The sequence below is a fragment of the Hippoglossus hippoglossus genome, chromosome 8, assembly GCF_009819705.1.
Source record: "Hippoglossus hippoglossus isolate fHipHip1 chromosome 8, fHipHip1.pri, whole genome shotgun sequence".
Lineage (NCBI taxonomy): Eukaryota > Metazoa > Chordata > Actinopteri > Pleuronectiformes > Pleuronectidae > Hippoglossus > Hippoglossus hippoglossus.
In genome coordinates this window covers 17602728-17731823 of record NC_047158.1, presented here as the reverse complement: position 1 = coordinate 17731823, position 129096 = coordinate 17602728, and the positions used below count along the sequence as shown (strand labels likewise).

The following is a 129096-nucleotide window of genomic DNA, read 5'->3' as shown; positions in this document are numbered from 1 at the left end:
TAACATCAGCAAACTTTCTAAACATTTTCAATCTCCACCTCAAAATCCAGTGTCTGGTAAAATATCGTTTGTAACAACAAACCTTCAATCAAGTTTTCTACATTTCTACTGTCACATAAACCCCATTTATTTGTATTCACATCACGTTATTATGAATCATTGTTACAGTTTGTCCGTCTTCACAAAATTCCATGACCTCTTTCACAGTCCTGCATGAAGTTAAAAGTACGTGACTCATCATTTTCCTCAGTTCTGGAAACCAGTCAAACCAGCCCTGCAGGTGAACTGGGACTGGGACTTAATTCATGCGCATTCATCCGGTTCAGTCGGTTCGCGGCAACTGCCGTCGACATCGAGGATTATGAGGATCTGCTTTTTGACAGGAAGCTCTCAGGAGCCCTGGAGCGCAGATCAAACCCCATGTGGGAATCTGTAACATCTGACACCAGCAGCCTCACCACCAGCAACGCTTTCATCTCCATTCTTAGCACCGGCTAACGTATGGACAGGCCTGCAGATGAAGAGCTCATCTTCATTATCTCTCTGCCTGTATCTGTGTCTTCTTTTCCAGCTCACAGATCTCTCCTCCTCCACCAGCCCCTACATTATATGAGCTTTCTCATCTAAATTCTGCTAAGTCTCCGTGAATGCGTGCACAATATGTGACCCCACCAGTGTTACAACATTTCCAGGGTTGGCACCATTCCCCCCCCCCCCCCCCCCCCCCCCGAGCTCTTGTATGCCAACATGTGTGCCTCTTGGCCTTTGTGGCGTCCTCGCAGGCATCTTTGAATAGATCTCGCTTCTGCTCCGACGTGCCAAAAGGAAAACTTACACTCGCTGCACAGAACTGCAATTCAGTCCGCTCGTGGTTAATTAATCACACATTAATCACAGCATCATCTCCGTTACAAAAATATCACAGATGTAAAAGCAGGGTTGTTAGAAATAGGCTGTTGGGGAATGATTAGACAGAGGTCAGATGAAAAGTATAACCTCAACCTGCAGGGATTATATATTCTTTTAGGGACCAAAGAGACAAAACCACAAAGTCATTAAATAGAGGACGAAAAACAGTGTGAGAAACGTGCAGGTCAGAGGAGAGTGTGTTCCCGTGGGTCCTTTTGAGCACCGCACACTTTGCCCTTGGATGGTGCTGCTCGTCGTCAGATCGTCACCGTTCTGACAGGGAGAAGATCGTGGATTTACTACCGTTCCCAAAAATTATGACCTGTGAGGTCATCTAACTTAACGGAGTCTTAGGATTCATCTTACAAGAATGCACGCACGCACACCCCAGCATGTAGTACAGTCACATGATCATGGTGGTGGCAGCAGTGTAGAGGGGTTCGTTATACGTGCATATGGTATAAGTGATAGATGAGACTTATGGGCCTAGTGCTCCGTCCGCTTTTCATTACTTCAAGTACGCCGTTCATGTCTCCGCCACGTAACCTGATCCACCCCCGTCTGTATCTGGAGCAGGACTCCTGCACTGCCATTGGCCGCTGCGCTAAAATTAGCATATTGACCCCTGTGAAATGCATTCTGGGAATATCCTGTCTTTGACTTGGCCTTATGCGGCCAGTGCTGCGGTCTTCAGATGCAGCAATGAGGTCATTATGTCGACCTCATCTTTCGTCTTCCTGCAGAGGAACCTTTGAGTTGTCGAGATGTTTCCAGTCACCATGTATTTATCTCAAATGTACTTTCACTTCTCATTATAATAATTACTTCATTATACATAATAATTTTGCACAGGAATCAAAGTGGTCAACCCTGTGACCCGATGGTGGTTTGGTTTTTCCTGAAGGAAGCCTCAGACGTGTCGGAGATCGTTAAGAATAAATTGAGACGTGCTTATCTTTTAATTCACGGTGCAAAAATATCAAACAGCCGTGTGTGTGTTTTTGCGTTCTCTCCTTTCTTGGTGATGGCCCATAAGGAGAGAGCCTCACTGTCTCACAGCCACTAGTTAACGTTATCTAAATGTTGCAGGAGACCAATCTGTCCAGATCTCATGTAAACGCCTCCTATTTGTGCACACATTGCTTGTGCGTTCGCTGGCGCTGACATCTTCTAATTTAATAATCTTTTATAGCAGGTGTCATGGGCTAAGTTTGTGAATATACTCTGTCCACTTGTTTCTCAGCTGCCTCCACATTTTTACATGAAAACCAACTGTCGTGAGGGGGTTGGTGCCAATCCCAGATGACGCTGGGCGAGAAGCAAGAAAAGACTGACAACCATTCAAACTCACATTTACACCTACAGGCAAAAGAAGTTGCTGAGTAACCTGCCCTGCATGTTTTGGACTCTGGGAAACCGGAGTACCTGGAGGAAACCTACGAGGAGGGCAGGCTGCCGGCTCTACACAGGAGGTCCCCTGCTCGGTCGAGTCCAGAGAGACGACAGCACAGACCACCGCACCACTGTGCCGCCCCAACGAATCTTAAATTTGCTTTATAATATGAATCAGTCTACACCATATGCAAATCATGACCTGAATTCAATGTCAAGCCTTAAAACTAAAATTAATTTGGTATCCACAGAGCTATTTATCAGGACGGTGGTATTTCACGAGCCATTTCTCATCCCGGTGCAGAGCTCATTAAAGAGTCGTGCTGCTGGGACATTGCATGTGAGTAATTGCAGTAGAAAACATCTCAGGTCGGAAACCCAGTGAATAAAGTCATGTTCAGACTTGAACTCTGAAGGATGTCGGAGCAGGTTCATGTTCCGGTCGGGTGAGGACGTAGGAGGAGATCACGTGTGTTTGTTTAGCGAACATATATTGTGTATGACACAGTTTTTCCAACTTGAGATATTTGTATATTTTCTAGTTCGGGTTTTCTTTAAATTTTGCATCTGTTGCGTGTTAGAAATGACTTCAACATGTCAGTGCCTGTCTGGAAGCAGCTTAATACATCAGTGTTACTACAGAGGAGTTTTACATGACTCTACGTTTCATGCTGCATTTGACACATGAGCTGTGCAGAGGAAATATTGAAGTAAAGACCAAGAGGTAGATGTCATTTTTGAAGTTGGCATCACTGACATACAGAACATACACACGCATGCAATATATCTTTTATTCTTGTCATTGTCAAGCAGCCACATGTCGGTGTGCTGCATAGAGGCCGCAGGCTAAACACAGCCCAGGCACACCTTTGTGTGAAAGAGAAATACTTCACTGTCCTTCATATGCTAAGTGAAGGGTAGGTTAAGTAAGTCGACCTGTTTCATGTCCTCCCTCTTTAATTGCTTAAGCTCTCGCAGATCCGGGAAATGAATTCATCAGAACGTTGTGCAACCTGGTCCCAGCAGCAGGAGGTTCACTGGGCACACATCCTCTCCTCCGTTAAACACTGACCGTTCCCAGACTGAACCACATCCCCCTCATTGTGCAATCAAGCATCAACAAATTATGTACAACTTTTGACCTCTGACCTGCTTTTCCATGGAGGGAGGCTCCAGTCAAGGTAACCCTATCCCTGCACAAACAGTCACCCAGCCTCGGTCCTGCTCCGCGTTAAGTCTGAGCCCTCTCCTCTCAGTGTGTCCCGGACAGCTGCGGCTCCTGTTTACTGCCTTTAACTCTTAGCGCCGCAGCATTCTTTACACACGGTCAATGTCAGCCACAGCGTCCCTCAATGGGGGAGAACCTTTTTTCCCCTTTGTCTTCAATGGAGCCACATACTGATATCTATTCTAAAGAGTCTATAAAAGCCTGGATCCTTCCCGTGGGACAATGTATTCACGGCCGTACTGGAAGCCCTTTTAAAATTCTGGATTTTAAGGGACACTGGAAAATATTACAGTGTTTACGAGTAGTCAGGGGGGGGGGCCTGGGTTCAAATGCTCTGCCAGTGTTTACGTGAACAATTATATTTCGCTTGGGACAAAAAAGCCATTTACACTTCCATCGGGAGAGCAGAGCTCATACACCCTCACCAGTCTGCACCTGTCACTGTGTAGGCCGTCCAAATAGTGATATATTCAAAACTATATATACTAGTTTTATTTGAGATCATCAAACAGAGTAAACACGATCATTTACTGCAGCTGTCTGATGCAACAACACCTCCTTATGACCACAGATGATTTGCATTCCCTTTGGATCGAGCTGCACTAATGTTGACCCTGACTTTTCAAACTTAAGAAAGCTCCTCTCGACCCATCGGAAGATATCATATTACTGTTTTCACTGTCATAAACAGCAAGAGAGTTCCCGGTTTGCATCTCGGTTCAGCTGAGATCCTTCTGTGTAGAGTTTGCATGATTGTCCCTTTTCTGCAGATTAGGGTTAATTGGAGTTTCTAAATTGGCCGTAGGTGTGAATGCTTGTCTGTATCTGTATGTTGGCCCTGCGATATACTGGTAACCCCGAAGCTGTACAGATAATGGATGTTGGAGGATTCGTTGTCCTCGATAGGGGAAACATGAACAGCAATAACAATCAAGAGCATCTTTATGAAACCTGATGTCTTCTTAAGTGCTGCTATGGCTGCCGGTAGCAGGCTTTTGCTGAAGCGGGTCCTGTTGCACATTATTGACCTGTACCTGTAGCCATTATGTTAAAGTGGCAGCTGAGTGGGTGAGTGATTGTGTGTTGTTGAGGTTGCAATCTGAGTATAATGGCCATAGAGTTGAGGTTAGATGAGGGACGACCTGTTATTTTGGCCGCAGTGTGGAGATGTCAAGTCCCCCTTGTGTTTATTTGACAGTACTGTCAGTACTGAAGAGCTGGTTTCTAATTCAGACATAAGTGGCTGCAAACTTTTTCCATCTATAATAAAGGAATCAATTAATAAACCCAAAACACTGACTGTCCGTGTGCTGCTGATATTATGAAGTAAATCATTGCAATTTTCAGGTAAAAATGCTTTGAATAGATAAAGAGTTTTAACTAAATTCAGATTGTGGACCATACTGAATTTTAAAAGATGGCATAATGTGAAAGCAAATACAGACACGTATTCATTCAGTCAGTGGTAATGAATATAGATGAATTCCTGTGGAAACTATGCGCTCATGACTGGGAGTGTCCAGCAACTTAAGGGTCCAGAGGCACACGAACCATGAGGGTCGTGACGTGTGGGGGGGGGGGGGGGGGGGGGCACAGATGTCAGTCAGGCTCATTTTCAACAGCAAATGGATCCATGGACTTTGGCCGACTTCTCTAATCTGGCTTTCTGTCTTTGCCTCTTTGTGAGGACTCACAGTGTTTGTGTATGAATTCACCTCCTGCTACTTGTGTGTGAGGATCCACTACGAGCATGAGGCTCAATAAAATTAGACTTTTACTGTTTTAGTTGTTTGTTGGATTAAATGGAGAGAAAAACAAATTATGGGAAGAATTTGCATTTCTTGGTTTGAAATGATTTAGGATGAATAAAGTTTGGTGTTGCTGTATCGATGATGACACTGTAACATACATATATGGTGTTGAAGGTTTCTAATGATCCTCTGTCTCAAAGCAACTCGTAGGACATGAGTGTCGTCTAAGTGACTTCACCAGAAGGACATGAGGCCTCTCTCCGCTGCATTCAAGGCCTCAGTCGAGCCTCAGCTATACTCCTCTGCAGACACGTACACAGACATGTACAGGCACAGCTGCAGCCACACAAGTGTAGTTGTTCTTATTATACTTCTTTCTAAGGAGGAGTGCATGTGCCGTAGCAACACATTGATGGATACACTGACGTCCGCACAGAATGTACAAAAGAAAATATATGGAGAAGATGCTGCGTTTTTCACATCACCACAGAGCAAAGAAACATACGTGATCATCTGGAACATGCAAGATCAACATTACATGATTTGATATCTGGATGGCGACACCCCTCACTGTAGAAATAATCATTCGTGTGATGATGTGTGATAATACATCTCGGATTCACACTCTGTGGTTTGGTGTGACTTTATGACAGGAATGTCCTCCACACTGGAGCATTGTGGGAGCAGACAGTGTAACTCTAGCAGACTGGAGGCTTGTGCAGACACCATGGACACATGGCTGCTTTTAATTTACCGCACTTGAGACCTTGAGCCACTTTCCATACATGTACAGTGATTAATGTCTATTATGACTACACACGTTTCCCAGAGTCTGGACAATTCACTACTCATTCATTCATTCACTCTCTACTTTTTTATATAATAATTCGATTTGTATCCATATTTGTAATATATTTTCCCCTTGCGCTGCTACTTTCATGTGCTGCTGTGTTGTGAATTCACATCCACTAAGTAGGATGAATACATTTTTATCCTATCTATTGTGTACATTGAAAATTAAATTACTGGTTTAATACTATGATATAATGTTGATTCCCAGTTCTGCAATGAGGGCTAAGAAGTTGATTTAGCAGCTGAGGCAATACAAACGTTTTCTACATCTACTTTTACTGTTGGTGCAGACGACCGTCTGCAAGAGACAGGAAAATGCCTGTGCTGGTTGAGCCCCATTTAATCTAATGGTGAGTTTCACAGCACAAACACAGCATCTGAGGGGATGAGTGCATCGTCTCCTCTTGTCCAGACTGTGGACAGTGAGTGAGGCACGAACAGCTGCTCAAAGAGACAGTGTTTTACAGAGAGACTTAAAACGAGGGGTCCCACCACAGTGATTCAGCAGCTGGTGAATCTGGGTCAGAGGGTGACAAAAGAAAACACAGGATCTGGAAAGCCCATCACTGGAGCAGGCATCATGGTGTCATCTCTTTCTCCTGAAAGACAGGATTACTCGCTCCTGATTTAGATTATAACTCCCTTCTTTACCTGCCCACTGCGCGTGCCGTAACTAGATATACTTGCTTTTATCTGGAGCTGTGGGGATCCAGGCAGTGGCCTCAGTGAGTAGACATGTTCAAATGTACCTGTTGACCCCCACAGGAATGCATGTGTCCAGGAAAGCAGGGTGGATTTTCTGAGAAGTGGCTGTGCAATATGGTGCAATATGGACGGTCTCCATTCCCCCCCCCCCCCGTGCCAAATTTCTGTTTAAATTCCTGCTAAGTGTCAAAACAAAGCTGTGAAACATGGATTATTCCAACAGATACATCTGACATGTGCTACACTGACCTTTTTAAGCAAAAGGATGGCGGCCTGCATTCATAGCGTGCTGTGCCCAGACGGGATGCTTCTCTTATTTTTAGAAGATGGAGTCAGCGAGCTACCTCCTACCTGCATCACGCAAGTCAGTTGAGTGGTGAGGAATGCATAGCTGGCTTTTTGGTCACATGATAAGCCTCTGTGACAGGTCGCTATTAAAATTGTCGTTCTTATGGCTTGGGTTTCAGGTCTGGCCTGGACGTACCCACCCAGACACTTAACTGAAGGTAAACACATGGATCACTCTGAGCACATATGAACCGATTGCCTGCTAGATCCTGTTGATAATTAGTTAGTGGTGTCGGTATCTATCTATCTATCTATCTATCTATCTATCTATCTATCTATCTATCTATCTATCTATCTATCTATCTATCTATCGTGACTTTTTCATTACCACCTTTATTAACCAATAATAACAATAACAAAATGTGTGTATTTTGTTAATTTGGGTCAGTTTTAATGTTTTATCATCGAGGGGAGTTTGAGTTCTGCCACTTTGGTGATATAACATCAGAATTTTCCCTCTCCTATCTTTGATTATTGACGTCTTTGGTGATGCTCCATATACCTGCATGTTTTCAGACTGATTTCTTGGTCATTTGACGGATCATTGCATGCACTCTAATGGGCAGGTAGGTAAGGGGGGAGGGGGGGGCAGCGTGAGACTATGAATAGCTGGAAGCGTGCGAGACCCCTCTCTGGCATGTGTCCAAGAGTGGGCCTAACAACGAGCCGCGACGAATAAACATTTTCCACACGCTGAGGTCCTGGTTTCTTCTGCCGAGGAAGTGGCTGTGGAGAGGAGCGGGTGGAGGTTGAAGGAGGGTCACCGTGGCTCAGGGACGCCCCTGCACCCCCACCACACCATATAAGACACTGTGAAACCCGAGAGCTGCTTTTAAAAGTCTCTTCCTCAAGCTGTGAACATTCAAATACTCTCACTTCAATTTGTGTAGACACGCGCTCTAAGCTGCTCCCCCCCACCCACCCCCGTTTAGAGACCAGTAGTGCAGGGAGGTGATGAATAATAATTCACAATGGCATTCAGAGCTGGGATCAACTCATAACACTGAGAAATTCCTCCATCATTTGCTGCTGGGAAAATGTACACAGTGTCGGACTATGACACAATAACAAAGAAACCGTTAACGTGCTGTAAAGCAGCTTGAATCAAAGCATTATCTTTTCAATAAATAAATTAGAATTTTACATTTTGAAACAAAGCAAGCTGCAGGGTTTTTTTGCATTTCTTCAGGGCACCAATGTTGCTTTAAAAGTGAAGATGGGTGAGTCACTGTGCTGTCTTAAACATTCAATCAATAATAAAGCTGAATATGCAGTTATGCATTAGAATGGATGCAAATTGCAGCGGGGGAGCCGAAAGGTCATATACCTCAAGGGGTTCGACTTGTGTTGAGAAACAAAAAACCAAAGGATGGCAGCTCTGCTATTTCCTCTGCTACATTGGCAGCATCTCAGTCCAAGTTGTCTTCCAACGGTTTTGTGAGTCGGTTAAAAGCAGCTCTGCCCATCTTAGACGTCTGTCTGGGGGACAGCTGGTGAGACAATCATAATGTTACAGCCCCACTGGCACCTACGCTCTGTCACACGATGATGAAAGATAGTGTTGCTCATTATAAAATGTTGAATTCATTAATTAAGTTCCTCTAACCGTATAGTCATCGGTAACAAGAACTTAGGAAGGTGTGTGTTGCAGCACGTGGTCATACCCTCAGTGTTGTAAATAGCCGCGTTTCTCGTAACCATGTGACTTTTTTGAGGCATCTGAAGGGAGAGGTGACATTTACACGCTTTGCCCCCTCGGCTGGTCATGACTGCACTGCCACAGGTAACCTCAGTGGGGGGGGGGGGTTTATTGCTGTATCTGGTCGTGATGCAAAGGGCAGGCATGAAGTGTCAAATGAGGAAGGTCAATGGGGAACACAAGAAGGGACATGGGCGAAAGGAGCACTTGAAGAAAAGGAAACTAGGAATCTCCAATATATTATGAAACTGAAAGTGTTTTGGAAATCAATATTACATTGTGCCATTAGATATGACGTTAGCAGACGAATCGAAAACACGTACAAGCATGAAAACATGTGCTGTCCCTTTTGGATGTTGTTTATTTATCTCTCTCGTCAATAGCATCAAAACAACTGGATTCACAGAAAACTGACTTTTGCAAAAGCCCAAAATAGGTTTTGGCTCAAAGCCTCCAACACACATTAATTTGAAACATAGTCTCCTCCCAGCAATTTGTTGCTCTGATATACTCATAGTTGTTTAGATGTTGATGTGGTACGATTTCTCAAGCAAGACGCAAGGAGAACAAATTTTGTCAACAGATTTTATGATCTAGGGGCGGGGGCAGTGTCAGTGGACAAGGGCCTGCACAGTGGGAGGAGCTGCACAAGGGCCACTCATTTCTAGGCTGTAGTCACTGGATATTAGGCCCCAAAATAGCCCCACAGAAGGTATATAGGGGTCCTGTCCAACTCGCCCGGTCAGACGACGGCCCTGCGCAGCAGCAAACACACTGTGCAAACAAACCATCTCAAAGTCAGATGGGAGAAATTCACAGCAGACGAGAAAAAGAGGACAACACGAGCTAAAAGAAAGGAACTGGGACACAGTGGAGAGAAGCAAAGGATTTGTTTAAATTATGCAAAGTGATTGACAGTCAGGGCTACTTCAATCTGGATAAATAAGGAGAGGACAAAAAGGACACACAGCAGAGGATACTGCTCTTTTATTGGATTGGTGCATTTCCCTTGGATTTCTCACTTCCCTCCTCCTGAACTGACAGCAGAGGAGGAGGCAGAGCCGCCACCGCCGCAGGGATGAAGTTCAACTACCACGTACCAGCGTCAACGTACACACGCACCTCACAGTACACACCAACCTACCACACGCCTACAAACTACACCCCATCACAATACACACCAACGCAATACAAATCCTCATACACATCCACGACAAAGTACACCCCAACGCAGTACAGCACAACACAGTACACTCCGTCATACCACACGTCCACATACAAAAGTGCACCAACATACATCCCTTCATATACCAAGGAGCCACGGTACCGCTCAACACGTCGCACGCAGGCACAGGAGCCTCCTGCGCCTGTCGCACCGGTCACACCTGCAAAGAGAACAGTGCACTTCCCCAATGACATCATCTTCCAGGATATTGTCAGACGGGGAGATCTGGAGCAAATCGGTCGGTTCATGAGGGCGAGGAAGGTTCGTGTGGATACAATCTTCCACTCAGGTCAGTTCAACTCCCACAGCTTCTACTTTACTGCAGCAATATTCCCTGGAGACATTCAAAACCCCCATAAACTAATCAGATGCAACATTAGAAAGAATGTCGTCATCATTTGCTGCTGCTGCAGAGGACTCATTTAGTTTTGTGTGCAGGTATGGCAGCGCTTCATGAAGCCGTGCTGACAGGAGACATGGAGGTGGTGAAGCTGCTGGTGAAATATGGCGCTGATGTTCATCAGAGGGACGAGGACGGATGGACGCCACTTCACATGGCGTGCAGCGACGGCTACCCAGAAATTGCTCGGTAATAATGTAACTTTTTTCACCCTTGAGTGACATGGACTAAGTTATTTCCTGTACATTCTTCATCTTCTCATTTCTGAAAAGCAAAATAAAGTTTGATTTTAACATAGTAAGGAACAATTTAGTTTGGGATTTGAAACCAAAATACTAATTGACCACAACAGCCTGACTAGAACCAACAATATCTGTAGTTTCTTAATAATAGTAGTTTGAATTTGAATATTGGCAGCATGTATTAAAAGTGGCTGAACATAATGAAAAAATATTTATGAAACAGTGACAATTGAACCTTCACAATACACAAAACATGGTTTTCAGCATAAAGCAAAACAGGGTAGAGAATTTTTAAAACCCAAATATCAGGATGTTTTGTTTTATTTATAGCCAGAGGAAGAAGTGATGGTCATAAACTGATCCACAATATTTAAAGCTGCTTTATAGCTACAAGTTATGACACTTGTCTTATTCTGAAGTCTCTGAGTTAAGACAGTGATAAAACACAGACACTGAAGAAGATCAGTTGAACAAATGATAAATAATCTCATGCTTACGTGTTTTAAGAGAATCCCTCAATCCTTCAACAATCCTGTACTTTGCTCTCCACAGTTACCTGCTGTCGATAGGAGCCAGCACAGAGGCAGAGAATGAAAACGGAGAGAAGCCCGCAGACCTCATCGACCCAGACTGCAAAGAACTGGCCCAACTGTTTGAGACTGGCTGTGTGTGACCGGCCCCCATATGGACCCAAGCGGGAACAGAGACGACAGAACGATGAGCTCAGGCCCACAGACGAAAACGCTCAGGCCACAATCACTGATCCTGTAAAGTGAGATGTTGGGTCTGTTTGTTGGCTTCAGGCGTGTAGGACACCTTACTTCGAGATTTTTTTTTATTATAGCCATGAGGCAATATTCAATTGAGCTGCCTTTCGGTTTCTGGTCATATTTAATTTAACTTTATTTTGTGAATTTGTGTATTTCTCATAGTGTCTGTGGTATGTCTGTATTCTTTACTCACATGTCATGTACCACAAGGTCAAGGATGTGTCACTGAAATGTCATCTTGACACGTGACGTATGATCCTCTCTGAAGAAAATTAGATTCGTTTCAATCCTTGTGTATTTTCCAGCACTGTATCTGTGTTAGTGTTTATCAGTTAGGTAGGTTGCACTGTGCAGCCTCCATGTTGATTTAAATCTGCAGCACTGAATTGAGGACGTTAGACGTTGGTGTCTTACACAAAGAGTGATGTATCCTCACTGCTGGGCAGAGAGAGGATCCACATTAATAGTTAATACTTCACAGATAGGTCAGGAATTGAAGAAAAAAAAAGATTATGCTGCACAAGCACTTCTTCTGCTGCAGTATTTCTTCCCTAATAAATTGCTGGTGTTTTTTCCGTAGTAGAAATGCAATTATCAGCAATGAAAGTCTTATAATTGTCTCTACAATAATTATTTTTGTACATTTTCATAAAATAAAGAAACCTTTTATAAACATATGACTGACTTGCAAGTGTGTCTGTTTAAGCGCCATCGCTCCAAACTGTAGCTTTTCCCTGATCCTCCTTTCTGATGTGTAATGCAATGCTACAGTGGAACAAAAATATTTTGGTCCCTCAGCTGTGGTCCGGTGTATTTGCAGCTGCTTTTTTTATTAGGGTTATACATGGAAACACAAATGTGACACATCTGACATGAAACATAATGCAACAATGGAAAAAAGCATTCTGTCGTTTAGGTTTTTCATTAAAATAGAAAGTAATAAAAGTAAATGAGAAAAGACAATGTACATGAACCACTAAACTGTAGGTGGGTGGACTTATAGTATTTCTTTTGAAAATGTTTGTCTCCTCCACACTTTTTTAATCGAGAAAACTGTATTGTATATTATTGTGGTAATTTGTCTACACATTTTTAAATCATATCATATCTTATTTTATTTTATCTAATAATATAATCTCTTGTATATTATATTACATTATATTACATTATATTATATTACATTATATTACATTATATTACATTACATTATATTATATTATATCAGTATAATCATGAGGGGTCTTTCACTTCCGTGTCCTCTCCCGGAAATGATTCGTTGGCATTGGCAACGTTTTAGCAGGTCTAACGGCGAACACAGTCTCTGAATAAAGAAAGCGAAAGGAGAGGTAATAAAAAGAGGTTGGTTGGATATTTTAACTCTATGTTCTCTATCGGGTGGATTTATTTGATCAGTACCGGGTTAAAATGTCCTCCTGGGGAATCTTTTTACACCGGCAACGCTGGTGGAAATATTAGCTGTTTTAAGCTAACGTTACGACAAGACAATGCAAATCACCAGCTAGCAGGCTAAAGTTAGCCCCCACACAACTATCGTGTCAGCAGATCCCCAGTTTGCTGTCGTCCCCCCCCCCCGGGGACGCAGCTGCAGGGAAACACAGACCTGACCGCCCCCCCCCACCCCCCCACCCCCCAACCCATCACACACGATGTTAGAGACCAGGTGCTGTGTTTCATTGTGAGAGCTGGAGCTGTAGTCAACAACACTGGGCTAAAGTGTGTAGCCTGTTCCCAACACTGCTGAAGCTACTTCAGTCCAAAAAAACGTAAACAACAACCCGGTTCGTCCATTTCCTGTGTGATCTCTGGCTGCTTCGATACAAGTGAACAGTAACAACGTTGAGTTCACTCCACGAGCTGTAACTGGGGTTGTTTTCACTTCTCACGATCCATCAGAGGATGTGGATGAGTAGGAAGCTAACACTGTAAACTCAGGGAGCTAACTAGCACTCATTTACTGCTGCTGCTACTAACTCAGCTCCATGTAGATGTAGATGTTAGGATGCAATGTTCAGATCCGATCATTGAGTATGAAAACCACAGTTTACAAGGAAAAACATCTGTGTTAAAGTTTAAGTAAAATTAAGTACAATAAAAAAAACTTCCACAGTAAATAATCTAGTATTAGTAAAGCATTAAACGTAAACACTCACATAACTCTGATAAGTAATAGTAACAAAGGAGTAATAATGAAGTAAGTTGTCATTATTGAGTAATTTGCCTATAATTAACTGGTTTACTTTTTATATAATCCTGATTTAGTAGAGCCAAAATGGATGCCTTCACATGTTTTGTTGGGTTGTTTGACAAAGAGTCCAAATATCCCAAAATATCAAGTTTACAGTGATGAAAAGTAGCTCGCTAGAGAGGCTGGAATCAGATAACTTCAGGGGTTTCATTATTTTTGGTTGAAAATGTTAATCATTGTTCAAAACAGTTGCTGATTGTATTTCTTTGGATCAGTTAATCAATCAATCAAGTAATCAAGTAGTCGTCTCTGTATCATTGTAATACATTTTAATTAGATTCTTACTATTGCATTTTAGCTATCTTATGTAGTTACTGTTGTCATTGTGGATTAACCAGCAGTTTATTGTCCTGGTTTGTAAACATAATGAGTTTTGTGCCTTCACAATTATCCAGAGCCATTAGTGACACCTTCATAAAGCTTGTTATTCAAACCTCAAAACTTTTACATTCTTTTTTTAATTTTCTAAATGAAAAGATGCAGATCTCCACATTTGGAGAAGCTTAAGTCACTTTACAATTAAAAGTTACCAGTTACCAGTAGTTTCAGCTCTCTTTTGTAATATTATTCCTCTAAAGTAACTTGTACCTAAAGCAAAGCAACGAGTATTCTCTCTAAAATGTTGCATGGAAAATATACTCAAGTGAATTGCATACATCACTACATTGTACTTAGATACAGTTTGTAAGTAAATGTACTTGGTTATATGACATTATTGTTAGAAACTGACTTCTTGGATCATGTGGGATGCTAAAGTTGTCTCTGTTGTTTTTGTTTTTTTTATAAGAATCCAGTTGAGGACTTCTAGACCTTTGTATCCTTCACATCCACTCACCATAGAGGAGCGAGGAGCGAGTACAGACTGCAAACAGAATGACCAGGTGGGTAAAAAAGTCTCTGCACTTCAGTGCTTATGCAAATGTTCAAATTGTTTAAACAATGGTCATTGTAGCTTTGTCAAATGTAATTATAGGCATGCACAGTGTTGGGCCTTTGAAATTTAGTTTGCAGTAAACAGTGATAAATTATATGAATTTCTGTTTGTGCTGCTAATGTTGCTGTTTTCATGTTTATCAAGCTCATCTGCTCCCAGGATGGTGAATAGTTACAAGCGGACTTCAAGCCCCCGATCGCCCACTAACACTGGGGAGCTCTTCACCCCTGCACACGAGGAAAATGTGCGCTTTATACATGATAGTAAGTTTACTCACGATTTATTGACGTGTTGAATTTTTCATTTAAAAAGAAAACATTTGTCTCGTTTAACCTCATCTCTTACAGCTTAAATCTAGAGACTTGTTTTTAAATATAATTGTTGATGCACTGAACCGAAGAGGCCACACTAAACAGTCGTACATTCTCTTGAGTTTGCATAAAGTGTTACTTACCAAAACACATTGATCTGTCCTTGAGGTCATGAGGTCTCCAATATTGCCAGACATTGCTGCACATCTTGACGTGAAACCATGTGGTGGCGATATCTTCTGGATAAAGAGTCACTATCTAGTCTCTGTGGAAGTTTAGAAACCTGTAAATCAGTGTAACAATGCAAAGCCATTGTGACGTATCACGTCACCTATGTGCATGCATGAGACAAACAAAATGGCCCTGCACATAGAAAACGCTCCATATGACTACTTGAGGTCAAAAGCTTCAAAGGGAACCTGTTAGGTGCTGAGAATGATACCTCGAAACTATATACTACAGTATCTGAATCAGACAACTGAGCTAAAGAATGGGCTTTCAAGTTGGCAAGTGTCAGGACTTTGTGTCAGATTCAGTGAAACTGGCTTAAACTACTCATCTCACATTCATTAAGTTGAGCTTGTTAGTTTCCTTCATCAAGTTGAATGTTGATTGACATTTCCTAAATGTAACAAAAGCATTGTTGTCTTTGCTCCTCTTCAGCTTGGCAGTGTGTGCTCAGAGACATCAGATCAACACAAAATAGTGAACGTAATGACCGTGGACCACAGGAGTATGTGGAGAAGAACCCAAATCCTAACCTACATTGTAAGTTTCAAGTTAAAGACTTAGTGAAGTAAATTGTGTTTTACTGACACACTGAAGGATGAAATAAATCAAGCACATCTCTTTACTGTCTCTCTCTTGCAGCTTTCACGCCGGTGGACCTGAGTGACCTCAAGAAACGCAACACACAGGACTCCAAGAAGTCCTAGTCTTTCTCACGATGGTCCAGTCGCTTTTTTTTCTCCACCCATTATCCTCGCGAACTTTTCCTCCATCAGCCCTCTGTCAGCCAGAAAGTCAGCCCTGTTGGCCAGTCTTAGCACAGAACGCCGAGCTTGTCTCTAAACTCTGGACCATAGCAACCTCTGTCTCTCTCTTTATCATCTCCAACTGACTAAGAAGAAAAGAACTGGGATTCCAGGGAGCACCAACTCTCCCCTCTCTTGGTTCATGTGTTTTTCAACTCACAAAATCTTCATGTGTACATTGTTTATGTGGATGGGACTGATGCAAACTTTCATCACAATTTGCTGACATCTGATGCTGAGGTACAAACTGTTGCCACTCTCCACAGGACAAAACAGACTGCAGTCTTAAACACAAACCCTGTTTTCTTTACTACTGCTACTTATATGACTTTGGAGGAAAATGCGAAAGGGCTGACGTCTTTTTTTAAAAGTTTGTTTTGGAAGATAGTTATTGTAGAAGTAATGAAATGGTCACATTGGATACACACTTCATGGGCAAGTTCTGGAAGCCAAATGCAATGTAGAAGGCCAACGTTTTAAGATGAATTTTCTTGCTCTCAAATGGACTTTACTAAGTAGAGACCTTCCCAAGTGTGCTGCCCTTGGTGACCCCCCCCCCCCCTCCCCCATACCCTAAACGAAACAAAATGTTGAATAAAAGTCTTTTACAATACTCCTGCTGGTATTGATCCTGCATAAATATTGTGAGTGAATTTCCCTATGGGTGAAGATGATGAATATTCATAAGTCATCATTGTTTTTATTTTATTTTTGTCCCAATTAATTGATTAATTATTTGGCGTGTCACTTATAAGAAGCTGAAGTTGACATGTACAAAATTACCTTTTTTTTGTCTGATCATAGATAATTAGTCTGTTGTCACAGAAAACGAAGATTATTCGTAAATAATCATATTCAAGCAGCTGGAAGCAGTAATAGAAATGACTCGTATGATCAATTGATTATCGTAATAGCTGCTGATCAATTATCTTGATTAATTGTCTCAGCTTGAATCTGTAAAGCAAAATTCCTTAAGGCACAAGAGTCACAGTTGATAAAGTGAGAGTGTGACATTATTATCCTCATCATCATTATTATTATGAGTAAAAAGTGAGAGAGTGACATTATTATCCTCATCATCATTATTATTATGAGTAAAAAGTGAGAGAGTGACATTATTATCATCATCATTATTATCATAATAATAATTATTATTATTATTATCACGAGTAAAAAGTGAGAATGTGACATTATTATCATCATCATTATTATTATTATAGTGAGTAACGGGGACAATAACACAGAACTGTTGTTGTTCTTTGATATGCGTCGTGACGCCACGTCTACGTCACGAGCCCGTACGTATAAATACAGGCGGACGCTGGGTCATTGTATTTTTCATCAGACAACGTGCAGCTGTGCAGGACAGAGAGCGAGGGACCAACACAGGGTGTATTTTTTTTAATTCCACTGTTTCCAGTTTAGCGTTACCGGTGTTAGCATAATGGCCGATAAGATGGATATGTCTCTAGACGACATTATCAAGCAGAACAGGCAGCAAAGAGGCGGAGGCCGCGGCGGCGGCGGAAGAGGCCGAGGCCGCGGAGGCTCCGGCGGCGGCCGAGGAGCAGGAGGCGCCGGACGCGTCGGAATGAGCAGCGGTGGCGGCGGAGGATTTGGAGGCCGAGGCGGTGGATCCGGCCCCACGAGGAACCGGCAGAACCTGAGCCGCGCTAGAGGCAGAGCAACGCCTTACAACAGGGTATGAGAAAGTTAAGAGGAGTGGGCGGAAAAAGGATAAAAAAAACCCGTCGGCTAACCTGAGAAAAGCCTGGGTCACATCCTTCTATTCTACGATAAGCTTGCCAGCTAACCCTCTAGCTAGTCAAGCTAATAGAGTGATTGCCGACCGCGGAGTTTAGCTCTCGGTTCGGCATTAATGGAAGTTGTATACATAGCTTATCCCGTCTCCCACCACCCATGTGTGTGTTGCATCTTTTTTTGCCACAAGAAGAGGCCTGGCTGGAGGAGGTGTTAGCCGGGTTGGCTAAGTTGGATCGCGAAGGCCTCGGCGGCGCCATTTTGAATCCAGCACCTTAATTTAAAGCTAGTCGTCCACGAGCAGGCAGAGCCCCTTCCACCCCCACTGGTCAGGTTGATGATGGTGAGAGGAATCCGCTCCATCGAGAAAATTCGCCCTCATGATTTTTATCACCACTTCTGGGAGCTGTAGTTTTTGTCCATGCCCCCCGGTGCAGACGGCCTTTTGTTCGGGAGTGGCCGGCGGGCTTCACACCGAGGCCCGTTTGGTGGCTTATCGACCAGGGTGGCTGTTATGGATGGATCGGTGGACATCATCATCCCCCCCCCCCCCCGATAGTGTCCATAAATGGCGAATCTTCACTCCCGTTAGTGTATCAGTGTCTAGACGAGTCCCAACAAAGCCCCAATCAAAATGGCGTGGTCTCAAAATGGACGCTTAGATAATCCACTCTCTCGTAGAGAGGGGATAGCCGGCCATTTTCTAGTTGTTTTCAAGATCACTCCCCATTTCCTTGTGGACATTTCCCCCCCCTGCTCCGTGAGAGCCATTTTCGTGGCCTGCTAAAGAACTCTTTGTGGCGAACCGGGAAACATGGTGCAACGCTGGAGGCCACGCTGCTTCAGATGGCGACCCCCTGTGTGCCCGAGGATCGTGTCTGGAGAGCCTTTGGTGGAGGCACACATGGCAAGAGTACTGTGGGCACTATTGGTACAAGCTGTTCAGGGGTTTCATGAAGAGCAGGGTGGGCGGGTTTGGGGTAATTCTGGTGTGTTTTGACTCAGTTGTCATTGATGTAAACATCTCAGCAGATGCTTTTTAAAACCACTTACAATATGTCTGTATGTAGAGGTGATTAGCAGCACACCCCCTTGCCTTACTGGCTCAGTTTGTCCTGTGCATGTCCCCATGTCTGTACTGATTCACTTGCTCGTAGTGATGGGGTGGGCAGGGGACTTTGGGGACCCTCTTGGGGGAGCCGAGCACCCTGGCCCTGTTGGAAGAGGAGGCCCTGCTTGCCCCAGCACCCAGCCGTGTGGAGTCTGTGATTGACAGAGGCAAGGGGGATCCTGAAGTCAGCAGGTGCGTTCTCTTTCATCTGTTGCAGCCAAAACAGCTTCCAGATAAGTGGCAGCACGACATGTTCGACAACGGCTTCAGCGGCTTCAATGGTGCTGCTGGAGGTGGCGGAGGAGGTGGCGTGGAAACTGGAGGGAAGCTCCTCGTCTCCAATCTCGACTTCGGGGTCTCAGATGCAGACATTCAGGTACACAAGTTCATCTTTTTCGATTTTGTTTTTAGAAGGAAGAGACAAATGTTTTTGTTTGTTGTTTATGCTAAAGTCTGTCTTTCCCTTTTCAGGAACTCTTTGCTGAATTTGGAACTCTGAAGAAGGCGGCGGTTCATTATGACCGATCAGGGAGAAGTCTGGGAACTGCAGATGTCCACTTTGAAAGGAGAGCGGACGCACTCAAGGCCATGAAGCAGTACAATGGCATCCCACTCGATGGTATGCGTCAAACTCAAATTGAATGAAACTGCTGTAAATTTGTTAAACATCATTGTTGTTTTTTTGATGGCTGGTTTAAGTTGCATTTGTTTTCCTGACTGACTGTGCACTGCTGTCCTGCTCAGATTGTAAATGTATTGCACCGTTGTCCTTTCAGGGCGGCCCATGAACATCCAACTCGTCACATCACAGATCGACACACAGAGAAGACCTGTACAGGGGTGAGTGCATTATTATAATTATTAGATATTTGACTGGAAATTATTGTGAGGGCTGCATGTTGATTGCCATTCTTGTCAGTCTGAACAGAGGTGGCGGCGGAGGCATGAACAGAAATCGAGGGGGCAGCTTCGGCGGCATGCAGAGAGGTCGAGGAGGCCGTGGTGCAGGCGGTCCCAGAGGACGGGGTCGAGGAGGACGTGGTGGAAACACTAAGCAGCCGATGTCAGCAGAGGAACTCGACGCCCAATTAGACGCCTACAATGCCAGGGTAGGTTCAGTTTTCAATGCCTTACCTGTCCCCACTTGACTAATCCTGCGCTGGCATTTGTCTAATTCCCATCTTGTTTTGTTTTGCAGATGGACACGACATAAAATGAAGTCTCCCCCGTTTCCCTTCCTGTCTGCACAGAAGGGTCCTTGTCAGAAATGTGCAGAATATTTTACACTTGTCTTCTGGTGTGATTGAAATTGTTGTTGCAACTCCTTTTAAATGGTCCGAAGTGTTTTTTACCAGTTTTTTTTTCTCTTCATGAACATGGTTTTTGGTTGTAGGTTAATGTGAATTGGGATTCCCAGTTCTTTCCTCTTCTCTGTAGTTACTGAGACTTGTAATAAAACCTGCAGTGCTTATTGACCAAATGCTGTTTCTGTTTTTATGTCAATGGGTCTGTCACCTAAGAAAATCAACTTATTTACTTACATGACTGGATAACTTTGGCTATGGTTATTTTTTTTCTTTTTCTACGTACTGTCTCTTATACTTCTTGGAACCGTGAGCCAGCACGCTCGTATCACATGTGTAGGCATTGGCATAAAGTAAATCACAATAGTAAAAAGAGGCATGTAATTAACTTCTGGTTAAGAAGTTATATATGGAATTAACAATTTAATTGTGTTGCACTTTTACAAACCATCAAATGCTTTAGCCAATAAGTCATATGGTCCAAATCAGTTAGTTTAGGGTATTTGACAACTTTTGGTTTGTCCAGCTTTAATAAAACTACCAAATATGGAGCCAAAAATCAGAATATCCCACTGCAACTTGAACTGTGTCTCATGCCTAATGCTTTGATGCACCACAACGCCTCTAGGGGTCGTCCTGCACTACAGGGGCCTTTTCATAGTCTGGTAACGACCATATATGGTCTGTAGTAAAGTCAGATGGCGGTTTGTGTGGAGAACAAACCTCTGTACCTGCCTGCCACGCCCATAACATGAGTCCAGTCCTGCACCCTGACTTGTGATAAGCTGCTCTGCTTCATATTTCACGACTCTTGTCAGTGGAGGAGCTCAAACTGAGTGGGAGCTGAACAAAGTTAAAACTGTGTGGCTCCTCTGGAAGCAGCTTTTTGTTGGTATGTTGGTGTCAGAGCTGATCTACATGTCCACGCGTGTCACAGGCGCATTCTCCCGGAAATGTGCTCACAGAAGCTAAGGTTTCAATTGTGAGCAGAGTCAGTTTCCGGTGAGGATTTCAACATTAAGACGAGTTCACAAAGTAAAACAGAACTGAACCAACTGACTTATCAGCCAGTCGAGCCCTGTGACTTAAATTATTTTTAATTCAGGAAAAATAATGTAACATTGTACAGGTTCTCCATGCAACATATAAAGGTAGTTAGATATAAGCGGTAAATAGATTTAAAGGATAGAAGAATATAAATACTCAGATCAGTGTTAGACATTATTTTAAAACAAGATGATTATTGACAGGCTGACATGTAATCAATATTTGAATCTGACTTTTGAGGCAGACCTTTTCATTGGATGATCCGTAATAATTATAATAATTTTATATTGCACTTTTTAATACACAGTTACAATATGTGTTACAATTTAAAAATGAATATTGAAGGAAACAAAACCATTAATTGATGGAATAATTAGATAAGTGTCCTACTGAGAGGCAATAGATTAAAAGTATAAAGTAACATTAAAATGGAAATATTTGAAAGAAAAAGAAAGACAGTGGTATTTGTACACTACATAAACTGCAGTGAACTTCAATATCAAGTAATAAAAACGTTGACATATCTTGAATAAGTTGTGGAGGGCGGTGGAAACAGTACTCATATATTCTATTCATTCATTCATTTTTATGTATTTCGAACATGTAAATAAAAGTGAAAACAAAATAAAAAGTATGATTTACCGACAGTGATGAGTGGAAAAAAATCAAACGCTTAATGATTTAATCTATATATTAAAAAAGGAGTGAGAAGAAGTACAAACTTATTTAATCTCTCATTTCTCCATAAGATATTAATGAATAATAATCTTATACTTCCAGCTTCATATATATACATATATACAAACTCATACACCTATTTACTCAAAATCAAATATAAAAGAGAGGAAGATAAGATAAGAGAGAGACGAAGGAGCAATTCATATTAAGTGACCAAATAAAGAAACATTGTCAAATCCTGTCTTCACCTTGTGAACATCATCATTCTGTACTGTGTTATAAACCGGGTTGTGTTTTGACATTGTTTTGACTCCACATTGAAGTCAAAATAGCGATAGAAATACTCTGACATAAATAGAAGCCATGGATTCAAAATATTTACTGAATAAAAAATGTAAACATCAGGACGTTTGAGAGGAGCCAGGTAGAAATCCGCTTTTATGTTGAAGGCGGTGGACCGGATGTGGTGCTGAGTTCGCGGCAGATGTCTCAGATTTTCCTGCTCGGCTTCATTTCCTCCCGCCACCGTCAGCAGGAGAGTCTCATCCCAGCTCAAGTACAACGGTAAGTTAACCAAACACGTTAAGTTACTAATCTTAACCAGCTAACTGACCCACCCTGAGCTGCTATGTCAAAGTTAGCTCGCTTTTGTTTTTACAACTTGTGGGCAAACTCCCAGCCATGACTTTAGGAACCGTCTGTCCAGTTCATCAAAGAGCATCTTCTCTGCACTTTGTGGCTGTTTTTTTTTTTTTACATTTGATCACCTTTTTGTTATTGTTTTATGATCTCAAACTACTTGGATGTTTTTTTTATGTCGAGTCATTTTTAAAGTTGTGCCGCGGCTTTGAGAAGTGAAGGAGCAATCATTAGTTGTTCATTTCCGGGTGTCGAGCCTGATCCGGAGTGACATGGTAGCCCGTTAGGTAACCATCATGTCTGCCGCTGCTTCCACTCGTTTAAATTAACACAAACAATGAGTCAATGCACTGACTTTGAAATCCAAAGTGGAACCATAGTGGAGCTTGAGTCACTTTTAACTGTGGGTGAGCGACTCGACTGTCATGTGGTGCAAGAGGAACACTTCCTGCCACTTCCTGGATCACATCTCTCCTTCATTTGAATTGGCACTGATGCCTCTCACTTAAAAACAAAAACCTGCCTCCATTTTCATAGTCGAGTGCACATGGATCATATCTCCTGAGATCACAAGTGAGTCCCTTCAGCCGTGTGCTTGGCTCAATGGCTGCAAGGCACCAAACCGTGACTCCCTTTTTTTTTTCTCTGTCCTGTGTGACCAATAAAGTGGCCTGAAGGAATCTGACTCTTCCTTTTCTGTATCTCAACCTGAGGTCGCAGCCCTGCAGCCGGGGGACCGGATGTCTCACTTTGCACTTAAAAGTTTCTGTGGTTTGGTTTTAAAGGGATAGTTCACCAAAAAAATTAAAATTCACTCACCGTCTACTCACCACTATCTTGATGGAGGTGATGGGTGAAGTGATTTGAGTCCACAAAACACTTTTAGAGTTTCAGTGGTAAACAGCGCCGCAGGCAGATCCAATACAATTTATGTAACTGGTAACCACTTCTTCAAATGTAAAAGAACAAAGGGAAAAACACATATCATGCCTCCATACTGCTCCTGTGGTGTCATCCAAGTGTCCGGAAGCCCCGACTTTCAAATTCGACTTGAAATGCCGTAATTTCCACCATGTTTTTAGCCTGAATGTCCTCTGATGTCCTCTGATGTCTTCTTCTGGAGCTGCGTTCGCACGTGGATCACAGAGAACATTTCGGCAAAAAAAAAAAGTGGCGGAAATGATGTTTCGATGACTTGGAGTCGCTTGAACGACACCACAGGAACAGTATGAAGGCATTTTACTTTTTTCCCCCTGTTTTTTCTTTTATGTTTGAAGAAGTGGTCACCAGTTACTTAAACTGTATTGGATTTGGCTGCAACGCTGTTTACCTCTGAAACCCCAAAAGTTATTTGTGGACTCAAATCACTTCACCCAGCCCTGAAAATTCATTTTTGGGTGAACTATCCCTTTTATGCAGGTCAAATTAATGGCTGTGGGTTCAGCATGAAGGTATTTTCCTGACGTCGGTATAATAAGCTTCACACATGTTCAAGCAGCTCACTGTGAAAAGTGTTCAAGGTTCACAGCCACACGCCTGAACCCACCAATGCTGCACAAGTTAGCTATTACTTAAACATTTAGGATGTGAAGGAAATTGTGTTCATACTGACTGTGGCGCTGAAGCAAAAACTCTATTCTGAATTGTTTTATGAATCTTATCATTTGGTTTTAGTCTATTTAAGACTTTGGCGAGACGTAATTCCTTTGAGTTGCGTTTTTAAAGTCGACCCTGACGAGTTGTGACAGTGGCCTCTTCTGTTTTAACTCGCAGGGATTGGGAATGCGAGCCAACACTTCCACACACAGACCAGCAAGACCTAGTACTGATTAGTCTTTCTTAAGTGTCACGTTGTGCGGTCCTCCACAGCCAGAACATGGCGTCCTCCACCTCAACTGCAGCCTTTTCAAAGTACTTGGCTATGAATATTATATTTCACTTTTTTTCTACCCCTGAATCTAGCTTTTTAAACTGTACTTTGGTCGAACCCTCTTGTAACATGTTCCGACCACCTGTTGTATCACATCCGATTCTTGAAGAAAACCATTATATAGCTGTAATCCAGCGTTGTGTAGAGTCTGCCACCTCCACCAAGGCTGTTGCCCAGGGAGGCAGACGGGATCTGGGCATGTCACCGAAACCCCCATGGTGCAGGACTAAGCTCTGACCTTTCAGCTGGCACCTTGGCCGTCCATTCACTCACGGCTTCCTGCTGCCGTACGCAGGGATTTCTCACCAGCTATTTTTAAAGCTTTCTATTTGTTCTGGTCCTTCCTGGGATAGAGGCATGTTCTGTTTCTCTATTTCTCCTTGCCACCTCCTTTTCGTTGCTCATTTTCTTTGTCATCAGCTTAGTCTTCTGCCCTGATGAATCATTTTCTTTTTCTTGGTGATTAAAAAGCTCTTTCGGCTTCATTAGTATCACGAGCTGTGTGCTTGCATTTCATTCTCTAATTTTAATCTCATTTACTTTGTATTGTCGCTCATCCTCTTCTTTGTCTGTTGAGTTTCCTCTGCATTGCATCAGCTCTGCCAGCGACTCTTGGTGCAACACTTCCTCAAAGCTTTGGCGTGTGTTGCACCATATCCTCAACTCGGTGGAAACCAGCTTTTATCCACTGACTTAACATCTAGCCGGTGCCAGAGTCCGTTTATGTCATTACAAAACGATTAGCGATTGGGTTACCCTCACAGGCAGCGTGTGAAGAAGATGAGATGAAGTGCCTCAGCTCCACAGCATTTGATTTAGTCCTCTACAGGATGTGAATCATGACGCTCATGCCTGAAAGAGGAAGTTTGCAGTAATGTCTGCACAGCCTGACATGCAAGGCAGTCTTGCTTGAGGTAAAAACCATGTGCTGCTACTTGGCCACTGTAACATCAGGTCTCGGGGCTTGTACCAACATACAGGTGTGTTTGTATTGTATTTGGTGTTGTTGTGGTTCAATTTCTTAAATCTTCTTAAAGCTCCACTGCTCTGTTATCCTCTTAGCAAACTCAGCAAAGCCTAAATCAACACTAACATGAAAGCGAGAGAAAAATCAATGAAGTGGCTGCAGTTCTTCAGTCTCAGGAGGGTTTAAGGGACAAAATGTTGATATGAAAACATGATTCTTTGCACCTTCATTTCATGAGCTTTTATAAAAGAATAATGAGAACGATGGAGAGAAGTGAGCCCGGCGATCAAAGTAGTCAGAGATCTGTGAAGTTCAATAGAGATGTGAAGCCAGCGGCTGGATGTCGCCTCACAAAGGTGACATTCAGCCACTTTTCACTTTTAGTGAAGCAGCATTCATGTCCTGTTGTTGTCTTTGAGGTTTATTTATGCTTTGGTCCTCGTAAACAGTAATTCAAGGTCTAAATTATTAGCTTTTAATACATTTGATTTATCAGCAAAGGTGACTCTACTGTGAAAGTTGGCAGCAGCTGTGGTCGAACTGCAAAGCTCCTGTTAGATTTAATGTTTTTCAGTCATCTGCAGAAAAACATCTTTGCTGTGTTTTCATCAGGAAACATCGCTAAATAAAATATTTCTATGAGTTTCTTGTAGAAGTGGCTTGGCTACTTGTTGCTCTTGCTCCCTTTTATCCCAATGAAATTAAATCTTTTTCTCACTTGTTTATATTTAATTTGAAAAACTATTTCAATATTTGTCAGTATCTTTGAGTTAATGTCAGTGGTTTAATAAGATATTTACGAAACATAACATTTTTGGAACAAATTAAAGTAGTAATCATCGTTTTTTATTGTAGTTTTTCCCAAGTTAAATTGGAAGAAAAAGAAACAAACAATAGAAATTATTAACTGACTCCAAGGATTTTATTCACTAGTCTTGTGCAATTTTATCTATAGTAGAAAAATAATGCAGCAGGCAAAATGATCTCTTAGATGTCGTGCTTGGTAAAGACCAGATGTGATATCAGGGTTTCTTATCAAATACTAATGCACTAACCCTTAAGACAACGAATCAGCTGAGAGGTGTCTTATCGGTTTTCAGTATTTAATTTCAAAAGTTCTACCAAAGTCAAAGTGTTGCATCAGCTAAATCTGTGAGTAATACAGCCCGTGAGAAGAGGTATCTAACATCCTGTCCCAGTTTCAGTGTTGTGTTGACGCACCTCTCAGTTCTACACTGATGGAAAGAACACTCACACCCCCCCCACACTCCGTTTCATAAAGCCTGTATCATCCCACAGGAACTCCTCAGTCCTCTCTGAGCTCGCTGACCAATTATCTTCAGTACCATCTTAGTGACACTAATGACTCCTGTCAAGACAATCCTCTTAATGTGTCACCGGTGACACCTGCAAACACTCTCCTCATGTCCCTGAATGCCTCATTAGCTGTAATCCCACCTTCCATAATCCCACCGCTCGGTGGTGTTGCTAAGGAACGAGGTCTAATCTGAAAACCTCAGCTGCTGGTACGCCTGGTTGTTTGTAAAACTGCGCCGTTGGGTCCCGTCAAGCGAGCAGATTATGAGCGCCGCACGCAGGACCGCGCAGGTGGCGAGATTCAGCAGCACATCAGGTGACCGCTTGCGTGATCTCATGACCTGTGTGTTGTCTCCTAGCAGACGCCGGTGCTGGACAATGACTGGGCCTTTTCCTTCCTGTTCAGTGTGTAGCCAGTTGTCCACAGCCCACGTTGTGTGAGCAGAGTTATCCAGAAAGAATGTGTGTCATCATGAGTGCGGTGATGTCAGTGTTGTTAAGGCTAAACCATTAAAATTAGGAATGTGGTTCTTTAACTGGCTGGATCAACTCTTTCTTACTTTTGAAGTATCATCTCTGAATGATGTGGCGAGTTGCAGACGTTGCACAACACATTTCTGAACAGTTTCCTCTGAATTTGGTGGGGAAATGCAATTTTATATTTATTTTGTGAAAATACTATATTATTCTGTAAAAAGTACCATAATACAACATAATGGAATATGTGTTTCTTTTGTTCAAGTTGCTTTAACTTTCCAAAACCCAAGACTGTGTCATCCTACTAATCAGTTTATTGAAAAGTTGTAAATATGACATTAATGAATTCATTTTTGATACTTTCGATTTTTTCTCTGACATTGACGTGACATACGTAGACACCCTCAGGTCCTTCTTATACTTTGAATGTAGTTCGAAGACAGTCTGTCTTTCTGCCTGAGCCACAGTGGAGAAACACATCGGTCTTCTTTGACCCTGCAGCTTCCTCCTCTGTGAGGGTGGGACGCTGCAGCTCACAGCGGCCGAGGGCTCGTACGAGAGGAAGTGAGAAAAAACAACCTGCTCTCTGATATTTCAAGAATTATGTGACCCCATCGCTGTGTTATCTGGTCCTGCTTTCCTGTTTCTCTGCAACAAGGAGCCTCTCTCTCGTTCCCTCGGTCCAGAAACACTCCAACGGCCGAAGCCAAACTATTGACAGAAAAGGAATTTAGTGCTTTTATGGGAGCACAGAGGCCCCATTTGGAAAAATGTCGCTGCGTGTTTAGTTCCTGCTTGGCTCATACCCAGCTGTGTATGGTGGACACAATGGAGCAGGGAGGAGGGTTCGACACAGACACGGCAACAAACCAGTTCTCTCTCTGTTGATTCTGTTTGCAGTATTGTGATTTTATTTTTTTGTGTGGATCCTCCACACTGTAAATAGTGTGTTGATGATGTCCGTGTGAAATGTCAGGTGAAACCTGCTTCAGGAAGACTCATCAGTTTTAACTGTCGTCTGATGGATTTTGCAATCTTCAGATTTCTTGACTTGATGACAACCTTCAACTCACAATGATTTGCAACAGTAAATTAAGTGAGCGATAGAATTTAACAAAAACAAGTATTTATGGTATCTGTAGAACACGTTTACTTTAATGGAGAAGCAGTTTGTGTTACAATCTTCCTCTTTTACCTTTAGGGTCATTTTTCTGTGCAGAAATTGTATTACATCATCAACATTCAAGCATTGATCTTTGTTACAGATGAGTCAGTTTCAGCTCTTAAGCATGAATAAGATTACATGAATTACAGTACACTGTCACACTACAGTTGTTTTCATTGCCCTGCTGCAGTTTGACAGAAAGGAGTTATGCTTGGTTGAGTTCATTCAAAAACAGGAAGTAGAGTTCTTTCGACAAACAAATGTCAAACACTTAGGACGAGAGGTTTGAGGGCGGAGCTAGTCTGTAGAGTTCGAGTCGTGTTTTTCCATTGTCACAAATGAAAAGACATTTTTGTCTCCAACAGAACATTGCATCAAAACTATCAACACTGAATATACTGTATACACATGCCTTGTATATAGGTCAACTGAACTGCTGGGACATCTGCTCAAACACCATTAGACTAATTTGTGTGTTTTCAGTCCCTGAGGTTTGCAGGGATGCTATGAGAGTAACATCATCATCATCATCCAGCTGCCTTCTGGCTTCCACAGGTGTAGATCAGCTTTGCACAGACTCTGCCTGGCATCTGTGCACCAGACGTTAACTGATAACTCTATTTATCACAGCATTTTATGAGCAACAATTGAGTTTAGAGGCGAACTCAAAGTTCCTCTATGTTCTTCGAAAATGAGGATGCTCTGCCTAATGGCCGTTTCCTGCTCAGAATCAACGTCCTCATGTCTAATGAGAAGTGACTGGTGAGACGGTGCAGCTGGGTGGAGATGGCTGCATTAGCACTGCTGTTCCTCAGCTGTCACTTAGCAGAGAGACAAGTTGAGACTGGAGCTCAGATAATCGAGGCCACTGGCCACTGTGCTGTGAGTTTCTGCTGAGGCCTCACAGCCGTGTTTTGTGGCCCTCGTCTCTGCTTGTGTGTACGTTTGTGCCCTCGAGTGTGTGGATACGTGTGAGTGGACACTGAGGAGCTAAAGGAACAAAAACACAGTAGCACTGCCTTGTCTGAAGCCGAAGATAATAAAGGTTACACATGATAAACCACACCCAGATTCTTATGAGGGTTTTTATTTTAGTAAAGACTCAAGCTGCTGTCAAGTGTTTATAATATTTGCACATATTGTGACATTATACTATAAAAATATCAGGATAAATTAACTGTGAAGTCAACTGAAGAATACTTTTTTGTGTTTCTACATTCTTATGATCTAACTTTTAATTAATTAATGCATTTTCCTTTCATTGTAATCATTGTAATATGTTTACACAATTTTCTTTGATCGTCCTAATTAGTTCTGTTCTTAAACATCTGTTTTGTTTAATATAAAGCACTTTGAGCTGCATTCTATACCATGAAAACTGCTGCATAAATACATTCTATAATTTATTTGTATTACATCATCTGCTGCTTTACGTTGCCAGAGCCCCAAGTCAAAGTCCACTGAGGTTTTCCTCTGGATAACTAATCCTTAATAAATATCCAGCAGCTGCATGTCTAATAACCCAGCACTGCCTTGCTCCACATGTCAGTCAGATTTCATTTAAGCAAAGTAAAGAGTGAAAAGGGAAGTGGTGTGTCGTGTGGAAGCCTACCCTCAGTCCTCACTGCTTTATTCTCTTATTCTCTAACCTCTGCTGTCACTTTTACCTCTGTGGTTCCAGCACCATGGCAGAGCAGGAGCCTACAGCAGAGCAGCTGGCAGCGATTGCAGCTGCCAACGACGAGGCCGACACCGCGGCCAACTACAAACCTCCCGCCCAGAAGAGCTTGCAGGAGATCCAGGAGCTGGACAAAGATGACGAGAGCCTGCGCAAGTACAAGGAGGCGCTGCTGGGTAAAACCGCTGTGGTTCAAGGTTAGTGGTCGCTGTCGAATACCTCTCATAATAACTCTCCTAATCTTCTAGAACAACTGTAAAGCCTGTAAGTAACCACAGATATTTAGATTTAAGTCAACAGTACAGTCGTGTGTGTGTGTGTGTGTGTGTGTGTGTGTGTGTGTGTGTGTGTGTGTGTGTGTGTGTGTGTGTGTGTGTGTGTGTGTGTGTGTGTGTGTGTGTGTGTGTGTGTGTGTGTGTGTGTGTGTGTGTGTGTGTGTGTGAAAACATTTCCATAAGTTGATTTAAACTGATGATCCTTTATTTCTCTGACCTTTGTCTCCGTCTTAGATCCCAATGCCCCAAACATCCAGGTGACGCGAATGACTCTGGTTTGTAGCACTGCGCCACACCCCCTGGTCCTCGATCTACAGGGTGAGTGGAGCAGACGAAGGGGGGGGGGGTTTAGCTGGACTAAACTCGAGAGCAGCTGCTGATACCTGAAGTGAACGCCCACATTTAAAGCAGTTGTTCAGACACACTGGAGGAATTGTCTCATAGAAACATTAGTTATGGACAATAATTACAAAAATAAAGACCAAATGTCCTGCTGGGTCATTTGTGTTTAATTGATAATGACGTCATCCCCGTGTCTTGTGTCAGTGGGTACAACTGCTGAGCTGCTTCCTCGTGGCTCTGCTGCCCTCCCATGGTGGTCTCATTGAACTACAACAGAACAGGAGTGCTGGGCTCACTTGAAGCCTTGTTGCCCCCTGGTGGTCACTATCATTGACTTCTCTCTCTCGGCCTTGTTTGTCTTTTCCCTGCCAGGAGACTTGGACAACTTCAGGAAGAACCCGTTTGTGCTGAAGGAGGGAGTCGAATACAGAATAAAGATCAACTTCAAGGTGAGGGAGTCTGGTCTGTGCGTCTGTTTGTTGTCTCAGACTGTTGGAAGTGTGCAGATGTCCCTGATGAGGGTTCGCCACGGGAAACTGCTCAGCAGAATGACGCATGTTGCTTTTTTGCAGGTCAACAAGGAGATCGTGTCTGGCCTGAAGTACAATCAGCAGTCTTTCAGGAAAGGAATCAAAGGTAAAGCTGTGAACGTCTTTTCATTTAGTCTCTGCAGTTTCTTTTGGTAGATTTATTTTTAATGGATATTAAAGGACTTAAAGGAGACTGGGACAAAAGAGATTGACACCACTCTCCCTAATAAGAGGCTGCAGCCAGTTAGCTCAGCTTAGCATGAAGACTACTTCTGAAGCTCAATGATAACCATCATCAAATTAGTTGGGGTTTTATTGTCGCTGAGCCAGGGCAGTGATATCCCCTGGATTCTAGTCCGGCAAATGTCTGGACCCAAGAACAGTGCATGTCTGAAAGCAGCTTTTGTGATGAGCTAATTGGCTGCTAGCTCCAGCCACACATGTACTCTACATATGAGAGTGGTGTAAATCTTCTCAACTCTTGGAATGAAAGTAAAATACCATATTCCTTTTTAAAACGTAGTTTAAGTCCTCAAACGGATCTATTTCTGTTTAAATGATATACAGTGACAGTAGTATACTGTGTGTTTGTTCAGAAGCCGTTAGCTTAACTTGCTAGAGGTAATGTTCCTACTACTACAGTTTAGTAGATGTTGACACACAGTGGACAACCTGTTTTTAATCTGCATTTGATATATTTGCTCTCAGTAATTAGAAATTTATGAGGCATAATTTCTCTTGTAAAATCTTGACTTGACGATGTGCATGTTGAGCCTTCAAGTAACTTCTTACACCGGCTTTTCCCCCCCCCTTTTGACACATAGTGGACAAGTCCGACTACATGGTCGGCAGCTACGGGCCCAGACCAGATGAGGAGTACGAGTTCCTCACCTCCATGGAAGAGGCGCCCAAGGGGATGCTGGCCCGCGGCACCTACGACATCAAGTCCAAGTTCACCGACGACGACAAACACGATCATCTGTCCTGGGACTGGAGCCTCACTATCAAGAAAGAGTGGAAAGACTGATTCCCCCGACGCCATCCTCCATCAACGTCTTCCTCTGCTTTGCCCCTCTTTCTTTCTTACTCTTGCCGTCATTCCGTTTTTTTTCCGTCTGGATTATTTGTTGATTCAAGCTTTTGCTCTCTCCGTCCATTGACACCCGCCCCCCCCTCCCACCCCCCTCCAGTTAAATTTCTCTTTTCTAAATTCCAATCTCTTCATCATTCCTCCCAGTGTAACGCTTCATGGGTTTTTGCAACCACCCTTTCTGTTAAGTATTAATTCTTTCAAAATGGAGAAAGCAAACAATGTGTACAATCCAGATTTTGCAGTTATGGTTTCTTCATAAAAGGAAAAATAAGTTTAAAAAAAAAAGAAAAAAAACAATATTCGTTACCTGCTTTTGAAAAAAATATGAATTCTGTGATTTTCCTCTTGCTCCTCCCTGCTTTCTTGTCTTTCCCCCATTTTTCTTTCTTCTGTGTTTTTCAGTTTATTTTGTACTATTACCGTGATCTGCCTTGGGAAGCATATTACAGGGAGCAGTAGTGCTGTATGTACGTGACCACTGTGCAGTCGTTGAGCAACCGTTGCTGGACTCTTGGACGCAGTCCTCCTAAAGCCTTTGAGCAGATTATTTGTACCAGGGTCTCGGAAAGTTACTTAGAATTTAGGCCTCTTTCAAACGGTTTTGCATTTTGCAAAGTCTCTGCTGGGAGAAGGGGGGGGCGATTTTCCCTGTAACCTTCCGCTTGAGGTGCGTCTGTTCCTCTCATGATCAGGGTATGTTGGCAGTTATGTTAGCAGCCATGTGGCCTTAACAAGAATCCCTAGGAAGAAATAGAAAAACCTAGTTGAGCCATTTGCCTTCAGATTATATTTGCCAGAGCATCATGTGAGCCTGTTATTAACTATAATGTACTGATACTAAGAAATGGGCAGGGAAACATTTTAACGCCGTTATTTCCAGCTTGATGATTTGTAAAAGCCGTCACATTTAGATAGATCTCAGCTCTATTTATAAACTCTGATCATTTACAAACCTTTTATATCAGTTAAATTAGCTCTTCTAGGTCGTATTAAAGGCTTCGTACCGCCCAGGCTCCTCTGTAGTATCTGAGGCCATGTTGTCGGTGTTCCTGAGGCGTTACCGTACTCCCCTCCTGGATCCACCTCAGTCAAACTGCAGAACACCTTCTCTAGTTCAACCATTACCAACGCTCGCTGTGCCTCCAGTCTTCTACGACCTCATGCTGCTCCTGCTGACCTGGCGGCACTCGACACGTGCTCGACATCAGCGAGGTGAGACGTCGTACGTGATCGACTTCTGAACCAAGACCTCAGTCCACGACCAGACACCGGTGGTTGCAGACATATGTCCTCTCTCTTCATTATACACTCCATGAGTATGTGAGTGGTGTCTGTTTCCGCAGCCTCATTCAGCTCATGGGTCAAGGACTGATGCTCTTCTCTGTGGGTTGGGTCTGACTGTGTGTGTGTGCTGCTTGTATTACCAACAGTCGACTGATCTCCTGTGTTCAAATTAAAGTGTTCAGACTGGGCCTACGTGTGTGTGTCCCTTTGTTTTACTCAATTTTAGGTTTGAATTGTTGCCTCCCTGAGCACTTGATGGAAAAAATAGGTAACTTGGTTGATGCATTGTTTTTTTTAATTAACAGAAATTAAAGACGACGATGCGACACCAGTATAGAAGCAACGACTGTATGTAAATAACTTCATATTTAAATACAGTCTTCGTGTAGAACTGATTAGTTTGTCATTTTATTTAGTGATCAAACAAATCCCTGAATCAAACTGATCATTGGTCCCGTGCAGCTTCTGATTCATTCTGTAAAAACCCTTCAGATTCATCTCCACCCATAATAAACCACATGAGAACCAAACCCCTGTCATACACTTGTGCACCTTTGGCAGTCGTCTGGAGGGATTTGTAACATCCAATCAACTCAACATGTACACACACACTTTAAACATCACACCTTTACTTGTACCTGCTTTTGAAGACCAATCTAGCACTTAGTGTTTATAAGACAGAAGCATGCTTCAAATGTAAGTAATTTCAAAGCCAAAGGCAGTTTTCTTTTCCTCCAGTTTTTTTTATATATTATTTGGCATCATTAAATTCCATAAATAATAAATGGCAATAGTTAAATCCTTTCTGCATCAGTGCACCTCCGTTACAAATACATCACATACTAGATTGTCCTTAAACAGATGTTATGTTATATATTAAGTTACGTGCGCTCAGAGAAAAAGGCATTTCATCCTCATCGACACAATCCTCTCATCCATGCAGTGAATTGTAACATTTGGCAGCTTCAGGTTAATCAGAGAACAACTGGAGGCTTCGCCCGTCAACTGTAATATTCATCATCCACCTCTAAAATCACAGGCAGGCAAAGGTTAAACAAGAAGCCCTCAAAATAGTGAGGTAAAGTAAATCACGGTTTTCAGCGGCCGACAGACTCGTCTCCGGCTCATTTGTTCCTCTTTCTGCTCTTGCCGGAGTTCATGTCGCTCTTGGTCTTCTGCAGGCGGGAGAAGATCTCTTTGAACAGCGCCTTGTACTCTGGCGTGTTCTGGCTGAGCCGTTTGTCCACCTGCTCCACCTGCCGGCTGATCCCCTCCAGGGCCTCCGGGGTGGAGGGCGTTTGCGGGGGCGTCGGAGGCGCGGCGACAGCCCCTGACGTGGAGGGCCCTGCACAGATCATGCTGTACTCCCTCATGGAGGGGTCCCTGGAGACGGGCCGCGAGGTCTGCACCCCAGTGTGGCACAGGCTCTCCTCGTGGCGCCGGCACTTCCCCAGCAGCTCCTCATACTTCTCCAGCAGGGCGTGGTACTGCTCGTCCACCTCCCTCAGGATGGACATGCCCCGTTTGCGCACGCCATTGGCATGCATGGCGTAGCTGCCCTGACGTCTGCCCGAAGCATCTCGAGCTGAGATGGCATTCAGGGCTGTGTCGCTGCAGCTCTTCCTCACCGGGCCCCCCTGCTGCCCGTTGCCCCCTGCCTCTCCAGCGCCTCCTTCACCTCCCTCCTCCAGCCCCGGGCACACCTCTGGGGTGTCTGTCTCAGGGCCGTTGCTGAGCAGTGTCTCAAGGCCATCTTCCAAGCCCCCCATCAGACACATCCTGGACTTCCTCAGCTGCTGCATTTCCTGCAGCTCAGCCTCCAGCTCCTGGACCCTCAGCTGGCAGCCCTCGGCTCCTGAGAGACGCTGTTCCAGACGCTCAAACTCCTGCAGCACGGAGGTGCACTCCCGCTCGGCGCCCTCCCTCTTGGACCGCTCCGTGGACATGGCTGAGCGCAGGGACGAGACGATGTCCCTCAGGCGCTCGTTCTCCTCATCCGCCGGCTGACTCTCAGCCAGGTCGACGCTGCCCGGGTTGGCCAACAGGAAACCATCCTCATACCTGAGACAATGAAAAGAGTCGCATCACAAAGCTGCAGCTGGATTTCATACTTTAAAAACAACCCAGTGCACAACCCTGGTCAAATGAAACCAACAATATGTGATGAGATTTCACTGACGACTGCAGCAGAGAGCAAAAACTATAAGACATGTACTAAAACACATACGAAAAATGCAGTTAAACACAATGTGCTCTAGTATCTTCAACTTTCTGATCCATTTGTCCTCAAGAGCAAGTTTAACAAAAGTTAAACTATTTTAACATATTTATTTACTCTTTATTATGATTTAACATTTATCTGCTGTTTTATTTATGTGATACAAAATGTTGGCGCTTCAAAATTAGCAGTTAGCTTTAACTCACTCCGGTGCAGCCACTGCAGCTTCTATAAAATGTCCATGTTGATTTCTTCCCCCAAAATTAAGTATTTAATGGTAAAATAATCAAAACACAAATCGTATTTAGTGTGTTTTTGACTTTGTAGAGCTCTGAATCAGTTTAATCAATCGAGCTGGTGTCAGGACCAAGATCCAGATGAACTTTATTGTCCCACAAAGGGAACAGTTTGTCACCTTGGTGCGGTGCAGAGCTCTTTGAGGCAGGGGAACGAGTGCACCGTCTTGCGTCGTTCCTTCTTCTCTCTGTGGACCCTCAGCTCCTCCAGAGTCCGCAGCTCCTCCACCCGAACCGTCAGACTGTCCACCTGACCCTGCAAGGTCTCCACGGTGCCCGTCATCCTGCGCACGCACGCACACACACACACACACACACACACACACACACACACACACACACACACACACACACACACACACACACACACACACACACACACACACACACACACACACACACACACACACACACACACACAAACAAATGTTTGTCCTTGTGCTTGTTATACCATCGATGAAATGACTTAATTCTCTCTTTTCTCCACATACCCGGGGCGACAATGAGTCACTGTTACAGAACAAAGAATGTGAGTGAGAACTGAAAACTATCTTTAGCCTTTAGTCCAGGACTGTGATCTGTAAAGAACTTCAATCCCTGATTATGGTTATAAAAGCTTTACGGCTGCTGGAGCAGACTGTTATGACACAGGTTTTATGATATATGCAAAACCATGGCAGAATAAAGACATTACACGACTTCCTCTTCCCAACCGTCCTTCAGGTTAAAGCCTCTTTGGCTTTAAATCGTCTCTTTAATGACGTGTGTGATGATAATGACGGTTACAGCAGCTGCGGCTCACCTGTCGATCTTCTGCTGCGAGGCCTTGCTCTCCAGCACCAGCTTCTCGTTGGTGATCTCCAGCTCTCTGGCGGTCACGTCCAGCTGTTCGTACACCTTCGCGTGCTGCTCGTTCATCTCCCGCAGCATTTCCAGCTGCTTGGACAAGTACTGAGAGGAAAATATAGGAAATATATATAAATACGTGTACTTTTATACAGATGACAGTTAAATAACATCTAGTTTGTTGGTGTGGAGACAACAAAGGTCAGGAACCACTGATCAGTGTAAATATAATGAAATCTGTCTCTTGTTTCTCTGGATTCTTACTTTAAGTCACTTTAGATTTGAGAATCTGCCAAATGCAAAAGTCTGAGGGCACATTTCACTTTTGGATTCACTGTGAACGCAACGTGATGTTAATTCGCCTGTTTGACTTTGAGGTAAATCTATCAGATACAGACTTGGTCATGTGTTTTCCTGCAGAGTTGGGTGCTGTTCTATAGTCCTATAGAGCAGTGGGAAGGTGACGGATTCTGTCATTTGCATATCACAGATAAAAAAAACACTTCTGGGTTTAATTTTACCCTTTTTCCTCTAACGCTCCACATTTTTTGATAAGCTTAAGACAAAATTCAAGACAAGCCAGTGCATGCCAGATATTTCTTGTGTAGGATGTGCATGAAATCCGTCAGATTCCTCCATTACACACAGTGTGAGACGAGCGCACCTCTATCTCTTGCACTTGGTCCTCATTGTTGATGTACATCTGCTGGAGGGAGTCCTCCAGCTCCTTGTTGCGCTCCAGGAGAGTCTTACCGAGCTCTGCGGCCAAGTGCAGGTCTGAGAGGAGACAGGAAACAGCAGAAGATGACTGTGGGCTCACTGGGGGAGAGAGTGGGGGGGACAGGAGGGGGTCAGTTCTTCATTCCACCAGAAAACATTTGGACCAGTGCTCCGAGAGGCTAAACCCTTCTGGATCTGTATCAACTTCGTGAATTAGAGAAAATTCTTCGCTTGAATCAGGCCCTAGTTTCTGAAATCCTGAGTTTCCTGGCCTGGTTCTGTCTCAAGACGACCTCCTGAGAGTCAAAGTATATGAACTGATCTTTACTCAGAAAGTTCATATTCGAAAAGCTTTTGACAATTTGAATACATTTGAAAAAGAATTACACTCGTTCACCACAGCCAAGGCCCATCAGTCCCCTTGAATTTAATCCAACCACACCACATTTCACACATAGATATATGAAAAACATAAACCTAAACGTGCCAGATTTGTTTTTCCATCAAGATCCATCATTAATTTGTAAATTGCCATATGTCACAACGTTAAAGAAAGTTACAAAGAATTCCTGGATCCGCCTTCTGACCCATAAAACATCCTTCCACCAAGTTTCCTGGAAATTTAATCTATTTTACAAACAAATATACTTCCTCATTATTGGAGGTGACAAAAGATATAACTGCAACAGAGCTGCAGGCCTTCAAACACTAGTTCAACAGGTCCAAAGAAAATGATTAAACCGGCTACAATACTTTCCTCCACTGTGTTGAGTCTGCGTTGATCACACTGACACAAACCAGGGCCCTGAGCAGTGAAAACACAACAGGAGCCTCACAGTTGCTGATATTTTACAACACAGCTTGAAACATAAATTATTCATCTCCTCTGGTGAATAAAACCCTCGCTGGGCCGAGGAGGAGGAGGAAGAGGAGGAGAACCCTGCTGGCTCTGGAGTGGGAGGATGGGAAGAAAACACAGAGTCACTGACATCCATTACTGGACATGAGTGCAGTGTTTTTATCACCACAGCATCGGGGGGAGCACTGACAGGAACACACACACACATGCGTCATCATAGGTGTAAAGCAAAATGGACTAAATATCTGTAACGGTCCAGTTTGTGTCTGAATGGAGCAGGAATCCATCTTGAAACAAGCTTGAAGAAATGGTCATGTCTCATAATTTATCTACAAGCATGTTATTCTTTTCATTAGAATGAATTAATAAAGGATATTTTAACAAAGGCAAAGTTTTATTCCAACATGCCACCCCTCTCACCCACCGATGGGAAACTGCGATGGGATCCACACGTGACATTTGGCGAGTGGAGCCTCACACCGTCACCCCCACAACGAGGCCTCAGCTGCATTTACAAGACCCATGTTTGGTCGTATGTGTATCGTTATTTAAACTGGGTCCCACTGGAAGAGCCTGAGCATTTAGTGGCTTAAAATATCATACACATCATTCTGGGCTTGAGTCTCGGCCGGGGTCCTTCTGTGTGTGGAGCATTCTTCATGAACCCATGAGCTCCGCTTGATATTAAAAAGACAGGTGTGTTTTGGTTTCTAAGCTTTGTAAACTCCTCGCCTTGCTCATCAGTTGTGGGGAAGTTGCAGGTGAATTGTTTTTGTAATCTGGCCCAACTTGAAATTCACATGTAAAAATCTTTATCGCTAACTTATTCACTTGAATCTTATAAATAGGGAACGTGACCTCCTGAGACTCTCCAGCCTGTCGTGATCTCCTGGGAGAACCCTGAGGCGGCCTCGTTGACAGAAATAGAAAAGAATAGAAATAGAAAGCAGAGTCTTCACCAACAAATAACAGTGAGCTGAGAAGGAATCCGCTGCCGTCCATCTACAGCTACAGTGCATTGGGGTTATAGCGAGGACTGTCCAGGCCTCTGCAGCAGATACGAGCATCTCCTATGAATCAATGTGTAATGAACTGTTGTGGGACGGGCGGTGAGGTGACCTTCCTCGACCCCGGGGGGTTGAACTAGCTGCTCTGATACTTGTGTGTTCGCTGCTGCTGCTGCATGAGGACAACGAGGACAGGCTGTAATTTCCTGTCTCAACGATGCAGAGCTGATAGCTGCACACAGGCCTGGATAATGAGCCGAGTGAGAGGGCGTGTGAGGGGAGAGCACAGCGAGCCTTCTCTCTCTCCCTCCCCCCCCCCCTAGGTCCGACTCAGTCACAGCAGTGTTTCTGCTCCTGAGGGCCGACACGTGCCGATGTCTCAGTTATGTAATTTCTGAAGGATGCACACGGACGAGAGGAGGAAACATAACCCACCAGACACCTGAGAACACAAAGGGTCTGATCATGAGCACCAGTAACACATAAGGGATCACGTGCAGGATCAAACGTGCATGCTACCATTTGATGCTTTGTACCAGAGTCAGCCTGAGAGCTACTGTTCTTCTGGTTTCTGCTTCCTGCTCATGCATCTCTGTGCTGCTCCCTCATGCTTGAATCTCACGTTCGGTCACACGCCCCTCAAATGAGGCCGATGACATCACCGCGGCCGCGCCATCTGCCCCAGACGCACTTCATATGTTTTGCCAGATTATAATGAACACAGGGGTCACCACATAGCAGAGGGAGGCAGGCAGGGGAGGGGGGGGTTACATAACAGCAGCACTTCTGGGGCAAAAATGATGCCCGAGCACGAGCCTCACGTTAGAGTGGCGTTGGTTTAATTCTGCCTCCGATCTCACCCCCCCCCCCCCCCTGAAAGCCTGGAACCTTTGATCCTTGCTCAGGAGGTCTCGTCTGGGGCTCACTAACCAGATCAACCCGGGGGATTAATGACTGCACGGCGACACACACACAAATCCCGTACACACAACGATATCCACCTGCCTGTCACTCATCTGAATATGAACGACGATGAGACACACAAAGCTGCTTTGCTTTCGCTCTCTGGGTCAGGGCTGGGCAGGAGGACACACACACACACACACACACACACACACACACACACACACACACACACACACACACACACACACACACACACACACACACACACACACACACACACACACACACACACACACACACACACACACACACACACATCTCATCTCTCCACTGCCAATGAAAGTGCATCCACTTACAAGTCATTGCAGTCATTACATTTCACAACAAAAACAAGGCAGTGCATTAGGTGCAACGACTAATGCAAACACAACACCTCTGGATTACCATTACAACTAGATTGCTTATTACCTCTCCATTTATGTTAGACACTGTATTTGCTCATGAACGTTGTATTTATTTGTCATCTACTGCACTTCTGTCCGTCCTGGGAGACCGATCCCTCACATGAGACTCTCTCTGAGGTTTCTACTGTTTTTTATCTGATAGTTTTTCCTCACTCTTGCTGAGAGATTGTTGCACCTTGTTAAACCCTGTGAGACAAATTGTGATTTGGGAATATGGGCTATACAGTTCACATTTGATTGATTGATTGATTGAAAACTAGGTCTGTTTCCTTGCAGAGAACATAAATAATCACAAAATCCCTGTCCACCGTGTTTTGGTCAAATCTTTGAGACAAAGAAGTGAAGTCGAAGGCCGTCGCCCGCTCGGCTCTTCTGTGTTTTTCTTTGTGCAAAAAACATCCACATCTACAAAATGTTCTGCATTTTTTCCTCCCACAATGGACGTGCTTGTCTTGACCTCTGGTGCTCGCACTAAATGTCACAGCAGAGATGAACGATGGGTGCAGTCACATCCTCCTATGTGACCCAAACACGCCAGAGTGAGGAGGAAGTGTTAGAAAACAGAGGAAGAGGAGAAATGTGGATGTGGCTCTAGGAGGAAGGAGATGAAGCAAACATCCACTCACTCAGACGGACAGACAGAGACAGAGCAGGGCTATTCTGGGATACACTGACAAGATCAAAATAATTGGCAGGAGAGGAGCTGAAGTGCAGGCAGCTCCACACTCAGGTGCACACACACACACACACACACACACACACACACACACACACACACACACACACACACACACACACATATATAGGCAGAGACGTGGGTTTACACTCATCATGGTGCAGGGATGTGTTTTTGTTTTACAAATGGATGCAACCTCCTCCTCCCTTCTTCCTTTCTTTCTTTCTTTCCACCCATCCTCCTCTTCCTCAATGCATGAAGCCATTCTACCAAAAATCCTAAATGTCTTTGTCCCACCTCCCTCAGGGGGGGGTGCCGGGTGATGCCTCACCTTGCTCCAGGTCCCTCTGGTCGTACCACGGCTCCTCTTCCTCCGTCACAAACTCCTCCATCCCGCCTGCACGAAGCATCGATGCTGATCAACTTCCTCCTCCACCTCCTCCTCCTCTTCCTCCTCCTCTTCTTCTTCACCGGGGATGCGATCTGCTCATTCACTCGACCGGAAGTGCCTGCTGCTTGCTCCCCCCCACCCCTCTCTCTCTCTCTCTCTCTCTCTGTAACCCTTTCAGACAAGTGACTTAAGGAGTAAATCCGAGGCTGCAGCACCTGCCTCTGTCTGCGGGTCTGAGGCAAACCTGCAGCCCGGCGATCGAACCTGCGGACAAACCACAGAGACTCTGCAGCTGCCAGAGGAGACAAGTGAGTCTCTGTCTCATCAGTGTGAGGATGAGCAGCAGAGCCTCGAGGAGGAGGAGGAGGAAGAGTGGCTGCTCCGCTCCTTCTCCTGATGAGGATGATGCGTTCAAGGGCGGTCGTAAATGTTGCAGAAAAAGCGGGCTCTAGCACAATAACAATAATAATAATAATAATAATAATGATATTTCCATTTGTGAGGGAAAACATGTCTTACTTGTTTAGAGTAAAGGAAGATGTAGTTTTCAGAAATTGGGAAAAGAAAAGTTGATTCGATTTAGAGTCATCAGCTCTGCATAACATTATTATCAATATAAATTATAAGATAAAAAACATCCTATATATAAAGATCAATACAAAAAATATATAAAAGGTTAAAATGTAAATCTTCTCTGTAGTGTTTTTTGTTTTTCTCTCTCCTTATTGTGTTTGTTTTGACTACAAACATAAAATACTAAAGAGGAAAATAATAATAATAATAGTTTGTTCGTCCTCAACAAAACAGCAGTTTTCACTTTTTGTGACGATACTAATAAAAACAGCATCATCAATTCACTTCATGCATTTTCACCCTTCCTCTTTCAGGGTCTGAATTCAGGTGCATCGGAAGCTGGAAGTAACGTGAGGCACATGAAGGCAGCACTGATGGAGGTGACGTCACTGTATATTTAACACTTGTCCCTGGCACTGACGTCTCCCTCCTCTTCCTCCTCTTCCTCCTCCTCCTCCCCATAATTGGATTTGTCCAATTGAAGCTTTCATAAATATAAGTGACGTCTCACACTGTCTGTTCCTATTCAGCAAAGATTTTATTGTAAACGTTTGGCAGCAAAGAGCAGATCAACGATGGCTGTTTTCAGACTCAAGTCTTTGTCCATCAGTGCTTCAAGTTTTACTCTTTGGGTTTTTTCCTCCTCTGGTCTGTGGAGACAAACTGTGGCCTCACACAAACCTGACGGGCGCCGACACAAGAAACCATCGAGATAAAAAGAAAAATACACGTCCTTCGGCACAAACAAAAAAAATCTACCAAATTATGTTGAAGTCAAATAAAGTACAGACTTTTATATCATACAGTATCTATCATTTATGCCCATTTGCTTTGCTGTCTCTTCTGCAGTTCAAGTCAAAATATGTACCAGCAATAAAAAGTAAAAAAAAAAAAAAAAAAATCCATTACAACACAGAACAATGTGGTTTAATTCATAGTGTTTTTATGCTTTGACCAGTTTACTTCAGAGTGTGTACACTTCACATCACTGACAACCTGAGTAAGGCCTATTCCGTAGATTGGGAGGACATTGAGTGCAGACATTCATGATCCCCAGAGGATAAACTCCAGTAATTGTCAGTATGAAAATCAACACGCAGAGACTTGAAACATGTAGAAGTGCAGGAGAAAAGGAGACAAAAAGAAAAGTGTAGTGCCACATACACAATATTCCCTCACTACACTGAGATGAAGTCTGTTTCTGCCTGTTCAGTCATTTAAAGTTTTGGTCGTCAGAAATGTAAAGTGTACACAACTTTCAGTTAACAGGCAGAGACATAAAAGAACACGCATCATCGTTCTACTTCTGCAATCTCCGGCTGTAACGGTCCATATTTTATTGCTTGATTGCTGACAAGCCACCAGCCTGGAACCGAAAGCAGAAGTTTTAGCAGCAAATCGACCATGAAACTGGTCGAGAGGCGTCGGTGGCAAAGCCTGAGATCGATGAAACAAGAGGCACTGACAAAGAGGAAGTGAAGGGGTTGGCCATAAAAACGGCGACGTGTCCCTTCCCATCATTCCTTGTTCTCTGTGGCGTTACAGCTGTGCGGTCTTTTGAGGTGCTTCCAGTCGGCCTCGCTCTCACAGCGCTGGACTTTGCTGAAGAATTTCTTGATGAGAGCTTTGGCTTCTGCTTTAACTGTGAACACAGAGAGACAAGAGAGTTGAGCTGGTTTCAGACGAGCACTGAACTGACATGTTTTATCCAGAGGGGGCTGTACGTGACATGAAAAATGAAATGAAATGAATACAAATTTTGAGCCTGGGTGAGAATACAGCAGTCTGGTAACCACAGGGAGCGAGTGGGAGTGTTGAGGACGTTTCGAACACGTAATTGACGCAAAACTGGAAGATATAAATATCTCAACCTTAAAAAGAAGAGACGCCAATAAAGATGTCGTTGGAAAAGACAAGATTCGGGAGCTTTTTGTGTTTGTAAACAGTTGTGGTATTGTTTATTTTTGTTATGTATTTTGTGTGTATTTACCTTGACCTTTTCCCCGACTCCTTCCTTCGGTAAGAAGGTGAGACAAGTAGCGGGCAAAGGACTTGAACAGCTCCTAAACCAAAGAAAGCAACCGCATCAAGTCAAACACGTTATTTCATTTCTCTCTGCTGCTTCTCTGCAAACATGAAATAATCATCTCTCACACCTTTGTGGCAAACTTCCCCCGAGTGTAAAACGGGTCCAGGTATCGGACGACAACATCGGCCGCTTCCTTCAGCGTCAGTGGCGTCGGCGGCTCACTTGCCGGCTGCAGGGCCCTCTCCTGCACGTTAGGGTTGAAGGTCACTCTCCTGCTGCTGCCATCTGGAGGCCGGCTGCGTTTCGGCGGAGGAGACGACGACTCTCTGCTTGCCTTCATGTCATCTGTCAACTGGACACAAGCATCATCATCAGCCACTGTGCAGGAAATCAATCTTCAGACTGGATTGGACAGCGACACCCACCTCTTGTATTGGAGCTGGTTCGGCTGCTTCTTCTTCTTCTTGTCTGTTTGAGGGGTAAAAATATTCTGTGACAGTTGATAAAAAAAAGCAGCAAAGTTTTCAATAAATGGTGAAATCAGTTATTTGCAGACCTCAGTTCCTGATGAGATGTGTCATGAATCTGCTTCAGCTCTAAAGTCTCTGTTTGATGCGTTTCCTCCTCGTCATCATCAGCTATAATGATCACTTTATTTTTACTTTCCTCCTGCGTCACATCCTGAGCCTCCGACTCCACAGGACTGTTCTCCATAGCTTCCACACTGGAAAGTGAGTCCTCCAGCTGGATGGTGTTTTCCTGCTGGACTAAGGTGGAAGTTTGAGACACCGTAGCATCAAGTCCCTTCAGCTCCGGTGGCTCCTCCTGGCTTTTTTCCGTTGTTTGCTTCTTTGCAAAATACTGGGAAATATTGCGGGAACTCTTCGCCGCTTCCGCCAGCTTCTGCTTCTTGCTCATGGCTTTGCCGGCTTTCGTCGGGCTGTCCGCGGGGGCAGCGACTGCATTTGCTCTGTCTCTGATGGACGATGTTACAGCTGAGGATGTGTCTGTGTTTGTTCTCTCCTTGTTGCCCTTGACAGACGACTCTCCGCAGCCTCCTGAGCCGTCATTGTAAAAACCACCACTCTCTGACCCTTTGTTCGAAGCAGTTTCCAACCTGGAGAGCTCCAGCAGTTCCTTGGCGGTCTTGAAGGGGTCGGATGAGCCCCTCAGGCCGGCTCCTACCCTCTTACGCTTCAGCTGCAGGAACAATGGAAAAACAATAATGTAAGGATTGTCTGAAGCTCCACCATAAGAATAGTGTGTACTAGGGGGATCTTACGGAGTAGATTTCTGATGCAGACGTGAACCCCTGCAGCGCCTCAGAAAAGGACGTAGAAGAGGAGGTGGATGCTTCCCCTGTGAGTTTCGACTCAACTTCTCCAGCTTCCCCGCTGCTGTTCGTCTTGTCTCCTTTTCCCTTTTCTCCTCCAGTCGAGGGAGTTGCTGCTTTCTTCATTTCTGCCACCTTCAGAATAAGAGACGGGTTCGGGCGTGTATCTCCCTTATATCAGCAGCAGAACAGTCAGAACCTACCTTCTTCAGCACAGCAGCCTTGTATAAGTTGGCAGACTTGCTGTTCTTGAAGACCTCGTGTTCCATATCCGCCCCCGAGGACAGAGGGTCGTAGCTGAGAGATGGAGGGGAGAGGAAGAACAGCGTAAGGCGATTGATGATTCTGAAGAAAATTAAGTATGCATGAGAGTGATGATTCAAGGACGTGTCTGCATACTCACATGAATGTGCCTCCTGCCCCCTGGTGGTCATGTATTGCCTCTTCCAAGAGGTACAGGCAGTGCTCTCTGGCCTGGAAAATAAGGGAATTAACAATCAAATAAAAACAGTGACAAAATAAAATTGTTACAGGAGTTCAGATCCATTCTGTATTTACATCTGTATTTTTTAGTCCTCATTTCTAAAAAGTTAAGATTTTCACTTTGTACGAGATGACAGAGCAAACACATTTTCTTATCACTCATGTGTAGAGTTGATATATCATCATATGAAATAGATTTAATTTAAAATACATATGTTCATGTAATACATAAATGAGCCACAGTGGCAGTATGCTGCCGTTTCCTTGTCCTTGTCTCTGTGTTGTATTCAGTGTTTATTCGAGTGGTGCTGTTGTGTTGCTCAGTTGAAACGTTGGCTCCGTCGTCTACCTTCACATCACATGACACATGAGTCACTGAATTCCTGCAGACGTGATAATGAGTGCAGCGGGTATGAGGAATGTGTTGGTGGCGTTCGACTGCGCCGCTGTACCTTTACAGTGAGCCTGGGGATCCTCTGGCTGCTGGCATCTCTGAGCCGGCAGCTGTCGTCTGCACAGAGGGACACAGCAGTTACATTGACAGTAAACATCAGCCTGCGTATTCATTCAGAGTTATTTACTTCTTCACTGATTTTACCTGGAGGAACAAAATCTCCCCTCTGACCGTCAGTTCCCTGAAGCGACACAGACAGAAGTTAGTAGTTAGTTCTAGAAAAGCAGGGTAGTGTTTTCTCCATGTCTGTGTGTGGGTGGACAAAATAACTGATTTTCACAAAACCTGGTGGGAATTGGGACATTGCCCGACTGATGCTTTTCATTTGAGTTTCAAACAAACACAATGTCAGCTTCGGTGGCTTTAAAGGCAAAGTTCAACAAACACTATTTAACTCTGGGTGCTTGGATGTTGTGAAGCAGCGTGGGATCATCACTGCTGATAGAAATCTACCTGACTTGGATGAGTTGATGCACATATGTTTTATTAAAGTTCTCCTAAAGGGCGTGTATATATATTTAGTGAAGCATCACTATAATCTGGTATTTCTCTTCATTAAGCTTAAAACTTAAATGTAGTTCAGTGAAATGAAAATGATGTTCCCCTTAATTTCCTTTACGATGAAACCTTCCTGTTCGTTTAAGTTCTTCTTTGACTATTTTACCATTATGACATTCCTTATTTTATTGTATGTGTTGTAAACTGGCTCCACTTGGACCTGCTGAGGAATCGTTTGCCTTCAGTGTTGTGCCACAGTTCCACTGAACATGTGGGAGCGATTTACTACGCGCTGCACTTACAGGGGCCCCAGCAGCCCCCTGTCTTTCTGCTACCCACAGCTGGTGAGCAGATGTACAGACTAGAAACTCAATGCTAAACAATGTACGGAGTTGTTTTCTGCCAGAGACAGTTTATATTATTAAATACTGAGTTTTCACCTTCCGTAGGTTCATCTGCTTCTTGAAGAGGTCAGTAAACTCCTTTTTCCTCTGTGAGCCATCATCTTCACTGCCGCTGTTTTCCCCTTCATCAAACCTACAAGGTGGGAGATCAGTGTCAGTCTACTGCTTCTGCATTATTATTATATTACACACATCAGAACTATAACATCCCTACTGGGACAAATCAAATGTCCTGCCTCTCAAAGCCGTAGCCCTTCTTTCCACCTTCATAAACTTTGGGAATGAAGCCAAACGGTCCTGTGGCCTCGTTGCTCTGAGCTGCAGCGGTTCTGGTGCTGAGGGTCGCCCCTTTCTCCAGCTGGGCTCGTACAGCTTTAGGGTTGCGGCAGAAGTCGCAGGCGCCGGCACAGTTTGGCGCTTTGTCCCCGAAGAACTTGGAGATGATGGCATGACGACAACTGTTGGGTAGATGAGAGACGCTGATAAAATGAGGTAATAAAGCTCCTGCAAGTTAGAATAAATTCACAAAACAATCCGAAATTAGCTGCGTATTCGAGTTTTGCATTTATATAGTGAAGAGCAAACACCACTGCATCATGCACAGGCTGTTAGGGGAGGCTTTCTAGAGCATGACTGATCTTTTAGATGTTGTGTAACCGCCACAACCGTCCTGATCGATTTTTCTATTATGAAATGAGCCAAATAGAACTCCCTTGTCACATGATATTAAAAATATAGCCGTCTCGAAAACACAACACAAAAGCTTAATTACACACAGAGCTATTAACATCTGCACTTATGAATGTTCTGATATCAAAAATGCATTAGAGCAAATTAAATCTTAATTTGGAGGAGTGATTTTCAGTCTCAGCTTCCTGCACATTAAAGCTTTTTGGAAACACGACATCCAGTCCTTTCTAACAGCAGCTCACTCTCTCCCTGCATGTTGTTGTTTTTTTTTAAATCCCTGTTTTCCTTGGGATTGTTCCACTCTTTTTAAAAGGCCTATATCAGATCCAGTATTATGTAACAGTCAATATTCGCACAACAAACACACACAGAGTGTGTTGGGGAAGCGGCTCATTAGACGAGTCACTTTCTACAGAACAACATTCTAACTACCACGCTAGAAATGGAAACGCTGCCTCCACAGCCGCGAAAGAGAGAGGAGCAGTCTAAACCAAAAGGAGGTGGGGAAAGACGAGGAGGAACACAAAGAGTGTGTGAAGTGAACACTCCCAGGCAGCCTTGGACGCATACAAACTAAAGAGAGGCTCACCAGTCAAATTGCACAGCAGATAACTACCGTGTGTGTGTGACATCAACAAAAACCACTAAAGAAGAGAACAAGCCTGAGGAGCAGAAGAAGAAGCTTTGGAAGATAACAACGTTCGAGGGAAGGAAAGATTCAAAAGCAGCGTGGAGGAGAACTACAGAGGAGCAGGGAATGAGATTTGTTTGAGTGTCATCTCACTTTTCTTTCGACTCCTCATGCAGACCGTCATCTATATCTGAGACATTATCCCTCCTAACCCTAATCTCAACCTGTCTGCTAATCTCAGGCAGCGTCTGAAGACTCCTCTGGATGATTGAGTGCACTCAGGCGCTTCGCAGGCAAAACTCCTGCCTCGCTCATCGCTGTCTCCTCCTCATCAACTGGTCTGCTCACTTCTGTTTTGTTATTTCTGACACTTTAGTCTGGGCTCGGCTGAGTGAGTGGAAACAACAAGGGCTCTCGCAGGTAAGTGCTTTTACGGCGAGTGAGTCTGTTTTAAGTGTGTTTGAGAGACAAAGCGCCTGAGAAAAGGCGCAGACTGGGAAGAATGAGAAGAATGATTTTAAGATATGGACACAGAGACCATTTTAAGTAGTCAGCTTTAAAATGAGGAATTGGCGAATCTGAAGTTTAACATTGTAACAACTGTAATGTATGTTGATATATGATGCTTGTTCACAATTAAAACAAACACAGAATTAAAGAGTTGAAAAGTCAGATTAAAAAACAAATATCCACATTGTTTTTCTTCAGATTTTACACATGGATACTGGACACTGGATATAAACAAGGTGTAAAATCCACCACATCAAGCACCGACAGAGTATAAATGTCATTTATCAATCAGGGTCATCGACCACAGTCCACTAGTTTGGTAAAAACAGCTAAATGTAACTTTTTAGACTTTGGTTTTTGAACATAAAATGATATGTAGGATTATTTTTGATTTTATCTCTTACTTTTGGACAGAGGAAGGCTAACTGTTTCCTCTGTTTCTAGCCTTTGTGCTAAGCTAAGCAAACACTCGCGACAAAAACATTTGGCAAGACATAATTAGTTCTCTTCCCCAAAATGTTAAACTAAAAAACTTTATTCTGTTATCCAATGTTTGTATCATTCCACCATGTGTTGTAATGCAGTGCAACACAACACCACAAACACTCAAACCAGCAAATAGCTCAACCCCAAGAGAGTCGCACCCATTTCACACAGACAATGGTAAATCATGCATAGCTTGACACCAGCCACTAAAATTATATACCATTGTTAAAGATGCAGCACCGTCTATACACATAAAAACACATTAAAAAACACATGGGAACTTGACTTCAAGTTCAACACAGAGAAGAACCCTGCTTTGTTTTTTTCCTCTTATTCTTATGTTTTCTTACAGAAAGCTTGAGAGAGGGTTAAACTATTCTAAATGCTTAACACCCTGAACCTCCAGCACCTCCCTCTGTATTATCAACCTGGTAAACAGACTCACTCCCAAACACCTGCTTGGCTAGAAACACTACATACTTTTCATCTGTTCACTCCCAGCCAGTCAAAGGTCTGTCTTTCTCTGGCTGTAATCCTCCAAATTTCTCTCTTAAAAACTACAAAACCACAGGTTGAGAAACTGTTAAGCAGCACTTTGTCACGTCCGTATATAAACAGCTGTAAATGATCCTCTTGTGTCAATACACCAGCAATGTTGTCTTACCCACTCTGGGTGTCAGGAACAGGAGTTACATCCTGATGACACTAAACGAAGGCAAACGAAATTGCCCCTGTGTAAATACACCCACCCTTATTTCTGCTTGGTCAATAGGATGGATGCCGGAGAACAGACGCTGACCCTTCTGAACAGGGTATGGGTAAAGGTGCAGAATCTGCCCAGCGCCAACAGTATAGATCTGGGTGCTTTCTTCGTCCTGCTAACTTTCATCTGTAAGTCACCTCTCTTCCTGTACTGATTTTCTGGATTCTTAAAAAAAAAAACGTTCTGGTCGTGACACTGCTGATTTGCTCTCCCACAGTGGTGGTGGTGATCATGTCAGTGGTGACCTGCTTTAGCTGCTGCTGCTGCTGCCGCTGCTGCAAGGCCAAGATGAAGGGACCGAATATCTGAACCAATGTGCTCCACACGAAGAGAATTATTCACATGTGCAATTACTGGACTTACTGAACTCCCACATCAGGCATCTAAGCACAGGACAAAAGAGTTGCAAGAGTTTTTCTGCAGCTCTGGACTCCGGCTGCGACTCATGCCCATGTAATTCATAGGTAGACATTCAAGATGGGTGTGTTCGGTGGCCCCAAGGAGGCCAAACCCTTGAACAATAAACTGAATTGTCAAGCACAGAGACGGGTGTCCTGACTGGCTGCCAGGCACACCTGCTAAAGCTGCATGGTTTTCAGGAGAATCCACATTCCTTGGAGCATCCCTGCTCTCTACAGGGTCACAACAACTCCCCTGATGTGGGGAAAAGGCCGGGCCACACCCAAAATGCAACTTTAAATTATACAGGGAAAATACATGGAATTTGAGCTGGGAAAATTTGTAGAATCATTAAAAATAATAAAATAAATAGGAACTATCAACAATAAAAGTAAGATGTGATGGGGGAATGTAAATTGCTTTGTTAATGAGTCATTGTTGAGGAGTTGGATAAGATTCTCCTGAGGGGGAAGCTGTTTCCGAACTGGGAGGTGAAGAGAGATCAAGTCTGCCCTCTGCTGTACGCAAACTGAACATGTGTGTGATGAAAGTTATATTATGCATGATTTACTTAAGCAAAGGGAAAATGGATTGTGTAATGAAGTGAGGCTTTGACTCAACACTTATTGTACTGCCTACTGTAAATAATAAACAAAAAGTGAGAGTGATTTCTTCACTTACCCTTCTTTCTCACAGAATGACACCATGGCTTCGAAGTCTGTGATGGCTGCTTTGTCCGCCTCCTTTGAAGAGCCACGTTTTGCCTGTGGAAATATTGATCAGAAATGTTCACAAACCTTGACGTTAATCTGAATCCTTACATTCCGAGTCCTCTGTCTGCCATGCCGACCTGTCTGCGGCCGACTTCCTTTCGGATGAGGAAGTTCATTTGCTCCTTGTCTCTCCGGGAGTAGTATGTGCGACAGGAGGAGGGCAGTCCGTCTCTGCCCGCTCGCCCAGACTCTTGGTAGTAACTGGCCAACGACTTAGCGAGGTTCCAATGAGCTACAAACCTGGGGGATTAACAAAAACATCAGCATATACACCCTTAAATACAGTAAGCAGTACAAAATAATACAGAAAATCCCCCCCCCCATTCCCTCACCTGACGTTGGCCTTGTCTACTCCCATGCCGAAACTGATGGTGGCGACAATAACCAAAACTTTCCCCTGCATCCAGTCATTCTGGGCCTCTGTGCGATCTCCCGTTTTCAGACCTGCAAAAGAAGCACAAGTCAAACACTTCTTTCTGGTATTTTCTAATTTTCTAAATGCTGCACATACTGAGCAGAAAAACTCAATTACCTGCATGATAAGGCTTGGCCAGGACTCCAAGCTTGGTCAGCTGGTAAGCCACCGTTTCACAGCCATCCCTGGTCCGACAGTAAACAATCCCACAGCCCTGTTCACAAACACCATCAAGTGTGAGGAAACCAGCAGCTTCAGGGAAAATATCATGAGCCAAAGTGATTCAATTCAGCATCAAACAAGAATTCTATGATATACAATACTGCAAAAACAAGGTCTGGTCACACAAATAATCATAGTGCTCTGCAGGATGTGACTTTGTTCCATCTCAGGATGGAAGCTGATGTCGGCACAATGTGTTAAAACAACAGTTTTGTTATCTGGATGTAAAAAATCCAGCCTTCAGCACATTGCTGTGTTTTTGTTCAGTAGCACAGTGAACCCTCCATATTTCATATAATAATAACCGATATTATCAGACCAGTATCAGCTTACTAGTGTCAGAAATAAATTCTACCCTGTATAAACTGTATGTTGTCTAACAAGGAACAGAAATGCAAAATTTGATAAATTAGAAACTATTACATAGTCCACCAGAAAAGTGATGTTTGGATGCATGATTCTTCTTAACCCTCAGATATGGACAGTATTTTCTAAAATACTATAAATATCAAAACAACTTTCCATGCGAGTGGAAACTAATAAAAATATACTGAAAACCTTAGGGTAGCCATTGCAGTTGGCTTATGATTAATGTATTTTTGTATTTCTGTTCTTTGTTTGACTCCAACACAACATGTATATTAAACTGTGGTGAGAGTCACAGTGAAGAATCCAAACACCTCAGAGTCCAGTCTACTGACCTGTCCATTAGACCCGCTGTCCAGCGCCAGTGCTTGCTTAATAAAAGCATGGAGGTGGTCATAAGGTTTCGGCAGCAGCTCCATGAAGATCACATCATAGTGCAAGTTACTGCGAAACACCTCTGTGACAAAAGACAGCGGCAAGCGCAGCCTGAGGGACTTAACAATGTCCTCCTGCACATTCTTGGGTGCTGTCGCTGTCAGGGCCAAGCAGGGAACTCCAGGTAGGCGCGCACGCAGCTCACCCAGTTTGAGGTAGTCCGGCCTAAAGTCGTGGCCCCACTGGGAGACGCAGTGAGCCTCGTCCACGGCCATGTAGGACAGCAAGCCGCGGGATAACAGGCCCGTCAGGCACGGCTTGAACGAGGAGGACGCCAACATCTCTGGGGTGATGTAGAGGAGCTTCAGCTTCGGCCGGGTGCTCTCCAGGTCGCTCATGATCAGATGGCGCTCGCCTACTGGGAGCTTGGAGTTGATGGAGCAGGCGGGGATGTTCAGCTCCCTCAGGCGTTGCACTTGGTCCTGGGAAAGGAGCGACACGTGACTGAGAGTGTACAGAGAGTGACAGAGTATACACAAAAGCTCATATATGTGTGATGTGTTAGCAAATAATAGATGCCGAATATTTTGTATATACAAGCTTTAACCATCAGGCAGGGCGTCAACCAACAGGACTCGCACATCATTTGTGCCCATGAGTATTGCACTGTTGAACAAACTGCCCTTTTTATGATAGTATCTATCTACCTAACCACCCACCTTACTACCTATCCACCTAACCATCTTCTGCCCCACCCACCTCAAGTCCCTACCTACCTATCTAGTACCCACCTACCTTCCTACCTAGCCCTAAACCTTCCTACCTATCCACCTATTTATTTACTTACCTACCTACCTACCTACTTCCCTAACCACCTTCCTACTTCCCTAACCACCTTCCTACTTCCCTACCCATCTACCTTCCCCTACCTATCGACCCACCTATTTACTTCCCTGACCACCTTCCTACTTCCCTACCCACCCACCTTCCTACCTAGTTGCCACCTACCTTCCTACCTACCCCCACCCACCTCCCTACCTTCCCTTGGTTGACAGTGACAGCCACTGACCTGAATGAGAGCGATGAGCGGGGATATGACCAGAGTGATGCCCTCAGCCAGCACCGCAGGCAGCTGGTAACAGAGGGACTTCCCTGCTCCTGTGGGCATACACACGAACACATCCCGGTCCCCTGCACACAGGAAACACACTCAGCATGTCACACACTACAACAACAACAACAACACTACTACTACTCCACGTGCAGCTTCATGTTGTCAGACGTCAGGGGAAGCTGCTGCTAGCTAAACAGCAGCTAACGTGCTAGTTAGCAGATAAACACACAGCCGGTGAACCCACCTCTGAGCACAGCGCTCACCACGTCCTCCTGTATCTTGGTCCGGAAGCCGTCGAACCCGAAGTGGGTTTTTAACGCCGCTTTTACACTTGCAGTCATGTTGTTTGTGTGATGAGACCCTCTCCGGAGTCTTTATCCCCCCGAGCCCCGAACACCCGAGGAGGGCGAACTCACTGCGGGTGGGCAGAAGAACGCGGTGAGCCAATCAGAGCCCGGGAAGCGGCGGCGGGCGCCTGGTGTCGTCGCACATCAATGACGCCATCACCAGAGCAACTCCTATAATAATAAAAACTGTCTAAACGTTCATTCTTTGAGCTCAATTTAATGTATTTGATATCATTTTGATATATATTATATTACCAAATATCAATTAGGTATTATTATTTTATATTATATTATATTACATTCTATTATAAGTATTGCATGCAACGTATTATTACTTTTATTATGATGTTTATTCCTGACTGCCTTCTTGCTGCTGTAACGTTGCAAATTTCCCTCCTGTGGGACTACTAAAGGATTATCTTATCTTATCTTAGCTTGTTAACTTATCTTATTGTATATTTGTTTATTCCTATTTGTCAGTCTGTGTGTCAGTTGTTTTGCCAATTTGTTTAAAACATTTTAACTTTACCTTTAAGAATTATTGACCCTCGGTTAAAGATATTGAGTAGATATTATTCGCTCTATTTGGATATTTGATTGATTTGTTATTTATCATTATTGTTTGAATTTGAAGTTGTTTGTCTTTAAGTTATTTGACTGATATATAATTTATTTGGTTCATGTTTAATTTGATTGATCTTGCATGGGAAATTGAACAATATTGTCTAGTCATTAACTACTTCTCATAACTCTGGACCTGTGTTTACAGACACAAATAATAGAACCAAAGTGTCAGTAAAAGAATCACCTATATGATACCTCACAAACATGGCTGCTGTTATTATTGTTTTTGTTGTTGTTGTTATTGTTATTATCAATGTTATTATTCAACTTCAAATATATTGCAAACAATATATTTGCTTTTTTACAGGCCACAATAAACAGACAAAATGTAAGACACAGATTTGGTTTATTTATAATTCACAAAGTGCATTCTTACTGCAGGATTCATATTGCACATTACGTTACATTAAAGCTATAGGGTTTGTTTCAAATATACAATATGAAAATACATTATGCATGTGAGCAAAGGGTAACATGATAACTCTATAGGGGTAGCAACAATCACATTGAAGCGGCAGCAGCATAGAGTGTGGTCACATAGTGGAGCTAGTGATTGTGTCTTACATCAGGATCTCTGACTTGGAATACAGTATGGATATAACTGGGTTTCTTACACTTTTATATGATGTCTACTGGAGTGTTAGAGGAAGAGGTGACAGAAGGGAATTCAAGCCCAGAGGCAGGAAGTGGAGCAGAGACACTGCCTCTTAGCAGCTGGGGACTTAATCACCAGATCCTTTATAATCTCCACTGTACCAAACAAGGGGAACAGCTTCTCAGTGAAGCTCTCATTGTAGGTGTAAATGTGAAGGTGTTTGTCCACATCATAGAAGGACAGTTGGCCCTGGTCGTAGTCGAGGTAGATGCCCACCTTGCGGGGGATGAGGCCCGGTGGCAGGGAGGTGAAGGGCACGGTCAGCGCCTTCAGCTCAGTGCCCCTCTCCAGCCGCAGGGTCATGTACCCCGTGTTGGTGTTCAGTGACCTGAAGCCTTTCCTCAGGGCAGACTCTCTGGCGACGCCCAGCCGCCAGTCCTGCTCACCCACATCCACCTCCCAGTAGTGCCGGCCAGAGTCGAAGCCCTCCACCCCGACGGCGCACCACCAGCCGTCGAAGCGTTGGTGGTAGTTGGGAACATCCTTCCTCTCAAAGCCACAGCGCATCTTCTTCTCGTCATTGGAGATGAGCAGATCAGGGTTGGCTGAGTCCAGGTCCAGAGTCACCTCGACTGCAGGGACATGGAGCAGCTTGATTAACTCGAGAGCTTCAGCAGATTACACTGACTAACACTTTTTAAATGAATCCTGTACCTGCAGCATTTGAGATCCAGTCCCACACTGCAAAACAGTAAGAAATGACAGTGAATGCAACTTAATGACACAAAGCTGGTTTTACAGAATCAAAAAAATGTGTTTTCGGTTTAGACATTGAAATCATAAAACCAGTATTTATGGACCAGACTGGATATTTTGATTTTAAGGTTGAGGAAACTAGACGTTAGTTGCCATGAAATTTTCCATCTCTCAAAATTACATTTGATGTAAATTTCCACCAGCAAGGTTTGCCTGTATGTTGCCTGTTTTCTATTCATGTTGACGTTTGACTGACATAGAACTTTTTGAGGCCAAAATGTTGAATCAGTTAAAATTCTGGGAGCTGGAAAATGTCATTGTGTGGCAACTTCTGGTTTTCATTTATATGCTGATTTTTGTCCTGAGCTTGTGCCCAGCGGGGGTTGGACATGCAAACTATCCATCTATCTTCATACAAATCTAATACTGAGCCTTTTGGAATTTAATTGTGCAAAACTACAATTAAATGATCTGCAACAAAACGTATGCAGATTGTACATCTCTTACCTGGTTGAGGAATGTAGGCCATGGCACCTGAAAGGAGATAATAAGAGACTCATAAGGATGTAAACGTTTATAAATTCACCTTAATTTACTTTTATACTTAACATACCAATATTCTGAGTCCTCTGCTTCCACATGAGCCACTGTTGTGGTATGGTGTCCTGCAAGAACACATCAAGAAGGCTTCTATTACACCCAAATGAAGTTCAGATCACAATGTGTGTATTATAACATGGACTCCTACCTTATCTGGGCGCTGCAGCAGTAAAGTCCACATGACCAGTTCCATAGCAGACAGCAGATTGGGCACACGGCCCCAACGCCAGGCTGACTGCAGATCATCCAGGACCTTCGCCACGGGCTCCCCGGGCCACACGCTTTGCTGCAAGAAGATCAGTGGGAATGAAATGTGTCACACAGAGAAACCAAAACCCTGCAAAAATCCGTCAGATGAACAGGAACTTACATCCGGCTGAGCTCTCAGGTCCTTGATCCAGTTGAGGATCAGGTTTTTGGCCTGAATCAGATCCTGCTCAGTGATCAGATCAGGCAGTTTCCCCTCATCCCTCTCTGGCCAACCGTCGGTCTGCATGGGCTTCTTCTGCAGACCAATCACATCCACATATTTTGTGAATAAACCTTTCTGTACCTTGTGTCAGCATAGTTATATCCTGCCTCTGGAAATGGATCATTTAGATTTTCTGGGATTAGCACCTTGCTCTCCAGCATAGCGGCCCACTGGAGGATGAAGAGCCTGCAGAGCGGAGTCGGCCAGGTGTCATCCTGGTCCCAGATGTGCTCCAGGACTTCTGACCTCTGCAGTGAGAGAACAGGTGAAGGTAGAATCATCATCATCTCTGATTCAAGGCTCATTGAAGAATAAGAAGAAGAAGGACGCAGCATGAGGTTGGCCAACAGGATTTATAAATCCTACTGTGGAGATCACGTGTTTCTTATTGTTTTTCCAAGTTGACATAAATTTTTTTGCATCTGTTGTATATTAGAAACGTCATCAACACTCCCACTCGCTCCCTGTGAATTTTCCCAGACATTTTCCTGCTGTATTCCCACATCACTCAGACATTTTCCCGATGTTTTACCACACACCAGCAGGCAAAGTTCCAGAAAGTGTCTGCAGCAACTGACTCTGACGTTTGCGTTGTCACATACAGCCCCACTGGAAAAACTTTGGAAAAAGGTTTCTGTTCTGGAAAAGTTTAATAACATTTGTAACTTGAGTGACATTCAATAGTGCAACAGAATGATGATCAGTTACTGATATTGTTGTTGTTCTTTCATGTCATGTTATTGGTCGTGTCACATATTATTGTTAATAACATCCCAAGTTCAAACAAGTCCTGAAATTGCCCAATAACTGGTTATAATGTACTTAGTGTGTTCTCAGGAGGTTGTACCTGGCACACTCGGCTGAAGTCTCGAGCCAGATCCAGAACAAACAACTGATCCTCATCCAGAGGCTCCCTCTTGTCCTTCTTAGCTCTCTTCTGTGATTCCTGCAGGGAAATTCAAAAAGTGAAAGGATTTTCTGTGCAAAACTGTTCAGAAAGGCGATGAGTTTTTGGTTTTAAAAAAAAAGAAAAAGAGACATGTGGAGGACGTTAACGCTGCTTAACCAGTGCATTAGAAAGTAATAAGGTCAATCTAGAAAGGAGGTGGTCACTCAGCTGGATCAAAATGCACATCATGGTTATGTTACTGTCAGCAGAAACAAAAGACACCCCCCCCCCTCTCCCCCTCTCCCCCTCCCTCCCTCCCTCTCTCCCTCCCAGACTCTCTGCCTAGATTCATCTCATCAGCAACTCTCTGCACACAGTGGCTGCTTCTGGTCAAACAGACCCAGGAGATGAGAAACGCACGCAGTCACATGCTGCTCTAAAAATGTTTTCATGTCAACCGTCTGCTTCGGTCTCAAGGCGACTCGAACCCATTCTGCTGGGAGCGTAACATGTTTGTTTAAACATTAAACACAGCGCGTTTCCTTTGAGTGCACCACTCATTATTCACCTTTATCTTGGCCGTCAAGTTCTTGGCCGGCTCCACCATGAAGTGAAAACACTGCATCATCATGGCTGCGCTGCGACAGAGTTCCTGCCGTGAGAAACAACAGATACATGTTATTGTAGATTATCACATGAACAAGTTGTTTTTGTCGCCAGCCTTCACACAGGACGCTGCACACTCATTAAATCTGCATTGATATATTTGGTAGTTATCTGGTACTTCCTTGTCCATCATGTGTAGAAGTGAAGCATCTCAATCTGTAGCGTACAACCAAGGCGTTCTGTTGTCCGCCCATCTATCTGATTCTTGTGAACACGATATCTCCAGAACGCCACGAGGGAATTTCTTAAAAAATGGTATGAATGTTCACTTTTACTTAAAGATGAAGTGATTCGATTTTGGTTGGTCAAAGGTCAAGGTCACTGTGACCTCTAGCTCTTGTGAACGTGATATATCTGGACCACCCATAGATAATTTCATTACATCATGCACAACGATTCATTCTGATTAGAATCTGAATGTCAAAGGTCACGGTCACAGTCTTTTTTCCCCTGTGAACTAAATATTTTAGGAATGCCTCAAGAGAGCCGTTTCAAATTTGGCACAAATGTTCACTTAGACTCACAGATTAACTGATTAGATTTGTGTGGTCAAAGCTCCAAAAACATGTTTATGACACATTTAACATTATATCTCAAATCTGCCTTTAGTGAATTTGTGACCTCATATGAATCTGGGAAAAAATATGTGAAGACTGAAACTGCACTGATTGGTGGAGGCAACTGCAGTTTGGTATTTCTGGTTACATTTGGATTTCATGAGGTGGAACAGATTGTATTGTTTTGGTCTCTGACAGCAGACACTGTTGTGCTAAATTCAAAAACACCAGCGCGTCAAGTAAATGATTAAGCACATGATGGAATGTTCAAGTAAGATAACGTCTGAGTGTGATCACAACAACTCTCTATAAGAAGGGGGAGGGATGTTGTGTCCTCAGCCTTCACTGCCACTAACAAGTTAATAAAGTCAAATTATCTCCGCCGAGAGACGTGGAGCGAGTCAATCTTTCACGAGAGTCCCTGAGCAGCAGTGATCATTAAACTGGAGCAGAACCAGGCAATGAAAAGCAGTCAGTGTGAAACGTGACAGGCCTCGGCAGAAGATTACATGAGCTCAGACCGAGGTTGGTCTGGTCGGCACTGCAGCTGTTAGGACGACCAATCTGAACGGGTTCTGATGCCGAACCAGACTGAGGAGGATGAGGGAGGATTCACCGGTATAAATAAAGCATCACTGCAGATGCATGTAGCTTTAACCATTTAGAGACTAGTGTTTATCAATAGTCTTATGAGACGAGGCCATAAATAGTCCTGATTAGACTATAAATAAACTCACTTTTCAGCTCAGTCACGCTCCACAAAGCTGCAGCACTCAGATATTTCTATCACACTCGTGTATATAACTTATTTCAATTAATTACATGCAGTAACACTGATTTATACCCTGAATATATATTTGCATACTAAGCTGATTTCACTGGAGACATTTGCATATGATATAAAGATATTGGAAACCAGCTGCAGGCTTATAGGGAAAAAAGAAAAACGCTCCGTTAGAAAAACATTCATTCGTGCGGGGAAATCATGACCAAGCATCTTTTTGCAGCGCGACCCAGATCCGGAGGCCAGCTGATGACTGCGCACTGTGCGTAAACACACACCTGCCGTGTGACTTTGCGGCAAATCTGCAACACGGACGCAGCTCGACTCTTATATCTCTTATATACACGCGATGTAACACAATGGAGACAGTGCACGCATTTGTATCAGGGTGATGCGAGTAATGTTGTGTCCAGAGGTGCGTGCGTCCTGCAGGGCAACGCAACATAACACGTCCCATGACGCACAGCTCAGCCTACCTTGCTCCGCAGAAGGTTTGGCTGAAGCGGTTTGGATCTTGTCCGGTGTGTGAGGAGAAAAGTGCCCGGGACTCAGAGGCTTTAGTCTGGGAGCTGCTGCAGTGCCTCTGACCTTGTTTACATACTTGGCTGATCGGAGAGCTTCGGTTTTTTTTCCCGGCAGTGACGAAGGCGACTCACCAGTGGACGAGGCGCGCAGCCATGTTTGTGAGGGAACCAATAGGTGACGCTGTTCCTGACACAGTTTGGTGCTCTGGTTATTAAACACATAGAACACTGAGGGGCAGAGTCAGTTATCATAATAATAATAATAATAATAATAATAATAATAATAATAATAATAATAATAATAATAATAATAACTTTTATTATACACCTTACATCATATGTACACAAAAAGTATATTTACTGTAATGTTACTTTTAAATACAGTTTTGTGAATTCCACTGTACTTTCCTGACAAAATATTTTTGTTTATTCAGCAGCTTCGGTTACATGAAAATATTCAGATTATGAACTCTAATGCATTTTTAAAGCCTGACCTGCTTAGCAATATATGTATTTGTTGAAATGAACTTAAATAAAAGGGAATATTAAAATGTATATTACATCTTTATAATAGTAATAATAATCCTGTAATATATCTGTACAATTCAGGGGCCATTCTGCAAATGATAAGTACTTTTGCTTTTAATATTATAGCTAGAGATTACAACTGTTTTTTTATATGATCATCTGCTGCTACTGTGTTGTTATTAGTTCTTTAATTTAAAAAAATCAAGAAAAGGTTTTATTTCATTTGTTTTAAAAAAGAAATAATGATGAGTCACTTGTTTTTTAATAAATACAGTACAGGACAACACGCAGGACGGACATTTTGCATCATGTTTACATTGTAAGTCGCAGAAAATAACAGCAAACAAAACAAGTCTCAATAAGGAACTTATTATTCCTCCACTGTTTTCATTTCATATTCACTGCTGCTGAGGACTTGAACGTTTTTTTGGAGAAGAGAACAAACAAATCCGCCTTCTGTCCTGACATCAAATTATATCAAATGTAATGTTACAAAATGTTTGATAATAAAGTGAGAAATCATAGAGTCCAATCTGCTTCAGCAAAACTGAGGTAAAAAAAAGTAAAACTGAGGTAATATGATAAAAAATAATAAATGTCTTATTATAACTTCATGAAAGGCACTCTCATTAGCACCTTTTTAACCCCACAGGCTGAACCAGATATGCTGGAGCAGTATGGCCCAGCCTCAGTCATTAAAACAGGCCTCTGATAACCTCACAAACCAGACGATGAGCTCTGAGGCTGAGGGACGGCAGAAAAATGAGTAAAGCAAACAGCAAACAATTAATTCACTGGCAGAGTATATTCAGAAAAGTACACAGTGGGTCCCTTTTTGGTGTATTTCAGTCCCTGTCGTCCCCAAATCCTCATCCGGATGAACCAGCCACCTCAGAAAATGTTCATATCAAGTTTCGCCCTTTACTGTGTTTTTAACATTCATGTGCTCCAGCCAAATGTGTCCTCTCCTGCAGGCTGTGCAGCTCCTCTTTGGTTCCCCCTCAGTCTTGAGGAATCTGGCTCAGCTCCAGTGAACGTGTGAAGGATCCAGTCATGATCAGCCTGTAAAGCTACAGAGTTCTTTTCACATTCATCGGGCAGCTTGAGAAGTCGATGAGGATCAGACATGTAGAACGGTGGTGCTGGCGTCCAAGTTGATTGGATGAGGTGCGTCGCTCTGAATGTCAGCTCCTGGGTTGGTGTAGAGAGTCCGAGGTGGAGAGATGTCCACAGCAGATGAGAGGATGTTATACGGCAGCTCCATAGACTGGCGGATACTCTCTTCGTATGTGGGAGGAGGCTGTAGGACATGTGGAAACAACAAGATTTTTTTTTAAACAGCGTTTTTTGCAAAATGTTGGGTGTCTGCGTGGTGTTTCATGTTGTTGTCCGTGCAAAACTTTGCACATTCCCCAAGCTCAACAAAGAGCAACATGTGTTGCATGTGAAATGTGTAGTTTCCCTCATGTATGTGGACATTTTTAGCATCTTTCAGCTCATTGTTTTGGTTTTCAGAGCTGCAGTTTCTCATTATTGACTCTGTTCAGACCTGGTTTTAACATCCTACCTGAGCCATCAGATCACAAGGGGACAGCTCTGAGTAGAGGGGCACGTTCAACCAATGACATGTTTGCAGCGACATGTATATAAACTCTGATGTATTATAAAGCCTGTGCACACAATGGATTCTAAAATTGTCTAAAATCACATCAGTTGAAGTTGTTGGACACATTTGTCACGGTGATGGTTTGACGGTAAAGGACTTCCTGAGGTCTGACATCTTTCCACAAAAATAAGTGGGAGGTGTTTGTATTTACATTACCAATAAATCTGTCCCCTCGTCGGCCGCCTGGAACGTGTTTTCCTCCAATGCATTATCTTTCTGATCACTTCTGGCAGATTCACACTCCCTGACTGAGCCCTCTTATCTTTTAATTGCTTGGGGACCCTCAGGCGACAAGAGCCACCCTACAACCCTGCCCTCAGTCCGCTACGCACACCCCGCAACCCCAATACCCCACACACACCAGGCCAAAAGTTTTATTACTATCCTGCCTCAGGCCAGCAGGACGGACAGGGGGACATTTAGGGGCCATCTTTTAAACTCTTCTAAAAGGGGCTGAGGGAGACTTTCAGTGACTAGTGATGGGTTGTGAATGTGCTTTCTGTGTGTGTACGTGTAAGTGTGTGAGAGAGAGAGAGAGAGAGAGAGAGAGAGAGAGAGAGAGAGAGAGAGAAAGAGAGAGAGAGAGAGAGAGAGAGAGAGAGAGAGAGAGAGAGAGAGAGAGAGAGAGAGAGAGAGAGAGAGAGAGAGAGAGACATGCTAGGGACTGTTTAATTAAGGAAAAGGATGGGAGGTCAAAGAAGGAAAAAGACAGGATCACAAAGCTGCATTTCCCGGCACTGTTTGCACTCAGGATGCAGACTTTAATTATGTTTGATGTGCCCTTTTCTCATTACCTTGTTTGCTGAAGCGATGTGCGACTGAAAAGCTCAGCGAAAGATCAACACGGGGAAACCTTGAAAAGCGGCCGACAGCGGCACAATTCAGCAGCGAGCATTAGATGAGATGATAGCGCGCCCTGTTTACTCCCCTCTGAATGCAGTCTAATCTCTGAACACGCTCCTGTTACATTATTGTGTGACAGCGCGGTCATAATAGATAGAAACCCACTTCGTACAGTCTCCTCTGATTGTGAAACCACAGACAATGGCCTTCTCTCCAACTAGAATAGCAGTTAAATATTTCCCCATTTCCCAAGCTTAACAACAGCACCTGAATTACCCTATTGTCAAAGTGTTTGTGAGTGTATCAATTGCTGTGACACAGCCCTAGTGCCTAATATATCCCACCTCAGTCACAATGGGTCCATTGAGGCCGAAGCGGTCTGCGATCATCATGTGGATCTGCCTCTGGCGGTCCTTTTTTCGAACACTCTCGTAGGAGGGGAGCCTCGGCAGGGGGGCGTCCAGCGTCGGCAGGCTGTAGCTGGAGGGCAGGCCGACGAAGAACAGCTGACCTGTCTGCTGAGACACACACGGGCCCAAAAAACAGAGGGAAGCTTATAAAGGACAAGAAACAGAAGCCGTTACACGCTGAGGATTTATGGACAATTGCTCAAATTTACCCAATCAGTGACAACCACTTTAAAGATAAAAGCCAGTAAGATGCAGTAAATTAACTCAAGAGGTTGGGACTGCCTAATATATCCAGTGATAGCTGTATTGTATGTGTATATAAAACCAAATTTCTTTTCCATTTCTTGTTCTTCGCTCCAAAACATCCGCAAACTAAGTATTGTTTTTAGAATGGTGAGGAACAAGTGATTTCCAGTATTGTAGCCTGAGACAGAACTTGCTACAGTCAACAATTTGGTTTCACAAGGGAAGTGAAACAGGGTACAGTGTACAATGTGCAAGACTTCAGTTTCGAGGGGTGACACCAATTACAACTCTACCAATGTCGTAATACTTTTGGAGAACTATCACGCAAAAGAGCACGAGGAGTTCACAAAGACGGGGGGGGGGGGGGGGGGGGGGGGGGGGGGGGGTGAACAAAGACAGCCCCAAAGCAAGAGAGATAAGGGACAAATCTGTTGAGTTTGTATTTCTGGATTTATATATATCTGTGTTCTTCTTCAGTTATTACTGTCAAACTAGATCTTAAAAGAAGTTCTATGGCATTTGTCCTTTTCAAAGGGTTTAACCAAAGTCCAGGTATTGGAATCAGGAGGGAAAAAGCACTATTGTAACATTTCTATATTGTAATAACGGAGTGACAGTTTATCTTTGTATTGCAATGGAGAATGAAAGATGTAGCTTTAACAGATTTCACTCCTGGGCTCTCTCACCTGACTGTTGTTGTCATCCATGATCTGCTGCTCCAGGCAAGAAGATCCCACCAGAGTCTGTCTGCTGCTGTAGTACTGAGGAGGAGCGTCCTGTAACACCGGCAGTAACGACAGTCACATGAGTGTCTCAGGACCCTGGTTATACATTAACCTGTTCCAGATAAAACCATTCATCCGTTTATATTCCAACTAAGTGATGTGCCGGCGTGTGACCCTGCTGCTCTTTCTGCAATTAGTCAGAAATCCACTAATTTGAGCCCAATTGACCAATTTTCATGCCTTGTTTAGTCACTGTAGACGCTGGCTGTTTTAGCCATACCATAAATTATCTAATCAATAAGACCACCGCCCTCCGATTAACGTGCCTCCTCCCAGTTCCACCCCCTCTGAAACAAGACCTGTCAGTGTCTCACTGTATGAGGTGCAGGAATCCAGGAAAAAGGCCGCCAGGAAAACTAAGTAATTGCCTTGGGTCTGAATGAGTCTCCTTTGTGGGGAGAACAATGCAATGTCCCACTGTGTCATCAGCGTCCCTAGGCAACAACCCGCACCGTGTGGTCTTTTCAGCGTCTCTCTATTCCCTTGTAACTGCGGCAGGTACCTCTTAACGAGCACACTCCAATACACATTATGGCCTTGTTTGTCATTTGGGGCCGGCATTACAACAAAGTCAATTTGTTGCCTGACTGAGATTTAAATCCGTCGTGAGGATAAGAGGCGTTAGGACAACGCTTGTTACTAATACAAAAGAGATTTATCCCTGATTTAGAGGCAGCAAACACGGGAGTTCGGCGAATCCACACGGGGAGCACTCAAATATCTGATTTATCATTTTCCCAGGCCAGTTCCAACAATGACATCACTCACATTTAGAGTGACGCACTCCAACGACCTTTGCCATAACCCTCAAATCATGTCAGAATAAGAGACGACACCAAAAAGGTGATGTCAAAGGTCACTTTCCCTCAGCGGTTTGTACTTTCAAGAAGCCCCAAAAAAGAGAGGGGGGGGAAGAAAAATAGAAGAGTTGTCCTTTTGTCTCCTGCCCATTGATTCAGCCAGTGTGAAAAAGCACAACCGTGTAAAATCAGTGTTGAAGTCGGGGGAGGACCCCAGTGGCAGCGTGCCTTTTTCAACACCGCAACTTAAAGGAGATCCATTGTCCCCTTTGCGTCCCCCAACACCCACAGTGGGGTCTGTCCACCATTCATGGTGCAAACTGAAGCAGGGAAAGGTATGTGCCTATGAAGTTGAGGACATGAAAACGAGAAGCACAATGAAAGTGTTTGTGTCTGTTTCCCTCGTGGAATAACTACCCTTCACTTCTCTCTTCTGACAGTCAAGACAAAAACACTCTATAGGCGACTGTGAGTGAATTAAATATCCCACCACAAAAGAAATTAAACTCTGAAACACTATGGGTGCAGACTCCTGTTTACAATCAGTCACATGTAGATTAATGTGCTGACCTGACAGTAAGTTAAGGCAGCGGCTCTTTCTTATCAGCGACACCGTGAATACAGCTGTAACTGGAGGTCAGCAGGGCCAGTAGGTACCAGTGACACACTGGTCAGCAGGGCCAGTCTGTACCAGTGACACACTCTGTTAGTTCCTTAACTGGGAGGACAGAGCTTCTCCATTAAAAACCACAAGCAAGCAGAGCTTCCTGTCAGTTGAATGTGTGTGTGTGTGTGTGTGTGTGTGTGTGTGTGTGTGTGTGTGTGTGTGTGTGTGTGTGTGTGTGTGAGGGGGGGTTGTGTCTCTGCAGCCTGAAGATAACACTGAAACTTCACCCGTGGGACTCTCGGCCGTGGAATACAAGAGAAAGAGGAAGCAGAGAGAATGGACGACCGGTGAGGAGGAGTGACATCTGTGGAGTGTTTACGTTTCCCCGTCACCTCAACCTGCACCTTTACAGCTTCGCAAAATGTACGACAACTTAACTTTGGCAGGTCGACACATTGTTGGAGATGTGCCTTCCTTAAACATTAGATTGGCAATGTTTAAAAAATGTCACACACGAACTAAACAAACATCAACGATCGGGTTGCTTTGCTTCACCTGCTATATGCCAATGTTAGGATTTGATTTGCAGTGATTTAATTTCACTGTTGTTGCACTACAGCATCAATATGCACGGTACAAGTGCTAATTCAGTCAAATTCCATTAGAGCCACTGTGGCAGTCGGAGATATTTCTGGAGAGCGGGCAAATTCAATGATCATATCAGGTTTATTTCAGTCCCCTTTCCCACAGCCATGCAAATTGAATCTGACACTTCTAAATGGCCCCTGCACAGGGTGCACATGGCCGGGTCCCTTCTCTGTCAGTGTGATCCAAACAAATAAACTGGATCGGGAGCAAAACTGAACATGTAGGTCATTTAAAAAAAAAAAACGCAGCACAAAAGGCACTTGTGTTTTCCTCTCACCATATCTGCATGAGGCCGCTGATAGGAACGGAGTTTGCAGCACTGTGGATCCTTGCGATAAATAATGGACAGCAGCACCGCAATAACCACAAAGAACACCAGAGAAGAGACTGTTTGAGAGCGGGAGAGAAGGAAATGTTAATCACACTCAGTCAGGCAGCGGTTCCTCTCGACATCAACAACCTGTGGTTCAGCTTGAAAAAAGAACAGAACAGCTTTTAACAATTGAAATCTTCAGTCAAGGGGTTGGCTCATTTCTTTAATGGACTGTCTGTCTTTACAATTTGAACACTTGGTGAAATGTCTCTCCTGTGCTCTACTTGTCAAGAACAATTACAATGTGGAAGTAAAAGACAAAGATAATTCTGTCATTAACTGTGGTTTAGAGGTTTGAGTGCCATGTGGCAATCAAATCCTTCTGTCACAACGTTTGGAGAATGAAGATCCTTCATCAGGCTGCAACTTTTATCACACTGCTGCAAACACGGTTATTCAGACACTGAGCTAATCAACCAACAAGCCAAAAGGTCGAAGTCACTCTCACATAGTTTTAAATGATTTACACATTTCCCTTTAATGAGTGAGACACTTTACTGAGTTTACTTACAGGACGCAGCGACCACAGTGAGTTGTTCTGATGTCAGCTGTGAGGAGGGGATGGTTGGACTTGCGGTTGTGGACATTTCTTCTGTGTAACCTGTGATTGATCCCTTTAGAAATCCTCCTGAGCTCATCAGCCTCAACACAAAGGCTCTCATCTTCCTTTAAAAAAAAAAACTTAACTACATCAGAGAGAAGGGCCGGAGCCCACAGCTCCGCAGCTCCTCGTCATGGTTTTATCTCCTGCTCCACAGACGAGTCCTCACGCGCTCCTCGTGCAAGTCCGATCTCAAACTCAGTGCTCGCGGTAAACATGGCACAGAGTATATGTGCTCGTGCAGGCGCACTGACACTGACGCCCCCTCTCCAAACTGCGTGACGTCGCTGGAGATGTCTGTGCGGCATCAGCTATATGGTTTCGCCAGGAACAGCAGCCACTTCAGAACCAGCAGACTTTTTACTTCTATGACTAATTTACTTGGAGTTTAATTATCCTTGAATAAAAACAGAAATCTGACATGGATATCTGCTCCAAAAAACAACGCGTATGGATTCATATCCGTGCGTAATTTCAACATAGTCGGCATTCCTTATTATATTACGCACAGTCCACGGCAGGCGGCTGCTGGTTCTTCCGCCGTGTGATTTAGCACATCGAGAGCAGGAGGTTAACACTCTGGATGCCTGAGCCGGAGACCCGTTACCCCGGAGACCGTGGGGATCCCGTCCTGAGATAATTTCTATACAAACAAAGAGCCAAAATGTAGCATTAGTATTCATGAAGGAGAACTATGGAAAACACGGCTTCCATGTAAGACTGCCACTGGGCACATAAATTATCTTATTAAAGCTCTTTGTGGTCAAGCTCAAATATTACAGATTTGGTCTATTGCGAGTCTAAAGATCTAAACTTTAAAATAATATGAGCAAAATAAAACTTTACTTCAACAGCACTGAGCGAAACAATCGAACAAAGTTATTTATAAAACACGTATGAACACAGGACAAAACAAGACAAAACAAAAATAAGAAGATATAACTTCTTACAACTGTTCATTAACTATTAACACTGTGACATGTTTTATTAATTGTATTTCCATCTGTTTTGACCATGACCTCCATGTGGATGTTGAACTATTAAATCTTAATTTAAGTGGCCATTAAGCTACAAGGCATCAAATCACCAAATTGAAATAGGTTATTGGACAATATAATATATGCACCCTGTCATTCTAATGCACACATTTAACAGGCAGCAGCACAGAGCTCCTCAGTATGAACTATATACACTTTGGACCATAAGACTAATCAGTACATTTTATAATGGACCGAAGGCAGCAGGGAGAAATCGGATCTGCTGTTGTAATTTCCCGAAGAGAAGGAAGTCAACCCCCAAACTTCAGTCTGTTGATACAGGGAACAGCTCAAAAAGGCCTCATGGTGAGACATATGTTGTAAGGTCCGGAGACACAAGAGGGACTCTAATGTCTAAAGATGAAGCCTGAATAAAAAAAAAGAAAGAGAAACTGTATTATAACCTACGTCGAGGAAGTTCTGTTTCATGTGTCGAAGAGTAGAATTTTTCCATCATACCAGAAGAGCAACCAACAACTATTTTCACTTGAATATTTTAATCGTACTGAAGTTGTTGCCTTAATTAACTTGTCGATTGACTGTTTCCGTATAGTGCACTGCTTTGTTTCCGGGGGACTGGGGGGGGGGGGGGGGGGGGTCAGCAGGTCAATAGTGTCCTGACAACTCGGCCTCCTAGAGGGTTAATCCTGACCCATGGTGGGGAAGCAGCAGGTCACTGCACGGTTGACCTCTCCAGTTCACCTGGGTCTGCATTAGAGAAGAAACTCAACCCAATTCACTCAAAGGAATAGAATAGCTTTGATTCAGAAAGCTATTCTATCTATCTATCTGTCTCTCTCTCTCTCTCTCTGTCTGTCTGTCTGTCTCTCTCTCTGTCTGTCTGTCTGTCTGTCTGTCTGTCTGTCTGTCTCTCTCTCTCTCTCTCTCTCTCTCTCTCTCTCTCTCTCTCTCTCCTATCTATCTATCTGTCTGTCTGTCTGTCTGTCTGTCTGTCTGTCTGTCTGTCTGTCTGTCTGTCTGTCTGTCTGTCTGTCTGTCTGTCTGTCTCTCTCTGTCTGTCTGTCTGTCTGTCTGTCTGTCTGTCTGTCTCTCTCTCTCTCTCTCTCTCTCTCTCTCTCTCTCTCTCTCTCTCTCTCTCTCCTATCTATCTATCTGTCTGTCTCTCTCTCTCTCTCTCTCTCTCTCTGTCTTTATTTCTCTCTCTCTCTCTCTCTTTCTCTCTCTCATCCATCCATCTATTAAAAACTTTCTCTCCAAACTTTGACCAACCTGCGGATGGCGAGCGCCGCCGCGTGCCCGCGCAGCTCAGTATGCGCCGTGGCCGCGCTCCCGGTCGCGCGGCGGTGGTAAAGATGGTGGCCAGCGCTCGGGTACAGAAACTGCTCCGACGGTACAGACTCGCGATCGCCGCCGCGTTAACCATCCTCCTGGTCCAGGGTCTGGTCGTATGGAGCCTGCGGAGCCTGGAGGAGGGCGAGGCCGAGGTGAGCGACTGTCTTCCCCCCCCCCCTGCCCGCAGCCCCCGGTTATTTGTCCGGGGCACGGCAGCGGCTGGGGTCGCCGTTAGCGCTTAGCTTAGCTCAGCTCATCCGTGTGTTGTGATACGGAGAGGCTAACCGAGGCTAGCTACGTTAGCAGGCTACTGGGGATGTGGGGGGTGCGCAGCGAGACATTTCACTACAGCCGGACCTGTCCTGTTCTCTCCTGTCTGTCTGTCTGTCCCTCTGTCTGTCCCTCCCTGTCTGTCCCCTCTCCGTCCTGTCTGTCTGTCACTGGCCGCGGCATCAAACACACGCGCTAATAACCGGGATTAGCGGCTGTGACAGCTCCGGTTCTCCGGTGTGTGGCTCGTTTAAGCGGCAGCAGCTTTGCTCTGGTCGCCGGTGGCTGTGTTTACATTTCATTTCGAGTCCCTGTGCTGCGAAGAAATGTGACGATGGAATCACACGGAGATGAAGAAGATGAAGAAGAAGAGCAGCTCTATGAAGTGATGCAACTTTGTGTGAGACTCACTGACGAGTCACTGTCCCAGCAGATCCAGGATCTGTTTCATATGGTTATTATTCAGTGTTGTTACTCATATACCCTCTGTTCTGCTCAGACCCTCACCCTCCTCACCCTCCTCACCCTCCTCACCCTCCTCACCCTCCTCACTCAGAGAGGGAGATGAAGGTTAAAGTTAAGTAGAGAGTTTCCTCCTCTGTGAGAAACTTATCTCTGTGTCTCTCTCGCACACCTGGAGGAGGGGGGGGCTACCTGGGGCTACCTGGGGCACTGTCTGTTTCCTCACACTAAGGTGTGTGTGTGTGTGTGTGTGTGTGTGTGTGTGTGTGTGTGTGTGTGTGTGTGTGTGTGTGTGTGTGTGTGTGTGTGTGTGTGTGTGTGTGTGTGTGTGTGTGTGTTAGTACTGATAAAGCCACAGGAATGCAAGTTGTAGCCTGAAGTGGGACGCGTGCTGCCTCACGGTCATGGTGTGATAAGTTGGTATATTCCTTTCAACATGAGCTACTTTCAGACATGCTCTGACCTCCAGATCTTCTCCTTGTTCCCGACATTCTCTGGAGTTCAAACCTCCAGTAACAACTCCAGATAATGTCAGAGTGAGCCCACGTGCACGTACAGCAGGATTATGTCCGGAGATTTTACCACGAGCGAGTAGACACATTGATTAATCTTCTAACATGTGACAGACGCAAAACCTAAGAGACCTTTTTCCTATTGTTTTGAATGTGTCGGACATGGACAATCTCCTCCTTTGTTCTCAATATGTGAAAGACAAAGTCCTGAGAAAGTTCCACGGGTCCTGGATAGTTTGCAGTTCTGTGTCTGATGGGTAGGCAGCAGGCAGCAGATGTAACCGAGGCTACGTCTGGGACAGTTTGACCCTTAAAGGAGGGAAATGAAGGGTCATGATTCTGTAGTCAGTCCCTTGGGTCGAGCGTTGAAATGATTTGCTGTGGACCATTTTGGTTAAAGCTATGAGCTTATAGTAAAGTCAAAGGTTAATTCCCAGGTTCCTGACAGTTTGCAGCTATACGTTAACATGAATTACACCAGCCCAGATGAAGAAATCAATTTACTTTGTCCACACTTGAACATGGAATTGTAACTGTAAAACAGGAACTCCAACATGTTCTTCATCATTTTGCAGAAGTGTTGTTCATTTTAACCTCTACCACCTGTTTGCTTCACCAGCCTCAGGGCTCTCTGCTGCTTCATCAGGTGCAGGTTTAAACATGTCTCAGCAAAGATACAGAAAAATGTGTAAAGGGGTTTTTGGTTTACTGTAGCTGAGATAGGTCTGTAGAGACATTTTTAGAAATCAAGATTTGCTTTCGCAGACAAACACATGTTGGTTTATAGGGAAAAAATATTCTGATCACTGGATTTGGACGCGACATTGCATAAGAACCAAAAAGAGAATCTGCACAAATTGTTCTCTTTCTTTCTTTTATGGTTAAAACGTGTCTCATTCATTCTCCTGTGAGTTCAGGCTTGGGAATCGTGACACTGCTGCTTCATGTGCATGTCAGCGTTTCATGGAGCCGGCAGAAATCTATGCAAATAGCAGTGCACAGGGTCTTTGGATATTTGACAGTTGTCATATATATTTAGAATGAATAATCAATAATTCACCTCTGAACAGAGCATGAGCGAGCGAGGCTGGTGTCCCTCTGTGTGCTGCTTTAGCTCACATCTGCTCTAATCGGTGTCTTGCTGTGAATGCCACACGCATTCAAATAAAGCCCCTGTATGGAAGAGGGAAAGGATTTTCAGGAGAGAGGATGACAACTCTGTCATCCTTGTATCATCCTCTGCTTTCCCACACTTTCCTGCAGAGACGGGTGCCTGCTGCTGCTGCTGCTGCTGCTGCTTCTCACTTCAGCAGATGGCGACGCTGATACGGTTTCACTCAACTTTAATTGGAAAGTAAAGAGGCAGCGCAGCTTTCTTTTGAATCAATACATTTTTGACATGATGGTGTTAATTAAAAGCTGTGAAATCGGGTGATAAGGAAAGGCGTTGGCCCCCCCCCCCAGCCGCTGTGCGCTTGTCTTCTGTATGAGAACATTTACGAAAGCAGCAAGGATTCTTTTTTTAATCAATGTTAGCTGACAAAAGTGAGACAGCATGTTCTTCACACATAGTTTACATATTACCTTTGTAGCTGTGAGCCACCACGGAAAGAACAGGTCCTACTGATGGAAAGAAAAATGCATACAATTTTCAAAAATATTATCCTTTATGATTCAGTTTGTAATTGAGATCAAAAACAGAATTATTATTATTATTTTTAATAGACACTGCTGCAAACAGCGGTCTTATCCTTACTGTTGTTTTCTAGCTTTGTTGTTTAACTAACAAGCCATTTTACATGCACAGAAAAATGATAAAGGCAGAAATTTGAAAATCCATTTACATGCACTCATTGCACTGCAATAACGTGTGATTGTAAAAGCTGCTTTCTTCACGTCACTTTCAGGTGCTGTTGGACTTTAATTATTTTAGATTGAAGGCCAGTGCTGTCACTTTGACACACTCTGATTAGAATTTACTGCATGGCTTGAAAGGTGAGTTTATTAAACCCGCTCAAATGTGTTCCACAAAATGAACAACTTGGTTTGTAAACTCCCTGAAAGAAGCTCCCCAGACTAAACTGTATCCGGGCTCTACCGTGCCCACTGTAATGGGGATTCAGGGTGTAGTTGGCAATCAGTGGCTGACTGTGCTGTACTAGTTGGCAGCAGGTTCATTGGCAGTGCATTATCTGGCTCCAGCCCCCTCCTCTGTTCCCACCGTCTCTGGGCTGTCGGCGTTCCAGCGGCATGAGGCGAGCGAGCCGGCCGTCTGACAGAAGCAGAAAGCTCTCAGCCCACTCGCTTCTCTCTCTGCTTCCTCCTCTCGGAAGGGCTTTTTGGTGTGATCCAGTATTCTGCGGTGCCAAAGCATACGATTTTTAAAAAACGTTCTACGTACTGTTATTTAATTTTTTTTGCCTTCCATTTTTGGAGGTGTGATTTGTGCTCCAGTGAGACTGATTCTCTCCGTGCTCTCACTTTGAAGCCAAACTGTGTACTCGGGACACAGAAATACAACAGAGGAAGTGATGGAGAAGTATAATTAGGTTTATTTAATTAGTCCTGCTTTTTATTCATGTTCAAACTTTTTTTTCCTGTTGGGGAAACACACAGCTCAACTCTTATCTTGGATTTGCCTGATATATTTATATTTTTCACTGATCCACAACCATGACAAACACTCCCTCGACTTAGGATCTTACAGCCAAAACAAAATTTTAGATTGCTCAGAGTTTAATGTGTCTATTGCCTGAAATAAATACAAGGATTCTCTATGTAACCTCCTTAACGTCTGACACTCATGCCGTTTCCCTGTGTGTGTGAAGGGTTTGTGAACACACGCACCTGTGTTTACACCTTCTTTGCAGTTTTTGCCAGGGGTTACAGACACAGGTTTGTTGAGGTTTTTGCAGTGATTTGCAGGTTTCATTATGCATCTTTTTGTGTGTGTGTGTGTGTGTGTGTGTGTGTGTGTGTGTGTGTGTGTGTGTGTGTGTGTGTGTGTGTGTGTGTGTGTGTGTGTGTGTGTGTGTGTGTGTGTGTGTGTGTGTGTGTGTGTGTGTGTGTGTGTGTGTGTGTGTGTGTGTGAGCTCTGCTTTTTGCAGATTAGCTTCACAAAAAGGAGGAGGCTGAGCTAAAAATAACCCAGATCAGAGAAATTGGGATAAAAAACAAAACCAAGTAAACACATCCTTCCCTCAGGGGCTCTGTCTGCTGTGGTGTCATTGCAGGTCTTTGTTTACCTTATGTCATTCTTGGATTGTGAATCAACGCCTCTTCTCAGTGGTGTTTGTCCAGGATGTTCTTATGGGATGGAAACAGAATCATATTTTTATTCAATGCCTCTCTCTCCCCCTCTTTTCCTCTCTCCCTCGCTCTCTGTCCTGCTTTCTTCTCTTCCCCTCTCTTTCTCCTCAGAAGAAATCACGACGGTCTAAGTTGCCAGACCACAACAGCCAGGACCCCAAGAGAGACCCCGCACTTTGGGAGAAACAAAACTCTCTGTCAGTGAGGAACAAGGGCAGATGGAGCGCCAGGTTGGAGAGGACAGGGGGCACAGCAGCCAGCGCGCTGAGGAGAGGAACCAGCCGGCGAGGAGGGAAGCCCAGCATCAAGCAGAAGTCTCCCCAGGAGCGGGTGATGACGGGCGCTGGAATGGATGGTGTCATCCCCCCTGACCTGTCAAGCAGCCGCAACTTTAGCGAGACCCGAGGAGGCGCGGATGGGGCAGTTAAGCTACCTGCTGCTGCCGCCGCCATTCCAGGGGAGCCGGGCAGTGTGGACGGCGCACACCAAGCCCCCAGCAGTGACTTTGTGCCCAAGTGCGACATCATAGGCAAGGACGCCCTCTCCGCCCTCCATCGCGCTGGGTCCCAGCAGTGCCGACAAGAGATCGCCAACCTCGTGTGCCAGCATCAGGCTGGTCTGCTCATGCCAAACGCCCTTCCTCAGTTCTGCCCCCAACTCGGTGAGAAGCTTTTAAAGTGAACTCAGATGGTTTGATGATGATGATGATGAAGTAGTTTACACACTGAACTTTCTGATCATTTATTGGTTTAATTTTCATTTACTGATTTATTTTCAAATGAATGAAATGATACATCAACAAAATCCTAACTCAGAGATCATAAATGTACATTTATGAGTCAGAAGGATTTTATTAAAATACTAATAACAGACATTAGACTTATTAATCTACACTAAGTGAGTTAGAATCATAAGCAAGCCAATTGCATTGCACATGTCTCATTTTCTATCCAGCGAACTTGTGTGTACATTTACTACACGATTATAGAATAGTTTAAGGGATGTAGTTGAGCAGACCGCTGAGCCCACGCCTCTGGCTGAGTTGTGCATTCCAGTGAACACACTTGGCAGCATGTGTGCATGGGAAGCTTGTTTGAGGGAATCTAAAAAAATGAAGTAACAAAGACAATATTTTAATGCCTTTTTAAAAAAAGTCCACTTCTGATTTAAACCCATTATACAGCCGACTGTGAACCATTGAACAACAACTCTTGAATCCTCAATTCCTGCATCCTCTTTGTTCAGGTATAATAAATCCGGTTCAGGCCGTTGGCGAGCTGGACAACAGCCTGTCCAAAGTGGAGAACCCCATCAGGGTGGCTTTTGTTCTGATGGTCCACGGCCGAGCCATACGGCAGCTCAAGCGTCTCATCAAAGCCATTTACCACCGTGACCACTACTACTACATCCATGTAGACAAGGTAATCCCAGTTCATTCACTACTGTACGTTCTCTGCGATGTGCTTGTGCAACGTCCTGGTGATTGGGACCTACGGTATTGTTTATCCATGCTAAAGCTGAACATCCCTGCTTGGTGCCTGCTGCACTGAGCTCACCACCAAGCTTTAACCGTTTAGGTCTTCCTGCATTATGAAGGTTATATTTATCCCACGGGTCTCACAGTATGGTAAAGGGGATTAGCCTGGATAGAGCGAAGAGTGGTTATTCTTAGGGGCTGGATTTAGTGGAGGAAAGGTCTGCTGTCATGTGCAGTTGGAAGGCGAAAGACAAATGTGTGGCTGCTGATGGCGAGGCCGGGACCTCAGGTGTGTGGAGCGCGGACAGCAGAGGTGCAGGCGCCTGCTGTCAGTGCACCTGTGCAGCCGGAAAGGTTACAGAGTCCAACCTGTTCTGCTGCCAAGGGGCGGTGGAGCGGCTCACCGGAGGCAGTGATGAATAAGGAGTCAGTAGGACAGACACACCACAGACACAATCACAGACAAGGTGCCAGCCAGACCTCATCCATCTCTGAGGCAAAAGCCTGTTTGAGAGATGAGGCTCTAAAACAGGTCGTGTACTGGAATCGCTCGTCTGCACTTCACTATCATACGTCTTTCCTTTTTTCCTGCTGTATGCCAGTGAGGAGTGTGAGTTCAGGATCATTGTCACTCTGCTCTCCTTTCTGAACACAATCAGGTCACCCACATAGTCTTGGCAAATCCTTTCTCTTTATTTAATACAGTTCAGAGTAGGTTACATGTTGGTTAATCGGCTGGTAAATAATCAACCAACCGATTAAGTTGAAATGAGGAATTTTGAACCCACAGATTTTGGTTTCCTGCAGTCCTCACACACATGGTCACACATGCTCACTGTATCTTTCACCACTTTTAATGCATCTGCTTAAAGCTTGAATACCTGTCAGCTCTTTGACTTTCTCCATCTCATCCTCTATTCCCTGCTGATGTCGAATCCCTCCTCTGCAGTTCCCTCCAGACTGTCCTCTAAGCTTAGTTCATTTGTTTCTGTCTCGCTGTCACCTACAGCCACTTAAAGAAAGAAGCAGTCAACCTACCACGAGGCAAAAATGGCTTATTCTGATTGTTTTATGCGCAGTAGAAAGCACCATGTGACTTGTGTTCCTCTCGGATCGGATTCTCTTTCAGCGTAAGCCAGCTTTGTGTGGTTGTCCTGGCACAGTGGCAGCTGCAGAACTGTAACACAGCTAAAACTGGATTACACCGGTGATGCAGAAACGCAACTTGTGTAACCGTTCGACCTTTTGCTTTTAAATCCTCCAGCGGTCCGGCTACTTGCACCGCGAGGTCCTGCAGATTGCCCAGCAGTTCCCAAATGTGCGAGCCACGCCCTGGAGGATGATCACCATCTGGGGGGGTGCCAGCCTCCTGAAGGCTTACCTACGCAGCATGCAGGACCTGCTCTCCATGATGGACTGGAAATGGGATTTTTTCGTCAATCTCAGCGCCACAGACTTCCCCACCAGGTTGGTCGGCCATATGCGGTAACAGTGGAGATTCAGATAACCTCCATAAAACAAAGACCAAACAAAAACATACCAGTTATGTCTGAGAATGGCTTTGCACTGACTTTAAACTCTGTGGTCAGGTTGTTCAAATGTTAAATATGTTGGTGCTAAATACTTTGTGGAGCTTTTTGTTATTTTTCCTCAAAGTTGTTGATTTTGTCAACCAGCACCACACTTATTCAAGCCCTTTATTTCCAAAGAGTCCTCTAGACCTAACCTGTATTCCTTTTAATACTCACCTTCACGCCCCCCTGCAGGACCAATGATGAACTGGTGGCTTTCCTGTCGCAGCACAGAGACAAGAACTTCCTCAAGTCACACGGGAGAGAGAATGCACGGTGAGGATGCTATAGCTTCAACACAAATCCATAAAAACACATCTCATAATATATAAACAAGAAGGCGGCAAATTAAATAAAACATTTAGCCTTTAATGGATGTCTGTGCAAACTCATGTGATCATTTATTATTTATATATCACTATTCTGTTTCCCAGGTTCATTAAAAAGCAGGGCCTCGACCGCCTCTTCCACGAGTGTGACAACCACATGTGGCGCCTCGGGGAGCGCGGCATACCAGAAGGCCTGGAGGTCTCAGGTGGCTCTGATTGGTTTGCGCTCACCCGCCGCTTTGTGGAGTATGTCATCAACTCCCAGGATGACCTGGTTACAGGGCTGAAGCAGTTCTATTCCTACGCCCTGCTCCCCGCTGAGGTAAGTGGGCCTCAGGTGGTCTGTTTATATCCTGTATTTAGTAGAGATAATGTAATATTTAAAGCTTTTGGGGCGTAGTGTTCAGCAGAGATGCCAGACGAGAGGAGGGTTTATTAGCATTTATCCAACTGCGTGGTTCAATTTCTCAGTGGTTTGTTCGCTGTCGCTCGATGCTATACATGCACGACCTTTTGCAATCTGAAGTAGGTGCGTTAGAAACCGTTTAGGCACAGTATCTTCACCCTCTTTGTTGTGTTGCACAGCAGAAATATTGTATTGACCCCAGCACTTTCTCCCCAGTCTTTCTTCCACACGGTGCTGGGGAACAGTCACATGTGTGACAGCCTGGTGGACAACAACCTGCGGGTCACCAACTGGAATCGTAAGCTTGGCTGTAAATGTCAGTACAAGCACATTGTCGACTGGTGTGGCTGCTCGCCCAATGATTTCAAACCGCAAGACCTCATCCGGATACAGGTAAGGGAGCCAGAGTGTAGCACAGAACCCCAACTCCAACCTGTTTTGTCTCGTGGCTTCAAGTTCCACTTTCTTACAGGTTTATTTTACCACCAGTTTGGTTCATTTTCGCCCTTTCTCTCTTTCTCTTCGACAGCAACTGACCCGTCCCACATTCTTTGCCCGTAAATTTGAGTCGTCGGTGAACCAAGAGGCCATAGACATCCTGGACACTCACCTCTACGGCCAGTACGCTCCGGGCACCATCGCCATCAAGGCGTACTGGGAGAGCGTGTTCGAGCAGTCGGACAGCGTCGGCTCTCTCAGGGACGTGGCTCTCACTGCTTACACGTCTTTCTTTCGCCTGGGTCTGAAGAATCTGGCCACGGCTCAGAGCAATGTGGAGTCCTGCAGGTAGGAAGTTTGTCTTTGTACTGTGGCTGATACAGTATATTCCTCTATTAAATTAAATACACATTACTTTCATTTGTTATTAATGGTTTATGTACTCCCTCCCATTAGGTTTGAACCAGTAGGCTACCCTCTATCGGTACACTTGTACTTCTATGACGACCATTTCCAAGGGTACGTGGTGCGTCAGGAAACTCAGGCTGTGGGGTCAAAGGTCAGGGAGACGCTGGAGATGTGGGCAGTGCCGCAGGCCTCGTTCGTTCTCGAGAAGAACCTGAAAGAGTTTGAAAGGCTGAAGAATCTGGAAGTAAGTGCCCTCTGGGGGAGAAGCTCTTCTCTTGTGCGTGACTTATGATAGATGCTTATTCTTAAAATAACATGTATATCCTTCAGCCTTAAAGATGAAGGCCCCCTTAAGAAAACCGCTGCGTAGAAAGATTCTCTCCCTGATATGTAAAGACTGTGGTGATAGGATCAGGGCTTGATCTGACCACAGCTGAACTTTGAAGATTAATTAGGTTTAAAGATTAATATTGGGAGGATGGTGAGTGCAGAAAGTTCTAACACATTCATTTACCTTGTCCTCTAGTGCTCAAAATGTAGGAGACATTGTTTCGCTTTACTGGGCCACATTACACACTGTTATTTCAGGACGGTACTGACTGAATCTTTTTGTTTCTCCCCGACAGATCGGCACAGAGTGGGATCCCAAAGAGAGAATCTTCCGTAACTTCGGTGGGGTGATCGGACCTCTGGATGAACCGCTGGCAGTCCAGAATTGGGCCCGTGGTCCCAACCTCACAGCCACTATCGTGTGGCTCGACCCGGCTCTGGTGGTGGCGTCGTCGTACGACATCACAGTGGATGTGGATGCAGAGTACACCCAGTACAAACCGCCGCTGCAGCGCCCCCTGCGGCCCGGGACCTGGACAGTGCGGGTGTTAAAGCAATGGGAGCGCGTGGCAGAAGTTCGCTTCCTTGTCATGCCGCTAACCTTCAAAGATAAGGAGCCACTACGCAAAGGTGAGTTTGAGGATAACGCTCATAATAGTCCATCTTTTTCTTATTTTCTTTAAATCAAATCCAACAATGTGTCTGTCAGTACATTCTACCAAGTCTAATAAAGACACCAAGCATTAATGAACATATTTCCATATTCTTGTTCATAAATTATTCAGGCTATCACTACAGTATTCATTAATATGAGATATAAGTGATAAGTGATGTGATGGATTTCCCCTCTTTCATTTTCTCTTTGTCTGCGAACATGAATGTCCCGTCCAGAAGAGGACAGCTGGCTCCATGCAGGTCCTCCGGGGAACATGTACCTGGAGCAGAGTTTCCAGCAGCTGAGCTCCATGCTGAAGCTGCCTCCCCAGGAGCCTGCCATGCGGGAGGCCCAGCGTAAAGCCCAGCTCGTGGGTCTGCCCCTTGAAGAGTGGGTGGACAGTGGTGTGAGGACCTTCTGGGTTATGGGCAACCTGTGCACCACACAGACTTCCTCCTGCCCAGCACTGGGACCTTGCTCCAAAACCTCCTGGAGCTCTCTGTCCCCGGACCCCAAGTCGGAACTGGGCCCTGTCAAAAGTGACGGGCGTATCAGGTAGCCCCAAGAGAGGAGAGAATGTAGACTGTAACACATACACAGGAAGAAAGAGGGAGAGCTGGACCTACACTAGGGAGATCCAGGAGAACCTGTGTGAACCGGATTTTGCCCCCAAGGTCGGCTCAGAGCTCCGGGGCACATAAACAACCACAAGAAAACTTTCTGCACTGAGGAGTCGGGACTTTCTTTGGTGATGCAGACGAGAAAGCGGAGGATTCGACTGCTGGATATTTGCACATAGAAGATCGCAAGCGTAGACTTGTGTCATTGTTTGCTGAACGGTTACATGGATGCCAGATGTGTTGTTGCACACAGGTTTCAGTTTTCCTCTGCGTTGAAAGAACCAGAAAGCGGTTGTTAAAACTCGAGTCGGGGCTCCTCGCTGCGCCTCGATCTTCATTTCAAGGGAGAGCAGAAACCTCTGAATCATATAATTGTGCTTATTTTGAAGCATTACCGTGTAAGCATGTGGAGCAGACAGATGAAGTGCACTTTACTGTAAGACTATGGCGTCACACAGAGGTCACTCGGTTACAGTGCGAGGAGCAGACGTTTATAAAGTCAGGGTCACGTCACCTGTTCGAATCACACATGACGTCCTGTTGCACAGACACATCTTTAAATACATGACTGTCACTGGGGTTAGGAAAAGTAAGGAAACAGACACAGAGAGCGGGTTCCTTAGGTCTCATTGCATTCAAAAATCACCCTCAGATAAAGTTGATAAAACAATCGCTGAGAAAATGCTCGGTTTCACGTCCGTGTGGCGGATACGGATGTGTGGTGTGGTCCAAGTCTTCAAAACAACAGTGAGTGGAGCTCGAGTTGAGATCGTTTAGTTTAATGATGTGACAATGCTCAAGTCATTTAGAGCTGCAACGAGCTTGTCAATTAATCGATTTGTCTATTGATTGATCAGTTGATCTTTGTACAAGAAAAAACGGAATATTTACCAGTTCAACGTGAGAATCTTGCATCACTGTAGATTTGATATCTGCTTGGACAAAATAAGACGTCGTCTCAGACTTTAACCGATGATTAATCAGTAAATTGTGAAAATAACTGCATATTAACCATTCATTTTAAATATTCCTTATGTTGCAGCTTAAATACAATTTGGTTTTACCAAATCAAAGTCAGTTTAGCAAAGGGAAGAGAGATGAAACTGAAAAGCAAAAGGAAACGTTTGACATTTTGGGAAATACCTTTTCTTTCTGAGAGTTAAATCCAATGAGAATATTTATAACCAACCTCATGTTTACGCACTACATACACAGCTACTGCCTGCTTTGTGTTTCCCAACATGTCACAACTTTCCTTTTTAAATGCAAGAGTTTCAAACCACAAACCTGGTTGGACGTGTACGTTTTTCCTCCGTTTTATCAGTTTAAAAATGCAGTATTGTCACTCGTGTGCTCTGTTTACCTCACTGGTTGTTTATTCCCATTTCATTTCTAAAGGTGCATTTCATTTCAACTGTTTAAGTCCTCCAATCAAACGATGGTAAACGGTACACTGTATGTTTTTAAAAGTTTTTATTTTAGTGTGATCATGAGAATCTAAGCTGCCTTTTACTTAGCTGAGAAGACAAATGGCTTATACGGGAGAGTAGTTTCCAGAGATGTGCAATTAACGCCTTTCCAGAGGATAGTGAAGCCCCTGTCTGTGTCTTAGTTTTGCATTAGTGGTAGTTGGCCACCATATGAGTTTTCAAGTGACCTTGTTTACCTTGCACAGGACAGCTGCTTCGGTGAGACCCCAGGTCTATTGAGACGAGCGAGCAGAGTCATCAGCGTAGCAGATTTTATTTTTCTACACATTATGAGAGAAAAGTGTCTGTTAAACCATTAAAAACTGCTGACTACTTATGTTGTATTTGACGGTCCACGTGTTCAGTGACATCTGATGCAGACCTGTTTTATTTTTATTCATTTTTCTGTTTGGAGGAGGAGGGTGGGATGTTGAGGTTTCCATCCGTGCTGCTGTGATGAATGAGTGGGGAACTTTGTCGCTGTACGCCTCTGGACAAGCTCATAAGTTAGACGTCCTGACTGATGACTCAATAAAAAAAACATTTATATGAAGGTTTTGGTCGTGTGATTTTAATGTCTCCTGTTTACGTGTTTGTCTTCTGTTTGATTTCCACTTAAAAGCAGGAGGTTGGACATGTTTATGTTGCTTCCCTTGTTTAAAATGCTCAACATGTTTTTCCTTCATAAATACTGTAAGCTGCAACTCAGCGGTGGTCTCCAACCGGAAGTCTTTCATATAAATATTTAGTCAGATTTGTGCTTATCCAGAGGACTGGATGTCACTTTTGTTGAGGACATAAACAGCCGATTAGTGACGGGCTGGGAAAAAAAACAACAACTGTATAAAAACAGGAGAAGAGGGATGTTTTAACCTTCACCTCTCCAGAAAGTCTAGACGTCCGACAGGTAGAATCATCGAGATGGATGACACCAGTGTGGCACCGCGGCAGGAGGAGGTGGGGATGGCTTCCTCCGACAGCGCCTATGGATCATCTGCGGTGGACACGGACACAGAGGACGGACACACACCCACAACCTTCCCTTACAATGAAGACCTCACGCATAAGGTGATTCTTCTTTTGCACTTCTTTGGATGAGAATTATCTTTCTATCCAGACGCTGGATCTGTAACCGGGAAAATGTATTTAGTAAAGTTTATGATGATGGATTTAATAATTCATTCTATGAACGACCAAATAAGATCTTCCTTCTACAGACTCAGTGTTCTTATCTCTTCAAGAACTTCAAGACCCTAAAAAAAACTCAACGGTCCAGTATTATTTAAATAAGCGTCGCACTGTGTGTGAGCCCAGAACAGGCTCCTGCTTCCTCAGCAATTTAACTCGTGGTTACATTTGTTGTTTCTGCCAAGTTACATTCTGCCAGAAACTCCACAGCAAACTGGGCAGAGACGGCTCCAGCCTCTCGAAGGCTAAAATGGGCCAAATTGTCCTCAGTTATTCAAATATCCAATAAACTTTCAAGCGCTTGTATGACAAACTATAGAAATATGTGTATATTCTTGTCAGAGCTGCTCTTTATTGTGTAGGCATTAAACGGAGGTGTTTTTTCTAAATTCTGCTATAATACCTTTAATGTAAGTAATATTTTCAATATGAGGGCTTAATGTAAAGGCATTGGAATTTAAAAATATGGACTCACTGGACAAGATGACACCTTATTTTAGTTTTTGGTGTCTCTTAGGACGAAAGAAAGGAAACAACACTGGCTTCTTCAATGATAAGATGTTTGAAACACAGAGGAATCTATGCATTATTGTGTGTGTGGACTCGAGACTGTAAATAAAGATGAACCACACATCTCCACTTCCTTTCTCTGTCAAGAAATGAAGCCAAAATATCTGTTATACTAGCGCGGCCATCTTGGACAGATGACGTCATTTGGAGCCACAGTCCGTGTAGCAGTGGTCGGGGGATGGTCTCAGCTGTCAATCATGACATGTCACTCTTCAACATGCCTCAGTGCCATAAGAAATAACTAAGATGACAAACCACCTTTGAAAAAATATTTATTTGACGTGCGATTTTGACTTTTTGACGATGGAGATACTTCGGCTTCGCTTCTGAGGAGCTGTAATGTCGTCCATCTTTATTTACAGTGAACAGTTAGGACATGGCAAATACAAACATCTGGAGAAATGTTGTTTTCATTCAATAATATCTAACGAAAGCAAGATGGTTCTGGGTTTCAACCTTGACGACCGGCCAACCTTCTCCCCACGGTCCAACGTCATGCAGGCGAAGTAAAGTTGAGGATCCAGTGTGAATGACTGTTAATCTCTAAATGTCAGTTCATCAGTAACCTGGCCATGTACCCCCCCCCCCCCCCTCTTGCCCGATGTCGGCCGTGATTGGCTCCAGCGCCCCTGCGGCCCTCAAACGATAAGAAGTGGAGATAATAAAGGGATTTACTGAACACGTGTATGAGAGTGTTGGGTTTCCTCTCTGCAGTTTCTTGGTGACTATCTCATTATGACGGATCTCTGGGACTTGTGATTAACCCAAACAACACAGAGGAATCTCATGTTGCCATGGAGACACACGCAGCATCACTGTCCCTGCAGTCGGGCCATCAGCCACAGTAACCCCCCCCTCCCACACACACACACACATACACACATACACACTGTCACAGGTCTCTGTGTGCTTCCTGGAGATAAACTCCCCCCCCTCGCTGCTGCTCTCTGCTCCAACAGCTTAAGTCCTGAGAGCACTTTGACATGCCAACATCTAAATTTGATGAAGGAGGCATGAAATAGTAATATGTTGATTACGCAGCTTAACATTGAACAAGTTCCCCCTTCGCTCAGTGAGTCATCCACAGAGACGCTCGCCTCTGGTCTGCATTATTTGTATCTGAGGATCTTTTTTTTGTTGCTTTGACTCACACGAACGTCTGTAGCCGAGAACACAAAATAAAACAAAAGCATCCCATGCAAACATTATTTATATCCTGCACTCTTTGTTTAAAAAGGCCACCGTCTAAATTTACTTGATTTCTGAAGCTTTTTTCTGTATTTTTTCGCAGAAAGAAATTGATTTAGATTTTCACCTAGAGCTTCTGCCAACATCCACTTTAAAGTGTCTGATTTCCGTCTCGTTCAATAACTTAAACTGTCATAAACTTGTGTTTTTAACGGAGGAGCAAAGTCCAAAGTGCAGAACTCGTGGATGTCAGTGATTAAAAGTGACGGTATTGTGGGTTTCAGGGCGTTGTGTGCTGTAGAGCTTGCACCGTATGTGGGCACTTTGAAACTGCAGATAAGAGGCAAACAGCGGGGCTGGCCTGCTGGAGGAGGAGGAGGAGGAGGGTGGGTGATAAATTTCAATAAAAGAGGCAAGTATCTGCTGCCAGGAAGCTCCAGGCTGGACCACCAGCTCCCAATGAGACAATAACCATGGCGACAAGGCCGATTGAATCCTACATCCAGCACTGTGGTGTCAAAACGGCAGATCCCCACTGGGGTGACGCATCGTGACCTGATGGTTCTCACAGGGGACGCCACTGTTTTTATAGGTGTGCAAGTGGGGTTTGATTTATATTAGCAATAAAACGACGTGAAATATGTTTCAGAATAACCAGCTGATGCATGACTATTATATAAAAAAGGTAGAGATGGACCAAACCTGGTTTAGTGACTCCGGGGTAAAGTCTCACTAGATTAATCTTTTGAGAAGAGAAAAATAAGAAGAAGAAAATCTGTCACAGAAATGTGTATATATTTTTGTCTAATGCTTTTGTGGAATCTTAGTTTTACCTCCATTTGTCTCAAAGTTATTTAAATGAAACCTGAGAAGTTCACAGAAGAAATGTCTCAAGTGAAAGTGATGATATTTAAAATGTGTCAAAATGTCAAAAAGATTAAGAACCTTGAATTAATAAATGGATTTTTATAAAATTATGACTTTTTGTATAGAAATGTTGAATAAAAAGTCAGTATTAGTAGTTAGTAGTCTTTATATAATCTATATGGCTGTCAAATGAATGCAGGTCACCTTTCTGTGACTCTGTGACTCTGTGACTCTCTGACTCTCTCTTCAGACGATCCTGGTGGGAGACAGCGGAGTGGGCAAGACCTCACTGCTGGTTCAGTACGACCAGGGCAACTTCCTCCCAGGCTCCTTCACTGCTACCGTTGGCATCGGCTTCACAGTGAGTCCCGACTCTCCTGTCCTCCACACAGCCTCCACACATCCTCCACACAGCCTCCACACATCCTCCCCGCACATTGTCTTTCCTCCCTTCATTCCCTCCACCACTTCCCCGGGTTGCTGACCTCACCCGATTTATGAGAAGGACACGTCACTGAAGTCGTGACATGTAACAGCAGGGCAGATCCTCTCTGGCTGTGGAGGGGTTTTGACTCCCTCAGTGAGTCAATGAAGTGCAGCATGAATCAGTTTTGTTCTCCAGTGTGGGTTGGTGCATCTTTTCACTGCATTCATTACAATCCTTAACACTCAGTTTGTGCTTGTTTGTGTGTGTCTGTGTGTTTGTGTGTGTGTGGAGGAGTGCTTGATAGAGAGTACATTATTATATTTAATGATCCCAGTGCTATGATTAAATTACTGTGAAGAGAGCAGTACTAATGAATGTCATGGCGACAGGCTGTTTGCTGCTGGATGTTTGAGACAAAGCTGTTTTAAACAAGGCAGATTTTTCTGCTCTGTGACATGTGCAGGGCGGGGGGGGGGGGGGGGTTCACCCTCTGTGGAGGCAAAAGGAGACAAACAGCAAAGATGCGCGACTCATTTGCTGCATTATTTTGGTTTCTGCTGTGTCGGTTGACAACTCCGGCTTTGTGTCATCTCCAATCTGAGCGGCACGGAGGAGCCGGAAATCTGGGGAGAAAGTATATAAAATCGGCTCTGCCATTTTGAATTAGCTCGGGTTCGTTTGGCAGAGCGTGATTCAAGGTTCAGAACCCCTGCAGGAGAACGCTGGATCCAAAGTGGAGGGGGTACGACAGCACCTGAAAATCCACTTCGGGAATGTCTGCACCTGCCTTCGTCTTTGACAAAGCTCGGCATGGATGATTAATGTTAAGAACCGCAAATGCACACAAAGGTGAAATTGTACCCTGAGTTGGAATACATTTTTCACCTCCGCCATGAGTAATGAAGCAGCAAGTACAGGGGGGGGGGATATATGCAGAGTCTGCCTGGTATGTGTTAGTGACTGATGCTTCACTTGATATTATCTGATGTGTTAAATTGACTCACCTTGTGCATCTCCCGTCTCTTCAACTTCCACGTGACCCGAAATCCAACCAGTCAAGCGTTCAGCACAAATAAATGTTTTATCGCTGCGTTCGTGTCAGCAGGGGCGGGAGGGGGGGGGGTGAGATGTGGCCTGCAGCCGCCTGTGTCACACACTGATGAGGTCATCTGTTCTGGACAAGAGGTTGAATGTTACTTATATAACATGGCAGATCCCTGGTTCTGGCCTTGTGTCGTTATGGGCCCTGGTCACCAGGAGAGGAGAGAGAGGAGGGAGGAGGCAGCAGCGCCTCTTGATTCAAACACAAGGGGGAGACAAATGCTGCAGGAACAAAGAGCCTTTGAGTCTGAAACCATTTTGGAAAGGTTGCACATGCTAATTAAATGTAAGGGATTTGCTGATACCTGTAGGATCGTTTGTTCTTGACAAGATTTGCATCATGAAATCAGGAAAAAAATCCCTTTCCATGGCATATTATTCTGCTTGGGGGAAGGGGAGAGCTTCGTGGAGCAGGTTTGCGCAAAGACGCGGACGCTCAACTCCTTTTTACGCACATGAATATGGAGCATTTTTAAAGCACCTGGTCACGGTTGAGCCTGTGTGACTCGCTGCCCTTTGCTCTGACCCCTTCGATGATCCAGCACCACCTGTGGCGGATGAGTCAGCCCCCCTCCCCCCCCCCCCCCACCACCACCCCAGTGCCTGCAGCCTGACTGACAGGTTGTTTTCACTCATTAGGGAATAACAAGTGATGCTGGAGCTGTCCTCTCACACACTCCGCTCATCCTCTGCCCACGCCAGGATGCGCACCGCACAAATCACAGACATGTTTCCGCCTGAGTGTCACCAGCTCTGCTCCTGACTGCTGCTGCTGCTGCTGCTGCGCGTCGTCGCTTTCCTCTGATTGTTTGTCAAGTTTCGATCGTCGCTTCCGTCTTGTTTTTAAATTTTTTTTTATTGTTTTTTGAGGACAGTGCCACGTTGAGGTGTGTTTCTCTCCTCGTCCTTTTTCGTTTTGCAGCCACGCGCAGTATGCGAGCAGCGGCGGGGCTGGAGGCTGGCGAAGACTGAGACACCCCCCCACCCCCTCCACCCCCCCTCTCTCACACACACCGGCGTGCGCGTCTTTCTTGGACACATCTCTGGAGATTACAGCTGTGCTTTGGCTCCGCGCAGCCCCGCACACTTTTCTTTTCTTTTTCTTGGGGAGGATTGCGATGTCCACGAGAAAGACATCGTTGACGGACAAGGAAGCCAAAAACGGGACGTCAAAATATGTGCTGGAGAGATGCGCCTCTATTAACGAGTATTATGACATTGCCTTCAAGGTGTGTATTTCCGTCTTCTTGCAGTAGTGTGTGTGTGTTGATTTTGCGTTTTGGATTTAGTGGGGGGGGGGGGGTTTAGTGGGTGCACCTGCAGCAGCTGCATGAATAATTCCTCACATCTGGATAATGTGCACATGATCTCTCAGATAATCTTAAGTGCAAAAAGCAGCAACTATCAGCCTATTAGTCATTAGTCATGCGTCCCCCCCCCCTGCTGTGCTCCATCCACCTGCAGGTTTAATGTGATACGTGTCTCTGAGAAGTCTCCCTGAGCCTGTAAATCTCTTGAGGTTGCTTTGTCCGCCCTCTCTGATGCAAATATTTGCTGAGGGTGTAGGTACTTGTTGCTCCCTTGTTAAATCCTCCCATGAGATGTCATCAATAAAAAAGCCACACACACCTTCGACTCTTTCATAAAAGCCCACAGACAAAAGGGAGAAGTTGCAATTCCAGTTTAATTGTGTTGTGCTGCTGTTGATTCCCTGTGAAAGGGACCGTGTGGAGGTTTAAACCACACACTGCCTCGGGTGGATGGCTGTAATTATATCGATTAGTTTTGGAGGAGGATGCTCAGCTGAGAAAAATAATTGTTGAGAGCAAAATTACAGAGTTGGCTGCCCCCCTGTTTCCAGTGAACTGGCGGTGTGTCACATGTTGGTGGCAGCTCAGTCAACAGTGGATCACAACACCATCTGTACTGGAGCAGCATTAATGAGCCGCACACATTAACCAACATGAGATGTTTCGCAACTGATTCAAACATCGTGATCATCCCAGTTGTGAAATGTTCCTTTTTTTTTTTACTTAATTGCGAAATCATTTTTGCAACACGTCCCCTGCAGCTTCAATGTCCTCCTCCCCCTCTCAGGAAATATGATTTTCTATTCTGCAATCATGTACAGTTGTGTCAGTCATGTTGTTATCCCGCTGTAACCTGTTGTCCCTCTCTCTGGTGGTGGCTCTGCTTTAGGTGATGATGCTCGGAGACTCGGCCGTGGGGAAGACGTGCATCTTGGTGCGCTTTAAAGATGGGGCATTTCTCGGAGGCAACTTTATAGCCACCGTTGGAATAGACTTTAGGGTGAGAGAGCGGCTGCACAGCAGTCCCACGAACTCACATTATTCATTATTTCAGTGTCAGCTTTTGCATTTCATATTCTTGTTACGCTCACGAGAAAGTAGTGAACCTACTGGTATTTACAAAGCACCAAGGGGTCCACTTGTTTGAGTGACATCAGGCCAATTATCACCTCACGTCCACACTGAACACTTCATCACCCGGCGACGATAGCACCAAATGTTCGAATCCTCCCACCAAGCAGTCAAGTTCACAAGCGCGCTGTGGACAGCTTTATAAATGTCTTGGCAGATGCCTGCCCACGTCCCCGTCTCCTGGAAAGATTGGCTGCAGCTCGGCTTGAACGTGGAGGAGTCACACAGCTGACAGACAAGCTCGTACCTATACACACACACACACCTCATGCACACACACACACACACACACACACACACACACACACACACACACACACACACACACACACATAACACTGCTGCTGAATGTGGAGCCAATTTCTACAATATATCTTCCTCCAGTGGCGAAACATTTCCCTCCAATCAAGGCAAAAACACTCCCATTAACAGCAGGTCAAGTGGTTTGAAGAGGACATTTTGTTGCATTGGCTAAACTCATTTGTCCATTTTGGATGATGACATAGACACAAGGCAGCAAAGTGGATGTCTGACATTTCATCCCCCCCCCCATTCAAGCAAAAGCAACAGGTACTGTACGCTTAGAGTCTGCTCACGAAATGCATTAAAAAAGAGGACGTGATTGATTTACACGTGCATTCATTTGATGGATGTGCCGGATTAAATGTGTATTTACTCAGAAGAGTGGCTCCCGGTGTGGGGGGGGGATTACCTTTTGTTTACCTCCTTGAGTGTGAACGGGGGCTGGAGCTGCTCAGAAACGGCAGTGATCTGAGAGAGAAGCATTAGAGTCAATGGGCTGAGGTTGTCCTCTGCACACAGACGGTGCTGTTGTGGCAGCCTGCTACATGGCCGCTCTATTTTCGGCACGCTTCCTCGTTACTCAGCATGCAGGCTCCGCTCACGTCATAATTGGACGGGGAAAAAATGGAAACCCATGGCAACTAATGCAGAGGTTGAACCATGTCCATTCTGCCAAAGGCAAAGGATTCAGCAGGTGGCGGCTGTAGCTCGCCACTGGCGGCTTTGCACACGTTCGCCGAGGTTTCTTTTGTCCCCGTGCGTTTTTCTGGTGTGTGTAGCTGCTTATTCACAGGAAAGGCAGGGACCTGATTGTGGTGACTTGTCACTGATGTGAAGTCATGAAGTGATCCAGGAAGTGCTGCATTTGCTCGATGCACTTCCTTCCTCTCTGCCTCTCTTCAGGTTGTTTAGTTGAAAATGCAGCTGTGATGGTGATACTCCCCATGAACGAGAGAATGGAAGAACCTGTATTTTTCTTTCTGAATGAATGAGCATGCATGGTTACACACTGCGTGTTATCTTAACCTTTATTTCCACTTCACTCTTAATTCCCTCTGGATGTTTTTTTGTTAAACAATCCCCACACTTAGTCTTTTTTTATCTGGCATTTCTAAACAATTTAAGGCCAATCTTAGCTTTACAGGAAATCAGAGGGCACCATTACGGGGCTGAAGGAAATTAACGGGGGCGTCCGTTGTTATGCTGCCAGTCGTCTTTCTCACTGTGGTGTAATTAAGTCTAATCCCAGGACCTTGTTGTTACGTGGGTGTTGTAAATTACTTTCTCTGCCAGCATTCAAAGCCACTTTTAGTCGTCTTGTTTTTTTTGCCACACGCTGAGTCTCAGAGCGTTTTGTAGTCGTCTGTGATGTTCATGTCATTCATTCCTGTGCAGTTATGCATATGGTGGTTTATCAGTCCCTCACACCTCCTCTTCTCGTTTCTGTAGAATAAAGTGGTGGATGTGGACAACCTCAAAATCAAACTCCAGGTAAGAGCATGCAGCTTTACACCAGATTCACCAGTTTCAGCCCAACAAATGACAAAACCCTCTGTTCTGTGTGGCAGCCGAAACTCATCTGGTAGTTTATAATGCTTTCAGTAAAAACACAGTCAAAGTCTCTGATTATTACTTGGCGTGATAATGTCCAACATGCTGTTAATGCAAGGTGCAAACCCACAAAACCTCCAAACCTGTTCCCTCACCACTGGGTGGACGGTGCCAAATTTACATTACTCCACTTCCTTCTCTTCCCTCAAATCTGGCACATGATGAAATATTGGGATTCATTCCAAAGAAAGATTCTACCACCGTGAGTCTGTAGCTGTGTTTCGACCAAAACTACCTGGAACTGTGAGGCCTCTGAACTTTTTTTTCCAAGGAACGAAAAGGTTCCAGCAGATTGATGGATCGATCTAAAGCTCAGGGGAGATTTCCAGTCGCTCTTGTTCACTTACACAAAACAAGAGGACAACAGCAATGTATATCAGGAATTAGCAGTTTGCTCTTTATCCTCAGCAGCTAAATTTCACTTCACAGAAAAACAAATTCTCAGTAAATATGTTGTCGCTGCATCTCAGTCGTCTCTATAATCGTTATCTGTGCAGCGTTTGAGGTGAGGACCGTCCAGGATGGTCCAGTTTTCCCACGTTAGCTGACGTGTCATCCTGTGGTTTTTCATGCAGATCTGGGATACAGCCGGCCAAGAGAGATTCCGCAGTGTAACGCACGCCTACTACAGAGACGCCCAGGGTAACCTTTGCTTTTTATATTGTAATCCCTCGTTATTTGTTTGTGTTTGTGTGTGTGTGTGTGTGCGTGTGCGTGTGCGTGTGTGTGTGGGTGGTGGTTGGGGGAGTTCAGGATGTGGTTAAGGGAGCAACCTGGCTGAGATGTGTGAATATTTTTATTAGTGTGCATAGAAATGGTGTGTAGGTGTCGATGTGTGTTACATAAGACGGTGTGCAGCAATTTAATAATAACGTTTGCAACTGCTCCTCTGTCTCTTTCTACAGCCCTACTGCTGCTCTATGATATCACCAGCAAGACGTCATTTGACAATATCAGGGTAAGACTGTCTCATATTACCTCTCTCTCTCTCTCTCTCTCTCTCTCTCTCTCTCTCCCTCTCCCTCTCTCTCTGCTCTGTCTTCTCACTTCCTGCTTCTAAACCCTCTCAAGCTTAATGCTCCACTCTGTCTATTTACATGCAAAGTACTTCGAGGGCCTGCGACATTTTCTCACAGCCCTCTTTGGAAATGACACGATAATATCGCTCGCTCGCTCGCTCGCCCAGTTCCCAGTTTTCAGTGATGAAAAGCAATAAAAGTGTTCAAGGATGAGAGTGACTCAGTCGCGCCATGATTGATTGGATGACGGGGATATTATTACAGAGAACAGGAGGGGAGAATGCAGACTTTGAGTTTGGTAGTTGTGTTTAGTTGATGCACCTCTTTCTCTCTCCGTCTCTCATGTTTCTCTCTATCTCTGATACTTTTGAAGGCTTGGCTCACAGAAATACACGAGTATGCCCAGAAGGATGTGGTCATCATGTTGCTCGGCAACAAGGTGAGCGAAGCTTCCTTTTTTTTGCTTTACATGAAAGGATCAGAAGGATAAGTGGTCCCTTAGCACAATTTAAACGCACTCTTATCACACTCAGACAGACATGAGAATGCTCAAAAGGCCGAAAATGCTTCCACTGTGCAGCACATGCATGAATGCAAACTTGAAACGGCGTCTTAATCATGCTCGCGTGTCTCCGTTGATTTGAATGTGCACATTTGTCTGAAGCGACAATAACCTGGGTCCATTTGCAGAATTTACCCGTCACCCAGTGTTCTATGATCATTATGTCTACATGGGAAAACAGTGGCACACAAATAACAATGCACTCGCTCCGAGCTCCTCTTGCATGAAACCATTTTCTTCACAACGCTGCTGGTGAGGAACAGATGAGTTTTCATGTCTCATTGCAAACAGCAGTCATTGCCAATATATCTAAAAGCTCCCTCTGGTGGTTCAGAGAGGACTCACCCTGCTCCCGGGCCAGAGATGTCACACAGCGGCAGCTCAGATAATTTGCTGTGAGAGCAGCAGGACTGGTGGCATCAGTCTGCGAGAGCGCTGCTCTTCCGCTGGAGGTGGAGTCTCTGACATCTCATCAGTCCAAAGGAGCTCTGGCTCAGTGGGGCAGCCAGATAAGGGGGATGTGCTGGGCTGACATTCGAGTGCATCACTGTAGCTAATGGCACGGTGAGGCTGTGACCTTTCACCTTTCGCCCTTTATGACTTGCTTTCTCTCCCCGCTGCCGGCTTACAGTCAGACATGGCTGCAGACAGGGTCGTGAAGACAGAGGAAGGAGAGAGGCTGGCCAAGGTAAAGTTCAGTAGATCGGCTCCATGTGGTTTTATTTTCAACGACAGACAATTCCTCTTCTAATGCTTTTTTCCTCATCTCAGGAATACGGTGTGCCATTCATGGAGACCAGTGCGAAGACGGGACTCAATGTGGAGCTGTCCTTTCTCGCTATAGCAAAGTAAGTCGTGAAGTACACAACCTGAAACCAAACAACAGAGTCCGAGGTAGCGATTAGCTGGTGAACAAAGTGGAGCATTAGCAAATAAAGAGTTTTCCCTGTAGGAGTTGGTGGAGAACAAAACAGAGAAATAAAAATGGAGTGAATGTTGGACTTTGACACCAAATTAATACTCATGTTGCTGCGTGGCTGCCGGATGTTGCTGGAAATAGTCATTAACAGGTTTGCCACATAGACTCTTTATAAAATGGATGACATGACGGCTTCCCAAAAGTGAAGCCAGAGCATCTCCATGGCCCCCTGGTGGCTAAAGGAAAAGTTAAAAAAAGTCCAACCACACATTAAATAATTTTCCCTTGAAGTTTCTTTTTCATTTTTCACTGACTCACTATTGGTCAAGCGTGTGTATTGGCTGGACTTCGTCACCGTAGATATTTTGGCTTCACTTCTGGATAGTGGGAGGAAGTAGAGACACTTTGTCCATCTTTATAAACAATGGTTTGCCACAACTACTTGATTTTTACAGATTTGGTTACAGCTTGTTCTGCTCCCCCCCAAGTGCCTATAATAGGTTTAAGATATATAGGAAGAGATGCTAATTTCTCAGTCTACAATGAATTCTTTATTATAGTGTAGCCGGTTAAACATAAGGAACAAGAGGAACAAAGCGTGAAGCCTTTAAAGTTTTCATTTCAAGACAAACGATTGGTTTAATCAATCACGTGTCATTATTTTTAGCTTAAAGTCAAGGTCTTACAAGAAGCTGGAAAGAATTAATAATTAATTACAGTTAACACCCCCTAAACCAGATAAATGGCAAGTAGTAGAAATCATTAATAGGTTAAAGCAAAAAACAAAATGAATCCAGTTACATTTTTATCTTGGGTCTTGCTTCACTTGAAGTTTTGTTTTTTAATCTGTTTTTATGAGTTTTCTTTGCTCTTCTCTTCACCGTTGTGTATTTCTATACTTTTCTTTGACGTGGAATTAATGTTCCTGAATCTAAAAGCCCCCCCGATGGTTCTTCAGCTAATTTGATGTTTGTTCCTGTCGACTCGATATAATGGGAATGTGCACGTTTCAGGCTGCATGTGGCTCTCGAAACATTAACTGTGTGATTTCTTGTTTTTGTCTGACTTCCTTGTGAACACACCTTTCTCATTGAATAGCAGGAAAGGTGAACGGGGGTTGGTACATTTGCACAGCGTGTTCCTTTAGAGCGGCGCAGCAAAAATAATGTGGTGATCTGCCGCCTTCGAGCGCTGGGTATTTTAAGTGCAAGTTAGACGAAATGAATCATGCCAGAGGCTTTTTGATTAAATCTCAGCAGAGAGGGACATTTCTCTCGCTCACCCTGTTGCTTGATTTATTTCTCTTGCCTTCTCATTTTCTTTATTCACTCGCCCAGTCTGTCCTCAATCCCACACATCCACCGCCTCTGTATCTAACCTCCTCTCTCTCTCTTCCTCCCTCTCCCTCTCCATCAGGGAGTTGCGGCACAGAGCGACCCAGCAGCCGAACGAGCCCAAGTTCCAGATACATGACTACATCGAGTCTCAGAAGAAGAAGTCTGGCTGCTGTAGCGGGGTGTAGCTGATGCTGATCACCAGGCAGAGAGAGAGAGAGAGAGAGAGAGAGAGAGAGAGAGAGAGAGAGAGAGAGAGAGAGAGAGAGAGAGAGAGAGAGAGAGAGAGAGAGAGAGAGAGAGAGAGAGAGAGAGAGAGAGAGAGAGAGAGAGAGAGAGAGAGAGAGAGAGGGGGGGAGTGGGAAGGAGGTAAAGATGTCTGCTCACACACAAAAAGCCAATCTCAGCTCCGAACGTGAGAAGCGGACGCCTTTCGACTTCTTCACTGAGCTCTGAGCTGAGGGGGGGGGGGGGGGGGAATCTGGATCGGCCGCCATCCCTTATCTGAAATGTGAATTTCGAATCTCTTTTTAATGTCATGCGTAGAAAAAAATGTCTGTGGTGTCTGTGGTGACAGTTACAAGTCAGGAGTTACAATCTGAAATGCTATATTCATCTGCAGGGACAACGAGAAAAAACAGATTATTATCATTGTGCTCTTAATAAACGGCTGTTTTTTGTATGAACAATCAATACGACTGTTGTTGTGGGTATAGCATTTTTTGCCATACAGCTCTCGGTTTGTTTCGTCACAGTTTTACCAGGCTGTGAACTGAATCCCCCTTTTTTTGGCCTTACATCCCCGTCCTTTACTCATTTTTGGTGTGTTTGAGGAGTGGACCTCAGCTTCACAGTCAGATTGTAGCTAAACTGATCCCGTCTGTTCACACCTGTACTGCTGTTCGGTAGAATAAAGCCAACGTTTTGAGGGGCGCTCGCCCACCGTGTCTCTGTCTGTGCATTTGATTAAAGGCCGGTGAGACTCAGAAGTGCACATGTACCCGTGCTGGAGGATCATCCCACCAGGCTCCATATTAAAAATAAAAAGATTTTCATTACTGTCATGTCTTCAGATAGAGATTCCTCAGCATGCAGTGCACACACAGACACACACACAACACACACAGCACTCCCAGCACTCCCAAACACCGTTGTGTCTCCTTTAATGATGGATGTTGTTGTCTAGGTTGTACCGAAGCTGTATTTGTTCATACGCCACATCGTCTAACTCGATTCTTTGTAAATGTTCATTGTGAATCTTTGCTTGTCAAATCCTGCTCAGTGTCACGTTTGTCTGAGGCATCACGGTGATCACAAAGTGCCACAACAAAGTGCTTTGTTATCATATATATATACACACACATCTATAAAAAAGTATATTTTGTATTGTACGTGGTGTTGTTTTCTTGAAGTCTGTGTCGTGTGTGTGTGTCTTTGTGTGTGTGTTGAGATTTGGGCGGAGAGGAGTAGGAGTGGGTGACAGGATGTGGTGAGGTTAATGAGCCACTGTGTGGCAGCAGCTACACTGTTTATCCTCCAGTATGTAGCACAGGGAAACAGACAGATCACAACACACATGTTAATGTATTTCAATGTCGCTCAAGATCTGTAACCGTGAAGTGTTTGTCATCGTTGTCGGTGCAGTGAGTTTGTATTGACATGCTTGGTGAAGACATTAAAAACTTGGAGCTCATTCATGATTCACTGCACTGGGCTGTGCCCCTGAACGCAGCTGGCCTCCTCTCCCACTCACACACTGCACGTCCTCCATCCTTTACTTTGAGGTGGATCAATCATTCGGATGATGTCCCACTAGCAGGTGAACTCCTCGCTGAACGAGTCCAACACACTGCAGTAATCGGCACAGATGCTCCGGTGGCTTGAAATCTCCAGGTTGCAGAGCGTTGGGATTTCCTGTCACTGTCCTCTTATCAGGTCTGGAAGCATTCCCAGCTGAAGAGTCAAATCCTGCATCCAAAGGTTTGGTTCAGCAGCTTCCTGAAATACCTATTTTATCTTTTTCTTTTACAATCGCATCAAGAGAGGGATCTGAGTCGACTCACTTCAAAAGAAAAGCGATGCAGATAAGGATCTGGAGACTGGCATTGAAGACAAGTTATAACTAAATGTTATCTGGTAAAAACATTCACGCAAAACTATTTTTTGATATCTCTGGCAGCCTGGCATTTTATTATAATCTCAGGATTTAATTCCACACATGGGAAATGTTTTCATGGCAGATGATACAACACAGGGAAATAATCCGATGTAGGGCTGAACAATATGGTCAGAATTATCAGTTGATATTGATAATTATCACAATAAATGTCACATTATTATTAGTAGTATTAGTAGCAGTATTTTTTTTTGTTCTTCCTAAGTCTTAAGACAGATTTTTGCCCAAAGGTTGTGGTTTTTAACTCTGTTTTTATCGTTGTGATATTTAAGAGATATAATACTTGGCTCAAATGCAGTATTTACACGAAATGGAAACATTTATAGTACAAACAAATGGAAAAAACAACTTAAAGAAAACTGCAAATACTGAACGACAGAAAACTGAAACTATATGAAAGATTTTTTTTTACGTACGGTGGTTCTGAAGTGCCAAACACAAACTGTACATCAAAATACACAACGGTAATTCAGAAAATACCACAAAACACAATAGTATTCATTTCTAAGGAAAACGGTGTCTGCTATATATACCTACCTTTTTCATATTGTGTGTTTTCATTTGTCATAGTGTTTTTTGAGTTGTCAGTGTTTAGTGATTTGTTGTGTTTTGTTATTTACTGTTGTTTACTGTTGTTTACTGTTGTTTGTAGTTTGTTGTTGTGTTTTTCGAGTTGTGATTTGTACTTCAGGGCCACCACAGAAAAGTTTATTATAACATTTTAAAAAGTTGATTTTGTCTTCATTCCAACACTGTCTCGTCCTCTGATCATCTTCATCCTGTTGTTAAGTCCTGTTAGTTTGTGTTTGCTCCTCCAGCCACAGCCTCTCTACACCAGGCAGCAGCAGCACCAGGAGGAGCAGGAGGAGCAGCAGGAGCAGGGCTGGTCCCTGAACGCACCTTCCTCTTCCTGAGTGGCTTCTCTACTTTAAACACCGACAGCAGCTCCCGGCTCAGATGAGTGAGCTCAGGGGGCCTCCTCTGTTCGGTGTGTGCCTGTAGGTGTGAGGATCTGCCCAAACACTGGTGGTCAGTGGGCTGCAGAGGAACACGAGTGGGACCGAGTCCAGCAGCACCGCAGCTTCCCACGGACTGATCTCCCTGCAGGGGGCGGGGGTTGGGTGTTTCTTCCAAGGGGTACCACTCATTCCCACACTCCCCCCCCCCACCCCACCCTCCTCCCTCCTCAGTGAGCAGCATCCTGGGCAGGTCCTCTGCTCTGTCTCGATCCGGCGACAGGGCTGAGCAGCAGCGGCAGTTCGAAGCCGACCATGCGCCAGAGCAAGAGCCAGTGTCTGCGCCCCCGGCTGTGCGCGCTGGAGAAGGGGGACAACGGCTACGGCTTCCACCTCCACGGGGAGAAAGGGAAGACGGGCCAGTTCATCCGCCTGGTGGAGTCCGACAGCCCGGCGGAGACCTCGGGGCTGCGCGCCGGGGACCGCCTGGTGTTCGTGAACGGGGAGGACGTGGAGACCGAGAGCCACCAGCAGGTCGTGTCCCGGATACGAGCCACCCCGGGCCGCCTGGAGCTCGTCGTGGTGGACCCGGACACGGAGCAGCTGCTGAAGAGGCACAACATGAAGTGTCTGAAGGAGTACGTGACCGAGGGGGTCCCGGTGCTGCTCGATGAAGAGGAGGAGGAGGAGGTGGAGGAGAAGGTGAGGGAAGAGGTGGACGGGACGGTTGGCGAGGAGAAGCGGGAGCAGGCGGAGGAAGAGGAGGTGGTTGTGATGGTGGAGGAGCGGCAGCAGCAGGAGGAAGAGGAGGAAGAGGAGGTGACACCCAGGGAGTCCACGAAGACTAACGGGGAAATCCACGAGCACGTCGAGAAGAAGCTGAGCATCAGCTCTGAGAAGGTGAGACAAAGTTTCAGATAAAGTTTCCTGTCTCCTCTTCACTTCCCCTCCTCTTCACTTCTCCTCCTCTTCCTCCTCCTCCTCCACTTACACTCTTCTGCACAATAACAGCTTTCAAGCACTCACATTACAAGCCGCTGAATGCATCACACTCTGGAGGTGTTTCCCCTGTAGAGAATAGCTGCTCTGTGCCACGGTTCCCTCTGGAAGCTGCTCCCACATGATGCCCCCTCTCTGCTGCTGATGCTGCCAGGCTGAGGTCAGGGTCAGACAAAAAGAAACCTGCCTCTGCTCTGGGTTCATGAAAACACAGAGCAAACTCTACTGTGTGTCTAGTTTATCCATTTAAGATGCCCAGTGGCAGTGGCTACTCCTCCCCACAAGTCGTAAACGTTTATTTCAATAGCTCTCAAAACAAGATACAGGCATTCAAAGACTTTCCTCTAAAAATATGCTTTAAGTGATGATTTCAAAACAGGTAAAGTGATGCCTCACCCCCCTGATGGCAAGACTCACCCTTAGGCCTGAGGTGTACTTGCTGTTTCACCACGTGTACTTGCTCAGGTACTATATGCATGTTACTGAAGGATTCCCATCGAGGGCACACCACACTCACACTAAAAAGTGTGCGATCTTTCTGCCAGTTGTGGTAAACACCTGAGGAGATCAAGATTTCAAGATGTTAAGATCGAGACAGGAAAAGTGACGTCACAATCATCAAATCTCTCCGCCAGTTATGCCCCTGATGATGTATCCACTGATCCTGTTAAAAAAGTGCAACTGCCGCGATCTATTATATGTGTTTTGCATCTTGCGTACGCGTCAAGTCGGTTTCCGAGGACGTGCACAAGCCACACACGAGGATACGTAAAGCAGCCATCTTGCGTACGTGTCCGTGAAGTTGACAGCAAGTATATTCCGACTCTAAATGACCAGCCTGGACTTAAGAACTACTACAATTGTTATTCGTATAGATCTTGGATTACAGCTTGGAGCACAGGGAGTTAGTAGCTCCGAGATATATAAATCCAGACCGAGCTTTAAGAGTTATTAAAAGAATCGGAAAATCAATCCCTAATTTAACTGGCAGCCAACGAAAGGGAGGAGAGAAATAGAGCGATATGAGCAGCCCAGAAGTTTCTGTCTAAGGTGATTCCCAATAACTTTGTTTCAGTTCCCGCTCTGTAAACCTCAAACGTCTGTGTCACCACAGTCTCAAGCAACAAGTGACTTTCAGTTTTTTCCCGCGTGTGCAGCTGCTGTGCTGGGCCTCAAAGGGCAAACGGTCCAAAATGTGAAGTCACTGTGTCTTCTGTTGCTGCAGCGATGCCATGAGGTTAAACATAAAGTCAGCAACAGTGACATGGCTGCACAACAGACACAGAGACAGCACTTGGTGGAAAGACGTGGTGAGAAAAGACCAGAACTAAATATCTGCCCAGCACTCCACATCAAAACAACAGGAAATAGTTTAGTGTCATTTTTACAAAATCCTCCTTAAATGAATCCCACAAAAATGAGATTTCCAACCTTTGATCGTTGTCTGTAACACATTATGGGCACAGACTCACATGGCAGTGGCCACTTGTTGCCGTGTCTGCTGTGTGTCTGTGAACTCACCACCGAGGTTCATTAGAAAGCACTCGAGGAGACGAGGGTCTCTCCAGTCCGGAACATCTGTGCCCCTCGCTGCTGCGTCCTGGATGTTTACCCCCGAGGCTGTTTCTGTACGTGGCTGACTCCCCCTCCTCGGTACTTTACCGTAAGGTGGGGAGAGGAGCACGGCCGGCAGCGAGCACGAACAAAGAGGTGGAGAAGACCCAGCTGAGGTTCATTCTCCTCATTTCTTCTTCCTTTGTGGATCTGTCTCTGTCCCTCTGTCCTTTTTGTGCTGGTTAACAGAGCGTCCATCACATCCAGGTGCTGCCAGTCCGTCCACAATTTCTTTTGTAGGTTTTGTTCATGTAGCAAAATTAAGTTTTGCTACATGATGTGATACTGGTGGAAGTAGCTGCCGCTGAGCAGTGCAGGTTTTTTAGTGATTTCCTGAAACTGACAGGAGGTCATGGAGGTCACGACACTTTGAAATAGAAGTTAAGTGATGGTGGGTCAGGAGACACTGAAATGGTGTTTTCTGTTAGATTAATCTAGATTCAATGAAATTTCAAAAAAAGTGGAAAAAAGGCCATAATAGCAACAAAGGTGGAATCTGTCAATTATATATTTTATTATGTGAAACAGAGAAGCAGATAAAAATCACTTTTCATAATCTGCAACCTTTTCCATTATTCAACAACTTAAATGATTAATTGACATATTGTCAGCAAGATGAGACAACATCTACTTCACGGATCAATACAAAACTTGGTGGAAAGGTGTGATATGGGTCTGGGAAGATTCCTTTAAATGTTGGTGAGAATCCGAATCAGGGGGCGGATCCACTGCAAGATAAGGCATTTTTGTAAAATTTTTCCAGGGAATGATGTATGGATCTATCTGGAAAAGAATCAGGCCCATTTAGGGAACTGATATCTATGAGTGTGTGCAGTCTGGTGCAGCTTGATTGAATTGAAGGTGACTGTTGGGCCTCGATGGAGCTTTTGTGATCTTCTGAGTTCTACTTTGGTCCATCACAGATCCTCAGTGTGTGAAGTGATGCCTTCAAATGTCATCTTCCAGTCCAACAGCCCAGAGATATTAGGTATCACATCATGTTACAGTTACAGATGAATTCTCGGTTTGTTCAAATCTTCCTGAAATGCTCCAAGAAACCTTCTGTCGGCTCGATCGTCTTCGTGAATATTCTTCTTCTTCTCTCAGACCATTTTTATCATTAATATGTGAAGGACCATTACACATGTAAAGTCTCATATGAACCCAGATGTTCAGAGAAAAGCATAAATGTCCTGTCTCCTGTCATTACTGAGGACAGTGTTTGACATTTAATCATAAGTTGAGCCTCCCTGCCTCCTTCTTTCATAATGTAATGACAGCGTGTACATATCCCGAGCCATGCAGGGCCTCATGGGAGTTGTGCTTCTGGTATTTAAAAAGAAAAAAGACTTTCCTTTTCCCCACAAGCACTCCAGCGCTGCCGGGTTGGGCTGTTTGTCTTCAGAATATACTGCGATTGTTCTCGTGTTTACCCTCGATGCTCTCCACAGAGGGATTAATGGAGCCGTGGCGGTACGGTTCACAGTGGCACGCAACCCAGGGCGAAACAAACGTCGAAAAACAAACAACAGCCAATGCATTTTCACCCGTTTTCTCATTTCTTCTTTATCATATAAAGGCTCAGTGTGTGGAAAAATCAAGATTTCAGACGCCGAGGAAGTTACTTGGGGACAGAAGAAGACACAGTGGGGTGTGTGAGAGTGTAAATTGGACCCGAGGGACAAAGTTTACGGTCGGCTGTGTCTCTGTGTTACACTCAGAGGCACTTCAGGGTGTGTTTTGCATTGACTCCAGTCTTTCTGGAATTTTCTCCCTACATCCTGTCCGGCATTCCTGTGCCCGAGTCCTGTGGCCTGGGCCAGTGACACACACACACACACACACACACACACACACACACACACACACACACACACACACACACACACACACACACACACACACACACACACACAATCCTTGCAAAGCTCCCGCAGCACAAACACACTCATGGAACGGCCTTGCGTTAGTTTAGCAGTCACACTGACGTCTGCACACTGCCTGTCTGGCCTCGTCTTTGAAGCCACACAAAAGAGGGTTCGAAGAGCGACGCCCCTCTCCGGAAAAACCAAGGAGCTGGGCTCAATGTCGCCATGGATACGCTGATGTTGTGTGCATGTGTGTGAGTGTGAGTGTGTGTGTGTAAGTCTGTGTGTGCCATCCATGTGGAGGCTAAGCAAGTGCGAGGATGGAGGTAGGCGAAAGTGAGACAGTGCAGGGGAGGTGCGAAAATGGATGAGCAGCGATGAAGGTCAAAACGTGGAGTTCGGCCCTGGGAAGAAAATAAGAGCCGCTGACGTCAGCGTGGAACCAAACACACAAAAACACATTATCGGTTCCAAAGGTCGTTGTTTAGTTTACCAGGCAGTAAAATGGTGGACTGCTGCACGTCTGAGATGGTTGTACGACAACATGTAATCAAATCTGGAGGCAATTAGTTGATGGATTGATTGACGGGCGAATTGTTTTGACCGTTGATTCTTCTGATTCCAGCTTCTCAGATCTGAGGATTTGCTGCTTTTCTTTGTTTTCATATACATGTTTTTCATATTCCAGAGGTACATTTAATTTGCAACATAATTTCTTTGCACATTTTGATTGTTTTTGTTGGGTATGATGGACACTGTGGAGGGTTCGGGTTGTTTTGGGTAAATTAATCATATAATTCATTATTGAGTAAGTATATATATATTTGTATCTATATTTTATTTATTTTCTCTTGTTTGAAATAAAGCTTTTTATTTATCTATCTATATTTTGTCATTCAACATTTTTTTTAGCTCTAATAATGAATCAACCAAACTAAACAATAACTGTCAGATGAATTAATTGATTATTAAAAACAGTCATTCATCTCAGCTTTTGCCCAAATGCTCTACAACCCATTAGGTAAGTGACCACACGAGGTTTGCTCAGAAATACACAGCAATAATTTAATAAAATGGACGAGCGCCTCGAACACAAATACACATTTTTGCAGCTAAAACCACCGAAATGTGTTTTTCCAGGATCACACTGTGCTTGTTTCTTTTTTCTTTCTGGCAGTGATTCACTGGGAGAGTGTGAGGGTGAGAAGCTTTTGGGAGTCTTCCTTGTGACTGCAGGCTGCTTACATAAGCCGCAGTCTTTAAACACTAATTACAGGAGAGGAAGAGCACTTGTGTCAGATGAAATCGACTGTGGCGAGATGAGATGAGATGCGTAGGCACGTCTTTCTAACACAGTGTGTGTGTAAGACGCTCTCTAAGTGTGTATATGATTGTACAGCATCGAGACAGAGGCCTGAAATCAGACAAGAGGACAACTTTTTTTTAGTCCGTCCCCTCTGTTGGTTATCGTTTCTCTCCTCTAATCTGCACTCTCACATAAAACCTAGTAATTAAAGAGCTCAAAGCTTGGACTGCGTTCACAACACACACGCTCGGCTTTACACAGAGAGCGTGGGAGTGTCATACCTGAACAAATCCCCTTCATCCGCCGCTGTGTTGTGCGAGGATTCAGTCTGAGTTTGTGTGCATGTTCTGTGAATTGTCGAGATTGACAGTGGTCTTATTTATTGGTTTTTATGGGCTGTCCATAGCTCAGTCAAGGCAGTGTGTGTGTGTGTGTGTGTGTCGCCTGAAGCAAACCCTGAACTCAACCATGTGGTTTCACAGTCACAGTAAAAAAGCTTTTTTCCCAAATGGGCAGAACGCTGCAGGAACGATTCAGTCGAGGGTTTGAATACTTGTGTCTGTAATTTATGGGACAAATGGGGGCAACATCCCGTCCATGTGACGTTGTTATCTGTGCTCTGTCGCTTCTCGTTCTGCAGGGTGGACTTGAGTTTATAATCGAGCATTATCAGACCCACATTCGCTGATATCTGGTGCCATGGCTCCGGGGGCGGCCTGTGGATGAGACTTTCTGTTAATAGAACCAGCGTCAGTGATTATTTGTCATGCATTAGCGGGAGAGATGACCACGCCTGCATCAGCTATTTGAGCCAGGATGGTCAGGGGTGTGCTTCTGGCTGACTGCTGCCGTGTCTGTGGGAGTCTTGGCCTGTGCACAGACCCCAGGACATTTGTGCTGATTTCCTGTCATTGTTGTTGGTGGAAGATACCCCCCCCTCCTGCCTCGTTGTCTCGATCCCCGTCCTCCTCCCACCAACACCCTGCTCCTGCAGTTAGAGGTCCAGCAGCCAAAGCTATAAGTGTGAAGGCTCGACAAACTCCCTCATCAAGAGTCGCCGCAATGGTTCAATTTGCAGCCACCAGATCAAAACACGATACACAGCATAAACTATACACAAGAGACATTAGTGTAATAGTGCGTCATTCCAGCAACAGACAGTGAGTCATGGTCCAAAGTAAACACGATCTCCAGCTGACAGTTGGCTGGTTGTCATTGAAGCCATCTTCACAAAGCCAGGTATTGTTCCGGCTGTGTTTGGGTAATGGAGTGCGTGTCAGTGTGCTGGTCTGACAGGATCAGATACACACCGTGATTCATCCTGTCCTTTCCCCCATTCGTTTTTGGCATTTGCTGCATTTGTGTTTGTTCTGCGTGAGCGTTTTTCACATGCATGTGTGTGTGTGTGTGTGTGTTCGTATGTGCTTGTATGTGCTTGTATGTGCTTGTATGTGCGTGAAAGAAAGTTTGGGAGTCACCCTTCCCTTCTCTGCTCTGTGTTGACCCTGGACTGTGTGTTTCAAGGGAAATTGTCCACTAGACAAGACAGGGTGGGGAGGGAGGTGGATGTCGAGGGCTTCATTGTGTTTCAACATTTGTGAATGTACGAGTGCAACAAAAAAGACACGTACGAGCCGGGTGGTTGGACTGGCTGATGTAACGGTGGAAATCTGCGCCACTGTTTAGACAGAGGAAGTTATTCAATAGTGCAGCGATTAGTCAGCGAAGCAGTTTATCATTGATTTTTTTCAAATTGTTTGTTTCGATGTAATATTCTGAATGACAAAGAAATCCCCACATTCTAGAACATTGAAACGGAATTTCTTGGCATTTTTGCTTTAAAAATGACTAAAATTGATTCTGCAAGTTTTTCCATTTTCCATTAACAGTAGAATTTTATCCTTTCACCCCTTTTACATTCAAACTATCCCAAAACTCAGCAAACTCTGGGTGTGTTAGGCCGATGTGCACAATGTTGCAAATCAATCACTGTAATATTAATCCAATGGCAATATTGGATTTGCAGGATATTTGTAAGAGTGTAATGACATCATTTGTCAGGTATTTCATTCTGTCCAAAACAGACCCTTTATCTTTTATCCCCAAAATGTTCTCAACTTGAATTTCATACATTAGTATCACTTTGTAAAAACTGCAGACAGATGCCAGATTCTCTGTTGTGTTGGTGTTTTTGCTTCTTTAGCCACACTCCTCCAGCAGCTTTCATCGGGGTTCGATGTTTTTGTGTGTCTTATGGGTGTGAATCACAGAGAAACTCGTGATACAATACTATCAAAAAACATCGCCCAAGATAACACTAGTATCACAGTGCAATTTATATTAGTTTCAGTGTTTGGAAAAGCAGCGAGCACAAGGAACCAGTTTAAAAGGACTCGAGGAAAACAGTTTGAATTCAGCTAAAGAAAACTAAAGTAACTAAAAAACTAAAACGCTAAAAAACACTCAACCCTGCATATTCTGCCATTAGGGAGGAACATTATTCTTTCATTGACAACAAACTCCTAATTCTTCACTTTGTGTACAGTTTCCCTACTTGTTCTTCAGTGTAAACACACAGTTTGTGGGATGGATTCAGGACACACGGTTTTATAAGAATGTTTTTAGGGCATATTCGCCTTTATTACTCTTGAGGACAGTGCAGCGACGGCAGGAAATGAGGACAGACGGAAGAGGTGGGGGGGCACGCAGCAAAGGCCCACGGCAGACTTGTAGACACTTGATGTGATTACATGGTCAGTTTCTTAAACTCCCGAGGCCTCCAGGACCGTTTGTGCAACGCCAAGTTCATATGTGCCGTCGTTTAAAGGTCAGCCGTAAACCGGCAAAAGGAGGGAAACTGCCCCGAAGGCACGAGGGTTAAGTCTCACGAGAAGAGAAGATAAAGTTCTTCCACATCACAAGAGAACATTACATTCCTCTATTGATTCGGCGTGAAAGAAAAAGAATTGACGGTGGCAGTTTATTGTGGCGCGTCGACTCACTGACTCTCTCACAATGTCGACTCAGTGACGTCAGTTCAAACAACAGCATCACTGTGGCCCAGGTCAGAGGTGGAACCTGAACCCTGTGTGTGTGTGTGTGTGTGTGTGTGTGTGTGTGTGTGTGTGTGTGTGTGTGTGTGTGTGTGTGTGTGTGTGTGTGTGTGTGTGTGTGTGTGTGTGTGTGTGTGTGTGTGTGTGTGTCTGTGTGTGTGTGTGTGTGGGTGGTGGGGTTGCTGATGATTGGGTCTTATGGGATGCTGGACGGAGGCTCCACAATGCCACATTGCATTTCCCTCTACATTCTGCTGAAGGTTCACCACCCTGGCCGGACAATGAGCCGGAGGGCCGCGCCCAGCCGGGGGGGTGGAGGGGGAAATGAGCCGCTGCTCACCCTGAAATAGACTCACCCCCTCCTGCTGTTCACCTCCCTCCCCCCGTGGATGACATTCTTAGGGTACGACCAAGACGGAGCAGAAAACGTACATTGTTGGTGCGCACGTTTCCTGAAATGGTTCCATCCTCAGGAAATCTATAGAAAAAGTGAAACCAGTATTCCGTAAAACACTGTTAAAAGTTGTCTGTTGTCTGCCTGATAGCAGGATTACGCAAAAACTACAAAACCTATTTTCTTGAAACTTGGTGGAAGGGTGGGATATGAACCCATTATATTTTGGAGCTGATTAGATTAAGGGGGTAGATCCTTATTAAGTTGTTAAAAAAAAATAACCCTAACCCTTTCCTTTAGTTTCCCAATTCCTTGGTTCAGGACCTAAACTTATAACAGGGTTACGGTTATGCAGATCTCGGATCAGAACATTGTGGCTGAGCTGGAGGGCAAAGCATTCAATTTCCCAGTCACTCTGCGTTTCTGGTTCTTAGTACTGGTTTGCACCTTTCTGCTCAAAGGAACCAGTGGAGGTTTGAGTTCTCTGATCAGGATTCCCCCTGGTCGCCTTCCTCTGGAGGTGTTGGCTCATATACAGTGTAAAAATGTTTTTTAAAAAAGATTCTGCCTTGTGAAACTCAACCCTCAGTGTTCAATGATCTCTACTTCCATATTCTCGTTGTTGCCTTCCCCTTTTCCTCTCAATGTATTTTCTTACACACACACGGTGGGTGGAGGGACTCGTGTTCGAGGTCGACAGCCTCGTGCAGCGCGCAGGTCTGCAAAGGGTGGAGGGTCAGGGACAGGAAGACTGGTGGAGCAGATAAAACTTGTTGACTCATTAGTTAGAGATCAGGTCAACAATCACCCGTCAGCGGATTGAATGAAATAATGATTTTTTAAAAGCAAAGCCGCAACCTGCAGGCTCATTTTCAAAGATCTCCCAGGGAAGGCCAGACCTCTTTAGTAATCAAGACCACACATTTGTTCTTATCTGTGCTCCTGCTGTGATGACTGACATTACTTTTATAATTTCAGGCCACTCCCCCCCCTCCCTAAAGAGTCCATTGTAATGGGAACCCTCGGCAGAACCTTTCTTTGGTGGCTTTTGTAGAACTAGTTTGTCCCATCCTCAAATGGAAGGGGTGGGGGACAGTGCCGTGCTTTGTTCCCTCCCCTGCCTGCCTCACAGCTGGTTCCATGGTCCAGCTTGAAACCCTACACCCCCCCGTCCTGCCCCGAGAGAGTGGTGCGCTCCGTGCATTCAAGGGGCCAAAACCTGTAGTTACAAAGGAAAACCGGGTTTACATCAAACATTTATTAAGTCCGTCCTTGAGGCTGTTAATCTCCATCAAAAGCTACACATGACAATCACAAGGAGCGGGAGGCCCACGGCGTGTCACTGAGTAACCTCGGTGCCTGGCAGCACGTCACCTTGCTGGTTATTCTTTACGCTGATCAAAGAGGCCGAACTCATGGGAGAGCTGCCCTCGCTTATTAGAACGAGGGGGGGGGGGGGATGGAGTTAGCAGCAGGAGGAGAGAGAGAGAGAGAGAGAGAGAGAGAGAGAGAGAGAGAGAGAGAGAGAGAGAGAGAGACTGCTTTAGATGACATATCTGCAAGCGGAGCTCAGCTGAGTGTGACAGGTCTCAGTCGATGATTGGCAACACCCCGGAGTTTACTGGATGTTATCAGCGGTCAAACGCAGATGTTTGCATCGAGGAAGAACAGCTGAAAAAAAAATGTCAGCGAGTTGTTTTACGTAAAATGAGTAAAGGACATTTTCAGCTTGTGACAACAAAAAGTCGTTGAGTCAGAGACCAGGAGCCGGGCAGGAATGACACAAGCCTTCAGTAATAGATGTCCCACATGTGTGCTTCTTCATTGAGGCCTGTAGTTACACATCAGTTGTCTGGCAAAGCATGGGGGGAAAATATGAAGTAACTTGCAGACTGAGTGGCAGAGCTGCAGCCTCTGGCATCACACACACACACACACACACACACACACACACACACACACACACACACACACACACACACACACACACACACACACACACACACACACACACACACTCTTTTCCATGCAGAGGCCCTCAGCTCCAGCCCTCCTCTGTCGGACTGAATCAGCAGGAGAGCCCAAATCTCCGGTGGCTCAGCGAGAGACTGGTAAACATGATGGATGGTTATTATGGGAGATAAACTGTTGCTTTAATTCTCCCAGAGGAGCCTCAGATGATGCACATCGATCAATGTGGCGCGTCAATCGCTCACCTGTCGCTCTGGCTCCGAGGCATAAATGATGAACCTGTCTGTCGGGGGAAACGTTGACGTAAATGCTGATATTTAATAAACTTCAGTCGCTAGCGGCGCGGCACTGGATGGTGATATCAGTCAACACACCAGTTTGATTCAGATGGAAATATCTCAGAAGCTATTGGTTGAATTACCATGAAGGCTTGTAAAGACGTTCATGGTCTCCAGAGGATGAATCCTATTGGTCATCTTCAGATAGTGAATATGGAAAACATTATAACTAACATTTAATCTGCACTATGCTGGCAGCTCAACAAATAAATGGACAGGGGTAGAAAGATAACCTTCTTGGCAGAGTATTAATTTATGGATACTAGCAGTAGTTAGCATTATCATCCCTGACAAGACATATAAGATTTGCTTTTTATTCATATCTACCTAAAAAAAAGCATGTTAGAAAAGGACTTTTGGATTTAAGATTACATTTTAAAAATATGTAAGAACTTTGCTGGGAAACCTGTATTTGTGTTTTAAATATTCACGATTGTATTCCAGTATTATTCTACAGTCCAGAGTTACATCCTTGGGGAGAACATGTGATTTTAGGAGCTGCAGTTTGGTCATTCAGCCTGTTAGTTGAATTCTGCCTCCGGATCTTATCTCTATGTCTACACCAGCCTCTGGATCGGGAACCAGCGAAACCTTTGTGTCTTTCAAAACTCTGAAGAGAAAATGAAAGCAGCAGGTGCAGGGAGTTTTGTGAGTGAGAAGTGAGAAGTGTGTTTTGAGAATATTAAAATGGACCCTGGTATTGTCCTGGAATGATTAGTATTCAAAGCAACTGCTTATTTTTAGTCTCCAGAATCTGTGCAGAGGAGGAAGAAACCACTCTCGTACATTCACTGCCTGAGCGATGGTGAATCTTAATGAACTGTTTAACAGCAGAGACTTGAGAGGGAAGTTGGTTCAATAGACTTTTGTCTCCGTGGGAATAAATGTGATGCAACTTTACTTTCGATCGTTTTCACTTCATTTGGCTTCTCCAGTGTCACTTAACTTTGTGTCATCCCAGGTTGTGTTAATAGTGTGTCAGTAATGGAGGCTGCTGTTGGTTGAACATTAACACAAGTGGATACAAAGCAGTTGTTGACTCAACTGCAAAACTCAACATTGCACAATGAAAACAAAGTGAAAACTGAGTTTGAAGGCACAGTCGGACTTTTCACCCAGTATCAACAATGAGATCACGATACACACACACATGGTACATGACGGTCAAACAACCATGAACGTTGCATTAAAGAATGAAGAATAGATACTGAGGTGCCTTCACTTTTAATATATTTCTGTACAAACTATCCCTTTAATTTTCAGTATTGATTTTTAATCCAGCAAACATGCATTCAATACAAACAACCAATTTGAACTTACATTTGACATGTTTTTTAATTAGTACTTTTCACTATCTTCTGGCATTTCAAAAAAATGTATTGGAATAATGATTATTGGAATAATAAATAATAACATTAATAATAACAACAATAATAAGTATTAGTTGCAGCCTGATTAGAGTTTTAGTCCCATCTATAGACTCAACCCTGATCCCAGGTTTTATCCATCTTTTTGCACATCATTCCCTCCTCTTCCTCATCTCTGTAGAACTAATTCATGCACAGACAGTTTTGCCAAGTTAAAGTTAAAATCGGTAAAAACTTTCCCATCTGTGATTTGTGTTTTTCAACCTCCATCTTCCACCCATCCCTCCTCCCTCCTCCCCTCCCTCTTTCCCCTTGCAGGTGTAGGTTGAGTCTAATGTCGTCTCATAGTTAATGTTTATGTAAGTAAGTTATTTGCTTTGTGGTCGTACGGTTTGTTATCACCTGGTTTTTGTTGGTTAGATATCAAACATTGATTTCCCTCTCATCGCTATAGAGAGATTAAAATATATTTTTATTTAAATTTGACAAAACCTCCTCCTCTACATGCTACCTAATGTAAATGTGCTTTCTCATGACAGAGGACATACATGTGCGCATGTCTTGGCCACGTTTTTCTCTGTGTATTGATTTCCCTCTCATGTCAGGAAGTGGTGTGAGCGCAGAGGGTAGCAAACCGAGGGAAGATGTGTCAACACTTCCTGTTCAACACTTCCCTCATCACAGGGAAAGTTTGTGTCACCGAGCGAGTGTGTTGATCTCCAAATGCTGTTTTTCTGAGCCGAGAGGAACTTTTAACACGATAGAAAAAAAAGTGTGACATTTGATATTGAAGCGATACACTCAGAAAAAGTGAGAAATAGGAATGACTGGAATTCCAAACAAGGTGTCGTGTCACATTAAAGCCTTTTTTCATGAGACAGCTGACATGACATAGTGCAGGTATCATGGTGCATGTAAGAAAAGGGAGGACTGTATTTGTAGAGCCCTCCTACAAGTGCACTTTTACTAAACTGCATCTGAAGCATTAGCACAAATAGATGAACTACACTCAGTAGAGTGCACACCTCCATCAAACCTTCCCCTTATGAAATAACATGTAAATTCACTAGATCGGGATTTTTATTTGAATCTGTATCAAATTGCACACACTCATAAATGTTTTTTATGATTTCTTCATCTAATCCATGAAAAACGCACAATATTTCACTATGTCTTTCCCCTGATCTGGATCCAGGGCTTGGTTTTCTCCCCATATTGAATCCGTCCACCAAGCTACTTGTCAATCCAGTAGTTTTTGCGTATTCCTGCTAACTAACAGACAAACAAACAAACGCAGACGAAAATGAAAACAGAAACCTCCTCTGCGAGGTAATAAAGGATCTGAGAAGACGTATAACAATGTTAAAGCTGACCTCAGACCAAGGCCAAGCCCTGCCTGAAACAAATATGTACTTATTTTCTCAGTGTAAATTAGAGAACACAGATTTGTGTTTATCATTTTGTTTTTAGCCACCAGCCTCAGCTGATTGTACGTGGAGGAGTCGTGAATTCAGTCTGTAATTTACAGAGCGTCCCAACCGAATGTTCTCTGGGTTTAAATGTGACCAGTGTATCTGCAGCTGTAGCGTTACTGGCAGAAGTTATTCACACATTTGTCGATGCTGTTGGCAAGAAATACGAGTGGCGCACAGCAGGGACACACACACACACACACACACACACACACACACACACACACACACACACACACACACACACACACACACACACACACACACAAGCATTTGAGAAGCAGTGGTTCTCCTCATGGCTTGTGTGTGTTCAGCAGATTCCACAGATTTCAGACCCGCGTGGAGATTCTTCAGCCCTCCTGTCCTCTCCAGACACAGACCCTCCTCTGTTGTCGCTGCCAGGGCCTCCCTCGCCCTCTCTCCCAGCACAGGGACGCCTAACAGCAGCCAGAGCGACAAAAATCGACCAAAAAACCCACCTTGTAATTCTTATTGTGTTGAGCACGTGGATGACATGACTAATGCCCAAAAGTGAAGCCAAAAGCTGTGTCATAATTCAGGGGCTGCATCATTTGCATTACCAGCTTGTCCCGCCCCTTAAAGCCATCGCCTAGCAACAAAGCTACGAAGGAAAAAGTTCTTGGGTTGATTGAAAACTTTTTCAACATGTTCACCAAATTATTCAGACGTTTTCGCCCCCTCGCTTGCTGCCGCCATTACCTCAATGAAAAGCAGTTTGTCACAGGAGCTCAGTTGGGACTTGTTTAGGTTTTGACCCAATCGATCTTCAAGTTGAGACACAGCTAAACTGTCTCTATCGCCACCTGGTGGTCACATTTCCAGGTGCTTCACTGATAGAAGTGAGTTCTTGGTGGACTTGGCAGGGGGTGGGTGAGGTGTTGGCTCGGAAAACAATTGACTTGCATAATACGGTGGAGTGACCATCAGTCACTGCTGGTGTCAGGTTGTAAATGAGAGAAAATGTGGAGTCAGACAGACTCGGTTATTATAACGTCCACAGTTTATTTATGTCCCGAAGTGGCTGCAATCAATCAGTCTCCTGCCAAGGTTTTTCGTGTGACTCATTCATGCTTATTTATCGACGTTCATTGTCTTTCAAAGTGTTCAGTTGACAGAGGGCGGTAGCTCTGATGTGGAGGGAGCGTCAGGTCGGTCACGCTGACAAAGATTATCCTGACCAGCGAAGTCTCCGGTCCTCCGGGTTTGTATGTCGATGCGTCCGCTGTGGTTCGACCTCTGTGATGACAAAGCCACCGAGTCTCCGTCTGCTAAATAAAGCTGCTGCTTCATCCACGCAGCGGAAGGGAGGTTCTGGGATCGAGCTGGAGTTTTTTCCTGGATGACAATACGGCTCTAACTCTTCCTGCCATCCCCGATTGGGACTGGACGGGACAGGGCGAAGGGAGGTGGTCAGAGGTCAACGCCCAGCTCCCATTGTCCTCGCTGGAGCCTGGAGCGAGCACGGCCACGGACCACACCGGAACCGGTCCCTTCCTCTACATCCCCCCTCCCCAAATTCTCCACAAACCTTTTACCAGCACTCCTCCAATCACATGCCTCCAAGACCCTCTTCCTTCCTGGCGAGCAGCGGTCGGAGTCACGAGGAGTCCAACAGCAGCTTCGATTTACTCACGATTGGTCAAAAACACACAGCACAACACATCAGCATGCAGCAGCCACCTGCATGTTCAACCTCGGCTTCATATTCATGGTTAACGATTCACTGGAGCTCTCCGTTATCTTCGTGCCTCTCGTTCTCCCTCCGCAGACTCACATGGTGGAGGAATTTTTTTTTTTAAACGCTAGCGACTTTGTCAAATGTCCCAAACATCACATTAACATACCTGCTCTCTCTTGTGTGGCGTCTTTCAGGAGGTGTGCACCGAACTGCGGCCGCGGCTGTGTGTGATCCGGCGAGGTTCTAACGGATATGGCTTCAACCTGCACAGCGAGCGGGCACGGCCGGGCCAGTACATCCGAGCTGTGGATGAGGACTCTCCAGCAGAGAGGGCAGGCGTGCTGGCACAGGACAGAATAGTACAGGTACTTGAATGAGGTCAACGCTGCAGCACTGAGAGACCAGGCAGGGCTTTAAGTCAGTATGAAGAGAGACATATAATTGGTTCTGGTGAGGATTTTCTAGTCTAGAGGACTTTGCACAGAGTTCCATATCCTGCTCGTATAGAAAAAGCATATATTTAAATTAGCCCAAGCGATATAGATTTAGATGTAGATGTTGAAACCGATATAAGGGCATAAAAACATTCAGATTCCAATTTATTGTTCAATATATATGCAAAAATTAAGCAAAGATTCCTAAGATGTCGTTGTCAAACCTTTACAACAAAGACATGGAACTGAGCTTTAATATTTTATAGTTTAACCATAAATTTTATAATAAATAACTTTAAATAAAAAGAAATAACTAATATAACCAATTATATAGAACTTGAATTAAGAAAATAAATGCACATTTTTTTCACATAAAAATATATCAACATACATTTAAATCTTTGCTGCATTGTTTATTCTGTAAAAATGAAACTTTTCACTATCAGTAAATGCAAAAACAAATATGTGGTTTTATTGACCAACTAAGAAATCGTTCAGGCTCTAATTTTAGTCCTGGGCAGTTTTAAGGAAGTTAGACAAATTAGTCTCTATAAAAAGTAACTGGTTATTGACCAAGTTATAATAATTTTAAAATATCCATGCAAATCATATATCCTGATTAGTCTGCCACACTTCCTCTCTAGACAGCCCGTGGTATTTCTTCGTTGGGATAAATTTAGAGAAGAATGGAGTGACGTGTAATCAGGCCTCATCTATTCTGTGAAGTACGAGAGAAAGTCCGTTCACCGTCTCAGAGAAAAACAGGAGAATGGATTTTCAAATAATTAAAAATAGTTACACATGATTTTAATGTTTATTTTAAACGTGTGACTGCAGGCAGGGTCTGGTATTTACATCTGTTTCATCCTTATCCACACCTAGATATCATGATATTGTTATATAATAATAAATACAAGTGATCAGAGGTCAAGTGTGCTCAGAGGATTGTGATGTGAACTAACAGCCGCTGTGTGGGGTCTTAACTGTCACTGCACGCGGCCTCACACTGGACCAATCTGCTTCCTAACTGGTCTGGGGTCTGATCTGACCACACCTGTACAGTGCAGACTGGTTTAAACAGCAGACAAATAAATAGACACAAAAATGTACTCGAGTAAAAATACCACATTATCTTTTGTACTTGAGTAAAAGTAAGAAAGTACTTGTTTTTAAATGGACTCTACTACATCATTATTATTGAGTCTCGTGGTGTTTCTACATCACCAGTGATGCTGCCGCTGCAGGAGGCGGAGTCTAATCTTACCTGCCCGCTCTGATTGGATCCGTGGACCAATTCCCCTCTCGTTATTTGAAAATATATAAAAACAATGTGAAAATGTAGCTGCTGATACATGTTGAAAAAGTAAATCTACTTAAGTAAAGTACAGATACATGAAAAATGTACTTACATACAGTAACATAAGTAAATGTACTTTGTTACATTCCACCGCTGTGATGTGAAATAGTGACGTTTTCTCATTTTAAACCTGGACGTAGTGTGGCTGCTCACAATAAATTCTTTAACGTGTCCAGCAAATATTTTCAAAGTTTGATAAAAGTAAAAAAAATGTATAACATAAGAAGTTTTTCTCCATTAATTCCAGAACATTATGACTTTAAGTGTGAGAGATTAGATCTTTTTCGGTCCCTCCAGGTCCCACACAGATCACGTGTCTGAGCTTTCACTCTTCACAGATTCGCGGGGCCATGTGGTTACTATACATACAACCAATCACTCCCACTGCTATCGAGTCGGCAGAAGCAGAAGTGACTCACAACGAGCATCTCTGACTCATTCAGTGTTTTTTTTTTAAACACATGATCAAACCGAACTCCTTTTCGCTTCCTACCTGAATGACATTTCACCCCCCCCCCCACAAAGAATCCGAGAGGGGGATGAGGACACAGGGATTAAAAAGAAGTTTCAGGGCCTGTGTTAGAGTCTTGTGAGGGGGTTTGAGTCCCCCAGAGGGCCCCAGACAGCCGCGCCACCCACTGGGGAGCAGGGCTTTGTGGGGAGCGGACGACCATTGTTACCACTGTTACTGGCCAAGCGGCTATTGTCCAGCTTCCTCTGTGAGGCTGGCTTAGATGTGCCGGTCCGCCCTATGACCTAAACACACACACACACACATACACACACACATACACACACACATACACACATTCGAGACATTTCTTACATGCTTTCCCATGGCGATTTTATCCCACAACACTCATCTGGTCTGGGATGGACCCGACATGTTGCTGTACACCTGAAAGTAGCTGTTACACTGTCGGTGAAATACCAGGAGAGATCTAAACCTGAAGGGTAAAACAAGAGTCGACCACTGAGCCCTAAAAGTTTGTTTTGCAAGTTACTGTTTGAAAGTCAGCGTGTGTGTCTGAGTACATGCGTACGTGTATTTGTGTGTGGACACACAGGATTTCCTGCCCTGTAGCCTCTGGCAGACAAAGTGATAATGTTGAGAAAGAACTCCTGACAGTGATGGAACAGTTTGTTCACTTCTCTGTGGGAACAAAGACAAAAAACAAAACAAAAAAACAACAGTGACCCTTTCAAAGGATTTCCAGCTATGCCACAATTTTTCTAAAAACCCTAATTCCACCATTTCCTCTCCTCCTCCTCAGGTGAATGGCATGTTGGTGGAGGGGAAGACGCACGCACAAGTGGTGGCCGCCATTAAAGCCGGCGGGAATGAGACCCGGCTGCTGTTGGTGGACGCCGACACAGACACCTTTTTCAGGAGGTGCAGAGTGGCCCCCACCTTGGACCACCTGACCGGTGAGAGGACGCACACACCGTCACTCAGAGGAAGTTACTCTCAAGCTGGAGTTACTGTTTCAAAAGCCTGTCCGTTTGATGCCTCTGCTTTTCTCTCCTCCGTTATTTCTTCCCTTTCTTTCTCTTTTTCTGTCTTTATCCTGCTTTCTTTCTCCGCCAAGAACCACAGACAGACTGAGCCACTTCCTGCCCCCACCCCACGTTGATGTCCTGTAGAGAAAGTTAATCTTTCAGACACAAATAGATGGGATCAGACAGATCAGACCCAGATTGCACTGAGCGAGAGTTGTTTGTAATGTGTGAAAGTTTAATCTCTCTCACAGAAGTTTTAATATCAAACATTGGAGCTAAAAAATGACAACAAATCGATGATTGAATAGTTTAATGAAACATTTCTTAGAAGGTAATTTTAAAGGAAGTGATCCGGACCTAGCATCCTGTGGCCTTCATCGGTGGAGATGGTGACCTAAGAATAACTTTTCCATCATGTGATAACAAGTTGTGCTATAGGATCTGAAATTCCTCTGATGAAGGTCACAAGTTGGAGCTGAAAGTCCCAGCGAATGTGCAGTAAGAGGACAAACAGATACACAACTCAAGGTGTAATCTTTCTGTTTTCTTCTCTCCACAATGATCTCATGGGAATCCGATTAAGTGGTCGGTGTTCAGTGCTTTGCTCAAGGGCCGTCTGACATAACAAAGGTCCTGGCATATCCACCAAACCCCCCAGGGGGAGCTCGAGTACAGTGTGTGATTGGGTTTGACCCTTCACCGCCCGGCAGCTGATCCTCAGGCAGGTGGTGTGTGCGCCTGTGCTCGGGCCTAATGTCTCGAGTGCCACCGTGCACGGAGAAATAAAAACACGGCCCGGGGTACGAAGGCGTACTTTAGTAAAGAACCTTAAATTCTACTTAAAGGTCTCATCTCGTATAGAAAGTCTAGTTCCATGTCTTTAAATTACAGATCTTTTAGGTGCTAGAGAGAAAGTATCAAATCTCTCAGTCCACAGAGAAATGTACACGTATTCAGTAACTGTGGCTTAAAAACGAGCCTCCTCCTTTTCTTTATTTCTATTAATTATTCTTTTTCCTTCAGCCTCAGCTTTTTTCTTCTTCTGATTGTTGGATTGTGTTTTTCTTGCTGCTGTAAAATTTCCCGATTTTATCAGTCGTGTGGTTTTATTAGTTCCACTTGGACTGAAAACCAGCTCGTTTTATGACCGTGTGTGGAAACCTGCTTTGTCACAGTCCAGGAACAATATCCACCGCCTGGAGTTGAAGCTCTGGGAAAAAAAGGCTGCTGCCCCGGCAAAGCACATTTCTGCCACAATTTCCTCGCACACGCTGCTGTCACGCCGCCACCAGCAGACTTCCCTTCCGTGCACTCGCCTTCCCTCTCGCCATATTCTATCCTTGCTGCCTGATAGACCCGATGTGGTTGATTCTGCAGCCGTGCACGTTCCCCTGACTGGCATCGGCACACTTTGCCACTTTACCAGTCCAGACCAAGGGCCTAGCAGCTGAGGAGAGTGAGCTGGAGGCTGCTTCACTGTTCATGGTCACGATGAGCTAAGTTCTGAGCCTCTCCTTTGATTGGCTGATGAGATGTGAAACTACATTGAGATGATTTTCAGTGCTTGAAACCACAGATTTAGCTTCTTTTGGATGTCAGAACTGAAAAGTGTCCGATATGGGAGATTAAGGGGAAACTACACTATTTTCCACTTCTGTAGTTAGATGTGTTAGTGATCAGAGAGATTCCAGTGACGTGTTGCCCAGGTAACTGCCTGCACTTCACATGCTGCCCACTCAGAGGGCACCTGCCTACACTGACTCTCCGACTTGCACACACACACACACACACACACACACACACACACACACACACACACACACACACACACACACACACACACACACACACACACACACACACACATATGCACAGCACCTTTGTTTGGTTTCCAAGGCGCTCACTCCAAGTGGCCTCTCAGGCTGGAGCTGGAGCCGTGTTAGAACCTGGAGAGGCTCCTCTCAGAGTCAGTGGCACACACACACACACACACACACACACACAGACACACACACACACACACACACACACACACATACACACACACACACACACTCACACACTGCAAAGACCAGAGGAGGAGTCGATTCTCAGATTAACTCGGAAGGAGCAGCTGCTATCTGCCATAATAGCTCATTATCATCTATAAACACGTTTCTTTGGAGGATCACACACAGGGATGGAAGGTAAGGGATGTGCCCGACCCCCGTGACCATAGTTTGTGTCAAAACGTGGATTCATGGGAACGTCTGCGAGTTTCTGCTGAGGTCAAACTGCAGATATGGGATTGGCAGAAGGCCTCAAGCTTCATGGGAGAAGGAGGAGGAGGGGGAGGTAGAGTCAGGAGCAGCATCTCATAGAGGATGATCCACGTGTGAATAATAGATGACGTGCTCGTACCTGCGCTATGTAATAGAGCAGGTGTCGGTGGAGTGAAAGGTGAGCTGCAGAGAAAACTCTTGATCCAGGAGCTCTGTGCTCTGATGGTGCAGGACTGCAGGTGTCATGACACAGGGAGGAGCAGGGAGACGCTGATGCCGACAGACGGAGAGAGACAGAGAGAGTTTTATTTTCCGGTGACTGATTGTTGTGTCGTTTTCATGCCTACAGGTCCGCTGCCGGAACCTGTCATTAATGGAGGAATGGAGGAGAAGGTAAGCAAACTCACCGCAGACACAGTGCCATGGTTTGATTTGGAAATCGGCTTTAGAGCGAAGCCATGAGTGGGATTAGAAGTTTGAAGTGTGCGAGGAGCTGTCGGTCTCCCACAGCGACCACCTCCCTCTTCACCGAAGGAGCCTCTCCTTCCTGGCAGAGCCGAGGACAGTAATAGTTCAGCCTCCTGCTTTGAATCGCTCCTCGTGCAGAGTCACAAACGCCGGCCCAGCAGGCCAAGGTCGAACTCTGTGTCTGAAAGTAACACGCTGCATTTTTTTCTCCGTGTGGCTGGTGAAGTGAGTTATTAATCACGGAGACGTGTACTGAGAACACTTTCCTGTGATTGTCTGAACGCTCTGGTGTTCATTGTGCGGCGCGGTGCAGAAAACCCCACCCAGCTGCAACGCCATTAACTCTGACTTATTTAAAGGGACCAAGACGGAGAGTATATACACAAACCCTAATTATTCAATCAATAAAGTTGCTCATCAATCAATCATCGAATTAAGAATAAAAGATACATGGAGAATGGCAACGCCACCTGCAGAGAAAAAATGCTAAGCTAAGCGGCTACTGGAATCACCTTCGTACCAATGTAGGAATCGTGTGAAAAGTATCAATACGCCAGAAAGAATATGAACTTGATAATCACTTTGTGGACAAAGGCCAAGAAAACCAGAAGGGAAGGAATTTTCACAGACCAGTTGAGGGGCCTGCACAATTTATAATCACCTCCCAGGTAACACTGGTCTTTCAGACAAAATACAAACAAAGAGATACATATATATATATATAAAACTAAAAAGGAAGAAACAATTTTTTACTTTTTCATGGGGGGGTAGTCACGTGACCAGGTGACCTCCTGGTGCAGGTGTATGTTTAGTGTCTCTACCTAAATAGTATCCATCTTCTCTTTAAACTTTATCCCAGAAAGAGAACGAATCTGTTTCACAACCCGAACGTTTGTGGATTCCAAGAAAAACAGATTGTGTGTGTGCGGGTGTTCTCCTTAGTTGTCACTGGGGGCATCACAGGAATGCTTTCTAGGGGTCTCTCATGTTACCTGAGTGTCTTGTTCTCTAGACTTTTATGTAAATCAGTCTTAATAAGATCAGATAATTCCAGACTTGTATTAAGACGCCAGGACACAATCCAAACGAAACTCCTTCTCAAAATATGCAAAGTGACCCTAGCTCACCATTACTCAGGGGCCTGTATGTGCACCAGTGAAATTACATGTTCCATTTATTGTAGCGTAACGAGACGCTGGTTAGAAGGTTGAGGAGCTGAGAGGGAGGAGGGATGTGAGAGGGAGGAGGGGTGTGAGAGGGAGGAGGGATGTGAGAGGTCGGGCTGTGGTCGTCTGTGAGGTGAGAGATGTGGTTTTTCTCGAGGTTCTTGTAAGAAGACAGAGAACAGAAAACAGAAAACCCGTTGAACGGTTTGATGAGTAATTCAACCCGAAGAAAAGCAGGAAGTTTCTCAACAAGTCTTTTAACTGATTCTACGACCCTCCTAAGAAATATATGACAACTAGATTCCCGCAGATTCTCTGAAGTCCTCATGCTCCTGCTTCACAGGCACTAAATGAAATGTTTACTCACTTTAAGTTTTATATAGACTTCAATAAACAGATTGTTGTTTACTTTAAACTTCTAGTAGAAAGTTCCTATTGAGAAACTTCTCAAGAGAACAAAGTCAAATCAAATCCAAGACTGCCTCTCTGTGGAGAAGTCTGTTACTGCACCAAGTCAGGGAAGAAGGATTATCCTTTCCCCCCCATTGAACCTGAGCCTTTGTTTTAGGGCGATGAAACAATATCAATAATGTATATATTGATTTATATCTCATTTTCTGTCCATATTGTCCAGCCCAACACTTACTTCTCATTTTTACTGGTGGAAAATGTCCCAACTCTGCCAGTTACATGTGATAAAGTGATGCTGACGAGCGTCTGTGTCCCCAGGTGAACGGCAGACGGCCCAGTGGGGCAGAGAGGGACTCGAAGCTGTCCATCAGTCCTTCTCCGTCCAGCGCCTCCTCCAACACCTCCCTCACAACCCTGCCCGCTAACACCCCACCTGAGGTACATCCCATAAAAAACCACTACAGCACAATAATCATATGCAGTTTAAAAACACACAAGATGCAGCATGTTTGTTGAAATGTTGAATGTTGTGTCGTGTGTGTCCCCCTCCAGGGTTTGGTGACCGGTGCCGTCCCCGCTCTCAACCTGAGTCTGCAGCAGGTCAAGGAGCTCGCCCACCAGAAACGCGCCAACAAGAAAGCGCCACCTATGGACTGGACCAAGAAAAATGAACTCTTCAGCAACCTATAGGGCACCTGACGCCACCTGACACACACACACACACACACACACACACACACACACACACACACACACACACACACACACACACACAAACCAAATTTTTTATCATTTTTTTTATTTTAAAGAAATTAAAGGAGCAGTTTAACTATTGGCAGCAGATACAATTCAAGCCATTCTGTAAAATATAGTATTCTTCTTATTACTCTCCATGTTATTATAACCCAGATATTATCGTTTGCTACTAACAATGAAAGATGCATATGCCAATGAAAGAGAACTGGACCACGGTGAGGGTGTGTGTGCATGTCGCTATTTATGCCCTGTGAATATGTTTCCTCTCTTTCTCTCTCTCTATCTCTTTCTGTGTGTGTGGACCCTGACCTCTGACCTCTGACCTCTGACCCCTGACCCCTGATCTGATGCCTGTGGAAACGAGGAGTCAATCATCGTAATACATTTAAAACATTAAAGGATCAGACACATTCGATAAAAACCAGACAATCATACATCTCTTATTCTCCCAACTGTCGGTTTAGGGATCAAACATGTGACGTGAAAACTGAGATTTGACCATTTGAGTCGTTTTTATTTACTTTAATTAACTTTTTCTTTAAATTTGTACATCTTTTGTGAGACCAGAAAAAGGATAAACTCTCTAACATGAAACGTATTTTCAGAATCATTTGTAATTTTTTTACGGGGAAATATTTACTGATGGCTTTAAACTGGAAAGAACTACATTTTAAAGTAGGCTATTCTATCGTGTATATATCATATATCATGTATATTTTTCACTCTATGAAATGAAAGTGGTTTCAGTTGAATCCTGTGTAGCTACAATGCCATTAAATCCACCTCTCATCCCCACATTGTCTGAATACCTGATATTTTCATCTTCTGAATAAATGTGAACTACCGTCTATAATGAGTAACTTATACCGTCCTCACTTTGTCGTCACTGTGACACACACATTTTTAGCGCATGGAAGATTTTTTATTGCTCTCTGAGAGATTTTTTTCCTATCGATGTCTTAAAAAGAAGAATCGTGTAATTTTTCCATCACGGATTTCTACGTCTGCGCCTCACTAGATTTTGTGCATTGGACCGATTTTGAGAAAATGTATAATGTTGAAATTGGAATGATTGAATTATATGAAGAAATATTTTGCAGCTTGTGTGAGCAATTTGTATTCTGTAATAAATCAGTCATCACAACAACATGATCCTGTTGCTTTTTATTCGGGTATTTTACTATTTTAACTTTAAACCAGCAAACTGGCTGATTCAAGAAAGTTGTGTCTTCTTTCCCTAGGTACATTTTTTTTAGATTTATTGCGTTTGTAAAATAATCCTCTGCAATTCTGTGAAACGTATTTATTCATCCGACGTCATTGATGTAAAACGTTCATCTAAATATCAGCTGGAAAGTAGTCTGAAAAACATAACATCCATTTTGACCCTTAATTCACTGACACTTTCTGTGTAATTGTCCATATTCGATCAGAGTCCGGTGTTTGTCCTCAGCCTGTGTCGATGTATTTTGTGTTTTTTCCGGACTGGAGCGCCGTGTGTGCTCCTCTTCTCTCCTCCGACGTGTTGCTCTGTCTCCAGCAGCTGTCTCTGACTAATGACCTCGACCTTTCTGCTCCTTCCAGCCCCGCCGTCATTATCACAGTTCACTGTCACACTCTGCGCTGTTCGCTCTCCGTCTCCGTGGGACCATTAACCTAATTGGACTTTGACGGACATCAGAGTTAAATGGGGGTAAAATGGGGACTCGGCAGAGAAAGATGAGAATAATAATGAGGATGATGATTACAGCTGTTGAATTATAACCATGTCCTCATTGAGCCGTTCATCCTGGTAAAGATACAACAACAGTTTGATTAAGATATTAGTCGTAAGGATGAGGAGCAAGCTGGTTGTTATAGTAACTGCAAAGGAGATTGTATTGCTCTTCTCATCCAACTCTCTGCAACAAATAGAATTAAAGCTGCATTGAAGGATCCTCACGACTTCACCACGTCCACAGAGACTCAAAGGTTTTGCAACATTGATATTTTGGTGAATATCTGGCTGCAAACAGGTAAAACGTACCGTGAGCGCAACGTAATTTTGTGGGAGGCATCTTGCCTTGCCAAGGGGCGCAGAGGACACAACTTTACACCGCACTCTGCTACACCACCACAATGTGCTACACAATCACACTGCACTTCAACACTGCCCTACACACTGCACCACACCACTGTGCACCGCAGCACTCCATCACTGCGCTGTACTTCACCTCTGAACTGCACACTCTACTGCACTGACCCACACTGCATCCATCCACCAAGTTTTGTGGAAATCCGTTCAGTTGTTTTTGTGTAATCTTAAAAACCAACAAGAAAACATACTTGGAGGAGGTGAAGACACAGAATTCAGTTCAAGTCCTCGTGAGCGACTCCGTGTTCCATGTTAGTGTTTTACAACATGCACAGAACTTGCATGAACCCATGATGTTGGCACAACTACCACCACGTTCTACGCATTTTTACTCAGTGGACATTTGTAAAGCATTTCTTTGAACAAACTTTATTCTAGACATTACATTGGGGCTTGGAGAACAACAGTGTGGATGTTCAGTCAGGTGTTGCCATCCTGCAGGTTGGTGTTTGCAGAGGATAATTAGCAGAAATAGACAGATTGCTGCCCTCGTACCCACATGTGATGATGTCATGATGAAACGCCATTATTACAATATTAATATTGGCTGATTGGGCCACAAACAGCATGTGCAGTACTATGCTTTACTATGTTTTTCATCCCATTTCCAGCTGGTGTATCAATTCTCTGACACTTCAACGTTGCATCTGTCCTCTCTTCTACATTAGCACACTGAACCGTGATAAGGACGGTGATGCTGTGAAGGAGGACGGGGGACGATGACGCTGATAATTAAGATGATGAAGGGCAGGTGCAGGTTGTGCGCTGGACCTTCACAGCTTAGGCGCAAACACAGCCTGTTGCCGGGCAACCGTGTCCACTAGGGGGTCCTTGTAAGGCCTGGAGCTGGGGTGAGACAAGGGGTTGACACAACTCTACCTTCAAACCCCACAGCATGCTAAGAATAGACTAGGGGTGTGTGTGCGTGCGTGCGTGCGTGTGTGTGTGTGTGTGTGTGTGTGTGTGTGTGTGTGTGTGTGTGTGTGTGTGTGTGTGTGTGTGTGTGTGTGTGTGTGTGTAAAGCACAGTGGAGAAAATGACGGACAAAAACAGAGATACATGGAATAAGTGACATCAAGTGTATTGAGGAGGATGGAGCAGGAGAAGATTTTGGGGGGGAAAGTACAACAAGCCGTGTGGGACAAGACAAAGGGAGAAGCATCGGCTGAGCGTTGTGCGCAGGGCGGCTGTAACACGAGCTTTTTTCTATCTGTCTTCTCCGAGAAAGCTTCATCCCCTTCTGCCTTACTTTCCTCATCCACACACACACACACACACACACACACACGCCATCTCCTTTTTAAAAATACCCAAGGACAATCCTCACTATTAATAGGAAGTGTTGTCAACTGGCTCTGGAGAAATGGGACCTTCTGTTCGGCTAACTATTTTTGCGGCCCTTTGTAGCCGCGACCCCTACCACTGTCAATTACATCCATTTTCCAGACTATTATAGACAACGTAAACATGTTTCATACATACGACAGGGTCAGAGAAACAATAACGCTTTCAATAAAATACTCGATAATTTGTGGGAAATGTTTCAAATAGTAGTAAAAGACGCAAAAAGATCAAACTGAAAGAAGAAGAATTTAATATAGCATTGAAGATGTGGATTCTCTTCCCGTGCTTTATTTCCTAAAAGGTTGTGTTGTGGGTGCCCACCACAGGCTCCCACAGAGAATAGTTCCAGAGCAGCAGTGATGGACTCAGCGTTATATTATTTACTTGGCTCCTCTTTCAGCACTGGGCTCTTTTGGTTCCAGCTCTGGAGCGATAATGGAGCTCCGCGCATACTGCCGGTGATTTATAGGCCCCGGGGTCGACATCCATGCGGCCCTGCCTCCAGGCCGACCGCTGCCATTCGCCTGCATGTACAATAAATTAACTGCAGTTCAGCCCAGACACCTTGGAAGGGAAATAATAAGACACCAAGACATTCATCAATGATTTGTGAGATCTTCAGCAGCTGCATTTATATCAATGAGTTTTAATGTTAATCTACAAGCAATCAAATTAAAGCTGTTTTTATGATTGGGAAATAAAAACAGGACAGAGTGTAAATATCTGATTGTAAGATTGCGCTTTTCAACATTTTCAGCGTTTTCCCGGAGAATAATTCATGGATCTTGTTAAAAGAAAATCAGGCATTTTTAGGGGGCTAATATATTTGAGTGTGTGCAGCCTGACTGATTTTACGGGGACTATTATGTATCTATTACATTTTTATTATTCAAGGCTTCATCTGATGTGACTCTTTCTCGGATAATCAACTTGACTAACGAATATAAATCAAATCTAACTTTCTAGGACATTAGCCTAAATTCTGATATAGCAACATTCAGGATGGATGCTGGATAGCTACACACCAAATTCTCCAAGAATTGCCCTCTC

At 44.4% G+C, this 129096-nt stretch overlaps 11 protein-coding genes and 4 long non-coding RNA genes across 30 annotated transcripts; 9 read left to right on the top strand and 6 right to left on the bottom strand.

Moving 5' to 3' along the window:
- Positions 1-9617: 9617 nt before the first annotated feature.
- Positions 9618-12198, top strand: LOC117766763 (protein phosphatase 1 regulatory subunit 27). Its single transcript, XM_034594108.1, has 3 exons — positions 9618-10398; positions 10548-10698; positions 11304-12198. The coding sequence occupies exons 1-3, from the start codon at positions 9963-9965 to the stop codon at positions 11422-11424; spliced, it is 708 nt and encodes a 235-aa protein (XP_034449999.1). The 5' UTR covers positions 9618-9962; the 3' UTR covers positions 11425-12198.
- A 579-nt stretch (positions 12199-12777) lies between these two features.
- Positions 12778-16679, top strand: mcrip1 (MAPK regulated corepressor interacting protein 1). 6 transcript variants are annotated; one of them, XM_034594137.1, is made up of 5 exons: positions 12778-12880; positions 14582-14668; positions 14881-14984; positions 15696-15800; positions 15903-16679. In XM_034594137.1, exons 2-5 carry the CDS (start codon positions 14661-14663, stop codon positions 15965-15967), a joined length of 282 nt encoding a protein of 93 aa, XP_034450028.1. In that variant the 5' UTR covers positions 12778-12880; positions 14582-14660; the 3' UTR covers positions 15968-16679. The 6 variants fall into 6 exon arrangements, with proteins under 6 accessions (XP_034450028.1, XP_034450025.1, XP_034450029.1 ...); XM_034594134.1 differs by having other exon boundaries at positions 14866-14984; XM_034594138.1 differs by having other exon boundaries at positions 12783-12880; positions 14575-14668.
- Positions 16680-17391: 712 nt separating this feature from the next.
- On the top strand, positions 17392-20418 carry alyref (Aly/REF export factor). 2 transcript variants are annotated; one of them, XM_034594104.1, is made up of 6 exons: positions 17392-17768; positions 19156-19314; positions 19410-19557; positions 19715-19778; positions 19858-20047; positions 20137-20418. In XM_034594104.1, exons 1-6 carry the CDS (start codon positions 17511-17513, stop codon positions 20149-20151), a joined length of 834 nt encoding a protein of 277 aa, XP_034449995.1. In that variant the 5' UTR covers positions 17392-17510; the 3' UTR covers positions 20152-20418. The 2 variants fall into 2 exon arrangements, with proteins under 2 accessions (XP_034449995.1, XP_034449996.1); XM_034594105.1 differs by having other exon boundaries at positions 17519-18758.
- Positions 20419-22423: 2005 nt separating this feature from the next.
- On the top strand, positions 22424-32653 carry arhgdia (Rho GDP dissociation inhibitor (GDI) alpha). The gene is made up of 6 exons (XM_034594113.1): positions 22424-22531; positions 30144-30337; positions 30650-30733; positions 31130-31206; positions 31330-31393; positions 32112-32653. The coding sequence occupies exons 1-6, from the start codon at positions 22452-22454 to the stop codon at positions 32312-32314; spliced, it is 702 nt and encodes a 233-aa protein (XP_034450004.1). The 5' UTR covers positions 22424-22451; the 3' UTR covers positions 32315-32653.
- Positions 32654-34276: 1623 nt separating this feature from the next.
- On the bottom strand, positions 34277-42187 carry cdr2l (cerebellar degeneration-related protein 2-like). Its single transcript, XM_034594061.1, has 5 exons — positions 41988-42187; positions 37689-37801; positions 36981-37129; positions 36298-36462; positions 34277-35725 (listed from the first exon to the last, which is right to left on the bottom strand). The coding sequence occupies exons 1-5, from the start codon at positions 42064-42066 to the stop codon at positions 34789-34791; spliced, it is 1443 nt and encodes a 480-aa protein (XP_034449952.1). The 5' UTR covers positions 42067-42187; the 3' UTR covers positions 34277-34788.
- Positions 42188-42234: 47 nt separating this feature from the next.
- LOC117766800 lies at positions 42235-43339 on the top strand. The gene is made up of 2 exons (XR_004614752.1): positions 42235-42355; positions 42935-43339. It is a non-coding gene; the product is annotated as an uncharacterized LOC117766800 (long non-coding RNA).
- On the bottom strand, positions 43141-55016 carry recql5 (RecQ helicase-like 5). Of its 2 annotated transcripts, none has more exons than XM_034594030.1 (19): positions 54810-55016; positions 54521-54642; positions 53412-53933; positions 52606-52702; positions 52406-52517; positions 52151-52313; positions 51982-52064; positions 48058-48279; positions 47858-47954; positions 47064-47100; positions 46918-46976; positions 46386-46456; positions 46186-46279; positions 45932-46117; positions 45206-45849; positions 45075-45123; positions 44777-45001; positions 44611-44683; positions 43141-44262 (listed from the first exon to the last, which is right to left on the bottom strand). In XM_034594030.1, exons 1-19 carry the CDS (start codon positions 54904-54906, stop codon positions 44138-44140), a joined length of 3078 nt encoding a protein of 1025 aa, XP_034449921.1. In that variant the 5' UTR covers positions 54907-55016; the 3' UTR covers positions 43141-44137. The 2 variants fall into 2 exon arrangements, with proteins under 2 accessions (XP_034449921.1, XP_034449922.1); XM_034594031.1 differs by having other exon boundaries at positions 45075-45117.
- On the top strand, positions 48880-51641 carry LOC117766795. Its single transcript, XR_004614747.1, has 3 exons — positions 48880-49562; positions 50911-51029; positions 51119-51641. It is a non-coding gene; the product is annotated as an uncharacterized LOC117766795 (long non-coding RNA).
- An 849-nt stretch (positions 55017-55865) lies between the features above and the next one.
- On the bottom strand, positions 55866-61466 carry si:ch211-120g10.1 (E3 ubiquitin-protein ligase TRIM69). Of its 2 annotated transcripts, none has more exons than XM_034594075.1 (10): positions 61332-61466; positions 59417-59500; positions 58807-58905; positions 58106-58207; positions 57858-57992; positions 57636-57773; positions 57501-57552; positions 57395-57421; positions 56846-56872; positions 55866-56763 (listed from the first exon to the last, which is right to left on the bottom strand). In XM_034594075.1, exons 2-10 carry the CDS (start codon positions 59477-59479, stop codon positions 56204-56206), a joined length of 1203 nt encoding a protein of 400 aa, XP_034449966.1. In that variant the 5' UTR covers positions 59480-59500; positions 61332-61466; the 3' UTR covers positions 55866-56203. The 2 variants fall into 2 exon arrangements, with proteins under 2 accessions (XP_034449966.1, XP_034449967.1); XM_034594076.1 differs by having other exon boundaries at positions 55866-56769; positions 56852-56872; positions 61332-61455.
- Positions 61467-62565: 1099 nt separating this feature from the next.
- On the bottom strand, positions 62566-69688 carry si:ch73-364h19.1. 3 transcript variants are annotated; one of them, XM_034594110.1, is made up of 6 exons: positions 69396-69688; positions 68797-69283; positions 68190-68299; positions 65759-65848; positions 64761-64934; positions 62566-63207 (listed from the first exon to the last, which is right to left on the bottom strand). In XM_034594110.1, exons 2-6 carry the CDS (start codon positions 68945-68947, stop codon positions 63028-63030), a joined length of 705 nt encoding a protein of 234 aa, XP_034450001.1. In that variant the 5' UTR covers positions 68948-69283; positions 69396-69688; the 3' UTR covers positions 62566-63027. The 3 variants fall into 3 exon arrangements, with proteins under 3 accessions (XP_034450001.1, XP_034450000.1, XP_034450003.1); XM_034594109.1 differs by having other exon boundaries at positions 68797-69688; XM_034594112.1 differs by having other exon boundaries at positions 64761-64931; positions 68797-69686.
- A 581-nt stretch (positions 69689-70269) lies between these two features.
- On the bottom strand, positions 70270-71294 carry LOC117766797. Its single transcript, XR_004614749.1, has 3 exons — positions 71154-71294; positions 70383-70631; positions 70270-70290 (listed from the first exon to the last, which is right to left on the bottom strand). It is a non-coding gene; the product is annotated as an uncharacterized LOC117766797 (long non-coding RNA).
- xylt2 (xylosyltransferase II) lies at positions 71195-82923 on the top strand. 3 transcript variants are annotated; one of them, XM_034594041.1, is made up of 12 exons: positions 71195-71368; positions 75884-76430; positions 77015-77190; positions 78511-78713; positions 79013-79093; positions 79252-79468; positions 79769-79945; positions 80082-80338; positions 80447-80642; positions 81025-81358; positions 81620-82262; positions 82354-82923. In XM_034594041.1, exons 1-11 carry the CDS (start codon positions 71195-71197, stop codon positions 81940-81942), a joined length of 2685 nt encoding a protein of 894 aa, XP_034449932.1. In that variant the 3' UTR covers positions 81943-82262; positions 82354-82923. The 3 variants fall into 3 exon arrangements, with proteins under 3 accessions (XP_034449932.1, XP_034449933.1, XP_034449931.1); XM_034594042.1 differs by having other exon boundaries at positions 75881-76430; positions 81623-82262; XM_034594040.1 differs by having other exon boundaries at positions 75881-76430.
- Positions 82924-89430: 6507 nt separating this feature from the next.
- On the top strand, positions 89431-98388 carry LOC117766766 (ras-related protein Rab-37-like). Its single transcript, XM_034594114.1, has 10 exons — positions 89431-90042; positions 91013-91123; positions 93007-93048; positions 93744-93810; positions 94074-94126; positions 94561-94626; positions 95381-95437; positions 95521-95597; positions 97085-97209; positions 97318-98388. The coding sequence occupies exons 1-9, from the start codon at positions 89932-89934 to the stop codon at positions 97188-97190; spliced, it is 690 nt and encodes a 229-aa protein (XP_034450005.1). The 5' UTR covers positions 89431-89931; the 3' UTR covers positions 97191-97209; positions 97318-98388.
- Positions 89666-91554, bottom strand: LOC117766801. Its single transcript, XR_004614753.1, has 2 exons — positions 91516-91554; positions 89666-89812 (listed from the first exon to the last, which is right to left on the bottom strand). It is a non-coding gene; the product is annotated as an uncharacterized LOC117766801 (long non-coding RNA).
- A 1730-nt stretch (positions 98389-100118) lies between the features above and the next one.
- Positions 100119-125720, top strand: LOC117766744 (Na(+)/H(+) exchange regulatory cofactor NHE-RF1-like). Of its 4 annotated transcripts, none has more exons than XM_034594072.1 (7): positions 100125-101034; positions 116410-116580; positions 119281-119434; positions 122117-122160; positions 124131-124250; positions 124365-124551; positions 124591-125720. In XM_034594072.1, the coding sequence occupies exons 1-6, from the start codon at positions 100450-100452 to the stop codon at positions 124500-124502; spliced, it is 1212 nt and encodes a 403-aa protein (XP_034449963.1). In that variant the 5' UTR covers positions 100125-100449; the 3' UTR covers positions 124503-124551; positions 124591-125720. The 4 variants fall into 4 exon arrangements, with proteins under 4 accessions (XP_034449965.1, XP_034449963.1, XP_034449962.1 ...); XM_034594073.1 differs by having other exon boundaries at positions 100126-100824; positions 100897-101034; positions 124365-125720; XM_034594071.1 differs by having other exon boundaries at positions 124365-125720.
- The last annotated feature ends 3376 nt before the right edge of the window (positions 125721-129096 follow it).

Excerpts from the sequence above, each read along its gene's own strand:
- LOC117766763 (XM_034594108.1), top strand. The coding sequence starts at position 9,963 with ATGAAGTTCAACTACCACGTACCAGCGTCAACGTACACACGCACCTCA. Across the intron at positions 10,399-10,547 it reads GGATACAATCTTCCACTCAG|GTATGGCAGCGCTTCATGAA; the intron begins GTCAGTTCAACT and ends TTTTGTGTGCAG. Across the intron at positions 10,699-11,303 it reads GGCTACCCAGAAATTGCTCG|TTACCTGCTGTCGATAGGAG; the intron begins GTAATAATGTAA and ends TGCTCTCCACAG.
- mcrip1 (XM_034594134.1), top strand. Across the intron at positions 14,985-15,695 it reads TGTGCGCTTTATACATGATA|CTTGGCAGTGTGTGCTCAGA; the intron begins GTAAGTTTACTC and ends GCTCCTCTTCAG. Across the intron at positions 15,801-15,902 it reads CCCAAATCCTAACCTACATT|CTTTCACGCCGGTGGACCTG; the intron begins GTAAGTTTCAAG and ends TCTCTCTTGCAG.
- alyref (XM_034594104.1), top strand. The coding sequence starts at position 17,511 with ATGGCCGATAAGATGGATATGTCTCTAGACGACATTATCAAGCAGAAC. Across the intron at positions 17,769-19,155 it reads GAGCAACGCCTTACAACAGG|CCAAAACAGCTTCCAGATAA; the intron begins GTATGAGAAAGT and ends CATCTGTTGCAG. Across the intron at positions 19,779-19,857 it reads CAGAGAAGACCTGTACAGGG|TCTGAACAGAGGTGGCGGCG; the intron begins GTGAGTGCATTA and ends CATTCTTGTCAG.
- arhgdia (XM_034594113.1), top strand. The coding sequence starts at position 22,452 with ATGTCTCAGATTTTCCTGCTCGGCTTCATTTCCTCCCGCCACCGTCAG. Across the intron at positions 30,338-30,649 it reads TAAAACCGCTGTGGTTCAAG|ATCCCAATGCCCCAAACATC; the intron begins GTTAGTGGTCGC and ends TCTCCGTCTTAG. Across the intron at positions 31,207-31,329 it reads GAATAAAGATCAACTTCAAG|GTCAACAAGGAGATCGTGTC; the intron begins GTGAGGGAGTCT and ends GCTTTTTTGCAG.
- cdr2l (XM_034594061.1), bottom strand. The coding sequence starts at position 42,066 with ATGCTTCGTGCAGGCGGGATGGAGGAGTTTGTGACGGAGGAAGAGGAG. Across the intron at positions 37,802-41,987 it reads CCAGAGGGACCTGGAGCAAG|ACCTGCACTTGGCCGCAGAG; the intron begins GTGAGGCATCAC and ends GTCTCCTCTCAG. Across the intron at positions 36,463-36,980 it reads TCGCAGCAGAAGATCGACAG|GATGACGGGCACCGTGGAGA; the intron begins GTGAGCCGCAGC and ends GTGCGTGCGCAG.
- recql5 (XM_034594030.1), bottom strand. The coding sequence starts at position 54,906 with ATGACTGCAAGTGTAAAAGCGGCGTTAAAAACCCACTTCGGGTTCGAC. Across the intron at positions 52,703-53,411 it reads ACAGCGGGTCTAATGGACAG|GGCTGTGGGATTGTTTACTG; the intron begins GTCAGTAGACTG and ends GTTTGTGAACAG. Across the intron at positions 48,280-51,981 it reads TCATTCTGTGAGAAAGAAGG|TTGTCGTCATGCCATCATCT; the intron begins GTAAGTGAAGAA and ends TCTACCCAACAG.
- si:ch211-120g10.1 (XM_034594075.1), bottom strand. The coding sequence starts at position 59,479 with ATGATGATGCAGTGTTTTCACTTCATGGTGGAGCCGGCCAAGAACTTG. Across the intron at positions 58,906-59,416 it reads ACTTGACGGCCAAGATAAAG|GAATCACAGAAGAGAGCTAA; the intron begins GTGAATAATGAG and ends ATTTCCCTGCAG. Across the intron at positions 56,764-56,845 it reads CTGGATCTCAAATGCTGCAG|TCGAGGTGACTCTGGACCTG; the intron begins GTACAGGATTCA and ends ATGTCCCTGCAG.
- si:ch73-364h19.1 (XM_034594109.1), bottom strand. The coding sequence starts at position 68,947 with ATGAGAGCCTTTGTGTTGAGGCTGATGAGCTCAGGAGGATTTCTAAAG. Across the intron at positions 64,935-65,758 it reads TGGATGACAACAACAGTCAG|CAGACAGGTCAGCTGTTCTT; the intron begins GTGAGAGAGCCC and ends TGTGTGTCTCAG. Across the intron at positions 63,208-64,760 it reads ATGGACCCATTGTGACTGAG|CCTCCTCCCACATACGAAGA; the intron begins GTGGGATATATT and ends CATGTCCTACAG.
- xylt2 (XM_034594040.1), top strand. The coding sequence starts at position 71,195 with ATGCGCCGTGGCCGCGCTCCCGGTCGCGCGGCGGTGGTAAAGATGGTG. Across the intron at positions 71,369-75,880 it reads TGGAGGAGGGCGAGGCCGAG|AAGAAATCACGACGGTCTAA; the intron begins GTGAGCGACTGT and ends CTTTCTCCTCAG. Across the intron at positions 79,094-79,251 it reads CACGGGAGAGAGAATGCACG|GTTCATTAAAAAGCAGGGCC; the intron begins GTGAGGATGCTA and ends TCTGTTTCCCAG.
- LOC117766766 (XM_034594114.1), top strand. The coding sequence starts at position 89,932 with ATGTCCACGAGAAAGACATCGTTGACGGACAAGGAAGCCAAAAACGGG. Across the intron at positions 93,811-94,073 it reads CTACTACAGAGACGCCCAGG|CCCTACTGCTGCTCTATGAT; the intron begins GTAACCTTTGCT and ends CTCTTTCTACAG. Across the intron at positions 95,438-95,520 it reads AAGGAGAGAGGCTGGCCAAG|GAATACGGTGTGCCATTCAT; the intron begins GTAAAGTTCAGT and ends TCCTCATCTCAG.
- LOC117766744 (XM_034594072.1), top strand. The coding sequence starts at position 100,450 with ATGCGCCAGAGCAAGAGCCAGTGTCTGCGCCCCCGGCTGTGCGCGCTG. Across the intron at positions 101,035-116,409 it reads TGAGCATCAGCTCTGAGAAG|GAGGTGTGCACCGAACTGCG; the intron begins GTGAGACAAAGT and ends GGCGTCTTTCAG. Across the intron at positions 116,581-119,280 it reads CACAGGACAGAATAGTACAG|GTGAATGGCATGTTGGTGGA; the intron begins GTACTTGAATGA and ends CCTCCTCCTCAG.